This window comes from Falco cherrug, chromosome 2 (genome assembly GCF_023634085.1).
Source record: "Falco cherrug isolate bFalChe1 chromosome 2, bFalChe1.pri, whole genome shotgun sequence".
In the NCBI taxonomy this organism is placed as follows: Eukaryota; Metazoa; Chordata; class Aves; order Falconiformes; family Falconidae; genus Falco; species Falco cherrug.
This window is the reverse complement of record NC_073698.1, coordinates 65,418,515-65,562,693: the sequence shown is the minus strand read 5'-3', so window position 1 is coordinate 65,562,693 and position 144,179 is coordinate 65,418,515. Positions and strand designations below refer to the sequence as shown.

General features: G+C 43.1%; 2 protein-coding genes across 3 annotated transcripts; one reads left to right on the top strand and one right to left on the bottom strand.

Annotated features, from left to right (window-relative positions):
* The first annotated feature begins 23,966 nt into the window (after positions 1–23,966).
* GAS6 (growth arrest specific 6) lies at positions 23,967–65,525 on the top strand. The gene is made up of 15 exons (XM_055702643.1): positions 23,967–24,255; positions 24,650–24,816; positions 38,710–38,734; positions 39,547–39,609; positions 44,719–44,841; positions 46,404–46,523; positions 48,560–48,685; positions 49,942–50,063; positions 50,855–50,973; positions 51,364–51,553; positions 57,014–57,178; positions 58,717–58,885; positions 60,601–60,773; positions 61,308–61,536; positions 64,933–65,525. Exons 1-15 carry the CDS (start codon positions 24,186–24,188, stop codon positions 65,082–65,084), a joined length of 2,013 nt encoding a protein of 670 aa, XP_055558618.1. The 5' UTR covers positions 23,967–24,185; the 3' UTR covers positions 65,085–65,525.
* Positions 65,526–67,437: 1,912 nt separating this feature from the next.
* On the bottom strand, positions 67,438–143,711 carry TMEM255B (transmembrane protein 255B). Of its 2 annotated transcripts, XM_055703368.1 has the most exons (9): positions 143,548–143,710; positions 135,876–136,018; positions 130,990–131,052; positions 112,879–112,968; positions 87,109–87,189; positions 83,102–83,187; positions 79,949–80,108; positions 74,363–74,506; positions 67,450–69,223 (listed from the first exon to the last, which is right to left on the bottom strand). In XM_055703368.1, the coding sequence occupies exons 1-9, from the start codon at positions 143,606–143,608 to the stop codon at positions 69,056–69,058; spliced, it is 996 nt and encodes a 331-aa protein (XP_055559343.1). In that variant the 5' UTR covers positions 143,609–143,710; the 3' UTR covers positions 67,450–69,055. The 2 variants fall into 2 exon arrangements, with proteins under 2 accessions (XP_055559344.1, XP_055559343.1); XM_055703369.1 differs by lacking the exon at positions 112,879–112,968 and having other exon boundaries at positions 67,438–69,223; positions 143,548–143,711.
* Positions 143,712–144,179: the final 468 nt, after the last annotated feature.

Sequence of the window (144,179 nt, the reverse complement as noted above, 5' to 3'; positions counted from 1 at the left end):
GTGGCAACAGTAGGTGTAGGATCCTGCCCCAGCCTCTCTGGAGGTGGCTGCTCTGCTGCCTCATGCCTTGTGAGGCTGCCATCTTCCCCGTCACCTGGGGCGGAGGGGAGACATTCTGGTTTGGTAAGATTTTTACCCCTGCTCTATGGGATGCACATGCCTACCTGCAATGCAAGGCAGCGGTGCCTCAAGCCATTTTGGTTTTGGTATTGTTTTGCAGCTGACATCCTTGTGTCGCAAAGCCCCAGGCTCGCACAGGCTGAACTGCACAAAGATTCAAGGAGTGACCTAAACTTTGTGACTTAGTACTGCTTGGTGCTGGTGGGAGGGAAAACAAGAATGTGTGATTCTGTGATTGCTGAGACAGACATGCTCCTGCAGCCATAGTTTGCTTTTAAATTTGAGGAGTTACTGAGAAATTTAGCCAGCCTGGAAAGTTATAAAAGGAGAAAAAAGCCCCAGAAAGAACCCAAGCTGGTTCTGGGAGCAGGAGAGCCAACAAAGTCTGGTTTCCTGTGGGCTTTTTTCTGTTTGGCGACCTTCTGCATCCTACTGCAATAACCCCAGCCATTGTCCTAGTCTCTGCACTCTCCTTTCTTTGATTTTATTTTATTTTTATGGCTCTGCTTATTGCCTATCCCATATACAAATGAATTCATTACTTCTGATTTGTTATTATATGGTATTATTTCCCAAAAAGAAAAACACAAAGCCCGAGAAGATGGAAGAGAACTGTAACTCTGAAATTAAAACAGCCAAAGGAATATCCCTGTGTCTTTCCCAAGACTCCCAACCTTTTCCCAGTTCCTTCCCATGTCACCTCTACCTGCCTGTGTCACCCTGCCAGCTACGCTGTCTGACACCCTGGCTACTGCAACATGGGGCTGGTAAGGATAGAGTTCTCTGTGGTTTCCCTTTCACAGTAGCTTTTATTTAAGTTTTCCTCCCTTACATGGCTGCTGATTTTGTAAGCATGTGGTACCTTTGAAATTGCTACCTGCAGCCTTGCCTACCCAAAACTGACAGGGGAGCATATGTGCCAAGATTTGTTTGGAAGGAGGTTAAAGACAGAGACAGGCTCTACGGCTGCATAGGTCACATTGCATTTGGAAATCAGGCTAATATGTACTTTACTTTTTGTGTGTATGAGATCTTTTGTCTTTAAATAACTGCTGTTCCAGAACTCTCTTTTCTTTGGCTGCTTTAATTATAGCATTGCAGATTTTTCTTCCCCTTGTTTGACTTTTTCACTTACTGTACTTTGCTGAATTTCCTCAAGCATGCAGGAGTGTGTTAGCTGCAAAATGACTGTCTATTGAACGAACCATGATCCTTCATTTCTAAACTTGTTTCATCATTAAGGGCTGGACTGCAGGATACATGCACAGTTGGACTGCTGCAGGTTTACTCAGAGAAGGCAGATTTCTCTTTAGAGCTCTTTGATACAGGGCTGTACATCTGACACCACAAGCAGAAAATGCAACAAGACAATTCAAACAATGCCTACTTCCATCTAAATCGTGTAGTCTCTGCAGAGTGAACGCAGTCCAATCTAAGCTGGAGAATGCTGACCGGTGAGAGGCCACAACCTACTTATTTCCTTCACAGAGAAGTGAAGAGAAAGTAAAGAGTCTAAATAACCACAGTCCATGCTGTGGATGCACCACCAAGACAGATGCAGACTGAGAGAATGACAGCAGTGAGAGGAGCAGCTGCTGTTTAGACACTGCAAATTACTTTTTATGTTTCCTGTCTGATAATGAGATACAACTTGGACTCCAAAATGGAGTCTGACACTGATAGCCAGATGGGTTGGGTGAAACTCCTCCCAGTACAGTCTTTCAGGTGATGAGATGCTGTCCCAAAAACCCTTACAGTTGAAGAAATCGAAAGCAAAGCAATATCTGTGTTAGTCTGGAAGATGGACAGGAGAACCTGACTGGTCCTTCTAATCTGTAATTATTGTCCTAACATTATGTGGAAGGATAGACCCACAATATGAATTTTATTGTGCTAGTCTCAGCCAAAACATGTTGCAGGTCCCACTCTTTCAGAGGCATGAAACAACTTCTGTTTATAAAATCCTCTGCCATTGCAGCATTGTCACCAGGACTGAAGGTCGTTTCTGCTGACATACCCAGCTAAGTCATCCTGAACCATGTTTGTCTGGGATCAGTGGTTTAACTGCTTTCCTGCTGGCTAGACATGTGTGTGCTCCTCTTCCTGTGTCTTGTACAGCAAATAATAATTAAATTAGCGACTCAGCCCTTCAGACACATGCATGGTGCACAAGCATCGCAGGCAAAGCACTGTCTTGCCAAATATTGTAATACAAAGTAGTGAACTATTTTGGATTTCCAAAACTTACTGTTTCAGCAGGGCGCTGAGCTGCACGATGAAAAGAAAACATGGTCATTAATCCAACATCATCCATGCACAAAACAGAGCTCACTGTTTTCTTTAAAAAAGAACAGTTGAAGACATTAAATGGAAATTAAGGGGTTTGGATGCCTAAATGCCATGAATATGCCATGAAAACAATTGCTGTGGAGGCTGTGGAAGTTCAGCTCTTCCAGAGAAGCAGGACTTGGAGGATGGTTCTTCACAGCTAAACTGACAAGGGAGGGCCATGTATGAAGGCTAAGGAGCACTGAAGGGCTCATGTCACGTTTGTGCTGCTTAGGGCTCCTCTAGGTCAGGCTCATGCCGCAGGCAGCTGTGCAGAGCAGTCCAAACATGCTAAACATCCAAACACAGCTAAACATGAAGTGTGCAGGCAATCAGATGTCTAGGGCTCTAGCTGACTCTCCAGCTCCTTTTCTCTTGAGCAGAATAGATGTTATTCCCATAACGTCTCACCCTGAAGACTCCAAAACTGAGAAGCTAAAACCACAAGATCCTGTCAGGGGAAAAGAAAAAAAAAAAAAAAAAAGAAGAAAAAAAAAAAGAAAAGATGTGTTGGTGCTTGTAGTGTTTTTAAGAGTACAGGAGTCTTCTCACCTGACAGCAAAGGTTGAGCTAAACAGGACTTGCTACTGAAGCCTGAAAGCTGTCTGTGTGTTACATTTGTGGATGTGCCTTTTTGTTCAAATGGAATTTGGGCAGTGTTTTGCACTGAGTGATTTCCAGAAAATCTTGTTCTTCATCCTGCTGGAATTTTTAAGGAGGTATTTGCCCAGGCTGTCCACATAAGTGTCTCTTGTAATGTTTGATCCCTCAGAGAACAATCAGGGATGAAATCTCAAAAAACGTTGTGCAACAATGTTTTTCTCAATTAGGAGCTTGGAAATAACAAATACACTGGAATGTTGTTTCAGTCCATTTCCTTCTTTATTCGACCTCCTATCAAGAAGAAATAATATATTCTTATTCTGGAATAGAAACTGTGTTAGCCAGTATATTGGCACGTCTGTGAAATGTACAGACTTACTTCAAAACAGTATCTTCTTTTGGAAAGGAAATTGCACTGAATCTCTTCTTGCAACCACACAATGACAGGACAGGAGTTTGTCTTGCTTTTCACCAGATCTCTGCAGTCCTCAGTCAGCTGAACCTCTTTCAGAGTGCTCTGCTTTGATGGCTCTGTGGGTTACAGCATCCCTATCCCTCTGTTTCAGCAAAGCCAGCCCTCCACCCCAGCTCCCAGCAAACCTCTTTTCACAGCCTCCTTGATCACCAAGAGCCCTGTACCTCCACCGGCCCCTTGCCCTCCCATGCCAGTGCAAGGACCACCAGAGCTGGGACCCTTTTGGGAACCAGCTGTCCTCCCACCCACCCCTTCCCTACAGCTGGGATATGCTGCTGCCACTGTGAACCCCAAAGCCTGTGTGGCCCATGGCCATAGCCAGACACTCCTGTGGGCAGGAAAAGCCATCCTACCCGCCTCTGTCTCAGCAGTATCATTGGGTTGCAGCTCCTGCAGTCTTCTCCTCACCTCCAAGTTTGCTGAAAGCAGAGGGGGAAAGCTGGGAAAAGGGGGTACAGCCAAAGAGACCTCCTATGGCTGCTTGCACCTTCTCCTAGCAGGCATTTCATGGCTCCCACACCCACATGAGGCCCTACTGCTGCACATGGGAGCACTGGTGGAGGCAACGATTCCCTCTTTGGACAGCTTGGCAAGCTCACCACCTTCACGGGCGTGTCCTCCCCCCACCCCCCCACCCCCAGCCAAATGCACACCATCCCCCTCGGATCTGCATAAAACATCTCCCACACTGCATTCACCTTTTCATACCAGCAGCACATCATTTTGGACCTATGCTTTCTCCTCACTTTCCTCTTGCCTCTGAGAAAACTTGTTTCCCAAGTCAAATAGCAGGGAGGGAGGAGGGAAATCACTGGGACATTTGAACAATTGCAGGAGGATTCCTTGCTTGTCGCCAAGGATGAGCAGGCAGTTGCTGCTGAGGTATTTCAGGAATGGACACGGAGAGAGACAAGGGCTGGAAAGAGGGTGAGAGGACTCTGTCTAGACAAAAAATTGATCATGATGTTTGGCTTGCTGATTTAGCAATTGTATTCCTAAAGACCTGGCAGGACTCTGTAGTGGGGTATTTTAAAAGCTCATAAAGGCCTTTTTTAGTCTACAGCTGTTTTTTCCAATACTCTGTTTGCTTTTAAACCATCACCAAATAACAAATAATTTAATCTTTTGGGAAGTCTCCCCCTCCTTAAATCTAAAACTATTCTCCAAACACCACAGTCGGCTGCTTAATAATCAAACTGGGAAAATGTTTGTGTTGCTATTATTGTATTTTTTCTGAAATTGTGCCTGTGTAAGGTAAGAATTTAAAATAAATCTGAATAGACAACCCAAATATATAGCAAACGTGTTCATAGACTCCTGATTTCTCAGGAAAGGCAATTTCATCATCATCCTGATCTCTCAACAGGCAAGATCCTGCCTACACTTCATTACAGGGCTATTTTGAAAACACTGACTGCTTCTTGAGAAACCTGTGTGTTAGCAGAAGAAAACGGAGGTGAAATAATTGAGAGAAGAACCACATGCTGCCTATTCGCACAATTCATCCACTCTAATCAGCTTCTCAATTTGCCCAGCATATATAGCAGCTGATGTAACTGCCCTGAAATCCACTATAGATGTAATTGAAACCTGCTGCAAAACTGGCGTTTTCTTACCAAGTGCTTGCTCAGTGGAACTGTGAAGTTTCAAAATTTTACAAGTGTGTTTTATTGCTTGTCCTGTATAGTAAATAAAATGCTGAAGAACTGGCTTTCTCCTCAGGTTTGTTGTTTTTGTAATGATTCCAGTAACCACCACATCACTGAATATCTCTTAATATGCTTGCACAGACACGAAAATTTATGATAAACAAATGGATTTTGAGAAAAAGTATGTCAGTAACTCACAGCCTTGCCTTTCCATGTTGAGCTGCATGCTTTCTTATTATTATCCTCTGTGTGCTTTTTTCCCAACCACTCAGTTATACGTTTTTAGAGAAATGCACATTCTTTTCAACTTGGAACCATGCAAGTGTAGCAAGTCACCTAATAGGAATATATAGGTCATGGTATTACATGACTTACTAAGCTCTGATTCAGTGATTTATGCTTTTTCAGTTACTTCACCAGCACTAGCCGCTGTTGAAAGAAACAAAATGGATATAAATCATGGTGGTTTGAAATAACAAAAAGGAAAGGTCTTTTTCATGACTTAAATATCTATTCTGGGTTCATTTTTTAAGATATTATTTCCATTTATTTTCAGAAGGAAAATATTATGTTTAGTTTACTTTTGTTAAGTCAAATATATATTTGGCTATACTTACTTGCTACCAAGGGGAGTATTTAGTGCTACCATTAGTCCCAGTAAAATCAGAAATAGCCTTGAAGTGACCTGCAGAACGGAGCACTTTGGTATGCAATAAAAAGCCGTAATTCTGCCAGCTCTGATGCACATGAGGAGGCTACAAAACTTTTCAGGGCTAAAAAATACATATTACACTGGCTGTGATTTGCCACCGTGCCCCTGAGTATCGCCTGCTAAGATGTGAGCTGTGGCAGCCCTGGTTTGGAGGGGACAGTAAATCATGAAGTTGCGGTTGGCAGGGGTGGTTTAAGGACAAGTAGCCACACTCATTGCATTTTTAAACTTTTCTATTCTAAAAGTCAGCCTTGACTCTCGGGATGAGAGGCCCCTGTATTTTCCAGAGCTCCCCCCAAAGCCCTGGTGGGACAGCATGGCAGGCAGGAGGGACAGGGGTCCCTGGGTGCAGGGGACGCCACGAGGGATGACAGCGCTTCCCACATCTGTTGCCTTCCTTGGCAGAGGGACTTTACATCTTCCAGCAGACCAGCTTTGGTATGTGCGAGGGAAGAGGTGTTTGGTAGGTTCTTATTTAATGTATGTATTGTTCAGCCAATTAACTGAGCAGGTCAAATACAAACCAGCTTTAAAAATCTGAGAGATCAGCCAACTTTGCCTTCACCACAGTCAGCAAGAGTTTTGACATGGTTTTTACTGGAGCAGAGGGATACTCTCCACGATTTTGAAATCTGCAGGACTTTGAATACTGCAGGACTTTGAAATCCTTCCCATACAGTGTACTCTCTAACTCTTCCTACTACAGGCTGCAGTTTGAAAGCCAAATATAATCAAATAACAGCCATTAGGAATTTAGGTGTTTTGTTAAATACTAAATGATTATCCACAGTGTGCTTTGACCAAAAGCACATCTCTGAGGACGTGCAGGTGAAGGGATGCCTATTTGCATCAGCACTTGCTCAGCTTCTTCATCCCCATTGTACATCATTGTATACCTGCCTGCTGCAAAGTGGATTGTGACCATCTTGCTTATTTTGCAAGATTTGAGCTGAATTTGCTCAATTCAGCTATTGAAAAAAATTTCCATTTATTTCTGATGGGCTTTGATTTGGCAATCTCATTTACTCATGAAAGGCTTTACATCCAGATGCAATCCAGCAATTTATAAGTCTCAGAAAAAAAACCCCAAAAACCAAGGAAAAAAGTAAAAGTTAGCACAAATTTTTCAAGGGTAGGTCATGCCAAAATAAGGCATTATCCTTTCAATTGAAGGTAATAGATTTATTGATTTATTCCAATGTACTATTTGTAGATAGGGCAGGTACAATATCTCTTCAATTTGGCAAGGTCTTGCAACCAGCTCACATGATATACTCATGCACGTTACATGTATACGGTAAATCAAGAGTTGGAAAACTGTATTCAGAAAGTTGTTATCAAGGATCTGTGATCAGAATAGAAGAATGTATGAAATGGACATTTACAAGGGCCTAAGTCTCATTGTGGACCACTATACAGGGAAGGGTAGCAAGCACTCCAGTGAACAGGACTGGAATTCAAAAAGATCTTGATAAATGAGCATTATCATTTGAAAAAATAATTCAGTAAGAGGAATGTGAAGTTTCACAGTTAGGTTTGCAACTTTCAGTGGCCTATAGGATGCAATGACTCAATATTGTCAAGCTGTTATGAAAAATAATAGAGAGTACGCTGGGCTATGCATGTCTCTTCTGTACAACAGATGACAGACTCCTCATCTCCTGACTCAGTGGATACCCGCTGTGAAAGAAGAGAAAGGAAAATAAAGGCAGAAGGGGAAAGGAAAGTGCTTTTTGCGTATTTCAGATGGATAAGGGGAACAAGGAAGAGCGCACAGTAAAACAAGTTTCAAGAGAAAATTAAGCAAGGATGGAAATAGCGTTCCTTGCAAAAAAGACAGAAGCAGAAAGATTTGTAGTAATATATAGGTTTTTCAACAAAGGGTTCGAAAATATTTCAGTTTTGGATCTCCACTTGCATTGTGGAGATGTCAGAAAAGTCTCAATTAGTGTGCTCTGAGCCAGATTATTTCTATTGACTTTGATGGAATAACAGTGGAAATGCTGTCAGAGAGAAGAAACCCCAGCACCTGAAGAAGTTATCTCCGTTTTGCTGGTGTCACTAATCGACATAGATTTAGTAGAAACATGCTCATGTCTTTAAGACATGCTTTTTATTATGGGAGAACATGTTTATATAATGGGAAAAGTACACGTTTCTGTTACTTTCTTTTTTGGGAAAGAAAATCAACTTTAAAACAAGTCAAAAAAATAAGAAGAAACCCAACTATTCAAAATGAAGAGGTAGATCTAAACTTTGCAACTACTCTAAGATGTGCCAGGTATTCTTTGCCTCTGCCACAGAGGCAACAGAAGAGGGAGAGCTGTGATATTTTGTCTGAAAAATGGAGTACCCTCAAAACTCCACTGCATGACCCCTGCACTGACACGCAACTTCCATACCAAAGTAAAGCCTTGAAGGGAAGGATCATGTGGCTGTGATGGAAGGAGGAGCTGGGAGATCAGTTACTGCCTATGAATCTTCAGAAGACTCTGAAGATACAAGCACCTCTTAGCAATGTACCAAACTTTGCTGTTTCTCTCAATGACAACAAAAATTGTCTAAACAGTAGAGAACTCCTGGAAGACTCAAGAAATCCCCTTATGTACAAAAGAAGATGTAAATTTATCATTCTTCTCTTGCAGGAGAGAAAGTGCTTAGAGTAATCCCAGACAGTCACCCTTGTACTCTTGATATAGTTGACATTTCAGGACTTTTTTCAAATATGTTGCAGTCACAGACACAAAACGCAACAGACCCACAAAACCAAACCAAACCAAAATATTAACCAGATAAGAATGTGTAAGTATAAACAGGGCTGGCAAAAAGTTCAGTCAGTCCCATTTATAATTGCAGGGAGCCATAAGGCCCTTTGAGTCAAATAGGCTGCATAAGTGTGAAGCCCACACATGAAAGAAATCCTGAGCACACTACTACTACTGGTTGTAAGAAGAACTCCATTTGATACTGGAACCTCTGTCAGCATGTACCTTTCCATGAGTGCCCTAGCCTTTCCACTTTAAGATGTTTCTATGCTACAGTGCTCCCAAACTCCCAGATAATGAGGAAAAAATAAAAAGGAGGAGATGTAAACAAACTTGAAGTCTTTCAAACCAGTCAGCATCCCTTGGGGTTTTTTATTTTCCTTACTGCAAACTCTTTGATTCCAATTATAGTCCTCTGTACACTTCCCACAGATGAAGAAACAAAAGCAAAGACTGCCCCAATTTGGGTTTCCTACTGTTACTGCCCATGTCACTGTTAGGCCAATGGATGAGAGCAGTCAAGCTGCTGGGCACAGCAGTGCTGGCTGACCAAGCCCAGGTGCTCTGATCCTGAGATTTCTTGCATGTATTATAACTGGATCCATAAAACAACCTGTTAAAGTTGACTGTGCCAATGTAAAAATACATTTAAAGCAGATGATTCTCCAAGCTGCTCTTCTAGCTCCACGTGAGCTCTGAACCGATGTTCTGAACTGATGTGCCACTCAGGACACTGCACCTGGCAGGTGGAGGAGCATGGTACGTGGGGATGAGCTTTTTCTGTGTGGGTACAACTGCTGTGTCCCCACAGAAATGGTGAGCAGCTTCTCCTGCACAATGCAATCCATCTGTCGGCTTGTTTGGTTTAGTTTTGTTTCTTTTCTGCTCACACTCACAGAGTTGTTGCTGTTCACAAGACACAGTTTTAGTTACTGTGGCTCTGAAGTATCCACTGGGAAGCATATAAATGCTTAAATATGTATATTTTTTACACTATTCCCTTAGACTTACATGTAGGCTACTGAGATATAGTCTTCTATATGTTGCTTTTTCCACCTCTACATGCACAGAAGTTTACACATGCTTCTCTTGTTAATTTTCAGTTCCAACTGAACCAAACTCAAGAAGCCACAGGCAATTTTGGATGATGTCCAAGGACTGCTGGCAGGGAATGAGATGACTCTATGGTGCTCTGTTCAGCCTTGAGGTTCCTTGGGACCTACTGCAGAACATGTTTTTGCCATCAGCACCTGTTTGATGCGCATAAGGGTTAGCAAACACATTTTTTGCTGCAGTGGCGATGAACATCCTAGCTTATGAATGAGTATATGCTATTGGAAAAGGCTGTGTCTCACCCTACCCAGCGTAACTGAAAAGGTATAGGCAGGAGCTAGAACTTAACATGTCAAAGTACATTTTCATGCGCACAGAAGGCCCATTGGCATAGAAATTATCAGTGAGGAAATGGCATCCCAGGTCATGGCTTACTGTCCAGGCAATGGGATAGCTGGCGGGGTGCTGACACAACCTGAGGCATCCCTGGAGTCGTCATTGCTCCACCACACAGAGATTTCACAACCTAGACCTTGTTCTGGACATTCAGCCAAAGCTTTCCTTTCATAACCTCACTTAATTCACCATGCACACCTCACACTAAATCATAGTTAATCAACAAGAATTTCAAGCAGCTGTAAATCAAATGAGAATGCCCATGGCCTCTGAGGTGGGTAGGATCAGACTCTGCCCACCCTCCTTGTGCTGGAGTGTGCATCACCTCCCATGTGCTAAGGGAACTTGGCTCTGCTCGTTGTCTTCCAGCCACAGAGATACTGGGGTGCTTACTGTGCAAAAACCCTGTCTCAGCCACACAAACCTATTTCAGCCCTTCATCCTGGAAAATCCCTTTGGTCCTTTGTATATTATCTTGGCAGCATAAAATTTTATGCTCTTAAGAAACAGTTGTGCAGTAAAACCGTTGTGCTAAAGACTGGTTTATAGTGGTAATGAGTAACACTGTACTGTATACTCTTCTAAATTTTTCTGTAGGTCCATTTTGCTCTGAAGCTCCTGGCCTGGAACGCACTGGAATTTTCTAAATACAACTGTAGGACTCAAGGATGGAGGGAAAACTGTGAAACTGCATTATCTGGGGAGATAATCCCTGCCAGTCCTCCTTGTCCCAGTGCAGCTTTACACATTTGCTTTGGAGGGTTAGGATCTTATTTCTAGGAAGTGAGGTTTCTGGTTTCCTGTTCCTCCCTTTGCCACCCAGGTGGGCAAAAACTGTACAGCTCCAAATGGCCAAAGATGATGGCAATGCCACAAGGAAGTCTTGTGCTGACCTATGGGCTCTTTTGACGAAATACCGATGTTTATAACGCAGACATCCACTATGGAGTAATCTCTTTTAAACTGATAAGAATGTATTCAGGGTGTGAATCATTTAATACCAAAGCAGACACTTGAAATAGCTCAGATGAATTGTGCCCCTCAAGGTGTCTACATTCCTTTGCTTGCCATGAGGAAAGCCTGGGGTGAGTGGATCAGAACCAAACATCTGTTCCAGACACGTCTAAAGGTGGGTGAGACTTTTGCTTCCTCCTGTGCATTTTCCAAACCATGAGATCTCAGATATGTCTTCCCAAGTCATCCAACCCAACCCTGCACAGAGCGCCTGTATTTCACAACTAACCCGGGCTCTGCGAGAGCTTTTGGCTGCTGGACAGCCACTTGCTCTGTGCTTTAGGCTTTCTTCTCCAATGGAGACAATTCCAGCACAGAAATCAGTAGCTGGGCTCTTTGAGGAATGCTTAGTTTTATCTGTTCCCCCTCCACCCCTGCTTCCTGCCACGGTAAGCTAAAATAGTTAAACGCTTGGGGTTTGGTTGCATGCATTGTTTATCCATACTTGCTCTTGCTTCTATGTTTAACAGAGGAAATAACTCACTACGATAAAGTATCACTGCATGCTGGTAACATCAGATAAGCTAAGCTGGACAAAAATGTTTTCTTTGGCAATTCTCCACTTTCTTTAATTTGGCTAGAGAACCCGCTTTACTTCTCGAAATGTGAAGGCCTCAGTTACACTTGACTGTAACAAAGAGTTTCACAGGTTTTCTTGTTAAACTCCATGTAGGACAAGGAGAACAATCCTGTCATTTCTTTCCCTGGCGTACAATTGGGCTGATAAGCATCAAGCTGCACAAATCAAAAACCACAGTGAATGTCGTTTGCATTAGTTTTCTGCCTTTCCAGAAAAAAATGAGCCTTTGCAATCTGCTTACCAGCCCCTATTGGAAGCTGCACAATACTATAGTGATATATATTTAAGTTGGGCAAAGGGGATGAATAAGGGAGAGCAGCTGGAGGCAGCCTTTTTCGGGGGGAGGCAGCATTCCCAGGCACAGTAGGAGGAGCTGAGCATCTCCCTTGCAACTGGAGGGCATCAGAGGAGTCGCCCATGCCCCTCAGGAGTGGGACAGGGGCACTGCTCCCCGCACAGTGAGGGATGGGGAGAGAGGATCAGCGTGCAGGGACTGTCCCATGGGAATGGCTTGTGCTACAGCTTCTCTGTGGCTCCCATTGGTGGGTATCAGGCTGCAGGGGTCACTCAGGAGATATTTCAGCACATGAGGAGAGAGGGAAGGAGAAGGCTGCTGGAGGCTGGATGCCTCTGCCCCCTGGGTAGGCATGTGCATGGGTAAGCTTGGGGTGGTTCTGGGGTCAGGTTTTATCACTCCCTGTGTGGTGCTCTGGATGTGGCCACAGCTGAGCCTTGAGTCAAGAAACCTGACGCACCGCAGAAGGCAGTTATCTTCACCCTGTGCAATGAACATACATAGCTATGCAGGATGTATGCACATGGGACGACACATGAACTCGTGTCTGTTATGGGTTAACTGGCATGCAGGACTCACACCAGCGGCATTGCCACAGCCTCTTAACTTTATGTTTTGCACCTAACACAAAGCTTTGATCTCATGAGCCCTTTTTTGCCTGAAGGCTAGAGCATGGCACTACTCATGGGAGACACAGAGCAGCAGCAATGCAGCAGGTACATCACCATTCCCCTTCATCTCCCACCAAACACCTTGAAAAGCTCTGATTGGCCTTACTACAGCCCCCCTGCACGGTGAGGGCAGCTCCTCTGCTGATGGCGTGTAGCTCATACAGCCCATGCTCAGTGAGTCCCCTGCTTTTGGGGGGATATTGCATGCGCGATTTAGTGGACTTCACCCCAAAAATGTGCATTGGCTGTGCATTTACTGCACCTGCCCTAAGAGTGGGTGTCTGTGCAAGTGATGGACATACCAAAGATTTCTAGTTTTGACAGTGTTGCCAGTGGTATGGAAAGCTGAGCTACATTTCCAGGCAGAAAATGCACCTGGCGTATAGTGAGTCATGCCATGAGGATCCTTCCTGAAGCATATGTACAGACTGAAAGCCCTAAATAGGCTGGATTTATCTGTTGGTTTTTTCCCACCCTTTCCTCCCTCCCTCAATACAAACATTTATGTAATAAAATATTTCTAGAGCACAATGTATAAACAATGCACACTTAATAAAAATAAGAACTGGAAAACTTTAGCAAGAAAACAGCTGACCTTAATTTTCTAGCCAGATAATGACTGAAGGTGTTTTTTTCCCAGATATAAGGTGTTTTTCTTGCGATAGGTTTGACCTACCCAAGAGTATTCTGCTTAACACTGGCTCCTTAAAGAGGTACTTGGATTTTTTTCTTTGTTATAACCAACGTGTAATTTCTGGGGCTTAAAATTTGAATCTCTGGTTAAATAACTTAGAAGCAAACTGTAATTATGTGCCTTTTTCTGATGCAGCTGGTGCCAAACCATAGATGAAAGCAAAGTGATTATAGACAAAGGGCAACCACTGGGTGACTGGGTTTCCTTTGGAGAGAGTCAGTACAAGTCATTTATGAGTAAATCATTTATGAGCTCAGTATCCAGTGTTAGGCTGGGTCCTGTATATAATATACAGTCAAAAGATAAAATACTGAAAAAAGCTAACATAGGAGATACCTTATTCCCTTCTAAGTGTCCTTTCCATATGCCACAGTATCCCAGTTCCCCTCTCTATCACCTCCACTGCTTCACAGTGGTACTTTCAGGAAGCGAGGGTGCATTCCTCAGGGACAAGGGGTCAGCACCTCAGGCTGAAGAAAGCCCCAGACCGTGTCCTGCAGTGGGAATGGATTAATCTGCCCCTTGCACGAGTCTGTAAAAGGGGTTGCTGCCCCTCCAGGCCTGCTTTGCCCTGTTTATTCCTTTTAAAGGGGTGTTGCTGCTGGGGTTTATATGGCACACTGGTCTGCCCACACCAAAATACAGTGGTGCTGAAATGGGTCTTTTGGACCATTGTTTTTCTGGTTCCAGTCCTTAAGATCCAAGAAGACCTTTAATTATTGTGGTCTGAGTGTAACTCATTCAGAGGCTTTCCCAACCACTTATTCACTTCTTCCTGTGGTAGAGCTTGCAGACCCAGATGTCATCAATGATATCAAAAATACGTTGTTTTTTGAAGAATCAGACCTTCATTCTTAAATAACTGCTCTGGTACAAACTAAGATGGAGAAAAGGTTTTCTCTCTCTCAACTTAAAAGGAAACAATAATTCTCTCCTTTTGTTTCAATGCTATTCTATCCCATAATTTTTCTCTCTTTGCCATAGAAGTTTTGAAATCAAGTTAAGTACTGGAAAGAGAAGATGGTATTGTAAACCTTGGACATAAAAAAAACACCTTGAACTTAAAAAAAATAGTCAGTTCCAGTTCTTCCTGGGTTTTACGTTTGAACTTCCTCACCTCCAGGCTTCAGCTTTCTAGTCTGTAAACAGGAATAATACCTTCCTGTCTCAAAGAAGTGCTGTAAGAAGCTTAACTGATTCGAGTTTGTAGGATGCTGAGACATGGCAATACGTATGTGGCTATGGGGATACATATATGTGCATATTTGTATTTATCTATGGATGGAGGTACAGACTGGTTTTATTTTTGTGTATGCATCCTGGTTTTTGTTTTCATAATATCACTGTCTTCCTAAACCACAAAGATTTCTTACAGAGCAGAGAGCGTCAATAAGTTTACCTGAAGACCAGCTCGCACACAAATGAAAAGGGTTTTCTTGATGTATACTTCTTGCATCATTGTAAGTATCAATATTAGAAAGTTTTGGTATTTGATAAATGCAGCACAACATGCTCAAAAACAGTTCTCACTACAATGTCTTGTCACATTACCATTACTTTCAGAGTGATCTGTAATTCAAAAGGGAAGCAATACTTCACCTAGATATCCCTCTCCCTCCCTAATTTTCCTGGTTAAAATAACATGTTGCTGAATGTCGTGGTTTAATCCCAGTTGGCAACTAATCCCCACACAGCTGCTCACTCACTACCCCCAGGTGGGATGGAGGAGAGAATTGGAACAGTAAAGGGAGAACACTCGTGGGCTGAGATAAAGACAGTTTAACAGGTAAAGCAAAAGCCACGCATGCAAGTAAAGCAAAACAAGGGCTTCATTCACCACTTCCCATGGGCAGGCAGGTTTTCGGCCATCTCCAGGAAAGCCGGGCTCCATCATGCATAGTGGTAGCTTGGGAAGGCAAATGCCATACCTCTGGACGTCCCCCCCTTCCTTCTTCTTCCCTGAGCTTTATACGCTGAACATGACACCATGTGGTATGGGATACCCCTTGGGTCAGTTGGGGCCAGCTGTCCCGGCTGTGTCCCCTCCCAGCTCCTTGTGCCCCCCCAGCCTGCTCGCTGGTGGGGTTGGTGAGGAGCAGAAGAGGCCTTGAAGCTGTGTAAGCACCGCTCAGCGATAATGGAAACATCCCCAATTACCAACAGTGTTTCTAGCACAAATCCAAAGCATAGCCCCATACTAGCTACTATGATGAAAATTAACTCTTTCCTACCCAAAACCAGCACACAGAACTATGATTCTTTTAATTTAAACCAGAACAGATCTTCTTTTCTTTCTGTTGACAGCACCCTCCAAAAGAGTGGATCCAGGCTCCAGGAGCAGCTCTTTGTTGGGCTGCCTACCACTCCCAAGCCCACATCAATGCCACCTTTTGTTCCCAGGACTTGTAGGCCGTTCTCTGTACCTCCTATCTCCTTTTGGTTTGCTGCTTTGGGATTTTGCAGCTTTGGGATATGGAAATTTTATGGCAGCCAATCACACAGGCTGCTCAACAGCATGACATCTGGAACCTCCTTCCCTCGGGGATGGCAGGCTTACAGCAGGATAACCATCTGCTCTGGCCTGACCACCACGACCATTTTTCTTTGTCTCCCACAAAGATGTCAACAGGCCTCATTCACTTCTCACTCCCTCCCAAACCAAACAGCTAGAATTTCCCTTCCAGAAAAAAGCAAAACCAAAACAGAACACCTTCTGTTTTAGAAATAAACTCAGAACCCTTGTTTTTATTATTACTGTTATTATTAACAAGGAAATATAAATATGCTAATTTCTATTTGGATGGAGAAACCAGCACATCAGCTGTTCTATTTTCCATTCAAAAAGTAAATCTAAATTTTGGTATTTTAATACGTATCTTTGCATGCACTTTCCAAAAACTACTTTTCAGTTCCTCAGTTATGTCTATTTCTTGTCCTGCTGTGGTACAACCCTCTCTGCTGTTACCTTTTTCCCATCCTTCACACACACCAGAGGTTACAGCATCCCACTGACATACCTTGTTGGAACAAGGAGCTAATCAATAAAAGATTACAGAAAGCCCTGTTTTCATTTTGCAACATGGACCAGCTAGAAATCTGCTGCAAAAACTCATCTCCTTCAAATAAAAAATAATTAAGTTGCAGTCCAGAGGGCAAAATGCGGTCTTCACCATATCTAGTAAACATATTTTCAGCCACTGAATCTATATGTCTAAACATACACACAAACAGGAGGCCAGGGGTGTGTGTGCACATAATATGGAAATAGTGACTGGCTTCTGTTTAAGGTTCTTCACATTTGTGGAATTTTTACTTATGTTACCTGTTTTGTTTGCCTTTTAATTAGGGACAATAAAAGAATGGATGCACTCGGCTTTGGCAAGGAGGTCAGTGTTTCCTGCTGCTAATAGGAAAAAGGCAGGTGACAAAATCAAAGTGCTGCTGCCCTGATCAGCGCAAGCGCTTACTGATGAATTACCAGCTTTTCCACCTGCCTAAAATCAAATACATCCACAGGAGAAATGGTTCTTGCGGCAAAAGGTTGAAACGTTTTTGGTTACTTTGCCGGTAAGGAACTATGTTATCTTGGTAAACGATTTAGAGATGCCATTAAATGGCTCCTATTTTGTTATATTAAACCTGACAAATGCTAAGTAAGTTTCTATTCTGGTGTTATTTGGCTTCTTTCAATGTAACAGCTGGAAATGAGAAGGCGGCAGCTCCTTGTTACCAGGCAATTCTCCCCAACAACCAGCAGCTGCCCCAGGGACCAGGGTTTGGGAGCTGCTCTGCAGTGACAGCTCTTCTCCTTTCTTTCAAACCCAGATTGATGGACAGAGGCTGCTTCAGCGTGGGGTCCCCTCTAAGAGCTCAGAGCATTTGCAAGAGATACATCTCATTAAAGCTATGGTTTCGTCTCTCGCCATCCCATTATATTGTGTTATATAGCTGGGAGTTCACCCACTAACTTCCAATAAGCCCATTTTTTTCTATATACAATCAATCCTTAAGTTATGTGTTTATTGCTTTGAATTAACAAGCACAATAAATACATCACGGTCTTCTGCTAAGAAGCCCATTTCAAAGGCAGCCACGGGTATCGGCACAATCCCTCCTGCCTCTGAGAGACAGCTCACACTCGTAATCTCTCAGCAAGTCCACTTGCCAGCTCAGTGTTTATGTTATCCCTGGTGCAGTTTTGTAGGGCATAACACACTGTGTGGTCCTATATTTGTTCTTACCATTTTGCTGCAATGTTCTTTTACTCCTCATGTCACCCTTGAATTTATTTATATTTATTTTAGGCTTTATTCAAACAACTGAAAATCCCCTAGGAAACAAGCACATGTGGAATGCATAGGAATAAAAACCATGATGACCTCATACATAGTATATTAATATATAGCTGACCTAATAAAACACAAATCACATCCACTAGCAATATTTCTGAAAAACCTTGCATCACTCATAAGTTCATTCATACTCAGAGAGTCTGGTTTGGGATTCAGGTTTGTTGAACTCTTGCCCTCAGTGTAAGTCTGAAATGGGCTCCGTATGTTGACACTGCCTTTTCTCTTGATGTTTTCCTGACAACCAGACAGTTCACTGTAGTTTCTTCATCACCTGGATGCCCCATGTTTTAGCTCAGCACACTTCCAGCGGGATGGCAACAGAAGACAGATGTGAAGGAGAAACAGATCCTTCGATGTTGGTGCAGTGCTTCAATGCAAGATCCAACTGCCTGGGCTGCAAAGGAGCATTCAGAAGGCAAACCAATGGCCCTGAAGAGAGATTGGTCCCTTGCAAAAGTTATTCCTCTGGTCATTCAGTCCAGTGTATGGACACGGGCTTGACTAGCACCTGCAGGAAAAGGAGCCTTTCTTTTTTTCTCCTCCAGCACAATGCATCACTGTCAGAAAACTGGGTTTGGATCCCTTATTGAAGACACTAATTAGGAAGTCTTCTATAAAAATTATTTTTGAGCAAATGATGTGTGAAAGATGAATGACCTTTCTTCTACAGCTCTCTCCGTGCACCCAGCTCCATTTCTTTATCCACGTCTGTCTTTCTCTAATCTACATTTGCCTATTCTTCTCACCAATTTCTTCCTCCACTAAATTTAAGCATATTTTGGAAGTTGACCCTTTTCTTCTTGAGTCAATATATGCTAGTCGCTCAAAAGAGTTAAACATTATAATGAGACCTTTTCTCTATTTGTTTTTATTAGAAAATATTTGATTCCAACACACTGAATAGGAGGAACTTTATGCCATTAGCGTTATTGGCGACTTCTTGATGAAATTTCACATCCTCCCAGAAAAACTTTGGCCTGATCTAAACAAAGACACATGTTTGTGTGGGTCCAGGAAAGTTTTATATTTGGAAGAGGGGAGGGGAGAGTAATTTTTATATGTATCCAGGGATCTGAAAATAGCCTGCATCAAAGCATCACTTCTAATTGGTTTTAGTTGCAGTTACTCACCTTTCTGACAGATCCATTTTTATTGCCATTCTCATTCTACATCAATTCATATCTTTGAATAAGGTTTCACACATTCTTTAGTAACATTTTTCAGTGGAGCTGCATGACCATGCGTCCTTAGCTGTGCCTTGAAATCTTCTTAGAAGGTTTGCATCCTATTTTCTTACCCTTCCACCTTTCTCTTCTCATTAATAAAAACCCTTTACAATTTTTTTTTAATTATAGTCTGTCTGCCCACAGTGGTTCCAGTTTGTGCGTTCCTTTCTTTGTCTGCTCAGATGTGGGTGAAAATCAAGATTTTTTCAACCTCTACAGAATTTTAATGCCAAATACCAACATAAGGAGATATGATAGAAATATTAAGTGATGGAATGATGGGTGCTTTATCTTCAAGCCAGAAATCTATTACACCTCAATGTAATATCCTTAACTGCATAACAGACATGCAAAGGTAGGTGCATGGCAAAGGAACTGGGCTTCCTTGACAAAGCAGTTAACACCCCTATCTAACGCTTGGATCCCAGGGATCCGGAGGTCTTTTCCAGAATGGAGGAAAGCAAAGGTATCCTTTTCAAAGGGAATACGAAGTGAAAAGTTACGTAAGGGCCTCTTCCAGTTTCTCCTTCTCTGCAACCTCCTGTCATGACAAATACAACAGCCCTGTTAGGCTTCCCGTCTCCCAGTGGAAGACTTCTTCTTAACACCCTTCTCCACAGTGCTAACCGCACTACGGTGACACAGATTGCACAGAAAACAGACCTGCTGGTCCCCCATCCTCACCTCATCCTTTCCATGACCTGCAGCGGTGTTTAATGAACCAGGAGCTGTGAAGTACTGTAGGCTGGGTCAGTAGTCCTGATGCTTTTGCTCAGTGCCACTTAGGCTGACAGATCACCCATGGAGGATGGTGGCATGTTCTGCCCAGGAGTTTGCACATTGCCTCGCCTGCTGCAGAGGGAATGCCACTGCCCAGATGATCAATTTTTTGCTGGTGCTGCTATCTAAAGCCATTTTCAGTCACCATTTTGACCTTTAATAAAAGAAAATCCCATTGACCTGGAACCAAGACAGCTACAGAGGGGACAACAACAGTTGAGAGATTCCTATTCTTGAAACCTCCAGTTTATTTCCTGGCATCAGGCTGCGAATTGTAGTTCACACAACTAAGCGGCAAGTTCCAGATCTTAATGTGCTGAGCTTGTTTGGCATGTGCCCAGCCCGTAGTGTATTCAGGTCAAGGATCGTGGAATTAGCTTGCTTACTCTCACAGGGATTTGCTGGTTAAGTATCCTGCCTTCCACAATAATTTGATTTTTTTAATATTCTGATGTAGTCTCACACCCTTTTACTCCTCCCTCCTCATAGGATAGAAAAAAAATGTAGGAATGTCATCTTTGGAGCACTTTTGAAGGGAAAAGAACAAGAAGTGAATGTGGAACGAGTATGTGAAACAGTCACTTGTCCCTAAAATCTGAGGTACTTTGGCAGTGTGAGACAACCATAGGACATAGATCTAATCAAGTTTTCCTTGAGGTCAAACAAGTACATCACATGGAAATGCTGGTCCTTCAGAAGTCAACAAGAACCACCACCACCCCTCCCCATGGTGCCCCTGCCTCAAGGAATGACGGATGGAAGGAAGGAAGGGCACACTTGGGAATACCTTCCTCTTCTACATAACTCAATGTCTTTGACTCTAAAATTGTGAGGCCTGTTTACTCTTTTTAGGACATTTTAGTTTCATTCTACAGTTTGGTACCTACAAATGTAATCAGTTGCAGGAACCTAAAGGAACGTTGCTCAGTTACACTTCCTCAGCATGGCTACATACTACGCACTGGTTTTCACTGGAACGTAAATGCTACCTTGGATTTTGTTTTGGGGTTAGGTAGGTAAGAAAGACAAAGCAAATGATACTCATCAGAATTTGGAATAACTGACTCAAGTTCTGTTACCTGGCAAGTAATTTTTCAATTTTTGGTCTTTAACAAACGCCGTCTAGTGGTATTTTTAATCACTTCTCTCAACATTTGTTAATTTTGGTGCATATTTTTGGTTAGTGTCTAGAAACCAATGGAATCTAATCCTACAGTTTCAGATTTACATCTGGAAATTTCTGTGCCTAGACTACTTTAAAGTCAAAAGGGAGTCTAAAACAGGACATGCTGAGAGCACAAGCAGTTCATATAGTGCTGTTTTACTATTTTCTGAATTATTTTTTCTATCCTGTTTTTTATTTTCCCTAAGACCTCACTGGGATAGCTGAGATCAGATGGTATAAAGCCATGAATTCTGAAGAAAATTAAACTGTTGCTTTATGCAACTCATTGCTTAAATCTACCTTAAATTTTACAGTGCCAGAATAATAGAAGGTGGAAAATGTGACTGTTAAGAAGGATTTCTGGGCTCACCCAAATCAGTGTTTGATGTCTGTGCCAGGCAACTTACTGGAAACTATAATAAAGAATAGAAATAGTAAATTGAATGACATGCTGGAGAAGAATCAGCATTGCATATCAAGTGGGATGTCATGTTTTGCAAACCCATTAGAGGTTCAAGGAGTGATTTTTATGTAGATAAGGCTGGTTAAGATAAAATTACATACCTGGATTTCCAAAAAGTTTTTGACCTGGTCTTTCTCCATAGGCTCTCAAAGCGTATTCATATGGCATAAAAGGAAAAGGATAAAAAAAGTCTAAAAGAAAGGAAACTCATCATAAGATTACACAATATAAAGTATTTTCCAGAACCCACAAAAATCTCTGCTGTTTGACACCTTCAGAAATTTTATGGAGAATTTTAACGTCATGAAGACAGTTGGCAGATAATACAAAATTCATTTGCAATCTGAAACTGGCAATCAAGAATTTCAGAAGACATTAGAGAAAATAATTTTTTTCTGCCGGCTTAGTGAGCTGTCTCAATTTGCTGAGAGGTCGCATCAGTGACAAAAGCATACAAAGATCGGGCAGGGAGAACTGAGCATCTAGATACACGGCAGAAGCATAGAGGGAAGGGAGAAACAACCTGTTTTGGTAACACGAAGCTGTTAGATTAGCTTAACTGTATTGCTTGATAGCAATTTTGATATGACGGTGATAAATGACAAGTGACATTTAATACACGGATAAACAAAGTGATGCACCCATGGAAGGCAACCCTTGCCATATGTGTCCACTGGTAAAACAGCAACTCCACTCAGGGAAGAGGTTTCAGACCTTTTGTTCATAGCTCTTTGGAAAGAACAGGTCAGGAAGTGAAAAAGAACCTGCACGATGTTTGGAAATATTAAGAAAAAACAAAAGTAAGACAAAAGCAGGACAGTGCCGCTGCAAACCCACATCTTGAATATCACATGTAGTTTTGTCCACTTAGTCTGAAAAAAAAGGTATAAATAGAAAAGACAGGGAGAAGGATGAAAACAAAGACGGGGAATAGGGTCTGTATGAGGGGCACAGGCTGCAGTTCCATGGCCGCCAATGGATTTACTGCTGCAATCCCACTCCACGCTTCTCTGCCATCACTGAGCTGGTTCAGCCCAGTAACCTGGTAGAAAACATATGCACACTATGAAAAAGGAGGAGTTTCCTGCCAGGTGAGCAAGCTGAAACGGCACAGCCACAACTCCAGATGTGGGCAGGGGGACACACAACGGAGGGAGCAAAGTGGCAGCCAGTCCTAGGAAGCCTCTGCCTGCATCTGTAGCTTCACAAGCCATTTTGGCCAGCTCTGCTGCTGAAATCAGCAGGCCCACATTCCCTCCACTTGCGGCTACTCACTGCCACCCCTGAAAGGCTCTTCCTTTTGGTGTTTGTGCAGCTGGGTGGGAGAACTGTTCTGAATTAAAATTAATCATTTTTGCTGATCAGGTTCGCTGCATGCCAGCACAAGAAGCGGATGTGACCGAAGGACAGGAACAAGCAACGGGGACTGGTGGGACTGCTGCTTCAAGCAATGCCAGCTCAAAGGGGGTTGGAAACAAAGAACAGACCAGGGCTCCATGGTTCAGGAAAAGGGATGGTTCTGAAAGCATATAAGAGAGGTCTATAGAATTTCATGGTGAATATAAACAGGCATGGTAATTCAGTTTTTTAGATGATGAAAATTCAAGTACCCTATAAAATTATTAAGCACTGGATTTAAAACTGGTGGGGAGAAGTTCCTGTCTAGTCTTTGGGCGTACTTGGGACCTTACTGCCACTCCTGAAGGCCAGAAGTACCAACAGATCAAAAAGCTGTTTGACATATTAATGGAGAAGAGGTGCATTTGTGGCTGTTAGTGTGACAGTGGGCACGGTTTTGACCTAAGAAAGCTCTTCCAATGCACTTCAGAAGCTGAAAACAGAAAGACCACTCCACGGTGATTTGTATGTTTTCATACCTCTTACCTGTGTGTTTACCACTGGCCGTTTTTGGGCAGAAGATGCCAGCCTAGGAATGGTTGCTGTGAATGAGTAGGCTGGCTCTTAGGTTTTCATGTACTTCAACTGTATGTAATATAAATATGTTGTTTACATTTGTTACATTACATTTTCAGTAATTTATTGCGGAGTCAAAAAGCCTGTCTTAGGTATACCTAAATACTAAAATTACACTTTTTTCACATCACAGTTTTCTTGAAGAATGTATAGCTTCGGTGTTACTCATGTCACCTGTGCCACTCGCCCACCTGCAGGGCAGCGCAGGTAACTGGGGTGGCTGTAAAGCGGTGGCAATGGCCAGGGTTAGGGCAGCTCTGAGCTCCCACCCCACAGCTCCAGGGTACGGCTAACGGGGGACGTGTCCCACGTAACTACGGCTGGACACGGGACAGTACGGGACGGCTTGCAGTGTGTTGGTATAAACCACATCCACCTCTTCCCCCAGGAGTTTATCCTAAAACAGTGGGATAAACTGAAAATCTAGCCGTGAAGGGAAGAGGTATCGGGGTGTGGGGAGAACCCGAGTTCCCAGCATAAGGCGGCGCTGGTAGGTTTGGTGCCAGCTTCTGCCCCTCCAGTGATGGGCCCGGAGCCATTAAAAAGAAGTGGCCGGGGGTGAGGGCGCAGCCGCCGCCCGCCCATCGGCCCGGCTCCCGGTAAACACTCCCCCGCAGCTGGGCACGGCCTCTCCCCAGCGCCGGGGCAGGTACGCGGGGCCGGGCCGCTGCCCGCCGCGAGGTGTGTCCCTGTGCCGCGGCTCGGCGGGGACTTGGCGAGCGATTGGGTAGGACGGGCGAGCGGCTCCCCGGCTCCCCTGCTGGGCTCCCCGGCGCCGCGCTCCCGCAGTAGCAGCGCGCTCCCCGCCCGCGCCGCCGCCGCCGCCCGGCCCGCTCCGCCAGCGCCCGGCCCGGCCGCCGCCGCCGCATCATGCCGCATCCCGCGGCGCCCCTCGGGGCCGCCCTGCTGCTCGTCCTGCTGGCGGCGGACTCCTCGCAGAGTGAGTACCGCAGGGCGGCCCGTCCCCGCCGCACACGCCGCCGAGCATCCCCCACCGCCCCGCGCGTGTAGGTGCGGGCCGGGGGAGCTGCCGAGGCGGCGGGGGGGATGCGCGGCTTCGCGGCGGCGGTGCCGGCGGGGGCTGCCGGTGGGCGGCGGCGGCCGCGGGGCTGGCGGCGTGAGGGGCCGCGCCGAGGCCGCGGGGACCCACGGGCGGGGAGGGCGCACGGTGCTCCCCGGGCGGGGCGGCTCGGTGTGCGGGGAGGGGGGCTACGGCGCGGCCAGGCGGGCTCCGCTGTTCACCGCTGCCTCTCCTTCCTCCCGCTCCTCTCCTCCTCCTCCTCCTCCTCCTCCTCTCCCCCCCCATCCCGCCGGCCCGGCCACCGGCGGCCCAGCCGTGCTGCTGCGTGCCCCGGAGGCTGCCCAGTTCCTGCGGCAGAGGCAGCGGCGAGCCTACCAGATCTTCGAGGAGACCAGGCAAGGGCACCTGGAGAGGGAGTGCGTGGAGGAGCACTGCAGCAAGGAGGAGGCCCGCGAGGTGTTCGAGAACGACCCCGAGACGGTGAGGGCACGGAGCCGCCGCGGGGGTGCGGGTGGGCTGCCCGGCGCTGCCCGCCCCCGGCCATCTGCGGCTGGGTGCCAGCTGCATGCACAGCTGGGGAAGGCGGTTGGGGGCGGGGGGGGGGGGGGGGGGGAGGATGATGAGGAGGAAGAATCAGAACCATTAGGTGCATGACTGAAAGCCACATGGCATAGCGGGTGCTGCCCGGTTAGAAACACCGGGGCGGGGGTGGTGGGGGTGAGCAGCCCAGCCCGGGCCTGCTGCCCGCGGGGGGAAGGGCCCTCCTCACCCCTGGTGTGATACCGTGGAGCAAGACCAGCGCGATACAATGCGGTGGGTGCCCTGTCTGGACACCTTACTGTCCCTCTTCCCTTCAGCCTCCCATCCCAGCTGTATTTAAAAACCCCTTAATGTTGTGGTGTGTGTCAGAATAGGGGTTTCTCAGAAGAAGTGTGTTGTAAACACACTTTAATCCTCTTGGGCCATGTTGAGCTTGGTCAGCATTCTGGAATCAGTAGGTTCAGGACCTGCCACTACAGCAGCAGGACAGTGTGTGTAGGGGAGGGTGGTCCTGCCGTGCTTCTAACCCTGAGTGTGGAGTCCCGCAGGCAGTCACAGCCCACACACCACCGGCGTAGCGGACTTTTCCAGCCTTCTCAAGGCTGACTTTTTCTCTTCAGTCTTCTTCTCACTTTGGACAGCATGTGGATGCAGTTGTGTTGCTTTACTAAGCTTGGCTTACTCTTCCAGTTACTTGACACCTCTCTACGCTGTTTCGGATCGGCTGTTCTCATCTCGGGGATTATCTGGCTTTGATTTAGCAGTGGGAAGTGGATTTTCTTGGTGTTCAAACTGAAGCTTGATGCTGCACAGCGTGTTCCTGTTAATAATATGATGCTCTAGGGAGAAGATAGGACAGAGCACGAGAGAGTGAGAGCGAGCGTGTGTGTGTGTGTGTACACAGACACACACACCCCACAGGCAAGGGAGGGACTCATCTGAGGAGATGTTTTATGCTTCAGTCAGACAAGTCTTGACATGTGTGCTTCATTAGCAGGCTCAGCGCTGGATATAAAGTGCTGTAGCTTGTTGTCACAAGGCAGTAGCAAGTATGGCAAAAACATTGTGATGCTGGCTTTTCTTTTTGACAGTTTTTAATTTAAAGCTTAAGGAGCACTTGCCCAGGCAGCATTTAACGGTACACCTCTTTGTGTACGTGTAGTCATATCTGCATGCAGCAATGTTTGCTTCTGTCCTGTAAAAGTGAGCCAATACATAATATGCATAACTGTAATGTGGCGAGAATGGCAGGCACAACTCTTCCCAAATTCATGTTGAATAACATAACTTTAGCTCGGTGTGAATACTCACCGTATAGCAGCAAATGCAGGAAAAAATAACCCAAATGTGATTTTGTAGCATTCTGGAAAAAAGGTGATCTGAGGTCACCAGTTTTGCTGACTGGCTTCTGGCCAAGAAAGTAGCCAAAGGCGATGATGCATTGACAGATCAGTTTAGAGGGTGGTAAACTGCGTAAATGTGTCAGGAGTTTTTAACAATAGTCAGTACTTATTTTGTGTATTGGACAAAATATACAGCTCTCCAGCTGTAATGGAAATAGTGAAATAAAATTGGTTTAAATCTTACCATGTATAATATGATAGTTAAATATGTAAGTAAGTGTAAATACATAAATATAAGATCCAGTCATGCCGTTTAAGTGTGTTTTGCAGGACAATGCAAAGTTTCTGTCATTGCAAATGATTTTGATTTTTTTGTTGCATTTTCTTTGTTACTTCTGCTAGGTCTCTCTAGTTCTGAAAACCTCTGAAGAAATATCACTTAGGCTAGAGGATCTTCGAGTGTCTGTGCCCCCTAGCTTATTTTGCACACACTTCTACCAAAGTACTGTATCTTGTAATACTTCTAGGCCTGCAGTGACATAAGATTCTAGCTTTTCTGAGACATACACTTCCAAAGAGCTGTGAACTTGTTACGTGCAGCATGTCCTACTCCTTCCTGTTATTTTGCTTCAGTTTGACTGGGAAGCAAGTGAGCCACCACCTATCAGGGGATTTATGGCCTTTCCTATCCATTTTGCAATCGGTATGTGACATGAAGGCAGCAGCCGTGGTTGAGTAGTAGTTTTCTAATGCATGGTGGCAGAGTTCATGTGTGCAGGTTGTTACTATTCTACACATTGGATGCCTTCAGTGCTTTGTAAGGCATAGGTGACTACTCCTCCGGCAGTATTTGTGGATTTGATGGACAGACTATTAATACATACCTGAGGTAATGGAAGTGTCTCTTAAAGGCTAGGAAGTTATGCTGTCATTTCACTGATGCTGTGTTGTACGTCCTGTCCTGTTGGCTGACAGGAGAGGGAAGCTAGCTGAGACAGACTTGACTCAGGAAAGGTGAATACTGTTGATAAACAACACCTAGCAGTTGAGGAATTACAGTAACTGCAGTCATACTTAAGCATATTGTCAGGCTGTAGCTGATCCATGCTGGTAAGGTGAGGACTTCTTATTGACCAGGGAAATGTACAGATTGCTGTTGACAGCTGCTGCTGATTCCTTGTAGTTTAGGAAGGCTGAAATTTTAGTCTTTGCCTGCTGAACCTGGTCACCGGGGCTAACTACTTAAGTCATGGCAGAAAGAAACACTTCTTGCCCTGCGCTGAGCCCTGTGGCTAACCTCGTAGTAGGCAAGCCGTGAGGAACACATCAGTGCACTGCTGATCTGTGCTGTTGTGTCTCCCAGGTTTTATGCTTTAAAGCGTCGGATGAGCGTGAATGTAGGTATTTAGCTGTTTTTACTGTCCCGTGAGAGAAACGGTCTTGCAGCCTTGACAACTGAAGGTTAGTTTGAGACTATATAGCTTGCTGCTTCTCTGTTCGACCTCAAGAAAGTGTTGTGATGTGAGCACAAGTGTTGTCTCTCTTCCCTGTCGCCCCCTTCTGCCTCGCCCCCCCCCATCAGGTGATGTAATGAAATGTATGAGTCCTTACAAATCGTGCCATTCTTAACTCTCCTGTGGTTGTGTAAAGAGAATTTCAAGGTCTAATTTCAAGACCTATGACTTAAATATGTGTTAGGAAATTGCATAAACTGATTCAATCAGACAGCTCCAGAAGTTCAGGCAAGATGAAGCAAGGCTGTAGCGTAGCTTGCGTGATGCTTCCCAGGTAAAACCATAGCTTGATCCAGCCAATTATAACATCTAGCCAAGAAAAACATTTTACAGAAAGATGCCTGTTTACAGGACAGACCAGTAAATAGAAATGAAACATCACGTACCTATAGCAGAGCACTCTTTCTCTGCGCCTTCATTGTTTCAGTGATCAGCTTTCCAGAGCAACATCTGCAGGCAGTCAGCAGCAGATACACATTTTCTGAAACCTGAATGTGGGTGTTGCCACATGTGTGATTACTTACTTCAGCTGCTAAGAATAGTGTATTAGGCGGGGCCAAATGGCCATTCATTTGTAGGCCAGTGCAGCTTTTGTCTTTTATGTTACGGAAAATATAAATATCAGCTTGCCCAGACTGGAGGAAGGAAGATCAATTGAAACGTTTTTAGATTGTGGTTTTTTTTAGGAGGCAGAACAAAACTCAGTCTGTGCCATTTGTATGACTATACATGGTAAAAACAAGTGTGAGCCTGGGTTAATGAGTCTTGCAGCCTATCTTTTTCATGAAGCTGATTATAACATACTTAGATATTACTGCAGAATTCTGGGATGGTTCCTGGTTTATAATTTCATTTATGCTAGAGGTACCAAACAGAAAAATGAAAAGATAATATGAGATAGAAAACATGCTCATGGGAGGTATGAGGACTGTTTCTAAATGGTATCTATTAAAAAGATATGCTGGGTGTGATAGATGTGATGAAGTTGCAAAACATCTTGGATATAGAGATAAGAATGTTAGCTTACTTAAAATGTTGATGAGGCCTTATAAAAAGCAGTACTGCAGAAATATTTGACCTTGGTATGCAGTCAAGGTATTACAGCTTGTTAACTAACTGATAAACTGCTCTGGAATTTGGTTGACCTGTTCTAAAAATGTGGTCATCCAAGCATGTAAAACAAAGGGCAGAAGGGAGCGTAGTTGCTGGTGTTCTTGGAAATGTTGGATTTCTCTGAAGAATAAATAGACCAAAAAGTGTCCTTGTGGAGGGAATTTCTCTGTTCTGAAAGGCTCAGCATAGGGAAGGTGATTGAATGCAGCCTCTTATAATTTGATACCAGTTTATCAGTGCAGCATCTGTCACTGCACATCTTGCTTGCTGTTGTTACTGTTGAAGAATTACTGGTCTTCCTGCAGGTCACCATTGGAATTGCCATGCTGAATACTTTGAAAGGTGTTAGGCCCACCAGAAACGCTGGCCACCTGTGTTTACTCTTCATGAATTTGTCCCTCTATGAAGTACCTTGGAAAGCCAGCTGGTTTTCATATGCGTGCAGAATGAACATCTGATTCACAGGCAGGCACATGAAAAGTTCTCCTGCTTTTTGAGGCACTTGCATCCAAACTGCTGTTAAAATCTATGGCTTGTCAGATACACAAAACACTGGCAGAGAATCACAGGGTGACGTGGGCTGAAGGGCACTGAGGAGGTCTCCAGTCCACTCATCTAGTCCAGTTTCCCAGTTGTGGCAAGGGCAGCAGTGAGGCCAGATCAGGCTTTTGGGGACTTCTTACAGTCACATTTTGAAAATTACTGATCTTAACAAAATGTCCAGCAATGTCAGCAGTTTTTCTGCTAGGCTGCATTTATTGAGAAGCTGAAATGCAGATGAAGCAATGTATAGGGTGTGATAATGGTCAGTTTAATTTGTTTTCATAGTGTTACAGGCTCATTGGGGTTTTTTTCTTTATTTGTTCTGTTATGTGACGTGGTCACGATAACACAGATGAGCTGCACGCACAGACTAGAGTAATCCAAATTTTACTCTGATCTTTTAGGAGGGGTGCTTGGCAGACAACATTTAGGTCTTACTTCGAGTAGCAAGGTAGGTACACTTTTGTAAATACTAGTCAGAAAACTATGAAGGCACGTAGCAGAGGAAAGGAGTTACTGGGAGAGTAAAGCAGTGTAAAATTTCTTTGAGTAATTTAGCAAATGTTGTGTAATCTAGACACAAAAAATACTGATACCATCTTTAAATACAGATGTCATCGTCCCTGTATAGAATATTCCTTTCTAGATCCAGGCAAAAATCTGAGTACCCAGGGAGTGAAAATTCTTCTCAATATCCTGATTTGTTACGGCATTTTGGCAGTGTGGAAGAAGGGCTAGATTTATAGCTGGTATAACTTTCTCTATCTCTTCTTGTTGGTGCAGAATTCATCTGAGAGAGGGAAAGAGTTACCGGAAAATTCTGTGCTGATGGTTTTACCTGCTTGGACTCAAGCATGGAAGAATATGGAAGAATGGATTTCCAGGCACAGTGGTACCTGCTTAACAGATTTTGAGAAAGAAAATATGGGGAGATTTAGACTTTTGTCCAGGAATGGATTGAAGGAGAGAAGAAGAAAGTAGAAAAGTTTGAGTGCCTAGCTGTGTGCCACAGTGGCATCCCCTCTCTGCTGGGATGAGATCCTGGTGTCCGCCAGGTGTTCTCCCTTTCCTTTCTTCCTTCTCCCTGTAGTTTCATATAAAGGAAACACAGGATGGGAGAGTGGTGTACCAAAATCCCTTGGGTCTAACTGATCTGAAAGGCAAACAGATTGGCATTGTGCAGCAGGATGCATCTACCTAGTTGGCGGTACAGACACAGCATTTTTTTGTGGTGGTGGAGTTCAGTAGCAGGAGGGTGACAAAAATACTCCTGCCTGCCTTAGAAGGCAGGTCATACATTTCTTAGCTAAATGCTGCTTCATCAAAAGTTACTGAGAAGGGTGAGCAAGGTTTGCTGTTGGTGGAAGCAGGCACAGCTCCATCAGCTCTGCTGGACTCATGCCTACCTGATCTTTATCTGTTTCCAGTCATGTGAGTTTAGCCCAGAAATTCAGAATAGACCTGGAAATACTGAAACACCACATCGTGAAAGTACTACATGCTAATCCTCCTGTGCAGCAGGAGGGAAGGCACAAGAGAAGACAAAAGAGGCTAATATTACACTGAGGGGCTGTTTGAAGTTAGGATGGAAAAAGATGCTAAGAGGGATAAATTTAAGCAGGGACATTTTACAGGTTTGGGTCAAGAAAGAAGATAATGGAAAAAGCAGATAAAGTTAGGGTAAGTAATTTTTTAGAGGAATAGAATAAGTGTTAATAAATACATGAGAGGGGAAAAAGCCAATTAAAAAATGAAGAAAACAGTTTTGTGGCCATGGGCTCATTTAATTTTATTTTTAAATTTAAAACACAGAGAAAAAAAAAAAAGTGGAGCAGCTTACTGGGAATTAATACAGTTTGTTAGTGCAGCTGCATAAGAATCAGGTAAGATAAACATTGATTCTGTGTAAATTGGCAGTTGTGGTTCATGTGTGCTCTAAACTCCAAGTGAACTTAACAAATTACAAGCATTTACTTTCCAGTAAGTATAAAGAACAAGGATGGAATCACCATCGGAGATCTAGAAGAAACTGAGACAGGGCATAGCAGGGAGGTTTGCATCTCCTCCATTCCCATTACTTTTCAGGCTTTGGTTTCACATTTGGGAGCTCAGCTGATCTAGTTGGAATCAGCAACTCCCTTGCCTATTCTGTTCACCCTTCCTGCACAGCAATTTCTGTAACTGCATGGACTGATTTAAGTAACCAATCTAAAGAAAAGTAGTCTGGAGAGAAAAAGGATCATTTTGCAGCTGGTCCAGTTCCCAGGTCCAGTTCACCATGCAACTTCGCAAAGGGTTGCACCAACATGTTGGAAAGGACAGTGTTGAGTTTAGGCTGGGAAGGCCAGGTGCCAGGGGAGAAGCAGAAAGGATTATCACAGGTCATGCTGTCAAAGAGGTGAGTGAACAATGAAGTCTTGGAGAATCTGATTGAAGTTTTTCAGCAGGTCTCCCTTCCATATCTCTACCTTCACCACTGTTCTGTTATGACCTGCTGTTCTGGAGGCTGTCCACACATGTACACATCTGTGGGGAAGTTTCCTTATTTATTATTTTGGATTTTCTTCCTGTTCCTTTGAGCATCAGCAGTGGGACCCAGAGGAAGGGCAAAGTTGGAAAGTAAGGAGGGTACCCAGGGAGTGGGGACAAATGTTGGTGTTGTTTTCACTCTGCACACCTGGCAGGACAGAGGGGTGCATGAATGAAGAGGTAAAAGGCAAATGGGTCATGCTTGCACTGTACAAAATCATGTGCATCTGGAGAGCTACCACATTCGGCCAGTTCCAAGAACAGGGAGTCCTAATTCAATTCCAGAAAACATTTAGGACAGGAAGAGAAAAGCAAAAGTTACTTAGTTATTAAAATAATGAACAGGGAAGTATGAGATCAGATTCTGTCGAAAGGACTTAGTGTTGTCTCATATGTCACTTCCCTATTCCTCGCTTGCCCGTCCCCTCTGAGGCCAAATCCAGCCTCAGAGTGGCTGAACACTGTTAGTGTGAGCTGCTGCAACCTCTGCAGGTAAGCAAAATCCTAAGAAACAGTATCACTAGATTACAGGAAGGGGAAAAAAATGTAGTATTCTACTTCAGTGGGTAAAATGTTAACAGAGCTGCAGGAGAGATCACAGACATTTAAATCATGTTGGATGAGATATAGAATCTGTTCTATTTTAAATACAGTTTAAGTAATTGCAGAGTAGTGACAGAATATAGGATGCTGAAGGGAGACCCCTTTTACTTACACTAGGTGTTTTGTCAGATCCTGGTTTGCTTAATTTGACTGAAAATTTCTGAGTGTTAATTTAACCACACGTACAAATATTTTAACTAATGCAATGAGTAAGGATTCAAGCAAGCAACACCGACCGAGTGAAGATCTGTTATCAAATTGAGATCCTCTTTTCAAATTGCACATTAATACAGCTGGAAGGAAAGTAGCCTTTGAAGCCTGAAGCAGCGGAGGAAACCTCAAGGCACTCGTGACTGCAGTGCATTAAGAATAACTCAAAAGCACATACAGCACTGGAATCACTCCACAAATGTTCTCAGTTGGCCCTTGGCACCAGTTACATCTATTTCACACCATTACCGTCCAATCAAACCCTGCCTCAGGCTGCATATAGAAACCATCTCTCTGTGCCCCCTACATCTTCACAAATGTAAGTGTGCGTTTTGCTTGGCTGTGACACACAGAAACATTTTTTTTTTCTTCTTTTCTTTCCTTTCATGATTTTTTTTTCCCAGTAATTGTACATTCTAGTCATTGGTGAGGTTTTTCTCATTGCAGAGCAATGTCTTTTGCTGAAGTGGCACCTCAGTAAGCTGTTGGGAAATAGCCTTGCCCCTCAGAAGAGGGCAAGTGAAGCTATGACAGCAGACGTCATTTCCAGTCTTCAGGATTCTGCAGAGATACCTAGTCTCTATGAAATGGGTGATGCTGGAGAGGGTGGTCATGAGTGCTTCTTGTTTGTAAAGATCAACAACTCAGTGGAAGGGGCAGTCACAGTCTGTGCACCAGAATAGCTGGTCAGTGTGAAGTGGACGCTTTGCGAATGGACACAAAATCTCAAAGCTACCCTAAACAGCTGTAACTTTGGTGGTATGAGATGAGACGTGGAGGCTGCTTTTGGATTGTAACGTGACCTGCTTGTTTCTCTAAAGCCTTACGTGCCAAGTTGTGGAGAGTTCTCCTTGCTTCTTGCATGGAAAATGGAGATCGCCCCAAAGTAGGAAGCAAACTAACCTGGCTGAGTGTAGGGTTCCTCACAATGGGAGGGAAAGCTTGTGGAAGCAACATGGCATTGATTTGAGCATAACTTCTATACCTATAGGTTCTACATATTTAAAATTCTGAATTACAGGACGGTTTAATTACATTGTATGGGAGGAAGGCCTAATAATTCAGCATGAGATTTGCTATGAATCAAAAGCCTAAGCCTGGGTTTCAAAAAATGGAGAGAGCTCTTGAACATTAATGAGATTTGCATTCTCAGGTTATACCAGTTAACAATTGCCAAACACTAAATTATAGCAAATTATGGTTGCTAGCGGCCATTGCTTTGCAAGGGTAGTGCAGGCCTGCAGTGTGGAAACATGAAGTACATTTATAAAGGAGGAGGTCGAGCCATGCCCAAGACAAATATTCAGTCCTGAAGGAAAGAGGAAAAGGGAGAGTCATTGTATGGAAATGAGAAAAGTGCATGATGTGGGAGTTGGTGCTGCTCTCTGAGAGGTAACTAGGTAACTAAGAAAGTGCTTTTTAGAAATTACCACTGCTAACACAAGTCTGTGAGATCCCTTAGTGTTAGCAGTGCTGCAGTCACAGAATCACAGAATCGCAGGGTGGTTGCGGCTGGCAGCCACCTCTGGAGGTCATCTGGTCCAACTCCCATGCAGGGCCACCGAGAGCCAGTTTTCCAGGAACATGAGCAGTCCTTCTGTCAACTACATCTTTTGTCTGCTGCCACTGCAGCTCAAACGTGATTTTGATCGGATTCAGTGCTGATCAAGCTTACCTGACTCAAGCAAAATAAACAGAAGCCGTTGGCAGGCCCTTTTGGCTGAGGTTTCCAGTGTTGCCAATTACTTCAAGCAACAGTGAGAACATTTTCCTGGTGTAGACAGGGTCATTGTTATGTTTTCAGAAGGGCTATTTTTATACAGTGACTCATGTTGATGCCTGTTCTGATTTGGTGTTCTTCCATCTTCTCTAAAAATGCAGCAGGACTGATGCATACCCAGTATAATTTGTGTAACTTCTGGATTTTACCACTAAGGGAGAGTTTGGCCATAGAGTTGAAAATAGGTGGTGACCCCAGTCACACTGTAGGTTTCCTTTGGTGGGGAAGCTGATGAAGGTACTTCTGCCCCTTTGACTCCACAGCCCTGCTATGAATTCTTACCTTCATGGTGCTGTTCTCCTCAGTTGTTTCAATGCAGGTTATTGTGGGGGTGGCTCCACAGAAACTGTTCTTAACTGTTTCACTGCAACCATGAATGTCTGGAAGAAGAAACAAATACAAAAAAGAACAACCTGGAGTTTTGGGGTGTGTTTGTTTGGCTTGGTTTTTTTGAGGACACTTAAACTTGCGCTCTCTTTTCATTTTAGATATCGACACTAACTGTTGTAGTGGCTGTGTTATAAGGGTAGGAAAAAACTCTGGATGTAGGTGGGAGAGGAACTTCTTAACCCCATGAAAAAGTGTTTGGTGTCACTCGACCCTGAAATAAAAGCATGCACTCCTAGGTCTTGCACTACTGTTGTGGAAACCAGTACTTGTTTATAATGCATTGAAAGACTTGCTTCTAGCATGTACACATGTTCATGTGAAAGGGGTTGGGGCTGTAGAGCTAAACTCTTTTCTGTCAAATCATAGCTCTGTCTCCTGGACAGTCTCTTGAACTGAGCTGAAATAAGCAAGCCAGGACCTGCCTGGAGGGACCGGCCCCATGCCATCCTTTCCGTTTCACTGACAGGGTGGAGACTTGTAGATGTGAGGCACTTCCCAGTCTCTCCTATTTCTCCCTCTTTACCTGAGATCTCTGCTGAGCTGTACTCTGCTGAGCTATATGGTGGCACGCGATGTGTGGTGTGTAACTCATACCACATGCTGGTCTGCAGGCTGTGGGTGTCCTGGTGCCAGGCCCTTGACTATTGAAGCTCCTGGTGTCCCAGTCATACTGGTTGGTATGTGGGAGCCAGCCAGCCAGAAGTTGTGTTGGGTTACAGAAAGGAGGGGTGGAAATACATGAAGGTTTTCTTGGTAGGAGCAGGCACGGAGGCTGGAATTATTGCAACTACATTCATGAAGGTTGGTCTTCTGTGGAGGGTGGTGCTTCTGCAAGATATTGTCTTGCTCATGCATCCACTGGGATGGATTACTACCGGACAGAGCGGTTAGAAAGCTTGGTAAGGTTAGCATCTCTACAGCAGCCTATCCAGAGGATGTTTATGTCCAGCATTGTTTTGTTTATAGCTTTATATTTTAAAAGCCCATTGCTCCTGCTTTTATTTTCAGCAGTAATTAGGCAAGAAGATCCAAAGGAGAAGGGCTGACAACATTTGAATGTTGACTTCTTTTACTAGAGTCCAAGCTGAAAACTTAACACTTAGTGTATTTCCATGGTGACTTTTACTGCCACGGTGGTCACAGTAAAACAACCTCCTGCGTTTTGATCCTGTGAATACTGGGTGGCTTTCTGAATGGTGAGATGTTTGGTGAGGCTAAAATTGAGAAATGTTGATAAATTAGCAAAGTAGTAACACAGAATCTTTGCTAACTCCTCCTTAGCAAGCCTCAAAGCATTTCTCTTGGCATTTTTGATGGATCCTGAAAATACAGCTGGAGACTGCTGATGAAGGGAAGATGAGTCTCAGACTTTTAACAGGGACCTGACTCTGCAAAGACCTGACTCTTCCCTGACATCTGTGAGTCATTAAGACTAGGGCATCATGGAGCTGAGTGCTCACACGAGAAATAATGCACGTCTGGCTGTCTTTCTGTGCAGGTTAGGCACAACTTCAATTTTTAACTGGGAAAACTTGTCATCAGTGTTTTTGAAAAGGGATTGCTATTTTCAGTTTAGGCAGGTTCCTTTTCTCAAGGTGGAAGATAATTTGTCCTTCATCCTTTATTAATCTTTTGGCTGAATGGAAACCTCTTGTCATTGTATTTCCAGAAGCCTGTTGTAAGGAAAAATGATTACGGAGAAGTATTAAAAGTTCATTATACAAGAATGAGTAATGTTAGAACCTGTGATCATGTTGCTTTATTTTTGAATGGTATTATCAGCAAGTCCTGTATGCCTGGAGAAGTGCTACTGATGAGCAAGTACTTTTGTATAAGATAAGCAAATGAGGAATACAGGGAAAGAAGGGTTAAATTAATTCTATTAATAGCCTCCTGTTTAAATCACTTACCTCTGTTATGTACCTCGTGAAAGGAAGCTTGTGTGGTACAGTGTCTTGGAGTTTCACTCTTCTACTGTTCAATCGGCATCGAATCAATATACAGTCAGTTTGCATTTGGAAAGTTATTTGTGCAATGAAAATAACTAGTTACCTTAATCCTTCCTTCAAAATTAAACTCTATACAACTTTTCTAGCACTCAATTCATTCATCAAAGGTCAAGGAGAAAATGAAGTTTTATGCCTTTGCCATCATTGACTTGGAGCAATTAGGCTGGTGGCCATGAATACAAAAGCACCTATTTCTTGTTCTGTGAGTGCAGAAAAAGTTGTTCTTGCCAGTGTCTGGATTGTCCTGTTGGTGGTTAAACACATCTGCACATTCTTGTGATGCGTATTGAATAAAGGGGAAATAATGAAAAAAAATATTTGTAATATTTCATCACATGCCGCTATCTTTTTCTCCTCAAGTGCTGGCTGAAGTTCAGTTTGTGGTTATAGCACAGCTGTGCACTCATCTGAATACTTAGACTGCTTAGATTTACTTTTATTTTGACTGTATTTTTTTGACTTGTCTTTTCCAAAACTAAACCTTAAACAAAAGACTCAAAGTGTGTGCCTGTCTCTGTTGTATGCACATGCCTGTATATATGCATAAGCTTATCCAAACATCTGTAATAAAAGGAGAAGATAAAATAGTTCCTTATTTTGCACATTGGACAGACCAAAGTAATTTTGTAGAATACAGGATATTTACTGTCCCAGTCTCACTGCTGATAGTGCTATATGAAAATTGCTCACGTTGTATGAAAGAGAATTATGCTATGCGTATGCTTTCTTAATTAGCTGAGAAACGCTTTGTTTAAAAATAAAATAATTAAGCACTGGTAAAATCCACAAGTTTTCCCTCATTGCATGCCTCAATGACAATTTTAACAGTGCTTAACTAGTGACTTACACGTTATGAAATCCAGTATGAAGTGAAATTGGAAAAAAATGCTTTTTCCTGGCCATGCATTTTTGTAATTTTTTTAAGAATGTGGTTTAATGATAGCTTAGGCCAATCTCTCACACTTGCAGGTAGCACCGCTGCATTTTCCTGCTGCTTCTCTGCATTGGCACAGGCACTCTTGTGCCTGGCAAGGCTTCACTATGCTGATCGTTTTTCTAATGTGCAAGGTTAGATCCACATCACATCAGCAAACTGCTGCTCCCACTGTATGGCTACACTTTGTTGACACAAGATAGAGAACAGTAATGTGTGGCCATGTACCATTAGAGGAATGGGAATGCCTTTTGCAGTCTGGTTTTAGATTAATGAATGTCAGTTTTCCCCTCACTTGCAAATTATCATTATTCCTTTCTTTGAGCAGAACATCTCCATGATGTGATGGAGTGGGCGGTATGGCAATGGTTGCTGTTAAAGTTGTAGGGTGCTCATTGTAAAAGCAAAAGGTACCTTTTTTATTTTAGTGATGTTAGGGTGCTGCCCATGTTCTGCATGAAGCAGAGGGCCTCCGAGGAGGCACTGAGTGACTAGATGATCCTGTACTTTCCCTCGGGAGTTTTGTCTCTAGATTCCTCTTCCTTCCCTTACCTCATGCCGTCAGGACCTTTTCCTCTTGGACAGTGGGTAAGTGGCTTCATGCTCAGCCACTACCACTTACCAAGTCAGCTGTTGCCAAAAAATATCTTGAGACTGGAGCTAATGTTTCTTTCCTTTTCAAAAGACAAAATGCATATATGATACTGTGTTGCTTCTGGCTCTGGATATAAAGAAATTAGGATGCTGGACCATGTTAAATGATTGCCATGCAAGACCACCAAACTAACCGTAGCTCTTCAATGGTATGACAATAGAAGCAAATATTATTCAATAAATCTTTGCTTTTTTTTTCTTCCTTCTACAGGAATATTTTTACCCGAAATACTTGGGTGAGTTGCAGCTTTTACTTTCATTTTGTGACAGTGCTGGTATGTGGTACCTAACACTGGAGATTGTCACAGCTGAAGTCTCTGCTAAGGAAAGTAATGGAAATCTCATTGCAATAAACACGCATTGCTAACTTTTAAGATAGACTTTACGTTCCTTATGTGATTTTGAGGTGTGTTCTTTACTTAGGTATAGATTTGCATAGAGAGATCCTTTATGTGTTTTCTGCATGTTAAAGCGTTGATGTTGCAGTTGTATCTGTAGCTTGCAGCATTAGTAGATAATGTAACGTCTTACATCTTTTCCCTGCATTAATTAACTTAGCTATTAACTAATGTCTTTAATTTAAAAAAAATAAAAATAGTGCCTTTACTGATTGAACCACTGGCTTATTCTATTGAATGTATCATAGTCATGGCATTATATTGTTTTCTTTTTTTATATAAGATAAACATTTGTGTTTAATATGTAGTATTACATATCACAAATGCCAACAGTTTGAGAAAACTCCATGTGCTTTTTAGATTTTTTTAAAAGAGTTTTAGTACGTCAAATTTCAGTAGCTATTAACATGCTTTTAAAATCATAGTAGCATCTGGTTAAGTGATCACCCTCTTCAGATGGCTTATAACTACTGTACATCAGAGCTAAAAAATGTTAATGAACTGAAGAATTTTAAGACATCTGGGGGATTATAATATTGCACAGATTTTGCACCCCTGCAAATTCTTGCAGGCCAGGTATCATTTTGTATGCTTTGAACAGTTGCCATGTCATCATTATAATAATAACAATTTCATTTTCTGTTCTTCAGCTTGTATTCAGAAATATGGGTCGCCCTATACAAGAAGTCCAGATTTCCTTACATGCGTTCATAGTAAGCATTTTTGGTTTGTATACTGTAGTTAAATATTTTCTCATAATACCTGAAGAAGTGGGACCAGCTCAGCCATCTCTATTTTCGATAGTATTTTAGTACTGGTCTTCCTGTTCTTTAGGCTTGAAACTCCCTATCGCTGGTCCTGTCTGAGCAGCAAAACAAGACCTTTTCCCTTCTATAACCTATTACCATCTAGCTGTCATGTTTCAGTGCTTTGGTATTTTATGATGCAAGACATTTCTTTCCCACCAGTTTCCTAAGGTCTGAATAGTCTGAGAAGCAAGAGGGGTGAGAAATAGGATTTGCCATAAGGTTGTACACTGTGCTTGGCCTTTCATTTTCCTTTTTCTTGAATGTCAGCTTTGGCTCCCTGCTATTAAGGAATCTTTAAAAGACTTTAAAAAAAGCTTGAAGTCAAACCCAGGCCTGTGTCGGACTTCTTTACATAAAAGAGATCAGTTTCACGCATCATGTGACTGTGCTTTAAATACTACAACCTTTAAAAGTTCAAATCAATTTGGAAGCCAAACTGGTAACTGTGTAGGGGAGGGAAGGGGTATTTGTTCATTACTAACATTAGAAACCAGAATTTAATGAACTCTTCTAATACCTTTCCAGTTCCCTCTTGAAGCTTAGCTGTGCTAAAGGTATAAAGCTGCATAAATATTCTAAATATGTTCTGGGAGAACATCAGTTCAAATGTGGAGAAAATCGCATGTATGCATATTTATTTTCATTTTTGCCCCTGTGGTTCAGTTTCTTCCTTAGTGTGATCAAGTTTGATTAGTCATGTGTTTATACCAGTGCTACCAAAGCAGGCTCAGGATTTAGTCGACCTTTCATGTTTATAAACTGCATTACAGCAACATTTTTTGAAGAGTGAATTCCAAGGTTACTAAGTGGCATGTGAAGACTTGCCCTCATATAATGCAGCAGTAGCACTTACAAATGTGAGTCCTTTGACTGGGAATGCTCAGACCCGTGGTGCCCGTGTCGGCTGCGGTATGTCAGCTAGTTGGAAGTGGGATGTGAGGCTGGATACTTCTTTTTGCTCATGTGTGTGGCACAGCAAAGAGATGGGAGTTTCTGCTGAAAATGGTGGCATCAACTGGGAACGCTTGTTCTAAACAGCTAATCAGTGTTTTAGAAATGCCAGTCTAAAGAGTAGTGATGAAAAAATCTGAAAAAATAAAAGCTGAATGATTGTTTTTAGGGATTTTTGCCCATTGCAGATGCAGTGGTTTGGAAATAAAATGATAATATTTTCCCCCATTAAAATATTAAAATATTTTTAAATGGTTGAGTTTTGGCTAGCCATTGTCAATTCACAGGAGAAGTAATGGAGAAGGAGCCTGAAACACTTGGAAGAACGACAGGCTTTGTGCTTGGCCAATTCCAGCATGCCTCTTAATTTTTCACAGATGCTGCCAAAAGACTATGTAGCTCTGTGGGGTTGTGCCTGCAAGATACATTTAAATTTTGTTTCTTAACAACCTTTCTCTTCTCAAAACAAGGTAGTGGAAGGCTCTTTTAATCTGGCATACAAAGACATTGCACAACCTAAGGGCTGCAGGGGGATTAACTAGACTAGTTTATTCTAGAAATAAGGTACAAATTTTAGCTGCGACAGTGATTTAGACAGCTTAGCAGAGTATTTGAGGATTCTCCATTTCATAAGATCTTTAGATCAGGGTTACAGGGAAGATTCAGCTCCAGATTCAGAGAGGTAGATGCAGGTGTTTCCAGCACAGGTGCTTACACGAGCAGTATTCCCATCACAGTCAGCAGAGAGTTTATCTGCAGCCAGTAGTTCTAGAGGGATTCCACTGACCAAACTGTGTCTGCTCTGGGGGGAGAGCTAAATCACTCTGGACTGTTTATTGCACTGACTAGATCTCCACTGACTGCAATAAGAATTTAAGGCAATTGCTTTGCAGATAGATGCTCACCTTACACACAGAGACCTGTACTTTGGTCGGCAGATCTGGAACTTTTTCTAAAAGAGATCCTGTAGGTCAGCTAGGAATTAGGGATTTCGTTCTGCAAGAGTTTGGAAAACTCTACAGGGTTTTTTTGAAATGAAGCTGCATGTGGCCTTAAAAAACACAATGGGATTTTTGTTAGGTCATGCGTGCCTGCTTTTTAACTGTGAGTGTCATAATCTTTGCCACCTACCATTTTCCTGGTGAAGTTTTATTTGCGCTATTTTGTGAATATTAAAACATGAATTCACAGTGCAGAGAATGAATGGGAAGCAGCAGTCAGTGTACTTAAGTCGTTTCCATATAGACTTCAAAAATGGACTGTATTAATGACAGCCATTGCCAATCATCTGCTGATTTCTGGCATCTGTTAGTCTTCTTCAGAAGAACAGTGGAATCTTTATTATAAACACGTACCTAGTGGACAGGTGCATTTGTCATAGTTTTTGAACTTGCAGTAGACAGTCCTTATGTCCAACTCAAATACCCTACAGAGAAACGGGCGGTGAAAACTTGTATATTGTATAATGTGATGAACATAAATAAATATGAAATTATTATTCCATGGTAATCTGAATAAACTGCAACACTGTGTTCATCCAAGTTCAGTCTTCAGGTAACTTGGTGTGCATTGCAGCCCAAGAATCTGACCATTTTTTCTTGATAACTATTAACACAAATGCTATCCAACATTTGAGCCTATGCTCTAACCTTATTTTTAATCTTAATGGCTGTCCGCAAGGCAAACCAAAGGTTCAAAAGGCGGTGAAGCAGACTGAAACACAGGAGGTTCTGCCTGAACATCAGGATACACTTTTTCACTGTGAGGTTGAACCAGCACTAGCACAAGTTGCCCAGGGAGGTTGTGGAGTCTCCATCTCTGGAGATACTCAGAACCTGTCTAGACAGTGTCCTGGGGAACTGGCTTTCAGTGGCCCTGCTTGCTTGAGCAGTGGGGGGTTGGACAAGTGACCTCCAGAGGCACCTGCCAACACAACCATTACTGTGATTCAAATCTAAGGCGCCCACTGCAAACAAAAATGTTGTTCAGTGCTTTATAAGACATCAAAAGGAGTTGCTTTTGCCTGCACTCACATAAATGTTAAAGTTTTTTCAAAGCAGCCTGTCATGAAAGTAAATTTCAGGGTCACACAGAGGAAGTTAAGAAGAGACATGCAGAAGCAGTATAACCCTGACTAAAGTAGATGTTAATCCAATTCTTCTCTCAATTTGAGAAGTCTGACGGGGCTACTAATCTACAAACAGCTTCTCTCCCTATGTGACTCCCTGCCACCGCATATGCCCATCAATTCACAAATAATGTTTCAGAATATTATGAAGAGTCTGAACTGGACGTTGGTGAGCATCGGTCTCGGTAGAACCACTGTATGAAACAGGGGCTGCTGCTTGCTTAATGTGTACCCACTGAGCACTTTTTGCACTGCAAATCTAGTATCACAGACCAAACTTGGTCTGCAGAGGGCTGTTGCTGATCAGGTGCTGGAAATGTTCCTGTCTGGTTCACTTTTCATAAACTTTTCCTTTTGTCTGCACTGAACCAGGTTTCTGCTGAGTTGTAAGCATGTGCTGCCAAAATTGTAGGATTGCAGAAGCCATTGCTAATGATAGTAGTTCTTCCTTTAAAGGCTGCTGGCTGCAGCAGCTGCCAACAGTTCCTGTATCATGCACCCAAAGAACTGGGCAGAATCATTGCTTTGCAGCTATGTCACCCCCACTGTGGGGACACAGCTGGTCAGGCAGGAGAAGCTGCCATGCATGTTCATCAGAAGAGAAGCGTGGGCATCATGCATTCAAGTCGTAGGGTTTCCTTTTCCAATACATTCCATTTGCTGGTGAGTCCGGAGGACAGCGGGACTGTTTAACTGCTCCAGTGTAGAAGGTCAGTCCCATGGTGAATATACATTCATTCAGGTTTGCTAAGGCTATGGTCAGGTTCAGACATTCTCTGTAGAAGGTGGCATCCATGGCAGACTGGACTGTGATTAAAGTTCACCCAAGGGCAGAAAGGCTGCAGAAGGCCTGTCCCTCCTGAACCCCACTGCTGGAAGGGGTATGTAAACAGAAAGGCGCTTTGACTGGGTGAGCTTTGCAGTCTACAGAACGAGCTTCTGCACTGCTCCTTCTGGTTAAGGTTGTGTGGACACTTAACACATTCATGTTTTTCAAAGATCACTGATCTAGAACACTGGTCTAACAGGTTACTACTACATGATAGCGACTAACTAATTTTTTGCAAGGGCAAGGGTTTTCTTTCATCCTTCCCTTAGCTATCTGTGCAAAGCACTGTCCCTGGGTGTTTTGCAGGTAGATGGGTAGGGTGAATTTGGACAGGTGACTTCCATTCATTGAGCAGTTACAGAATAGTTTGATATTTGTTTCCCCAGTCCTCCCCAAAGTATAGTGACTAATCTCTTGGTGCTTTCCTATGGACAAAATCCATTTGCCAACTATTGGAACTTGGCGTAAAAATCAGTGGCAGACTTTACTCTGTGCTGACCCCATAGGAACATTGTGCTGTCTGTGAACTGGATTACTGGTTTGCTATCCTTACGCTGTTAACACATTGCTATTTTTTTTTTATTCTTATTCTGTGTAACAGAAAAGCCTGAGTTGGACAGCTCTGACAAAAAATTCAGATATAAACCTTTGCTAGCCACAAATCTATGAGCCCTGGTAAATCCTCAGCTGAACTACCAAAAGTAATTGAAAAAGAGTACCTGTCCTTCCTTGAGTACTTTAGTTACTACCTGCTTTCTATTTTCTCCAAAACCAGGGAGAGTAGAATTAACTTTCTTCAAAATGAGCTACTTCGAGCTGTTTCTTTCAGGATGTGCCCTTCAGATACGGGAGTGGTAGCTCACTCCCTTTTGCAATGAAATGAATTCCACTGCACGTGCTCTGCAAAATTCCTGGCACAGCTTGTTTGGCATGTGAGCCCTACGAATTAGCTTCCAGTTTTGCCAGGTGTGAGTATTTCTGATAGTGATTCCCCATTGCTGTTTACGCTTCTTGACTTTTAATGAGAATGAAACACCTGATTGTTCAGTGACTTCAATGTATTGTTCTGTTTTGTTTTGGGGTTTTTATTCCTTACATAAATCAGATTTGCCAAACCAGTGTTCTCCTGATCCTTGTCACAAAGAGGGGACTGTCAAATGTGAAGATCTCAAGGGGGACTTCTATTGTGAATGCAAGCATGGCTGGCAGGGAAAAACATGTGAAAAAGGTAATTGGCTTTCATTATCTTTTATACTTGTAATGGAGATGTGTTGGGTTTTGCTGTATTCTCAAATGGTCACTGATACTGTGCTGCACAATTCAAGTCACAGGATTGAACCACACCACACACACTGCTCATGTTTTTACCCTTCTGTGGCTCAGGTAACTCTTTCACGTCAACATTTTCATATGATTTTAATGGATCTCAGCTTGATCTTGGCAAGGTAATCTAAGAAGTTATGCTCCAACATTTTGTCCCACCCCTCTGAAAGGGGCAGCAGAAGCAGAGTTGTAGTGACTTTTCAAGCAGAACTGCTGCGGCTGCTGCTGTGAACCCTGGTGAAACAGATCACAGACTGCAGAGCCAGAGAAGCTGGCCCATCTTCCTTTCTAACATCCCTCAATGGGAACAGTTACTGCCAGCAGGCAAGTTGGGGTCTGAGTGTGATGATGCACAAACTGATTAAATTCTTCTGTTAAAGCCTCCTTGCTAGTAGGACCTTATTCCATACTGCTTAATCCCACTGTGTATTTCCATCCACCTCTGAAGAGAATATTTAGGCAGAAATGATTTGTGCAAGAAGTTCCAAGCCCCCCAAGTGCTTTATTTATTCTTTTATGAAGTACCAAAGTTATCTTCCCTCCTCTTGTTCTCTGGTTTATGTTTCTTGCTGCTGCCTGCAAGGCTTCCTGTCAGGGCCACTGCTTTTTTGCCTGCCAATATTAAGTAATTGCCAGAAATCGCATTCAGCCAGTCCAGAATTGTGGCAACCAAGACAGCAGGAGATCCAAAGCCCTTCCCTCTGATGTAAATATTGTGGGGAGATTATAGGATCACTCACAAGCAGCTTATTTAAGCATTTGAGACAGTTGAGTGATCAGTGTGCAATCAGCTTTGAGAGCTCAGCAACTGATCGGTCTGAAGCGTATGTCCTCTTTTTCTTATGAAATGCCATGAAATGTGCTGTTCTGCCCATCAGCTAACTCTAGAGTCCCATATACAAATGGGATATAATGAGCAGTAGGGCAGAATGAGGGTGAAATCTGGGCTCTGCTGGATTTAACAGGCTTTGGCTGCCAACTCGGTGAAGCACGGTTTAGCTCATAGTGCTCAGTAGCTGTGAACTTAAAACTTCTTGTGTTCTTATGTGTTCTGTAGTAGTAAGGATATGTAGTTCTTGGTTTATTTAAAGCTTTTATCCTGAACTTACTGGTCATAGTATAATTTTAAAAGTTAGTTATGGTATAAAACACATCGGTTATAATTAGTTGGCTTCTGCAAACAAACTTCTTCACCTCCACAGTGACTAAAGATACTCTTCTGTGTTCTCAGAGCTATGAAGGAGAGACTCAGCAGTTCCTTCTCTGTCTTTTTGGGTTTTATTAAATGAACTTGAGCTAATGTACTTGATGTGTCTGAATTAAGTCTTTGTGCTTTTTGTAATCGTTGTGTTGCAGCTGTAATAGAGTTTCTTGTTTGGTCTTTCTCCTTCCCAATGCCTATCCCACACTCACCCTCCAGATTATTTAGAGGTGAAAAACTGACTGTAACACTTTCTTCTGACATAGATATTGATGAATGCAGAACACAGAATGGTGGCTGTAACCAGCTGTGCCTCAACAAGATAGGCAGCTACCGTTGCTCGTGTTACAGTGGTTACACTCTTAAAGACAGCAAAACATGTGAAGGTAAGCTTTGTGGGCTGCTCACTTTGCTACTTCAGTGGGTGCTTAGTGTCTTGTGACTGTATTTCTGAGAGCTGGGCTGCCCTGAGCTGCCCTGGTCTACTCCCTAGCTCAGCAGAGACTTGCTGGTAGCTCCTGTTAGCTGTGCTCTGCTGGGGCGGTACTGGGTGCTCCAGCCAGAACGGCATGCCTGGGCTTGTCAGCAGTCACACCATGCTGCTCTCCAATATCATAACACAGGCATGATTCTGAGAGGATTTGCGACTTGGGTTATGCTAAATTGGTTTAGCTGATCAGTCCTCATATCCTGACATTGAGAGGAGGAAGGGCTGGCCAGTTGCATCATTAGGAGTCTTTCCAGTCTCACGGTGTCATAGTATATCAGCCATTTGTTTTTCTTTTGTGTGCTTCTTATTTAATTTTTTCCTGAATTTGGGTATGTGTGGCAGCTATTGAATTCAGGTAGATACAGGTGGATGAATTCACTGCAACTGAATATTAATAGCTGTAGAAAGGCCCTAGTGAAGGTCGGTAGCTATTTTACGTAGCAGCTGAGAACAGAAAGCAGGGATCTGGCGTACTTGATTGAAACTGCAGAATGAATTTACATAACCCAAACTTAAGCAACTGAGATTTTAAAAGTGTTAAGAAACTTCAGGCTGAGACACAGACTTATTAATGATCACAAGTGGCTCTTAAAGTTTTGAGTATCTCATGAAAAAACAGGTAAGTCTGTGTATGCAACTCTTACAGATGGATGTGAGGACATACTTCTAAACAGTTTGTGTACCTGATCTGAACAACATATTAATGCTACCAGCAAAAAAACAGTGACATTTTATTTCTGTGTCATTTCCACTGTAAAAAAGTCATGGCTGTATAGATTACATGGGCTTTCTAATGGGAACAGCTGCTTAGAAGAGCCAGCATCACTTTTGAATTGTCCTCTGGTGCCAGTTGACATGGACAGGTAGACGGCAAGTAGGCTTGCAATTATGTTTGATTCTGTATTTATGTATATTTGTGTAATACCCTAGTACTCTCTATTAGAGCACTGTGAACATAGCTTGTAAGCATTCTGTAGCTTCAGCTTGTGACCCTCCTGATTGCTGAGGTTACTGTCAACTGTGGTTAATGCCACCTGACATTTATCATTGCATTTCAATTTTCTTTCACATTTATTCCTGTCATCATGTTCACACACTAAAAAGTTAGGTTTTGTCTGTTCATTTGTAGGCTACATAGCATACTACATAGACTACCATCGACCAGTTTACCCATACGTGGGAAAATCACAAGGTGTAACATGTAATCATAGTTTTAACATGTACTAGAAAGCAAAAGTAAATATCGCACTCTCAGTATACTGCAAATGTTTTGTCAACACCAGGATTTTCCTGGTTATTAGTTAACTTTTAAAAACCCACTTGATTGTTTTTATGGACCTCCAGTTCCAGTCCATTGCCTGCCTTCATGGTGAAACCCCACGACATCTCTCAGACATGACTTCTGCTCTGTGACAAATTGGGCAGCTTCAGTTTCCCTTTGCCACTACAGATCAACAGATTTAGATCTTAGTTTCGTGAATGCATGAAAAATTATTGTTAGCCTGGCTGAGGAAGGAGGACAAAAATCTATGATGTCTACAGGGTGACTGTTCCTTCTGTGTTTTGGTAAAATTCATACTGCTGTTCCTCAGTTCCTGCTTGCTGCTTTTTTAACCCAGAGTTTTAGCCCCCTGAATGAAGCAGGGCTTTTTGGTTTTGTGGGAGTTTTTTTGTTTTACAGTTTTTCTCCTGGCTCACTTTGCATTGTTTTTTCCAGTAGTGGTTAATGGCTTAAAGAAAGAAAGACAAACTGGTTTTGAAAGCCTGAAGTCACTTATAGCTAGCTAACCCTGGAAGCAGATTCTTAAAGATACTGTTTTTCAGTTACCAAAGTAATGTAGGGATCTCTTGACCCTGAGCCCACTCCAGTATGTGAACAGTGTAGTGATTATACTCCTCTGAAGTTGTGTTGTTTAATTGCTTGTTTTACAGACATAGATGAGTGCACAGCATCAGCAGACATCTGTGGAGAAGCTCATTGTAAAAATTTAATAAGCTCATACGAATGTATTTGTGGTGCAGGCTACAAGTACGATGACACGAGAAAGACTTGTCAGGGTAAGCTCATGAAATAACATCATGTTAGCATTTATTACATGATTTAAAGCTATAAACAACCAGAAATTTAATTTCAGGCTTCGGTAAAAGCTTCTGTAATCTTGCTTGCACTGTGGACTTCTGTTCCCTTTTCCTGGTCGTGGGTTTGGAGTTTGCAGTCATCTTCGAGTTCATTGAGTTTGCACTCATCTTTGATGACTTGAATCAAGCTGCACGAGCCAGAGTACTGAGGTTTCTTGAATTTATGACAAGTGTAAGATCTGGTGGAAGCTCAGAAGCATCTGTGCATGTTGCTGTCTCTCTTTGTAGGACAAGAAAAGTTACAGAGCACTAGCTGTTGTTCTTTCAAAACCTCTGAGGTTTCTTGAATTTATGACAAGTGTAAGATCTGGTGGAAGCTCAGAAGCATCTGTGCATGTTGCTGTCTCTCTTTGTAGGACAAGAAAAGTTACAGAGCACTAGCTGTTGTTCTTTCAAAACCTGTCTTGTGATATTACTCTGAACTAGGAGCTTAATATGCATTGGAACCATGCACAGTTCTGCTGGCTACACTGCCTGCAAGCTTTCTCAACGGAGTAAGTTTTGAAAGTATTCCAAAACTAGCATTGTTCCCTGCCTTTTGTCTAAGTTAATATAATGACTTGAACTGCACGCCAATCAGCCCTACCGGGCTCTAAGTGTTTATGTCTGCCTGAAGAGATCCCTGTGGGCCATTGCCGTTTGTTTTCCTGCATTCATTTGTGAAGCGGATAAAAAACAAGCCAAAGGGAAAAAAAAAAAAAAAAAAAAAAAGAAAATAATGAATGAGAAACTGAGCTTTTACTTGTCTGTTGAGGATCCACCTGCTGAGTAGCAATGATGAAGCAAGCAGTCCCTGAGTTGAACGTGAGTTGAAGGAGCCAGAGCCAGTCAGCACAGGCGTAGCAGAAGGGGCCTGAAGGGAGCAAGTCTTGTCTAGAAGTTAAAGCACAGAGCTCTGCACCAGCAGACCAGGAGTTGAGCTCTGCTTCCAGCCTTCCCACTGACTTGCTGTGTACCTTTGGGCAGCTGGAATCTCTGAAAATAGATTTGTGCAGATGCTAATTCTAACTCTTCCCTCCCGTAAAGATGTGGCGTAGGGTAAGTACTGGCTACAGAGCACTTGGGCATGCTCAAATGAAAGGTGCTACAAAACAGCACTGATACGGGTTTTTTCCCCCAAGTGATTCATGTTTAAACAAACTCAGTTGCTGTTTTCTCCCCTCTTCTTTGTGTAGATATAAATGAATGTGAAGAAAAGCTCTGTGAACAGACCTGTGTCAACTCGCCAGGGAGTTATACTTGTCATTGCGATGGCAGAGGGGGAGTAAAACTTTCCCGGGACATGAATACGTGTGAGGTATGTTAGTCTTCCTTGCCATAACTGCAGAACAGACCTTTATTTTACATTGCAGTTAAGAATAACCGGTGAAGCTCTGGACCAAAGCCACTTGAGCTGAGTGACCAGCATGAGGGAATCATATTAGCAAAGTCACATAAGCTGGGAACAGTAGCTCTCTTGAAAAGAAAATTTCTCCTTAAAGGCTCTCTTCTTGGGCTCCTCCTGTCCCCATTCCAAAAAGAATATACCAGTGATAGCCCTGCCAGCCCTCTGGCAGAGCTGTCTCATTTGGCTACGAGTTACCTCTGGCTGCACAAGCTTTTCTGAGTTAGACTCACGAGTTACCTCTGGCTGCACAAGCTTTTCTGAGTTAGACCCAGTGGGATGGTGCAAAGGTCTCAGGGTGTATGGTTTAAGTTACAGACTGACACTTGCACTTGACGCTTTTATCCTCCAGGCATTTGAGGTTGATGGGCTTCAGTGGCACGGGCTGCTTCTGCAGAAACCAACCAACAGCAAGTTCTTAGCACATCTTTTGTTGCAGGCATAATACTGCAGCAGAAAACCTGTATCTTATGAGTATGATTTCATTCTGCAATAGGAAAACATTCCCCCAAGGCAGATAGGAAGGAGGAGGGAAGGAAAGAGGAAATGTTCTCAGTACCAAAACAACTGTATTTTGAGAGTATGGACATTAAAGTGCCCTAACCTACTGTGTGTACAGCAACTGAATGAGAAAAGGAGGCATACTCTCTGATTCTTTTTCTTCTGTGTGAGAATAACCACTCAAAAATGTGTTTTGATTATAGGACATAATACCATGTGTGCCTTTTGCTGTTGGAAAAAGTATTAAATCCTTGTACCTGGGGAGGATGTTCAGTGGCACTCCTGTTATCAGGCTGCGCTTCAAAAGGAAACAGCTGACAAGGTGAGGACAATTTAGAATGAGAGTCGAATGCACTGTCTGGCTTTAATGCATGCAATGGAGTTAAGTCATTACAATAACAATTAGTCCTATGATCATCATTATTTGTTTGAATTATGGAGTCCTGTAAGGTGAAACGTTATCCAAACCAGTAATTGAGAGAGGCAGCCTTGACCGCAGGGCTCCTAGGATAGTTGCTGAAGTGCAGTAATGTATTCTAGGTGCTATTTTAAAACCCGTCTTCACAGCTTAAGTCTTTCAGGAGTGCATTAAAAGCTAGTATGTTTTAACAGAGCTTTGTAACTGCTAGAATTGATGGTATCTGTATGGAAAGTACTCTGTGGTTTTTGAACTCTGCATAACTAATTTATTTCTTGGCACCTGTGCGGTCAGACTTGTGGCTGAGTTCGACTTTAGAACCTTTGATCCTGAAGGTATCCTTTTCTTTGCTGGAGGCCATCAAGACAGCACATGGGTAGTCTTGGCTTTGCGCAAAGGACGGCTAGAGCTGCAGCTGAAATACAATGGAATAGGCCGCGTGACCAGCAGCGGACCACTTATCAACCACGGCATGTGGCAAACGGTGAGTCCAGACGATGGCTGACGTCTTACCGGTAGTTCCTTGGCTTGTTCCTGACGGGCTCTGTCACGTGCAGCTAGACTTTGTGCATTCTTGAGAAGATGCTTTTCTATCCGTCTATCCAATCAATGCATGCCAGTACATTATACATTTGAAGGAGAGAAGGAAAAATATTCTAACAAATTGCATTATACTTCATATCCATTGTACACTAGACTGCATCGCTAATTTGCACAACCAGAGCAGAGACAGTGCCTTTGAGATGCAGCAGTGCTAAGCTGACTTCACGTCAGTTCGAGAAGATGGCCCCTGGGTGAGGGCTGAAAGGGCACAAGGGGGAAGGAACTCTGTAGCTGCTCTTTTAAGGATGTTTCTAAGGGTATTTGGCGTATGGGGTGTGTGTGTTGTTGCTTTTATTTATTCATTTGTTTGTTTGTTTAGTCACAGGGTTTAAATTTTCTGAGCCCTTGACAAATCTCTTATGCTACAGTATCCTTTTTTAAAAGTCTTCAGGCTTTTTGCTATATACAGTAGACCATTTCCCTTGTAAAGATACTGGGGTCTATTAGAACCTCTGTGCTTACTAACCTCTTCGTTAACATAATCCCAGCAATCTCCCCGGATGATGCACTGCATCTTGGAGCTTCTAAGGATTCATGCTCTTGACACTCTCACAGAACATCTCCTGGTGACTCTGGAAGCATCATGGGTGTTACTATTTGTGACAGGATCATGAAAAGCATCCTGTAGTATGATCTACAGTAGATTAGCAGTTTGTATGTGCCTTCTCACTTCTGCCTTTTCCTCTCCTTTCATTTTTTATTACTTAATTACATCTTTCGACTTTTAAGTTGACGTGTCTCTTGGAGAGTGGGTGAGAAGTTCTCTGGTAACTTGCACATGAGACAGATGCTAGTATCTATGAATAATTTTCTGATTTAAGTTTTGAGTATAAAAAATATCAGAACTATACATTAAAGAAAAAAGCAAGGTGGGAAAAAAATTGTTGCTATTGAATAAATAAAGAAGCCCTTGAGTGCATTCAGTGTCAACTACTGACATTTGGTAATGTTTCCAGTGGATGAGGTGATGTTTAAGTCAGTTGCTTTGCTGTCAGTGAAACAATTTTAGATTCCAAATGGAGAGCTGTAGAGGTTTAGCAAAGCTGTAGATAAAATGTATGACATGCTGTGTATCTTTACAGGTAGGAGTAGCCTCAAGCCAGTTCTTACTAAATGTGTTGTAAGATTTGTTCTGCTAATTTGAAATATGGCAATTGTAGTTGCCTGCGCAGAGAAGATGGTGACAGAAGATGTAAAGCAGAGCTGATGCCACTGGGGTGGCTTGGGAAACACAAAAAACAGTCATTACCATGCTAAACTGTTTAACATGGGAGTATAACATACTTGCTAAGTGCAAACTTCATTAAGAAGTAATTACAAACTTTCCCATGTTAGTTTTGGGGGAGACAGCTAAAATGTATTTTCTTTGTTCAAGTAATACAAAAATGCTCAAACACGTGGGAGTTATGGGGTAAACAAAGGCTGTGCTTGCTTTCTGCAGGGAGAGAAGGCAGTGTGATAAAAGTAAGTATCATTTCTAGGCAAGAAGTACTGGTCTCTGGCCAGCCATCAGTGTCAGGGCTCTTACCCCCAGGTACCATCATAAACATGAAATTGCTTGGCTGACTTGCTGCAGCAGTGCACTCTTTGCACATTTTTTGAGAGTGTATAAATCCTCTGGAAACCTTTCCCCAAGACTTTTTGGGACAGTGCAGACCAAGCTGTGGGTGCAGTGCAGGTGGACAGGACCCATGCCAAAGGAGGAGCAGAGGTGGCCCTGCAGCCACCAGTGCTGCCTTGCACATGGGCTGAGCAGGGCCTGGCAGCTGCCAAAGATAGAGTATGGGATCAGGTGGGAGAGAGCACCATGCGGTGTTGGCAGAGGAGTGCTTGCCTGGAGCAAATCAATGGCCATAGCTTTGTTGACAATCTCCCAAAGTGAAACTGTTAATGCTGTGTGTGATACTGGCCAACGGCAGAAGGATTTACCCGCAGATGAGTGGCTGCAGGAAGAAGGAGCCTTTAGTCTCTTGAATTTATGGTTGACTCGCCTCTAAGTCTTGGAATGCTGCTTGCATTGCTGGAGTGCTGTTGATTTCTCCTTTCTCTGCTCTGTTTTCTTATCCCTTGCCTCCACCCTATTGGTACTTCGTTCTCTTCTGCTTAACATCCAGTGTCACCCCTGTCTCTGAATAGCATTTAATCTGTATGGCTGAGCAATACAACTCTTAAATCTGTTCCTCCATTTTATCCCCTCTTTCATTTCTCCTTTTTCCTCTGTCCAGCATGGTTTTTAATTAGAAAATCCCATTGAGGAGGGGTTATTCATTTTTATCTGTCTCTTTTTATAAGACATGTAGCCACATTTCAAGTATGGGCTTGTGTGTACTTTCCAGCTTCACCTTCTGTGAAACAGAACCCCAACAACCTTTAGAGGTCACAGTCCAGACTCAAATGCAGTTTGGGAGCTTTAGTCTGAGTCTGAACTTCAATATACACAGGATCAAGCCCTTAGTTTTGGTTAAACCTAGACCAGTGGAGTTTGGATACATGGGAGAGCTTTATAGGGGTTGTGAGAAAATAGTAATTTTACTATTTAACTTTCAGCAGAGGAAAAAACAATGGCTATTTAAAACAAAAACATGAGAAAGAGCACCAGTAGTGTATATCTTTTGGTCTCTTGAGCAAAAGTTGCATACTTTTATGGAAATATGAAGGCATTTTCAATATTTCTACCTGGTTGTTTTCTCTGATCTTGATCCCTCTTAATCTGTTTTTAAAAGATCATTCCCAGCATTGAAAACACAAACAAGCAATCCTCAGGAAGAACTTCTAATGTAGTTATTTGTGTGTAATACAGCTGGATGAAGTGGCATGTATGAACTGATGGTAGCAGAGAATGCACTTGCTTTCTGTTTGTTTTGCATTTCCAAAAAAAGTCATCATTTTGTCTTATTTTCGATGTTTAGTTTAGTACCACTCTGAGGACAGTATGGTTAGCAAAAATAATAACCTACCTGCACCGTTAAATGTCAGAACTGAAGGTTAAGCAATCACAAGCAGATTCATGTTTGGCTTTAACCCTGCGGCTGCTTCTACACCCATCCCTTTTCAGAGCTGTCCACTTGCTTTTCAGCAAAGAGGGGACAGGCTAGCTGTGTGCTATGAGTTATCCAGGGCGTGAATCCAAAACACAAAGCTGACTACCCTTATGGCTAACCATATGGGAGCCCTTCGCTAGGAGAACTCCCCATGTGAATGTCCCTAGGCATGCTGTGGCAGTCAGCAGCTAGCTTCTCCTTGCAACAAAAGGAGGGAATTAGAGCAGCCTGCTGGCCACCAAAATGTTTCCCCTTGTGGTTTGTAGGTCGTGCACCAGCAGTTAAGTTTTGAATATGAGGAACCCAAGCTGAAAGTGCCAGAGGGCAATGTGAAGCAGGGAGAATATAATTTCCTAAACTGGAATTTGTTGAGTTTCCACAGGGATTAACCCCGTCTCCTATGGAAGTTTCCACTGCTTTGCGTTTGTTGATATTAATGATCAGAAGCAGCTAAGAACTCAGACTATTTTCTTTTACATTTCTATGTTTTTACTTTCTATACAATCTAATAAAATTTTAGAAGGCCTTGAATTTGGGTGGCCCTGCAAATTGCAGGATTTCTTCACAGGAGAAGCACAGTATAGACATTGCTGCAGCTGGCTTTTCCCCATTCCTGTTTGCTCCATCGCTGCCCATGATCTGTGCTAGGAGCAGGGAGATGGCCTGTGCCAGTTCCCTCTGGCACTCCACACCCCAGTGCCTTAGGGCAGTGGTGAACGTGACACCAAGCAGAGGTGTCCGAGAGTGAGTTTTTAGCTAGATAGCCAGTGTAGCTAAGGCAGTTGGGCTGTGGCTACCAGGACCTGTGGGCTTATGCTCCCACCCACTGAGTGGACTTCACAGCCTGCCGATGCCCAAAAAAGCCTGTTTGAAACTGGCTTGTGTGTCTCCATGGAATGCAGTCAGGAGGTGTAGATGCCACTTTAAACAAGCAGGTCAAGCCAAGTTAAGACAAATAAATTCATGTCCCATAGGATACAGCACAGAGCAACACACTAGGTGTAAATAGTGTTTTAGCAATATAAACCAGGCGGTACTGGTATCCGCAGGAGAAGAAAAAAATTTGATAGTCGGTGAATAATCTTTTCTACTATCAAATCCACTTAATCTTCACTTTTGAAGACTGCAATCCAAAGGGAGTGTCCAGGTATAAACATGCTCAACCCTATCATCCTTTATGCTACAGCACTGAGCGAGATCTCAGCATAGCTGATGGAAACAATTTTAGGACAGCTATTCTTGAAATGCCAAGGGAAAGATGCTCATGACCTGGGCTGTTAGCAGGGAGAAGGAAGCATAAGTCTAAACAGCCACTGAAATAGATTTTTGCTTCTATACGTATAGCAGCTCACTGATGAAGACACATCTGGGTGTTCCAGGGAAGCTTTATGGATGAAAAGTGGGTAGGTGGGGTATCTGTCATAGAGTGGGAAAGAGTGCTATGCTGAATATTATGAAATAGTGGAGGTACGCTCCTTTCCTCTATAGGGGAAGAAAGGGGTTGTGTTCTGCTACTGCCACAGAATGCCCCGCTGGTAGCAGGACCCAGGTCCCAAGGCAGCAGAATCCTTATTGCTGTTCAGCAGCCTTCTGCGTGTCAGCTTTGTGCTTTGCCTTCTCCTCTCCCTCTGCAGAGCTAGCTGCTTTATAGTGCTTCTCTGTGCAGCCTGGTCACAATTAAAATGATAGGGTTTTTTGAAATTTCAGTGGCAATAGAATCTTCCTAAGATGCTAAGGGCTACTAGGAAGTATCTCTTCATAGACATGGAGGTAAAACGTGCAGACCTTTTGAGAGGAAAAAAACCCAAAACAATTACACATTTTTTTATTACACTCTCAAAAATCACATCTATTGTTCTTTTTCCAGGGGTTAGTATTCAAGGACTGTGGCTGGAAAGCTCCTGCATTATCTTTCACTGGTCCAACAAAAGACATCTGTTTCCAGCTTTTCCTTTAACATGCAGTTGTAATAGGAAGTTTCTCATTAGTAATAATATTGCATTTATATTTTGCGTAGAGCAACCTGCAAGTGTCATGTAGTTAATCCACTTGTATTTTTGTGTAGCTATTTTGAAGTACCTGGGCTGTCTTCACTGTTAGGGTAACCTAACGGGTTGCTTTCTAGAGTAAAGATTTAAATATCAAGGTGGAATGTAACTTAAAAATTAGACAAAGAGGCTTGAGGACAAAAAATATTTCTCTGTCTTGGGGATTTCACTGGTGGTGTCTGTCCTTTAGTTGAGGCTTCAGGTAAGTTCTTTTTATACTGAATTATTCTATTTGCAATTTTACTTTTTCAGATCTCTGTTGAAGAACTCGAAAGAAGTTTGGTTATAAAGGTCAACAGGGATGCAGTTATGAAAATAGCTGTCTCAGGGGATCTGTTTACTCTAGACAAAGGACTGTATCAGCTGAATTTGACAGTAGGAGGCATTCCTTTCAAAACAAAGGACCTTATTCTACCGGTAAGCACTATGGATCGCTCATGTTACTTTGCATGCCTGAAAGGCTTGATTTCATGTTCTCTTGGGGTAGTGTAACTCCTTCCTGAGAGCAGTTCAGCCTGCCCTGAAACAGGTGAAATAATCACCTTCTAGATATGGCTTTCTCTTTATTAACTATAGAGGGAGCCTAAGCCAGCAGCAAAGGTGAGACTCCTGATTTTTTGATTGTTAAGTTTGGGTGAGATGTAACCCATCCTTAGCCTGCAGAATTAGGACACAGCAAAACTGGAGCCCATGACAAAATTAATGGTGGTCATGCTGGCTTGGAGACCATGTGTGGCTCTGGGGAGTCAGTGGACACCCTGCTGTGTGAGGTACCACTGGGCCCATGAGGTTGGGAACCATTGGGGGCACATTTTGTGTTGTGACCAAAGTTTGTGCTACACGTATATTGTATCACAGTTTTGCTGCTTGGGTTTGCTGTTTCAGTTTAGTAAGACACAAGTAAAAACAGAAGCTTATTTTTCTGTTTCCTCCTAATACAAGTAGATAGGGCATATGAGTAAAAGCTGAGGCACTCTTTGCATGAGATGATTGGGTGGTTGCTGTGTTTCTGAAATAGCTGCTGCTCAGGCCGTTTTGAATGTCCACCACACACAGAGTTGGCACCTTGAAACCCAAATTGGCATCTCTTTATTTCTAAATGAGGTGACAAGCTTGTGGCTCTGTGACTGGGAGCGCAGCAGCTGAGGAAGGCTCCTGTTCCTCACAAGAAGTCATTCAGGGCCACTGCTTGTCTGAAACATTAAGCTCGGGGTGTGGTCTGAATATAGGATTGAGAGCCAAAAGCTCCTGAGGTTTTTATCCTGGCTCAGATACTTAATTCTCTCTCTGCTTCAGTGAACTGGGGGTAATGGTGCTGATCTAGACACTTTGCAAGGAGCCTTCTCTTTCCATGCTGCCTCACATTTTAATGCTGACATTTGGTACAGGATAACATAACTAGAGGCTGGAAGGAACAAGGTGTGTACAGAGTAGTGTGCCCGTCCTGTGGCTCAGGCACTGCTGCCTTTAGCCAGAACCCAACAACTTACACCATGATCAGGTCCAGCATCTTGTGTGTCATGAAGGCTGTTTGCAGTGACACAAAGGACTGGTTTTTCAACTTCAAGTTACCCTCCAGCATTTGCAGTGCAGAATTACAGGAGTTACATCACTTTGACTACAGAGCTTTAGAGGTAAATTGCACTAATGATGTGCAGCCTGTAAAGGAGCTAGCAGAATCAATACAACCAAATCAGCACCTGCATTAGCTAATGCCCTCCTGCCCTGTGGAGACAAGCTGAGCTCAGGAGAGCTTCCAGGGGAGTACTGACCACTTACTTGATTGGGATTGCAGGACTGGGGCTGCCGCCAATTGGTTTGCATGCGCATAACACGTAAAAAATGTTTGCTCCTGTTTGGTATCACAATATAACTCAGTGTTCCTCTGCACACAAAATCAGTTATTCTTCACTGAACACTAGTTTGAGGCGTGAGATGCTGTTTTATCTTCCTAGCTGAACGCTCGGCTGGATGGCTGCATGCGGGCATGGAACTGGCTGAATGGAGAGGACACCACCATCCAAGAGACCATAAAGATGAATGAAAAGATGCAGTGCTTTGCTGTAGCGGGACGAGGGTCTTTCTATCCTGGCCGGGGTTTTGCTGTGTTTAATCTTACTTATGGTAAGTACTTTTATTTTTTTTTATTTCTGACCTCTTGTCCTGCCAGTAACCATGCTTGGTTAATGAACAGTTTAAATCTTACAGGTGTGCCATACTCAGTGTTGATTGATGCAGAAAAGACTGGCAGCTGTGGATGGAGAGGGAATAGCTAAACCTGTGGTTCATAGCAAAGGCAGGCCTGTGTGTGATGGTTAGAGCCAGTACGAATATGCTCATATGTGATATGCATTTCACATCCAGGCTGGTTCCAGCTCATCCTCAGCATTAGGGGCTTCACATCTCTGACAGCAGTGTAGGTGGTTCCAGCCCTATCCGCTGCTTTCTGCTAAATAGGGAGAGCTGCAAGACAGTGCTGTGTCTGGAGTTGTTGATGCACAGAAATCAATGTTGTCTGTAACTAAATGTCCAAGATTGGATTCACTTCTAATCATTGGGTGGTATTAGTTACACTTGGGACAAACAGACTAAGCATATCCCTAATACATGCTGAGTGAACTTGGCCTAGATACAGTAATAACAAGTTTCAAACCAAATTTGGCTATACTAATTTAGCGCTCAAAAAGGCACTTTTTCTTTGTTCTAGATTATTCTGTTTGTTTACATGTCCAATCAACTGACAGTATTTTTAAACCCATACAAGTGCCAACCGTCTATTTTGGTTTGGTGTGTAAGTCCTCTGCAAAAGCTCTCTGTGCACCATTATGTGGATTTTTATACTCTGTCATTGTAAATTAGGGAGTATCAGGTGTATGTTGTCTCATTCACCACACGGATTCCAAAGCTGTAATGGAAAGACAAGGCAGCATTGGAAGTGCAGGTGGCAGCACTCAGCAGAGATGAGGCCATGGAACCTGCATTTTTTTTTTTCCTGCAAACAATAACTGCTTGGTTTGGGGGGTTTTTTTGGGTGTTTTGGGTGTGTTTGGTGTTTGGGTTTGGGGTGTTGTTGGTTGTGGGTTGTTTTGTTTTGGGTTTTTTTGGGGGGGGGGAGGGGCCAGGCGGGCAGCAGCTTTGTAATGGTAAGCTTCATAAAGAACTGACTGTATTTTAAGATGTGGTGAACCAGCAAAGGTAATACTGCTATCAAGGGAGGTTGCAGAAGCAGGATTGAAATCTTTCTTTGTAACCAGCATCACCTGTTAAATTACAAGGGCACTGGGGCAGTAAGAAAGATGCTAGAGAGTTTAGTTTAGAGTTCAGCAGGTGAGGTAAAACCTCCCATGCTTCTGAGAGGGTGGTGATAAGGAAGTGATTAGGTAGGTTATCAGTGTAGCATGCTTATATCCTTTTTCAGTTTAACATAGGCTTTCATAGAAATGTTTCCTATATGTCAGATATGGACTTAGATTCCTCAATGATCTTCAGACAGTCAAGAATGATTCAAAAATAGGGTGCCTAAGCTTGCAGTAATTCTTTGAATGTGTTGGATTGACAGCCATGGGAGTTTGAATCTCTGTGATAAAAAAGCTTAACTTTGTTCTTTGATATTCTGAAAGACAGCAGAATGCAGAAGGTAACAAGAGGAAACTCGTGCCTTTTTCTTCTCTGATTTTATGTTCAGGTGCTTTGGAATTTTTAGGGTTTTTTTTAGGAAAAGAAATGTGGCAGTCCCTCCATATGCTCATCCATCTATCCTCTTCTCCAGACAGAAATTGCACAGCCTCCCGATTTGATCTGTTAGTCCTATGTCATGCTACACATTTCTTTTTTTGCAGTGCAACCTTCTTCTGGAAATGAAACCAAGACAAGTTGGGAAATAGAAGTAAATGCTGCAATTCAACCAGCAACAGATACTGGTGTGCTTTTCGCTCTAGTTACAGAAGAAGCATCTGTCCCTTTATCACTGTCTCTGATTGACTATCACTCCACAAAGAAACTGAAACAACAGGTACAGACTTAAGCATTTTTCTAGAGAAGGTTCCTTGCTATTTCCTGGGAACTGTTTTCAAAAAACAGTTGTCAGGTTTTCTGCCTGCCTGCTTATTTACTCCCACCAGTTCAGAACGCGGTAGTTATGATGAAGTGCTGAAGCTACTGATTTAATAGTATTCATAATAAAAGGCTAGATTCTGGCATTATATTAGTGTAAATCAGGAATGATTTCACTAAAACCCATGAGCCAACCTTTCATTTACAGTACAGCAGCTCTAGTCTGTTTGGTTCCAGTGCAATACAACAACCTCTGTAAGACCCGCTGAGAAGACAGTGGTTACGACTAACGATTAGTCCCACTGGTTCATTGGTTTTTCATCTGTGCGAATGACCTCAGAACACAGCTAGCAATAGCAATAAGGCTAATTCTCTAGTGGCTTTGCAAAAGCTTTGTAAACAAGACCACAGTGGGGTCTTCCTGGTCTCGGATAAGCATGGCTGGGTGTATTTCTGCTCACTGCCTCTTTTTTTCTTTTCTCTTGCTGTCCAGTTTATCATCGTGGCCTTGGAGAACACAGTTGTGTCCAGATTGGCAATAAATTTCTGCGATAAGAAGGAACACTCTGTGGACATCCTCCTCAAGAAAGATCACTTATCCCTGAGAGTAGATGGGATAGTGGGAGAGAGTGAACTAAGCATCTCTGAGTTAGAAGACAGTCTGTCCATCTTGGAGAGCTCTTTGCAGTCAACAGTGAAGACATACGTGGGAGGGTTGCCAGGTGAGCATCCAGTTTTGTAGCATGGACTGCAGACTCCCAACTCACCTTGCTGAGCAGGTGGTCAGGAAAACTGTCTCCATTCATGCAAGATGGGAGCCTCCTTCTGTGTTTCTGCTTGAACAGGCTTTGTCTGCAATGCAAGTGTGTGGTCTTAGCAGATGTGAGGGGGTGCTTGACAGTTATTTTTTTTTCTTGAATGATTGCGTCCTTCTGAGGACAGCTGGAAACAACAATAGAAAGAGGAGATTTTGCTTGGTCAGCAATAGGAATGATTTCTGAAGGATAGGTGTAAGCAGGGTCAGTATCTTAAACCTGCAAAAATGCATAGGAGCTAGACCTGCTCCAGCAGTGCTTCATTAATTTAAGGGATGTGTGTGAGCACTCCTTGGGGGGACCACCAGGGCCTCACATTGTTTTGACTGAACCTTGGGAAAGCTCAGTGTGGTGATTCTCCCTGGCTGATGTTCTCTGTGAACTGATCACAGCACTAGACAATTAAGAGATTTCTTCCCAGAAGAGGGTACACAGGGCACAACCAAGGGCGTCCCACCATTTATAGTTTTGCTGGCTTTTTGGCAACAACAGGGATTCTTGTGCAAGGTCAGTTTGCTCCTCTGTTTGGGACCTGGAAGATCAAACTTTCCTCTGAATCACGAATTTCAGCCAAGTTTGGGAGTTTGTTTCTTGTTCTGGCTGAACTGGTTTATCAGTCCCTACTGCTGAGGAATGTAATTAAGGAAACATTTAGGTTTCCAATGCACAGCAGTACATCCTATTTTGTTGTCAGCAGTTAAACAAAATCTTGCCCTTACTTGCCCAAGCAAGGGAGAGGCAGCAATGTTGGCCTCTTGGTAGGCACTGAAGCAGTCAGGCTGGAACAGTGTGGCTGAGGTGCCACGTGTGCTAGGACACATGGCATCACTGTTCCCACCATGAATAAGAGTTTACAGAGTATTTACGCCAATGATGTTAATGGCTTCTAGTCACAGCGACAAGGGAGAGGCCACACACTCCGGGACATTCACACACTGACAGGAGCAAGGCAGAATCCCCAAATGTGGCATTTTCTAGTGTCAGACTGAATTGTCTGAGCTGGCCATTGCTCAGAGGTCACCTGCTTTCTTTCAGGTAGCTTTCAAATGCACAGCAGAGACTTTCACAGCTCAGAAAACCATCCCATTCTGTCACTGTCCCAAGTGCTCTGTGGTTGGCTTAGACTAACCATGCTGGATGAAGCACAGTTTTTAATTAGCCAGAACTAAGTGTGAGATATCATAGCTGTGGCTGTTTAGACCCAGCTGACTTCTGTAGGTTCAGCTACTTTACCCCTTAGATCTGTTCTGCTTAGCAATGGGTATCTGTGATCACAAAGCCTGTGATCTGCTTTTGCTATTGAGAGGAAACAGCACTTGCATCAAGAAACCTTGTCATTTGCCAAACGAATAAATATTTCAGCACTCTGGGCTAAATAACTATACCAAATGGTCAGTTCGAAGAGAGTTTGGCTCATTCAAATTTTGAAAACATTACGTCGTTTTTGGTTGTTCCCTGCTTCCATACCCTGTGGAAAGAACAAAGCATAGTGGTCACACTTAATGTCTTTATTCCATTTGCCACAAATAAAGAACTCTGGGTCAAAATATGTTCCAACCTAAGTATGGTTAATATTGCAGGTGTGGAAGAAATATTATTTAGAGTTTCAAGAGATATGTGGGAACATACAGGCATTTACTACCTTTTCTGTGGTACTTTCAGTTCTGGTAAATTCTTGATTATGTAATTTATATGATGCATAGGTGTTTTTCCAGGCAATGTGTATACCACCAGGTGAAGGAGCCTTTAGATAAGACTTCAGAGTTTTTACAGGAGCACGTTTCAGACAGATCCGTTTCTAGTCAGAACAGAAAATTAAAAATTTGGCCTGATTTGCAATTACAACACACAAAAAAAAAAAAAAAAAAAAAAAAATTTTAGGTAGTGTCTTTTACAAATCCACCTGAAAGTCGACACTGTCTGTCTGTCAGCCCTGCGGCACGCATAAACGCAATCTGCATGTTTCCTTAGATGCATGTTCACGCTTCAACTTCTTCTGAGTCAAAATTTAGTTTACATTCATGTGAGGTACTACAGCACAGATGCCCCCTTCTTTTAAGCAGACTTCACAGATAGAATTTGGTAAACCGGGAGGAATAGGAAATAGCCAACATTATTAGTTTAAGCAGCTAGCAAGCAATGGTACTTTTCAGCCAGGAAGCTGAAAAATTTGTAGTAACTCTTCATGGCTTACAGATCCCACACAAATGTTCCTTTTCTCATGCAGTCCTAGAGTCTGTCTGAGAAGTGTTTGATCACATCAGCTTCAAATTTGGCCCTGCAGGCAGAACCCTTTAAATTGCACATAATCTCAGGTCAACAGGACAACCTATTGTTCAAGTTGTCCTTGCTTCAGTGTAAAGATAAGGGGGTTACTTAGCTACCTGCATCACTGTGAAGTTAAATAAGCTTTGAGATGTTCATTGCTTGCCATTGCACAACCAGCTTGATTGGTTTGAAGGGTAGAGGACACAGTTCACATAATTGTCATGTTACTATGTTACTGTGTGGGGTGTTGGTTGTTTTTAAAATCAATGTGGAGATGACATTACAGAAGTTAGTAATAAAATTTACTAACTTCCTCTAGTCTGTTGGATTGTACTTTGTGTCTTCTTCCTTGCTATTTGTTTTCTGCCTCTGGTAAACTGATTAAAAGCATGTCACCAACGGATTGCCATAGAAAAAAATAGTTTCATTAGTCTTACTAACTCAGTTGATGTATTCCAGCACCTTTCTGATGAATGCCAGCAACCTCCTTGTGCTGATACATAGCATAGTTATGGTAAAGGTGAGTCTGGCAAGTGTTAGAGGCTGCATATAGGAGGAGCTTTGCTGTCATGAAGTCCTTTGTATAATCTTTTGGCAGATATTTTGGAGTGAGAGAGCAAGAAAGAGCGTTAGATGAGGGTGTAACAACTACACTCGTAACAAAGTAGAGGATCCAGAGATGGAGGGCAGGAAAACATTGAGACGGAAAGGAGTGTGAACACTGTGGAACTGGAGTGAAGCCTTGCTGCTGTGCAGGGTATAGTTTCATCAGGACTGGAGGCCTTGCAGAGACACAGAGAAGCTGAGGAAGAGTTCAGCCTGGGAGAAGGGCTTTTGGGCATGAGAGCAGATGGCGTTTTCCCCATGTCTGGGATTGTGCTGTCGCCTTCCAGCAAGAGGGGCAGGGGGCAGGTAGAAATCCTGAAGCAGAGAGGAGAGCTTGAATTCATTGAAGTGATAGTCATCTAATCATAGGTAGGGCAGGTATTTATTCAGAACCAGCCATCAGAGATGTTTATCTCCGCTTTCACACAGACGTTCCTGTCACTTCCACTCCCGTCACCGCATCCTACCATGGCTGCATGACTGTCAAGCTGAGCAACAAGGCACTGGACTTAGATGAGGCTCTTCACAAGCACAGTGACATCACCTCACATTCCTGTCCTCCAGTCCAGGCGGGTCAGTAGGTACCACTGCAATGCGAAAGTTTTATAGTCAGAAACTTTCAATGCTTTTTTTTTTTTTTTTTAAAGATATAAATTATTCAGACCTACCGCACTGCGTGTATAGTTTCTCTTAAACACTGAAGTTATGTAGGAGCTACTGATCCTTATGTCAGATTGATTATTGAAATATTCCTTTGCTTTGAAGTTTAAAGGTTGTAATATATTTGTAAATAGTTCAGAAGACTAATAGTAAATAAGCCGAAAGTGCAGAATATACCAAAAGTGAATGTTATCTTTAGACTGTAAGAGACAGTTTTATCTGTAATGTGGAAAACCTGGTAATATATGAGTGTGGACTGGAAGAAAAAATAATAATTCTGTATTATTTTTTATTACCAAACACTGCTTTCTGATTTGCAAAATATGAGAGAATAAAATATTTACATACAAGTTTTTAATTTACCTGTACTGAGAGTATTCTTTATTCTGTTATTTGGAGATAATGACTCAGATACACCTGATGTGGAGATGACACTGCTTGGGTGGGGGGTTGGTTGTTTGGTTTGGGGTTTTGTTTGGAGGTGGAGGGTTTTATGTGCTTATGTCAGTGTTATAGATCTCCTGGGCTGCAGAGCAAATGGTTGCTGCTATTCTTATTGCTAGAGTTTCTCTTTATGGTACCACAGATAGAAGACTCAGTTGTGACCTTTAGAAAAACTCTTGGTCAACAAAAATGGAAAACGAAGTTGGGTCAGCAGGAAACAATTAGAAGAAAAGACTCAATAAGTTGAAAGCCACATGGCTTTCAAGTCAATAACCACTGAAGCAACTGATGAGGTGTCAAGAATTGGGGAATATTATCTGGCAATGACATGTTTTTGCTGCTTAATTTTTAGGCTGGCTCATTCACTGTGAGCCCAGTGGGAGCAGAGAGGCTTGAGAATCTGGGAGTTAGCCAGGCCAAATTGCAGTGTGGTGAGAATATGTGTGTGGGTTTACTCTGGCGAGGTTGTAGAGCCATAAAATGCATTCAACTTTTAAGCATTCCTCGTGAAGTTGGGGTGGGCTTTCCTAGCCTCCTTGGAGTCACTTAAATCTTGCTTTATTTGGTCCTTGTCTTGCATCAGATTAATGAGCTGAGAAGGGCAGGTATATGCTGTGGTGGAAATCCGAATAATGGGTAGCTAAGGTTACCCCGTGCTTCAGACGGTTAATGTGGAAAAGGTCTAATTCTACAAGGTCTTTTATGAATTGTTCTTGGTCATTCTACATCATGTTTTGCCTAATCAGACACGGAGATGACAGATTAGCCTAATAAACCACATATGTGACAACTGTGACCAAGCTGTGGAGATACAACTGTCCCAGAGGAAAGGATGGAAGAGGGGGAAGACTATCCCAAACATGTTTCCTGGTAAGGATCCCTGCTTTATTTAGCAGAGCAGAGGAAGGTACTCTATTAGCCATTAGACGGCATGACATCATAGCTCTGCATCGTGACCAAATCAGTCAGCAGTAATGGAGAAGGGAAGAAAAGACCAGAGCTTTATCACTTTCAACCAACCTACTCGTTCAGACTGACATTAGACATCTCAGAAGACTCTTTACACTCAGGTATGACCAGATGCAAGTTTGAGCAGACAGTTGCTCACTAGACAGTAATAACCTATTGGTGGAGTGTGCATCGATAGGAAAACACAGAGGTAGCTCTATGTATTTGCTTTCTTTTATTGAGCAAGGGAAACAACATCATTCCTGAGAGTGCTCTCTCTTGGAGTTGATTATTCTGGATCAACTTGTGATATGATGGTGAACCCAAGAAACATCAGTATCTCCTGTGAGAGCCGGGAATCCTGAAGATACTCTGGTTAATAGCACTCCCACACCGCAGTGTTGTTTTCTGTGTGTTTTTCAATGGTTATTTTGGTCCTTTACCAAAATACGTCTCTGTGCTGGTTTTGGCTGGTGTAGAGTTAACTTTCTTCATAGTAGCTACCATGGGCTGTGTCTTGGATTTGTGCTGGAAATAGTGTTGCTAACACAGGGATGTTTTCACTATCGCTGAGTGGCGCTTACACAGCATCAAGGCCCTTCCAACTCCTCACTAACCCCACCAGCGAGAGGCTGGGGGGGCACAAGGAGCTGGGAGGGGACACAGCCGGGACAGCTGGCCCCAGCTGACCCAAGGGGTATCCCATACCACATGGTGTCATGTTCAGCGTATAAAGCTCAGGGAAGAAGAAGGAAGGGGGGGACATTTGGCATGATGGTGTTTGCCTTCCCAAGTCACCGTTACATGTGATGGAGTCTGGCTTTTCTCAACCAGGTGCATATAACTCGCCTTGTCAACAATACATGTAAGGTACCTTGTCACTGATGTTAACATCACTGGCCCCAGACTTTGCATCTCAGAAAAACCTTTTTAATTGAACAAAATGCGGCTTTTACGGTCCATATAAATTAACCTCTGATCTTATGTCTATTAGTACTGAATCCCCTTTTTGTACATAGAGGTACAACACATGAATAAACAGAAATTTCTTGAAAGGTGGAAAGTATTATGAAAAAGGATGATCATTCTTTGTTTTATTTTCAGCTAGTCTGATGGTGTCACTTCCTTTTAAAGGAAACTGTCAAGTAAGCTGGTTTTGTTTATATAGGTTTTTTTAATATTATCATAATATGAAGCAGCTGCTCAAAAAATTAATGAGAAATACCTTCCTTTCCCTGCCTTGCTCTTTGGCCTTTCAGGAAATTTCTGTAGCTTCATTGCTGTCTGGACTGTAAGAGCAAGGAGCATCACCACCCTTCCTGCAGGAGCAAAATTCTGTGAAGGGACGCAGCAGGCTGATGGCTATTCATGCTGGTGTAGCCACTCCTGCCCCGAAATACGGCAGCCCTTTGCTAAGGGGGATCCCAGTTAATTTGATGCAGTGCATCAAATTAAATGGGTGCACACAACAGGGACAAGACTTTGTTCTTGCCAGTGGCACTGCTACAGGTATTGCTGCTTAGCCTTGTCAACATAATTTTGTCTTTATACAATAGGAGAAAATAAAATAAAAGTATGAAGGAATTCTGACCCTTCACCATTCTGTTTCAGTCATTGCAAAATGCCTGGATCGGGTCTTGATCACTTTAAAAATAAATCACTGGGGTTTAACATTGGTTTTGGTCGTGGTCCTCTTTTTGACTAGAAAGGAATTAATTTGAATGCTTAAGTGCAGCTTAAGATAGGTGTCTGGAAATTGCATCTTTAGCCCACTGACATGACATTTTACTACGCAGACTAGACTGGCACAAAGTTCAGACAAAATAGTCCCAATAAAATTAACCTTTCTGTTTGAAACCTGAAAGAGGGAACTATTCAGTAAGGTACTTTTTCCTCTGTTCTTTTGTTTTCCTGTCCTTACAAATGTACACAGTCTTTGGTACAGTATAAATATACACAGACAATTTTATTGTAAAATAATTGCCACACTTTTTTTATTGGTACAACACTATCACCAAAAAGGGTTATTAAATTAAATACTACAAACAAACAAACACCTGGTCTTTTTTTCTACCAAAAATGACTGACCTGGAGAGCTCCTGACTACCCACTCAGACAACACAGGCTAAAACCCCGCTACATTGGTTTATGCAAGCAGAACACGTATCCAGAGTGTTGAGTGTTTTCTTCATTTTTTCCTCTTGAAGAGAATTTATTCTGCAGTGTACTGAGAAGGAAACATCTCACGCTTATTGTAGCTGGAAAGCAACACTGCATTTGACTGCAGGCAAACTGAGTGGTGACTGGTCATGCCACTGGTGACATGTCTGCCCTTACAGTGCCAGGGTTCTGCTCTGCTCACAGTGAGATGCGGGTAAAAGCAGAGTGGCCATAACACCATCCACAGTGGGTTTCTTAGGAATTCTAGTGCCTGCACAGCACAGTTTTTAGAGGTTATTAAAATAAAATCCTACCAGCTACCTAAAATAAATACTTTGTTCTATGGTGCATATGGTGGAGGCTTTTCTCCAGGCAAGAAGTAAGTCGGTGTATAGAGAGCTGGAGCATTGGGAGCAAGCCCATAGCTGGAGCTGGACTGGGATGGAGGCTGAGTTTCTTCTGATAAAGAAATGTCAGTAGATGATGTTCCTGGAAAATTGCTGGCAGGCTGTATATAGACAAAGAAAAATAACCTTCAGTAAAGGATTACAACCCCATTTGCAGCTCTCCATTGTTTGCCATGTAAGTGTTATACAATAAGCCCCATGATTAAATTTCTTATGCATTGCAGCACAACACTCAGTTTTAAAGCACGTCCTTAAGTATAGCAATGACGGTGTCTAGTGAAACAAGACAGATTCCACCTGTAACCCAAGCCATTTTTAACAGACATTGCGCATACAGCTAGGCAATAGAGCAGAACAGGAATTTCTGCAGGAAAAGATGCTCTGGCTTCCTGGGTGAGGCACTGCACCTGACTGGCCAATTAGGTTACGTGTAGCTGCTTTTTTCCAAGCATCACTGTGAGATGTGAATTATCTCAGATGTAATTAACCTCAGTTATAATGCTTGCGTGAGTGCAAGGTCTTATTCCTGTGCCAAATGCAGATGACTCTTAAGAGAAAATTTTACAGGTAGGCATGTGTATCCCTTGTGGATCTTTTCACTTTGGCTGTCTCAGCTATAATGAGGTTCAGCTGAAAGGGTCATGAAAAACAGAGCTTATGAAGCAGCTCATGTTCAGGAACAAGCAGAGTTTGTTAAAACGAAAGAATGCATGTAGGGACTGATGTTCTGGATAAAATCCTACTACTGCTTTAAACCAAGTTTTGCCATTGATTTCAGAGGGGTCAGGATTTCACTCCTCCCCTCGTATGCCAGCACATGCCAATCCATGGGCTTCATCAGAAGAGTTGTGCGCAGCTCCCCTCAGGTTCAGGCTTAAAGTGCCTGGAATTTAAAAATCAAAACAAACCGAAAAATAGTAATCATGGATGTTTTCCAAGGGAAATGAAAAATCTGGGCAAGTAAACGCTGCTCCCTGCTGCTAAAAAAATTAATAGTCGCCATCTAGAAAGCCAGTGCCAGGGCTGGCACTTGGACAACGAATGGCACCTCAGAGCTGCCCAGGGCTGGCAGACCCCATGCCATGGTGCCTGGCTTCTCTGGGGGGCTCCAGGTGAGCGGGGGCTGCTGCCCTGGGCCAAAGCCCCATGGTGAGGAGAATGTTGGCCTGCGTTTGTACCACAGGGTGACTTGGTGAGTGAGAACGGGGATGTCCTGACAGGGAGGTCGGTTGTGCCCTTCAGCTCTCCAGGAGGCAGTGCAGGTACGCTGACAGACCTGCTAGCTACATCAGCTCCAAACTGTTGCAGTTGTTGTGGTTTTGGGTGGTTTGTTTTTGTAATTTATTTTGGAGTTGTTGCTTCCCTCGCGCCTCAAACTGCAGCCACTGTTTCCATCTGTCTGCCTGGAATTGCTTCTGTAATGAGCTCTCCTCTGGCAGGAATGACTGGCACAGCCTTCACTGCTGTCATCACCACCAGCCCCTGCACAGCTAATCATTTACCTGACCAGTTGGCAGGCCTGCTACCAAGACTAGTTGTGACTGAACTGTACCAGTAAGGGATGAATGATTTTGTTAGCACATGCCACAGTAAACAAAAGAAACCCTTCTCAAAATGCATTCTTGTTATCACCCTTTCTTTTATGCTTTTGGCTGATTTCTGCTGGCGGACAAGGAAGTATGAGGGAACTGAGGAGCGTTTACTGCCAGCTCAGGTTGTGGGTTTTTTAAAGACTTTGTTTTCCTCTCCAGCAAGCACTTATTCAGTGAGATACCAGATTCCACAGAGGGCTATGAATGAATCTGCTCGATGGTGGGAGCCACAGGTGAACTCAGGTTCATAGCCTGTGGGCTTAAGGGAGCTTTAGTCCATGCAAGTGGGGGCAGCACTTAGGCTAGGTGTGCTGCATGCCAGAGTAATCCAAGGTGGGTTATGTTCCCAGGAGGTGGAACTAGGGCTGTGGATTTCCTCACTTGAGCTGAGGGTTCAAACTAAAGTTATTAGTCGGTAATTGATTGCTAACTGCTTTACTTCATTAACTGGCATCAATTCACCTTTTTTTCCACCCCTAACTCTTAGCTGAAGAAGGTTTTGCTCCTTTTGTTGCACTGAACCACCACATGACCCTACCCCAGCCAGGGGCAGGTGTAGGGCAAAGTGAAATGCAGGGCCTTAGGAACAGTGTTTAGCCAAAGCTTTGGTGAGCCAAAGGGAATGCTGAGAAGAGAGGTGCGTCCTGGGGCTCTTAGGTGGATCTTGGTTGACGTGGAAGCAAAAAATTACACTTTTTGAAGTGCCCAAGGGCACCCTCTTGCCAGCTGCTCCAGAAATATGTGTGAGTCTCATGCAGCCCTTGAGCCACAGCAGCCAGCACTGTGTGGATATTTTGCAAACATTAGCCCACCTCAGATGCCATACCTTGAACTGCAGCCCTAGGATACAGGGTTCAGCTTCAGATTTTAGTGTCTCGGTTGAAGGCTCAAGAACACAGATACCTAAGCACACAGCATAGTGCCACGTAGCAATGGAATCCCACCCCTAGTCAGTGGAAAGGCCTTCAGGGTCTTTTGTAGCACTCACATCATACATCTGTAGACTGAAATAATCCATGTGTGGCTCCCTCTGTGGACTCCAGGCTCAGGCAGGGTCTTCTGCACTATGGACAGCTAGACCTGAATTCAGTTGCCCACATGTAAGTGTCCAGCCCTTCTGGGATGCCGTGGGATATCCCAGACATCCACACAGATGGGACGCAGGGACTACAGGACCTGGACCCTCCCAGAGTGGCAGCAGGGGCCAGGTGGCTACCTGACCTCATTTTCAGGCAGCACTAGATCCCTACCTGCCAACAACCCCTGTGTTTAGCCAGATGAATCCCAGCCCCAGGGCCTGTAGTTGGCTTAAGGACTAGGACCAGCTGAGCAGGGCTTGTGAAAGCCTGAATACAGCAGCGGGGTACTGCCTGGAGCACCTAGATGGGTCATGAAGACCTCCAGCTCCATGGATTCAGCCCACAGCTCTCAATTAATGGAAGTGGATGACAGTTAAGTTTCTGGCTGTTCTTAACTGGGCCTGCTTCTAACATTCACCATTTTTAGCTTTGAGTAAGTTTATTGTGATTTTTTAACTCATATACTGATGCAGAAATTACTTCTCTCCAAACTACAACCTCATGAGCTCATACAGGAGGAAGGTGGCTTGTTTTCTGGTTTTTTTTTTCCCAGGGAAAGGATTAAGTGCTCTCCCTTTTGGAGCCCAGTGCTTCTCACTAACCTCTCCTGGCTTGGGAACAGCTGGTGGTGTCTGCCTCTGACATTATGAAGGGGAGAGAAGACAAATGAACACACTTAGATAAAGTAGAAAAAGAGCTGTGATTATTTTGGAATGCAGTTAAGAATTTGGGGTAAATGTGATGTATTTCTGTTTCTCAGTGGGCACAGGACAGAGCAGTTACAATTGATCCCCATGACTACTTACATGCATATTTTCAACTTAATTGCTTTCTTTCATCTGTTTTTATCCCCTTCTCTCTCTATTCTTGGCTACATGCTAACTGAACTCTGCAGAACAGCACAGCTTTTCAGCTAAAAGCAAACAAAAAGAGACATTCTTGTTTTTCTCTTAACTTGTGGTCTCCCAAAGTGCCTGGCCCCATTTATGTTAATAAATATGATGTGCCAAGGACTGTTCTCTGGCTGTGAAGCCAACTGGCACAGCACATATCACATCCCCACAGCTGAACTCTTAACGCCAAATGAGTGTGACTGCATGCACACTGCCTACTTGGAACAGTCCATTGCCCTTGCCATCTTCTGACCCCTTCCCGAGCGTTGCTGGAAGACTGTTAGGTGGTTTGGCCCAACCCCATACCAGGAGCATGCTAACAATTCCCTGGTGTGGGTGATCATTGTGTCCCAGTACTTGTGCCTGGCAGCTTATGGGCCCTGAACAGGTGTAGCTCAGGAGGCTGTGGGGAGCTGGTCCACAGCACGTTCATGCTGAACGTGCAGCGTTTTCAATTAAGAAGCACTGCAAAACTTGTGGTACCCACTGGTCTAACACTACACAGCCAACGTATAACAAGCCATTAGATGGAACAAAACAGTTTTACTGTGCTTTAAAAGATCTAAAAACTCCTGTGATTGCTTCAGGGTCTCAGTACACCCAGTTATTTCCCAGCTCACCTCATGTTCTTCACGTCGTGGGCCGGGGGGTGGGGGGTGGAAGCAAACACCATCCTCAGCACCACTCCCTGCATTTTCCATGCTAGCTCTGGCTGGACACAGCACAGGCTTGGGGCATGACTTGCACCTCATCCTTCTGAAGGTGGCATAGCAGTGTTGACTCAGCTCATATTGTATCCCTTCCCACAAGGGGAGAAAGCTGCATCTCTGGAAGCTTTCTCTCCTACCTCCAGGCACCAACCTCTGCCAACTCCTATAGCAGCTCTGTACCTGTCTCCCAGCAGTGGCCTGTAGCAGATGCTTATAGAAAGCTAGAAGAAAAAGGGCTTGATCTTTTGATGAGCCCCCATCGGTTCTTATGGCAGGCAGCCATTTGGGGAATTGCTGGGCTGCAAGTGACACCTGAATCCCTGTATTTAACAGCAGCTGATGTTCCTAACCCCTCATTTATACTCTTCCACAACAGCCTGTGCCATTTGACTCTTCTCTGGTGTGTAAAAACACTTCCTATTTCTGGCTTATATTGCCACATAACAGTTTTACTGGGGCAACCAAAACTTTGTGCGAATAGATGTTATCACTAATAACGATCCACAATCCTCTCCGTATCACTCAGTTTCATGGACCTCTTATTTCCTTCTGGTTTTTGTCTCCTTTCCATTTCATGAGTCCTAATCTACTTATCTCCGTATTAAGAATAAGGTGGGCTAAGGTGTGCAAACTTTCCTGCCAAATCCTGTGTTTGTCAGGTGCTTTTGTTGGCTTCCCCAATGCTTTGGCTGCTGCTTTATCGTGCCCAACATGGGGCCCATGTTCATCTTAATGACTACTGTAGTGCAGCTCTAATCCCTCAATGGGATTCCTGGTCAGCAGAGCCCAACCAGAGAAAGCCTGAGGTCTGAGAATTAGGGTCAAGACTAAGTTACCCCAGAGACAAGTCTGTGAGCTGTTATCCAGCTTCCTTGCCTCATTTCAAACCCCCAGGTACCACCGAGTTGGTACTGAGTAGCATCTTATGCTTTTCTGATGGAGTAAGGACACCATTGTGTACTGTACCTGAAGAGGTAATGGGTAGGATGGATATGTAGAAATAGTTGCTGCAGAAGGACAGAACCCAGTGTATGTCAGGATCTGCTGGGCAGGATTGTACAGGATCTGAGGAGGAGGTGCAGCACTGAAAGCAATTTGGGACAGAGGTACCTGTTAAACACAGAAAACAATAAAACATCAGCATCGCGCAGAAGGGGCTGGAGCAGGAACCAGTCCTAACACAAGCAACTAGGTAATTTAACAACTTTCTGTTTTCCAACACAACACTGGTACTACAAAAAACAAGGAGAAGACAAAATGAGAGGAGGATGTATCTGGAGTGAATTTCTCTGACCAGAAATACACAGCTATTTTAATCTTCTTCCCTTGGAAAAAACCTGCTGGTGCTTCTCTAGCACCAGTTACAGAAGCACTGGCAGGACTCCAGACCCGAGACACCCTGAAAAGCACAGCATACAGCTTTGACCACCTCTTCTTATTCACTCCAGCACCAAACACCCAGTCCTTCACAATTTGCTACAGACTCTTTCCAAGCGCAGCCACCCAGTGGTCTACCATCTTTTCTCTCTGCCTTCCTATGTAGGTCTACAAAGGTTTCCCTTTCCAGACCGCTTGCTCTTCTTTCACAGCTCACGCTGGTGAAATGGAGTTTGCTGCTGACTGTCCACTGACCCCCCAGGGGCATATCTCATTCCTACTGCATAAAATCTTTCATCAGAGCCCGTGGCTTTATTGACATGTCCCTCAACTGCAATGTGAGCGAAGGTCTGCAGGAAGAAGTAATGGTTCATATTAAACCAGCTAATCCAACCTAAGGAAGGGAAAAAAAAAAGAGAACAAAAGCTAAATGTGAAAGGGAGCTTGTGTTAAACCCTAAAACTCCGTGCTGTACAACCATTTGTGGAGGACAGTAAAGCTCTGTGAAAGATTTTCATGTCCCTCTCCTTTGCAAAGTGAGACAAATCTAGTGGTTTCTTCTCTTTCCTTTGTTTTCATTAGCAGATTCCTCTACATGAGAGCATGGAATTTTATTTTTACTGAAATAATAAAATATGGTGGTTGCTAGACAAATGTTCAAAGCACCAGTCTGGATTTTTTTTTTTTTTTTTGGCATTTCCTTCTAGATTTATCAGAGAGACACATAAACCACTGCATCCTCTGGAGATGGTGTGAGATCTCTCTGTGATTGAGAAAGCGGTATGTTAATTGTGTTTGTACATGGAAAACATCTCCTAGGTCACTGATGTACCCCACGAGGTTACATGACAATCTAAGCCTTAGCTCTCTGCAGAAACTTAGCACCCCAGGAGATGGTGCAGAGAAAGCTGGGGTCAAAAGGCAGAAGGCAGATCTCTCATCTCCAAGGTACCCTCCTCAAAACACCTCCTTTCTACCTGCCCTGCCAGGTGGATGTGGTGGGGAGAAACAGTAGCAGTGCCTTTCAGACAGGAATAGCGAGAAGCAACCAGCTAGCTTGCCTCAGACCCAAAGGTCTGGGGCCAGTGACATACCCCACACCCAGAGCATGCCCTTCCTCAGGGGAGGGAGGTCCTGGCATGATCAGATCCTTCTGGCTATGGACATGAACACGGCAAGAAACCCTCGTTTTGCCCAATTTGAAACACAGATGCCTGTTCTGCATCTGCCACCGACTTTCTGGCATGGGTCTCTTTGGGTGCTGCTGTCCTTCTCCCAGAAACCTCTCTCAGTCCTCTTACATTGTCTCCATCCATAGCAGCCACACTCTGCGACTGCTAAGGATGAACATCACAATGGTTCTGGGCATTCATCCACCCCAAGTTCACTGATCAAAGCACCCTATTATCAGGCCATCTGGTCTCAGCCTGGAGCCAGCAACAATTTGCAGGTATTGAAGCTGGTTTGATGCTTTGGTCAAGTATTCCAGTAATGACACTATGTTAAATTACTCACATTAGAATGTTGCCAACCTACCCTTATATTTTAAACTGAATTACCACCCAAGTCAAAGAGATAAGGAGCTATGAACTGGCCAGGGAGCACTGCCAGTGCCATGCAGGCACTTCGGGTCAGGGAGTGTGGGGAAACCGGGCTGTGGCCGGGGGCTGCGGCCGCCCTGCTCCGGCCGTGCCAGCTGCTGCTGGCTGCGTGCTGGGCTGCGCCGCTGCTCAGCGAAGCAGGTCTGCTCACCCATCTGACACAGACCTGCCAAAGCCTTTATTTCTGAGCTTTTTTATGACTTCTTTTAATGTCAGACTGCACCTTTGGTTGCGCAAGTGCTGAGACATGAACGCATGGCAAGTAGCTCAGTAATTAGGGGTTCATTTTCTTTCTTTTTAGAACAGGGTCAGGGAAGAGGATAGGGGATAAGGGCATGATATTTAATCTTTTCACATTCCCTTGAGAACTCCAAGAAGGAGACTAACTGGAAAAAAAACAAAAAAAACCCACAAACAAACAGGCAGCAACCCTCCTAGGACCATCAGTACTTCTGATTACTGCAACCCTAAGCTCAGGGCAAGCAGATTCCTTGGCAAGGTGTGTCAGGAAAACATCTACAAGTCATCAGATGAATACTGGGGCAGGGAAGGGAATTTCTAGATAAAGTCTTAGTACCAACAAGTGAAGTTTTCCATGCATTTCTTTACCTCTGTCTTTGGTAAGAAAAATTCGGGGTGTTTTACCATTTTGGATACCTCAAGTGCATACTTCTATTTACATTATGTATCTTGTTTGTTAAAGGTGACTTTAAGGTAACTGCCTACCCAGTGTCCTATATCCAAGCACAGTGCAGTTCTGAAAAAGACACGGTCATAACCACTGCAGCTCCCCCAGCACCCGGCAGATCATAGAGGATGGCCCCCCGGGTGACACAGGGGCCACCAAGAGCTGACACCTTGGGGGTCAGGAAAGAATGAAACGTTTCCCACTGAGCCAGCACAGCCCCCTGGCAGGCAGCAAAACCACAGGGAGTGTGCCAGAGTCTGCAGGGAATTTGTCACAAGAAAGAAAACCCGCAACAACCAAAACAACACTTCCTTTTTTTTCTGTCCAGGAAATGTGATGGGTTTAGAGGCAACAATGCTGTTTTGCAAACCCTTCCCTTTGTAACATGTTTTGCCTGCCAGGGTTCCCCAGAGATAAACATGATGTTTTTTATTTGACTAGTCAGCCTGGCCTTGTGTTTTCTGGAAGTCAACCTCAGAGCAATGCCCTGAGGTGTTTCAGCAGGCTTTGCAGCTCTCCCTGCAAAATGCCAGTGAGCATTTCTGTGGGAAGGTGACGTCCTGAAAGAAAGAAAATTGTTCTCCCATACACTTTGAAGGGTTTTTTTTCTTATTTCAGTCCCATGCCCCTTTCTCTCCCTTTTCTCCTTGATGTTTTCTTGGCCCCTGTCTTCCCCCAAGAGTTACCCCTTTCATAACAAAAGCAAGCAGCAATTAGCAAACCAGCTCTGGTACATCACTCGCAGGGACCCTGAAAAAGCACAGGCAGGAGCAAGGAGCAGTCATTGTATTTTGGATTGCTGCTTTAGTAAGATTTTCATAAGCATAGCATGGCTCCTGTGCTGAGGTAACTGACACAAACTCATCCTTCCCTTAAACTAGTGAGGGTTGTTGGTTTTTTTTTCCCCCACTCATGCTGCAGAGGAGGCATTAAACAGCTTATTCAGATCAGGTTTTTAGCTGGAGCCCTGACAGACTTGCTCCAGCCATGCCTGGGGGGAAGCTGCACTGCTGCTGCGATTTCCTTGCATGGCTTTACACCGCCCAGTCAGAGGACCCAGACCTTAGCTCTGCCTCCTGGTAAGGGAACTTGCCAAATCATGGAGACCCCAGTTCTCCCAGGAACATCTCCTTGGCTTGGTATCCCTCATGAGCAGTGCAGTATGGCCCCTGCACATCACAGAAGCATGCCTGGGCTGGAGCTTGCCCTGCTATGAAGCATCAACCCAAATCCCCTGCAAGCCTCAGTTTGTGTGAGACAGAACAGGTGGCCTCAGGCTGGCTCTCTGCTCCCTTCCCCATCTCAGGGTACCACTAGCAACTCCCACAGCTGCTCTGGTGGAGGCACTCGCACCCATTTGCTAGGCAGGGGAAAATACTAGCAGCATTAGAAAGCTGCAGTGCTCTGCCAAGGACTTACTGTAGGTGAAGCCTGCCTGCCTTCCCTTCCTCATGGAGCTGCTTTTCCCTCATTTCCCACCGCAGTTGTTCTTGCTCCCCTTCTGCCATTGCTGCTCTCACAGGCAGGGGATGCATTAAGCTGGGAAAACTGTTTCCACTCTCTCTTATTGGGCTGCTGCAACTCTTTAGCAGCTGCCTGCAATTTGTTATCAGCTTCTTGCAACAGGCCCCTCACATAAAGGACAGCTCAGCTGCACATTTCTTACATGCAAAGACTCAGCATGCTTGTCTGCCTTAAGCTAGAGAGAGGAGTATTTCCAGTAAACATTTTGAAACCCTTAACAAAGGTGAATGTCAAGTGGCTCATATAGGTCTGCTCTGTCACATGATTTTTAAGCATCCTACACATGTTGTAGATAGCCTGGATGTGCTTGCTAAGGGATGCTGGGTGGCCAGAGCAGGGCCTGGATGGCCTCCAGTCTGACTGGGTCCTTGGCTCATGGGCTGCCAGCTCGGAGCAGCCCCTTCCCTCCGGTTTGCCCCTCTGGTGTACAGCTCACCTGTCTCTCACTTTCCCTTCTCTGCTCCATCCCTCTCTTCTTTCCTTTCACTTGTCTTTCTAGTTAGTTTTCTCCTCTGGAAAAGTCACCAGAAACATCATGGATCCAAGATGACCTGTACTGCTATCATACCTCCCTTTGGCTCCTGCATTTCACCATCATCCCCATGCCTCTGCCCATGTCTGGAAGCTCTTTGGGCTCTGGGACCATCTACTCTTCTGAGCGCCTAGTAAATCATGAGCTTTAGCAAACATGACCATTGACAGTGATAACCCTAGGAACAGCTACTTCACCCTTTTAACATGTCAGAAAATCTAGGCAGATGAGACACCGTATTACAGAATCCCTCCTAGCACACAGCCTCTTCTGAATGCAGTGGTGCGCATCAGCACAGCACAGTGGTGTGGCACCGGAAGCAGTTAGAGGGTGACATTCCTTAGGAAAAAAAAAAAAAAAGAGAGAGGAGGTTAAGGTGACCTGAACACACCTGTTGAAATAAAAACTAGCTTGGTACTTCAGAGTTGATCCGTTGATCCTCCTTCTTGGCAAAAGAACTATGAAAGGTTATAGGACTTGAATTTTACATGTTAGCTACAAGCTAGCATCCTGGAACTCTGTGCTGACCCACATGTTCAGTGCTGAATTAGAAGGAAAAAAAAAGATACCATGAAGTGAATTGCCAGCATCTGTTCACACAGGCGCCTGTTTTTTCCCGTCCTTTCATGTATTTGACAAGGCTTGACCTACTTAGCTGTGAGCAGCTGGCAACAGCTTAGCCTAAAGATGTGACTCCAGACGGCCAGATCACACAGGAAACATGTATAAAGCGCCTCCTTTGTACGCTCACACTTCTGCGGTTTTAACCCATTTGATAATGTCAACAAGCACAGAAGTCCTCACATAAAGCAAAAGGCTGTGAGCCTTACCATGTCTTTAAATGCCCCAAGGATGGCTGCCGTAATAATCCCCAGAAACAACCCGATGATGTTGAGAACTGTGGAGGACCACAGCAGCCTATACAGGTGAACCACGTCCTGACAGCTGCTCACGCCGAGAAATTCATAGTAACTGGAGGACTGTTCTGAACTGGAAGAGAACGCAGACAATGTCACTGCGGTGGGAATGGTTTTGCACAGAGCACCAGATGACCTGAATCCCTCCTGCTTACTTTCCTCTTTGGCAAAGTATTTCATGCATGCTCCCATCAAACACTGCTCACATGAACTGGAGAAAGCTCTATTGTAGACACAAATTGGCTCTGCTAATGACAACATTCAACATCTAGTCCAACTAATACCAACCCTAGTTTGGCTGCAGTGTTGTGCACCAGCAAGGAGTCTTTTTTTTTTTTTTTTTTTGGCTTAGTGTCTCTGAACACAGCCATAGCCCTGGCATATGGATGCTGGCCTTATCATTTAGCTGCCAGCTAAAGCATGCTTAGCATTGCTTTTTTTCCCATCTCACCTGGAAATCTACTGGCATCTCTGAAACTGAGGAAGGCAAGTTGCTTAAGCATTAATTCAACCCCAGGAAGGGAGATTTTGCCAGCTGGCTACATTTGTTTATGATATCTGTGGTTCCATATTAACAAATGCAACACAGTACAGCATGAAGATGTGCCTTTACACTATGGATTGTACTATCCAGAAATCTTTGTTTATATTTCTACACTGCACCAGTTACTGTAAATCAGGCATGTTATGAAGTTAATCCTCATTGTCTTGCTGAGTCAGAAATACCCTACTGCAAAATCTGAAACCACAGTTTCCTGCAGTTCTTTCCAGTACCTACCTTAATGCTAGCCCACTAATGAGCTCCTAGAGCAGCTACTGGAGTTGGGAAGATGTTTCAAATACCAAGTCTGTTTCTGCACTGTTAGGAAATTGCCATCAGATTATGGCAGAAACCAGAAGTGAGCAGTTTGTGCACACCCTTCTGTTCCTCCATCCCCAGCACATGAGGCAGCAGTGGAGATGGCGGTTAGGGAAAGTTCTGCAGAAGATGGTAGCAGTGTGGAGAAACCCACATTTCTGGGGAGAATTAAGCCAAGCACAGTAATTCCTGGCACTGTGGATCATCTACTGTTGAGTTCACTTGGGCCCTACCATGAGCCCAGCTTAACTAAAGAAACCTATAGCTTCAGCTGGCATGAGGCTGAGGAAATCTCACTTGCGACCCTGCCTGCGTACCAGTCTACTGCATGGCTGACACCACGTCACTCCACATGAGTGTGTCTCCTCCTTCTCTCTAGCCATCCTATGAACTGGAATTGCCAAGTTTGTGGAACAGCACAACCGCTTCTTTGCTCTGGATTTGTCCATGCCAGTGCCGTGAGATCTTGCTGTCCACTGTGGATTGCTGACAATGGCAGAACACACATGTTTAATTATATCACTGAATACTGTCACAGCAGTGATCAGTCCCACATGTTTCAGACAAACGCAGTGTCTTAGAAAAATGGCACTGGGGATCTCCATCTGGAAAGGGAGTATTCCAGATAACTCCTTGTTGTCAGCTTATGCATTAAGCAACAGAGTTTCAGTCACTTTATTCGATAACTCTGAATGCTTTCGCCCCTCTAAGACCCCTCTTCTTTTCTGTACTGGGTTGGGCTGTTTGATTCGGTGTTAACGTGCAGCAGTTAGTTGTGTACCATGGAAGAAAGCATTCTCAGTGTGAACATACTGTATTGCAACTATGATGGTCCATCATTTTTCTATCATAGAAAGGTACCAAAGCTGTGCATACCCAACCTTTCCCATTTCATTTGTTGTATAACTCCATCATGCCCAGATTCAACACTTCTTACACAAGCAAAAGACTATAACATTCATAGCGGATTTTAATCCATTCCATAGACCTGCAGTCACTTTGTGACTGTTGTGTGCACAAGACATGCGCATGCAAAGATGACTTCCCTCTAGTCCCGAATTTCATTTTTCTTCTCTAGTTGAGGCAGGATCTGGGCAAGAGCTACTCTTCTATGCAGAAGCCTTATGTAGAAGCCTTGTTGTGCCAGCCTTATTCCCTTACACCTAAAATGTTCATGTCTGGCTTAAGATGACTGGGGTTAATCAGGGCTGCTAGCATGTGAAAAGGAAGGAAAACCAAAACAAAACAGGAGATGTAGGAAGAAAGAAAGAAAGATGAGAAATACACGGAAGGAAAGAAAGAAGAGTGACTGTGGGTAGACTGTAGAGGATTGCAGAAGATGCATGAGAATACATGGTAAGATGATAACTGAGGTGTGCAGAGGGTAAGTCAGGCAGAAGATCTGCTCTGGGAAATCCTCCCCAGTTTCTTGTATGTGGCAAGACATGATGCTGCTTGCAGTTGAAATCTCTATGTGCCAGGTGGTCAGTCAGTTCTGCAATATCATTTCATCTGTCTTGCACATTACAAACTCTTGGACTTTGCTGTGATGTAGTGTTCCTCATCACCTTTTTTACTCCTGTTAAATCACTCCATGGCAACCCTGTGCTAATCTTCAGCTGATCTTCGTAAGCATATCCAGATATTTCCCTTCTTATCTTCTGACATCTCATGCTTTGGTAATGACAAATTCAAATGTACAGCTTCAGAAAACACTCACAAAACTCTGTATCTATCCTTTGACAATTCAGCAAAATCTCATGCCTACAGAAGCTATTGCTAACAGAAGAGCTCTGCCTGTGCCTACAACTTGATCTCTGCTCATGGACACCTGTGTTCCTATTCATTTTATTTCCCCAAGTCTGGCAGAAAAAAAAGAAAGGCTTTATTAAATCTAATGGGAAAGCTGCATTGCAAGATCAACAGTAAATCTTGACAGGGCTATGACTGAGCGGTCGATTTTGATCACACACTAAAGACCTTATGGACATATTTAAAGAAAAAGAAACTGAAATAATGCCAACACTAATACCACTGACCTCTTCTCTGCTGGCATCGGGACTTCAATCACAGAGGAACTGGATTGCTTAGCATACAAGCCCCTTGTGTTGCTTCTCTAGGCCTACAGGCACTCCCCTATCATTTTAACAGCAACAAAAAACAAACAAGGAGTTCTTGGAGACCATTGACTGCACACAGGTACTTACTTCTCACAGTTGTACAGGTCACAGCAATAGCATGTGTTACTCTTTACTTTCAGCTGGCATTTGTTGTTTAAGGTATAACATGTCACCTGACGAAAAAGAACAGACTGACATTTATTCTCAGTGTTTCAGTGTTCTGAGTCCATCCTACTGACTGCAAAGAAGCAGCTACTGCAGTGTCAAGTTTTATTACCTGTTGTGGAGAAAGATCCTGAGATTCCAAACTCCACGACTGCAGGGCAGAAAGACATCCCTGAGCCCTCAGAAGTTCCATTTGGGACATCAGCCCCTGAGTCCTGGGGCATTTGCACTGTGGAGCCCAGAGCCGACCTGCAGCCACGGCTGCCAGTTTTCCACCCCTTTGCTGCACCGCTGGGTGCTATTTTGCTGAGACCCAGAGTCTGCAGCTGCAAGATGTGGATCCCTACAGCTGACACTGGGACTATGGGTCTTGAGAGATGCACCACAGCAAGCCGCTGAAGTGGATAAGAATACCACTCCATTATAGTGGGGAAATGGGCAAAGCAGCCAATTTATCTGAACAGATTTCAATACATGGAAACTCTCTCCTTTCAGTAACATCCTCCTGAGGAAGGAAATAATTAGGAACAACAACAAGAAGAACAATCTCTAAACCCAAAACCAAAACCACTCAGAAAAGATCCAAGCACTCCAGCAAGTAAGTACCATTCACTGCAGGCTCTTGAACAGAAAACTGAAAAGGTTTATTTGTGTGAGCAGGAATTGCAGGGATGGCCAGATGTTAGAACAATAAAGGTAGGCACATGTAGGCCACTCTCTGCCCAGACAAGAAATCACCTCTTCAGTGTGGTAAGCATTAATCACTTCTATATGGCACTACAGACCCATTGAAATATTTTATATGAAAGGCTTTTTTTCCCCTGAGATATTTCAGCTTATTGATTTTGAAATCCTGGAGAACTATCACTTTTAAAAGCTAGCAGGTCAGAAAATACATTATTTCTATAGCTTTTATTTTGATAGAAAAAAAGTACTGTAACCGCTGAGAAGTATTTTGTTTTCAAAGTGCAAGTAAAATGTATTATTGCACCGAAAATTCCTCATAATGAATAAGTAGAAGGAACATGCTTAGGAACACATGCCTGCTTTTGAAAAGCAAACTGTCAGACAGTCAGAAACTGTCAGACAGTTCTGCTTAGCTGTGACTGTGTTAGTCTGTGGGACAGTCTCCACAGGAGTTGTGAAACCCCATGTTTCTCAGCTCCTGAGTTCTGGATCTGTGCATCTCTTTCAGTGTGAAAACCACCACTGTTGATGAGTCTGTACTCCTCACATGTTTGTTCCCAGCAAAAAGGGGAAAGCCTTAAACACACAGACTCCACACCAGAGAACATTCGCCTTGCAGCTGGTCTCAGACTTGCCACACTTGTCTTTAGCAGGATTTACTTGAGCAGTGGAAGTTGGGTGACAAAGCTAAAGTTAAAAGGAAAATAAAATGATGTCTTGGGCTTGACTTGCTGCCCGGGACAAGGCTGTACCTGTGGTTAGTATCTCTTACAAAACACCTCTTCTAACCCAAAATGGAAGTTTGGTTCTAAAAGAATGGTCTCAGTCTAGGTTGCAACTTGGAAATGGAGCTCACGGCTTGATACAGACACATCCCACTGGTCACAAGAATATCTCACCCTGAGATAGGACCTTGTTTCATCCACCTTATTGTTGTGCCAGAACTTACTGGAATTTAACATAGGGCTTTGCTGGCCTGAAGTCACATTCAGCTGCAGCCATCCTCAGCCTGAGCTGCAATTTGCTGTGTAACAGGAGCACACTATCATCAACAACTGCTTAATTAAGATCCAGCTCAGAAGGGACTGAAACATCACACCTGGCTACTTCTCAAAGCAGTTTGAAAACTGATCCTGGAGCAGAGTGCGCCAATGAGTCTGCTACCACAGCCATTTCATTGGGACACTCTAATGCTTTTGCACTGAGTGGAACTTAAAACTTTGGGGTTGACCCCCCCCTGTATGCAGTCAAAATGGCCTAGGACTGGCATAGTTAAAATACCTTTTTCCCATTACATGTGCATGGTTGGGATTGAAGGGCTTTCTAAGATGGAGTGGGTTGCTAAAAAGATGGTTTGTTCTGATGTATGGCTTTGGGGACCACTTCTGATTGATAGGAAATAAAAGTAGTTTATTCCTCTCTAAACATCTTATTCATTGGGCCAGGTGCCCCTTTTTACTGTAGAAGGCTAGAAGTACAAAAGGGGGAGATTGGAAAGATCTTAAACATGTTTTTATCTGCTTTTAGGCTACAAGACGTATTATATTATTGGCCAAGGGAGTTACTGTATTTGTCTATTTTTATCACTGCATTTTTAAAACACGCAAAGAGCAAGACACTCCTTTTTAGGAGAACAGCGAATAAAGCAAAATAAACAAATCACTGTGTGGTGTGAGCAAGGGTGGTGGAAACAGGCCATTTGTGGGTATTACGCATGTCAAGACCTATTCATCTCAGCCACCAGACTTTTAGCTTTTTCATGTTCTGGCTGTTTGTGTCTGCCTATTCCGTCAGCATCAACTGAAGAGATGTTCTCACCTCATGGTAACTGCAAGAAAATCAAATTCTTTCTGCTTTGAGCAAAGAGAAGGACTGAAACAGGCAAACTACATGAGCTGGAATCACTCACAGGCTAGAGACGGCAATCAAAATGAAACTTGCACTTAGTATGCAATCTGCCTTCCTAGTTAGGTGTTTGCCTGGCACGCAGAGCATGTCCCTTGCTCACTAGCTGGCTAACTTTGGAAAAGCAAAAGGCAAGTTCAAAAGCCACGGATTGTTGACTCTGAATTAGCACATAATGACTCTAGATTAATGGACAACCAGACAAGAATGTTATTACAACCTAGCTACACTTTTAAAAGATAAGGGTTTTTTGCCAGAATAGAGCAAGGAGCTGTGGGTGGCCCAACTTTAGACATTCCCAGAATCTGCAGAGCTGGGGAAACCTGTGTGGCCATAAGCCTGAAGTTGGGGTCACCTGCAAGGAGTTGTGGCCAGCTACATGCTTATTACAGGAATCAGAGGTATTTCTCAGGCTATGCCTGTGTCTGTGTGCATGCATACTTTAGAAAAGGATGGAGTAAAATTTATAGGAAAGGGTGTTGTCACACGTCATAAGTTTATCTGGGTAGGTCTTTAGGTAAGGAGGTCAATGAAATATTTTCATCATACATTTTCTGGAATCAACAACAAGGTACCCTAGCAGCAAGATTTAAGGGGTATTAGCTGCTTAACCTGGCTAAGTTGCCTAGAATTATTAATGGTAACATTCCCCATATACTTTTTCTTCACCATGGGAGGAATGGTGATGAAAGACATCTGGCTTCTTGTAAGTTATACCACTGTTTAACTGTTCTTACTCCTGCTCTGCTTGATTTTCTTCGCACTCCCACGAATTTGCCACAATAATGAAATGAAAAATAGAAAATAAACTAAAACTGGACTTCTCAGGAGGCTAGCCATTTGGGTATGGGCACTTTTCCGACCATGTTAATGTCATTGAGATAATAAAAAAAGTGCCGTTCAAACCACTGACATTCTTGGCCTGTTCTGGATAAATACATGAGAAGATTTGAAGTCTTCTGGACAATGAAAATGGATTCATTTAGATATTTCCTATTCCACTTGAAGTCTACAAAAACCTCCTTAGAGAAAGATGCCAATGTGACAAATACATTCCAGACAGCTATTATACAGTATGGAGGGACTAGGAAACATTCCAGTCCCGGAGTAATGTACTGGATAGAAACACTGACGATGACTCAAAACCTCGCTGATTGTAATGATTTGCAATCACCAGAGGCTTGGACAAGAGAGGGGTCACTTGCTGGAAAAAGAACAGTAGGGTCTATCAACCCATGACCTACATGCACAAACATGCTCTCAAACACTTGCCTCCCTCCTCCCCAACCCCTCGAAGTACAGCAGAAATAAGCATTTCATGAGGTGGATTTGTTTACCTCTGTCTGGTAGGCATCATAGAGGAATCCAATTCCACTTGAATAAAACTGGCACCTTTTGTTATACAAAGGTCTGGGTTCCTGCAAAGAGAAAAACAGCCAAAAAAGACTCAGTCTGGAGGCAGTGTGAAGGCACCATGTCCCCATGCCAGATGCTTACAGCTCTGTGGAGCTGAAGCCAATGCAGACACTTGGGTAAGTGGCTCACACCCCCCGACATTGGCTTTCTTTCCAGAATGGCTCTCCTCAGGGTTACATTTTCCTTTCTCACTCTGCCACTAAGCTATGTTAGTATCATTTATTTTTCTCTATACCAGTCACCTCTTTTAAGAAGACATCATCCCTGGCATTTAGCCACTTCCTTGCTTGCTGTCAACTCGTACTGCCCGATGAGAATGGTCCAGTCACTCTTTTTGCTAGTACACAAAGAATTACTTTGGTATTTGTCTTCAAGGTATGTGACTTCCTTTTTAAAGGACTTCAACAATGTCCATAGTGAAAACAAAGTAAAATAGCTAATACTTTAAGCATTCCACTTACTACACACACTTCAAGCCCCAAAAGCAAAACAAAGAAAATGAAGAAATGAAGGCATAAAGGGGAAGCAATTTGCACTGTTTGGTTTTGCCTTATTTTCCATTTATGCTTATTGCAAAAAATACATTAGCTGCTCATATTTCTTATTTTGCTTGTCACAGTTCCCACAAGCTGATATAAAGGAAGAACACAATGAAATATCCTTGGCCAGATGGAAGATGTGTGTTGCCAAACTTGCCAAATAGCCACTTTGAAGGCTAGAGGATGCATACTTCAGTCAGTTTCAGGACTAGAACATATGTGCCTATAGAGGATTTAACAACTGAAGAGTCCTCTGTGATCAGATGTCTATTCCAAAGCAAAGTGTGGGAATGACTTATGTTGGCAAAAGAAGTCTTTTCCAACCTTCTGTCACTTACCTAGCCTGATCTGTGTCTTTAAAAGCATTTAAGTTCTCCCCAATATGTAAATCAGACCACTTCCAAGAAAGATGGAAACTCACTATCTGCCATCCTCTCTTTCCATGCTGACTTATAAGCAAAGGATTACTGAAGTAGTTAGCAGAAATCCATGCTGAGTAACTTTCACTGCACTTTAAAGCTTTATGACCCATCCAGGAATAACCCTGAAACTGCAGAAAGATCTGCACTATTTAAGATCACTTCTGAGTATTCTATGCTTGTTAGATAATGAAGTGTGAACCATATAAATCTGCTGACCCAAAATACATAATCAGTTAAAATGCAGAGCTAGGCAGGAATGCAGACTGGTCCATGAATAAAGCTCATCCATCAGCTTGTTTGCCTTTCTGATTACTCTGGCAAACCCAAGTTTGTACACCAACTCCCAAGGGTTAGTGAAAGGTTAGCTTCCTGCATCCAAAAACACTTATTTATATTACACAAGTTTAAGAAAAAAATGCTTCAGTAACTCTTTTTCTCTAGAGGAAAAGCAAATACCACACAAACAGTATGCCATGTCTTGAAGTAGGACACTATTCTCCCATAGGTCTGGGAAAGCATTAGCCTTTAGCCATGATTTCCAAGGACAGATCTGGTTGAGAGGACTAACAGGATGTAGTTTCTCTGCTAGCACAGCAAGCACAGTACCAGCCAAAGGCTGTGCTGCCCTTCTTTCGTAGAGTATCATACTCCAGCCCTGTGTTCATCTGTTGCAGGGGGAGGAAATGAGAGAGAAGGGCAGTGAGCAGCAGAAATGGCTTTTTCTGCCATGAGCAGCAAATCCATGAGAAAGTGCTGTCCACCATATTCATAACAATAATGAGTTTCAATTGGATACAGAAGATCCTGGAAGGCGGTTATGGTCAAGTGCATAGAGTCAAAGTGATGTTCTCAATCCTGTTGGTCAGGAGAAATGGCTTGAAGAGGGCTGGACAGATCCAGCAGATTAAGAACTGGTTGTGCATCCGGTGTCAGCAACAGGAATTTGGCTTTTATGACCTTTATGACCACAAGAGAATCTTTCATGATCAAGGACTTCTTGAAAGAGATTGGATCCATCTGACTAATTAGGGAAAATAAGAGTTTTGGCTGCAGTAGTCAACTGGTGATGACAGCTTTAAATTAGGGACAACAGGAGAGGGACATGAGGAACAATCAAGTGAGGAAATAGTGGATGAATAAGTGAATTGAACAAGGTGATGTGGACAAGACAAATCTCATCATCAACTTAACAGGGCTAAACGGACAGCACAAGGGAAACTTTCATCTGTTTTTTGGGATGCTTACCACTCATTGAAGTGTCTCTACACTAACACACACAGCCTGGAGAACAGTTTGAGGTTTGCGTGCAGATCAAGGCAAGGATCTCACTGGGATCACAGAGACATGGTAAGATAGCTCACAGGACTGGAATGCTGCCACGGATGGATACAGGCTTTTCAGGAAGGACATGTAGGATGGTGGAAAGGGGAATTGATCTCTATGAGTGAAAGCAGCAAGAATTCATGGAGCTCTGCCTAGGAACAGATGAGGAGCCAGCTGAGAGCTTATATGTCAGTATTAGAGGCCAGACTAAGACAGGTAACGTGGTGGGTGTCTGCTATAGACTGTCTGATCAGGAAAAAGCAGATGAGGCTTCTTATAGAACTGGAAGAAGCCTCACACTCATAGGCTCCAGTGCTCGCAGAGTACTTTAACTACTTTACTACTTCAAAGTAGTAAAGGACTTTACCCCAATATCTGGGGGATGCTCAATGTACCTTCTGTAAGGGAACACAGCAGGGCACAAGTAATCCAGGAGGGTTCTGGAGTGCATTAACAACCACTTCCTATTGTGGGTGATCAAGGAGCTGACAAGGAGAACAGCTCTGCTGGACCTCATACAAACAAGGAAGGACTGGTCATGGATGTGGAGGTCAGGGGCAGCCTTGCCCCTGATAATGTGATGGTGGAGTTCACAATCTGGAGAGGAGGGAGCAGGGAAAAAAGCAGGATCCCAACCCCAGACTTCAGGAAAGGAGACTTTGGCCTATTCAGTGATCTGCTTGGTAGAATCCTACGGGATGCAGTCCTGGGAAGCAGTGAGGTTCAGGAGAGCTGGTTGATATTCAAGGATCACCTCCTCCAAACTTAAGAACAGTTCACCCTAACTAGTAGGAAGTCAAGCAAAGGCAGCAGGATGCCTGCGTGGATGAACAAGGAGTTCCCGATATAACTCAGACATAAAAAGGAAGCCTACAAGAAGAGCAATCAGGAGCAAAACACCAGGGAGGAAAAGCGGAACAATTATATGAGCGTGCAGGGATGGGGTTAGGAAAGCCAAAGCCCACCTGGAATTCAATCCAGCAAGGGCTGCGAAGGGCAACAAGAAGGGCTTCTTTGAGTGTATTAGCAACAAAAGAGAGATGAGGAAAAATATGGGCACACTACTGAATGAGGCAGGCAACCTGGTGACGAAACACATGGTAAAGGCCAAGGTACTCAATGTCTTCTTTGCCTTGGTCTTCAGTGGAGGCCAGTGGGAAAACTGGGGGAAGGAAGACTTACCCTTGCTGGAGGAGGATCAGGTTAGGGAATGTTTAAACAGACTGGAGATACACAAGTCCACGGGACCTGATGGGATGCACCCATGAGCATTGAGAAAGTCTCAATGATGTCAATGCAAAGCTGCTCTCTGTTACCTTTGAAAGGTCATGATGCTCAGGGAAGATTTCTGAGGACTTGCAGAAAGCAAATGTCACTCCCATCTTCAAGAATGGCAGGAAAGATAATAAAGGGAACTACACACTGGTGGGAAGGTGATGGAGCAAATAACCTTGGAAACCATTTCCAAACATCTCAAGGACAGGAAGGTGACTGGGAGTAGTCAACATGGATTTACAATGGGGGAATCACGTCTGACCAACCTGTTAGTCTTCTGCAAGGATGTGACTGGCTTGGTGGATGACTGGAGCTTCTCACTCATCTGCTTCTGGATGTTGTTTATCTTCACTTCAGTAAGGCCTTTGGCAGTCTCTCATAACACTCTCAATAGACAAGCTGATGAAGTACAGCCTAAATAAGTGGACAGTGAGGTGGACTGAAAGCTAGAAGAACTGCTGGGGTCATGGTGTTGTGATCAGTGACATAAAGTCCGGCTGGAGGCCACTCAATAGTGGTCTAGTCCAGGGTCAATACTAGGGACAATACTGTGTAACATCTTAACTACTGAGCTGGATGATGTGTAGAGTGCACCCTCCACAAGCTTGTAGATGATACAAAACTGGGAGGAGTGGCTGAAAGACCAGAGCACTGTGCTATTGTTCAGGGCTGGGATGGAGAAATGGCCCACAGGAACCTCAAGAAGTTCAGCACAGTGAAATGCCAGATCCTACACCCAGGGGGAAATAATCCCATGCACCAGGAAAGGCTGGGGGCTGACCGACTGGAAAGCAGCTTTACAGAAAAGGACCTGGGGGTCCTGGTGGGCGGCAGGTTACACATGAGCCAGCAGTGTGCCCTTGTGACAAAAAAGGCCAGCAGTATCCTTGTCTGCATTAGGAAGAATATCACCAGCAGGTCCAGGGAGGTGATCCTTCCTCTGTACTCAGCACTGGTGAGACATACTGGAGTGCTGGGTCCATTGCTGGGCTCCCCAGTATAAGAGGGATGTGGATGTATTAGATGAGTGCAGAAAAGGACCATGAAGATAATTAACAGACTGGAACATGTGTCTTAAGAGAAGCAGCTGAGAGAGATGGGACTGTTCAGCCTACACAGGAGAAGGCTCAGGTGTACCTTATCAATGTGTATCAACACCTCATGGGGGAAGTAAAGAAGATGGAGCCAGACTCTTCTCAGTGGTGCCCAGGAAAAGAGGCAATAGACACAAACTGAAATACAGGAAAATCCATTTAAATATATGAAGAAACTTTTCACTCTGTGGGTGATTAAACACTGGAATGGGTTTCCCTGAGTGGTTGTGGTGTCTCCGTCCTTGGAGATACCCAAAGCCCAACTGGACACAGTTCTGAGAAACCTGCCCTAGTGGGCACTGCTCTGAGCAGAGAAGGTTGGATTAGACAATCTTCAGAGGTGCTGCTCAGCCTCAGCAACTCTGTGATTTTGCGAAGAGGGTCAGAGCCTACCTCAGGATAAGAGTAGACTATCATAGGTCATGGATTTAGCAAATATACCTTAGCACCTGGAGCCAGATGCTCCCTGACCTTACCTTCTGGGCATGCATGCTCTTGCTACAGGTTGCTGCTGAGTGATGCCACTGCATCACACTGTGAGGCTGTGTCTGGCCCTGAATGCTAAGATCCTCCCCTCAGACACCTCAACATCTTGTTAAAGGCAGTGAGAGCGTTGTCTAATCTGCTTCCAAGTACAGGAAGACCCTCACCTTGGCCCTGATCTCTGGGCTCACACAGCTTTCCTACCCTTTACGCCTCCTTCCTCTTAAAAAAGAACTTGGTCCTTTTATTGATTTGATCTTTGAGGGAGAAGACAAAGATGCTTTTCATCCAAGCGTGCTTGTGACTGGAAGGAGCACTGTTTCCTGGGGAGAGAGGTGACTGATTAATCTGTGATTAACGTTTCATATTGCTGTGCAGCAAAAGGTGAGAGCTGTGACATGGAAGTGGCCACTGTGAATACAGTTAATGCATTTGCGTGCACAATCATGGTGCTTTCCTTCATGCACCTGGGTTTGAAAAGCAAGCCCGCTGCACTACTGAAGGCAGCTTTCTGCATTCAGTCTGCTCTTCTAAATGCATCTGTATGCGCAATCAGTCTGGCAACTCCAAATCAAAATAAATGAGTGATGATTGAGTGTATAAAAATAACAAAGATTAGGTAACATTGACTCCATCCAGACACCCACAGAACTCAACACCTAAAGCAAGCAGCTTTTAAGTAGAGGTACACTGGGGATGCTGAAAGGATGCATTGGTCAAAGCTTTCTTTTTTTTAAATTAGATTGTCATGCCCCAGAGGTGCTGTGGTCTCTCTGTCTACTAAGGCGTTTATATGAATAAGGCCCACACAAACATTAAAAAGTGTTTAAAAATTATCCAACCGTACATCACACCGCATTAGCACCCCTTGGATTTTATAGGCCTCCCTAATAACGAAGGCAAATGAGACATACTTCAACGTTATAAAACTATTCCTGACAGACTGCTCATAAAATACTTCTGTGTTTTCATATTGTTCATGGCAGACTGTGTATGAATATAGGATACCTGCCAATCATTGATTCTACTTGATTTTACTGCTTATAGCAATACTAGTAGATACAGACCTACTTTTATATACTATATATGGAAGTACATGCATATACTTCAACTATTAACGCTTGCTTTAAAGTATATAGCAACAATATTCTGTTTAACTAACTTGATATCCTTTGACAGCAGTAACTTCCTCAACCACTGTTATTGGAACAGAGCTATGCAATACCTCCCACTAATGTGTAATATTAAGGTATTAATATATAATGAATAATGTATTCCCCTTCTCTGCTGCTTTGAATAACTCTTCAACTGGAAATGGGCAGGTGGGAAAGATCTGTTGGTTACTGCTCTGCTGATATGCACAGAGGACAAACATGGGTAGGCTGGCAAAAAAGAGGAAAAATTCTGTATAAAAATGTAGTTGCATGATTGGGTTTATTTATTGATGTAAAGGAAAAAAGGATGGGTTTTATTCAACCCTTCTGGGCACCGGAAGAGATGATTTCTTAGCTAATTATGTATAAGTGTGTTTGTATATAATGGGCAGATAGTCAGATTGCCATCAGGCTAAGTTTAGAAAATTTTCAGAGATGTCCAAAAGTGTCCAGACACCCAGTAATTCCCTTGAATTTCAGGCACATCAGAACTGCTCAGTCTTGAACCCTACAGAGCAAATTGTAGCTCTCCCTGCTCTTGAACAGTTTTTATTTCAATATTTTTCTTGCATGTGTATTAGAACCTGGGAGTGACGAACAGATGGCTGAGAGGGAAGGCGTTATGCCAAGGAAGAGGAGATTTGGTCCAAATATAGATGGGTTTGGTTTGGTTGCTTGCTTTCTTTTAAGTGCATACAATAAAAAATCCACATTCTCTTTGATGGTGGGAACATTGCAATACATTATTTGTGTAAGGGAAGTATTCTTTGAACAGTATCTTTAGTGGATTTGATACAATGTCTGTGGGGAGGAGGTTGTATGGATCTTGACTGAGGTTATGGAAACTAGATTTTTCTATTCCAGTTTTTGTCTCCTTGGAGAACACATATATTTCGGACAACACAGGGAAAATTCCATCTCCCTTATGTTGAAGTCCACTTTCAGAAAACTGAGATATAGCATAAACTGTATTGACTGAAATTTATGCAATACTTCACAGACACAAAACATGGCTAATAATCTATTGAAATAATTATACAGTGAGGGCTATTTTTTCCAATTACGTTATTTATTTAGTCTTAGCTTCCATGGCTGCACTGATAGAAGTGTAGTTCAGTCAGGGCCAGGGAATGTTCCCAGGTCTGAAACTCAATCATCTAGCCCATTAAATTGTTAGAACTGTGCCTGTGATGGCTTTGGCGTGGGCAAACTGTCACTCTTCCAAAACAATTTCTGGGCATGGATTGAAAACTAGCATGGGCCAAGAACCATTCCCAGTAAGTAATCTGGACATTGCCGTGCTGCTTGTGACTCTATGAGGCTTTAAGGACACGGACTTCATCATGCCAGTTGGCCTGAGGACCACAGAACGGTCCTGGGCACAAGTGAAAGACAAATATAGATAAAATTGAGGAGCCTAAAACCAGACTAACGTTTTTAGTGGCTCATTAACTTGAAGTTTCTCATTTTCTGTTTTCTTGCTACAACATTTTTGTAGGTCTTTTCATCTACAGCTCAGCTAGCAATGAATAGGAGAGGGAGCTGCCAAGATTTCTCAAGTTTAATCCTAAAAGCAAACCGAAACGTAACCCTTCAGTGCCAGCTCAGCCCTGTGCCAACAGCTGGGTGTTCTGGAGATTATCACTCCCTTCAAGATGCAGCTCTCTGCTAACTTTCTGAAGGCAGGCATGTGAATATGAAAAAAATAGACATTATTAGCAACTAGCTTTTATGCTTTTCTGGAGAGCTAGGTGGAGCATAGGTATCCGTGCCTGCCTCACACTGACTATCTGAGAGCACATGGTAGATGGGAGCGTAGCGACCCGAGAGCTTTCAGACCAAGGACAGAAGAATCTCATGAGAGAAGGTGCCGACATATTAGGAGTCTGGGAAAGCAGGGGGACAGGATCACTGTCTGTGGACCTGAGCTAAAACTGACTGGATCCCACCCTATACAAATAATGAGAGGAAATATTACAGATCTTTTGTCACTGCCTCTCTCTGACGAAGAGCTTTTTCTCCGTCTTTTTCAACAATATTCTCAATGAGATGGGTGTCTCCTGAGGAAGACCACTGCGAGGGGATCCCAGGGATGCATCGGAGTGATTAATACAAACATCTTTGTGCTTTCACTCATAAACAAACAAACAAACAAGTTGTTCATTTTTAAAATGTTATGAATAGCTTCTATATTGGCTGTGACAAGAGGGGTATTAAGGAACATCTGAGGCTAAGGTACAGATCAGTATCCTCAACACAGTGGTGAGGGGTTATCAGCTTTAAGAAACAAAACATCCTATATTTCTGTTTGCTCCCCAGCCTGGCAACTCCCACATAAAGCACATGATTATACCTTCTGGAATCAGGAACAAGGGTGGGGTTTTTTGACAATTGTTTTGGGCTTTTACTTGTTGGCAGCTAAACATGCAATTCAGTTTTCAGTTTACAATTTCTGCAGCAGAAGAGCCTTTCAGAAAACAATTTATATTGCATATTTCACTATTTTAAGAAAAGAGCAGAAATAATAACCCCCCAGACTCTACAATTCCAGATTTCCAAATACTGAACCTACATCAACTGATGGAAAAGAAAATAAACTACTTACAATAACCATTTCAAACTGGCTGGTTTCTTACAGACCTGTATCTTCTCCTGGTAGACCAACCAGAATGCCTTACCCTTAATTCATGAGCTGTTACATTTTTGTACATATATTTTACAGATAGTTATTAAAATACTACTCTTCCTGTAAGTAATGGCATTATTTTCAGAACCTTTGCATTTCAAAGAGCTGCTCGGAAGAGAGGGGTCACTGCTCAACTGCAGGAGCCTCTGGGCAGTATGGAGCATGTGTTCCCGCAGGAAAAGTTGCCCCCTTGGACAGGCCAGTGCCCTGGGGCTGTCCACCACCACCACAGGGTTCACTGGGCTGCTTTTCTATCCCTTCAGTGTCAGGGACTGCTCTTATGGGAGTGCTGGGCATCAACTCCTGGCCTTTGATGCACCAGGTTGAGCAGATGTGCTATTTCAGTCAGTGCTAGGGATGCTAAAGGGGCTGGTACTTGAACCTTGGTCAAGAGGTGCCTGAAAGACAGGAATTGTCAAAAAGAATTTGAATTTTATTCAAAATTAAGGAAGTTGCGAAAATACAGTTATGGGAAGAAAATGAACTGCACTGGTGGACTTGGCAGTTTAACTTTACAGCTGGACTTGATCTTAAAGGTCTTTTCTAACCTAAATGATTCTATGATAATCCCTACCTGCTTCACGTTTTGACAATGCACCAAGACAGACTCTTCTAGAGTTATTAACAGCTTTTATCTCATTGCCACATTGCCACCCAGCTCATCATCAGCTTTTGAATCCAAATGTCAGTTTGGTTTTACTTCATCAAGTGGGCCGCCAAGTCTATCCATTTCTGCATTTCAGCAGTTTTCCTCCTCTGTGATACTAGTGGTTTTTTCCTACTTTTTGTTTGTTCCGTGTTTTTTCCTCTTGAAAGCATCACCTTGACTAGCAACATAATAAGGCCTGGGCTGTCAGGGAGTGCACAGTAACTGCTGGCTGGGATTTAGAAGGGTGAATGCTAAAAATAAATAAATAAATAGATAGATAGATAAATAAATAAATAAATAAATAAATAAATAAGGACTAAGCCATTTGCCATTTCTGGATTCCCAGAGTTCTATGTCTGTGCAGCAGCCTAGCCCTGAGGTCATGCTACTGCCAAGGGCTGCAATGGACTGGACCATCAGAAACAGAATTTTTTCAAACTTTTTGCAATTTTGTCAAAGTTCAGCTGACAATTAGCAATCTATATTAAAAAACTACAGGCCCTAGAATCAGGTTTTCACGTGTTCTTTTGACCTAAGCTGCAGACTTGGCTAGTGTGTCTTGACTCAGTTTCTATATTTATTACCCCTGCCTTAAAAGTCAAAGGTTCACAAATGCACAGTTGAACAATCCTTTCAAAGGGATGTAGAGTGAGACAGAGAGATGGGATGCTCCTGTCCATGCCATGCTCCTACTATAACGACGACACATTAGTGATCCCCTGGTGCAAATAATACATTCCCAACTTTGTTTAAATACTTAGGAGGCAGGTATGACAGTATTTGTTTACATGCTTTGGGTGAGGTCATGCCATGACAGCAGTGCTGAGAGTTTCACTCTAGACTGCAGTCAGCGATTACCTTTCCTCGTGCTCCTCCATCTGCCCTGCATGAACTTAAGAGCTAATCTTCTTCCAGAAATGTTGGGCTCCAGCCTAGGGACCCTGCCTGTCTCATCTGCTGTGCTGAAATAACCCTACTACTGAAAATAGGAAAAGCAGCTGGTGTGGCTTAAACACTTCTTTACTCTCACAAACCAGATTTACTTCAGACTGTGCTTTCCAGGGGCTCTTTTTAGGATTTCTATCTGATTCGAAGGACTAGATCCTACAGAATCCTCTTCTCTTAATGCTTGGGAGCAGCAGATACTCATTTCAGGTCTTTCAAACCAGCAAGTACTCAGAGTACCTGTAGAGTGTCATGGCTGAAAAATACACATACATGGATCTGTCTCAGTTTGTATTTCCTCCTTGATTTTTCTTCTATTTAAAATATTTTGTAACGGTAGCCTCAGTCTCACTCTCCTTTATCCTGGAGAGATTTGTGGGCTGGTAGTACTCCTACAATCAAATGAAAAGACTCCAGATGCTGGAGCTGCCCCATTGCTAGATGATGTGCACAGATAGGCCTGTTCTCAGATGGATATAGCTCTATTAGGAGAGGTTGAATCCTTTTCAAATAGTTGTGTTTTTCTCTTTCAGCAACTCTTGGCCACACTCTCCCTGGCATGAAGGTGGGAGGAGAGGTCCATCAGCCTCCACCAGCATATGTAGTACAGTGGGACAAGCTGACTCCCCTGCACATCCCCATGGAGGTTCAGCAGCCCCAGTGTTTTTAGCTGATGCAGATGTAGGTAGTAGCAGAAAGAAAAGAGGTGTATGCAGAGCTGCTGAGCGACACCGTGGCCTGTCTGCTATGCTGCAAACCAGTATGGCATCAGAGGCAGCTGCTCTGGCTGAACTGGGGAGCTGGGGCCACACAAAACTCCAGCGAGGAAGCCTACTCCTGCCTTAATAACTCAGACCTCTGCCAATCCAAGCGTTGCGCTGGCATATGACTGCTTTTCTTTAGTCAAGTTTTGCTAGCTAATGTCTCTCAGGATGGGGCTGTAGACCTTCCTGTGATACCTGTAACAGCTATTTTGCCGAGTTAAAAACTCAGATTTACCATTGGCTTTTACACAAGTTTCTAATGATGCAATTAGCTGATATTATTCAAAGCTGTTATTTTAGTTATTGCTTGATGCAGTTAGATATTTAATTGCTTATTATCGTTGATTACTTACATTGATTACATTACCTTGATTATAGGGTTTGTTATACAAACTGATTGCTCTGTCTTGATTATAATGATGTTGTGCCATGTGAGTAATTAACTTCTCCACAAAAATGCATGAATTGTTTATTCTGTTTCTGGCAATGTAACTCAAATAGACTATATACAAGCCAGCTCCCCCCTTTCACCTTAATGCTATCAGAATATGTAAGAAATATGTAACTCTCTGAGTATACCGCTGCAAGAAATGTCATTTTGCAAGACATTAACGTTCACTCATCTGAAATACTGTATACCCTGCTAACTGAAATGTAGGCGGTTTACATTTATAATGCTCTTTTGGATTTATTTTACACTAAAGAGAAAGAAAAGAGCCTGCATTAAACGCATCTAGTTGAGCAATATATATCTTGAATATCTACAAATACAAATAAAATGCTGGAGGTTTAATTGATGTTGCAGTGTTGATTTTAATTTTCAGGGCATGGCACACCACTGAAAGGGACCTTTAAATATTCTCATTATAATCTAAGCAATGTAATAACAACTTTATGTATGATTTTTCTGTGTTAGGTATTGACAGAAAATACACAGAAAGCAAGTGTTTATGCCCATCAATTTGCCATCAAAGCTCCCCATCATCCCTGTAAAAGGAAGAACCCCACTGACACACATCACAGGCCAGGCTGACAGGGCTTGTCCAAATGGAAGGGAATGCAGAAGTAGACCCCAAATTGTAGCAGAGTAAAAAGCCATGAGAGAAACCCCAGGAGGAATGGAAAGACACCAGTTAGAAAATTATGGTGGTCTAAACAATTAGAGAAACGATTCATGCATACCCTGATTGCTCAGGTGCAATAAGCTTTTCCTTATCTCCACCGGCTTGTCATTTTGAAGCTCACATGCATTTCAGAAGATCAGAGATGTTCAGATACATGTATTCAGTGCTCCAGAGGCAAAAAAGTCACTGGATATACCACTGGCTGGGAGTGCAGAGAACTGCACTGAGGCATACACACAAGGAAATTCTAGGCAAGTTTGGTAAAAAAAATAATTAACAATGATATGTAAAAAATATACTTTTCAAACTTGGAATTTCTCATCCAAGGCTAAATAATTATAATAAAAGAGAGAACTTTCATAATCGGTCAATCCTGGTGCAACACATATTTTTAATAAACTCTTAATAGGACCATAAATAATCATGAAAAAAACTATATTGAAAACCTGGGAACATACCTTTCATGGACATAATTTGCAACTGATTAATCATCCACCCAGAGAAACAGAAATTCCTGCTACATGCTATTATTATTCATAGTAATAATGGTTTCTTCTTAAGATGAAACATAAAACCTCTGGCTTTTTGAAACCTTTTGCTAGGGCAAAACACAGCATACTTAATACCCTAAATGTTTACTCCAGTAGAATTCAAGGACTTTTACATGCTTTGCCGATTTAGAACCATGTGAATAAATAGCCTTTTCCTTTTTTTCACTCCACTAGTTTCTGCATAGTGTAACTCAAAGAATTGTTTTTCCTTTGACAAATGATGGGGAAAAATGCCAAGTATTTTCACTGTTGTCTGAAGTCTGCAGGTGGTTACTCCCTCTCCCCTCTATGTATCTGTGTAAAAGCTTTGATTTTTTTCATAGAACAGAAACATCTGTTGACAGTCTAGGAACATGTCTGAGAACAGGAAACAGTGAAGGAAATTATCTTCTGCTGGCAGCACATCAGAGGGCAGTAGATTATACTATTCAGAGCACACTGCAAGCCCTTTGCCCCAGTCACCCACCTTTCTTAGGACTAAATAGTAATTAACTTGCTTTGTATGCTTTGCATAAATTCTATCATGGCTAGTGCTTTGAACAGTAAAGGTTAAAGATGGAAGTAGACAGTAAATCCCTCCTGACTCAAGCTGCTATTCTACATTGCTAAAAAAAATCCACCCCCCAACTCATTTTTGGATGTATAGGAGCCACACATGCAGAAGACTACAATCTATAGAAACAGATGCAGATTACAGAAGGCTATAATCTACATACAAATGCAGAAGACTATATACTATGGAAACTAGAATACCAGTGTTATTTTAAAGATGGGTCAAATCCTGCTTCCTTTCTCACCTCTCATATTATTTCTCACATTCATAATATGACTATTAATGTGAGTAAAATGTGTAGAATTTCCCTCCATATCTCTGGAGTTTATTTACAACATACTCAGTGGAGTTCACACCCACCTATTTACACTGGAAGGAAAGCTAAAAGAAAATTATTCCATTTTCAGAGCCAAAGCAATTGAAAGTGGCAAATTTGCTATTACCCAAATGCACTAAATACTCTACCCTGCTGTGCATTGACATTGCAGTCTCTTTGAGACAGGATCATGCAATCAAATGGCAGTGGCATTTAACCATTAGCTTTCATATACTCAAATGTGTGGGTCATTCCCTTAATGTTTTCTGAGAGTGCAAACTCCTAATTTAAAAGAGTAGTCTTCCTCCCTCACTATTGCAAGCAATTGTAGTAAGATGTCCCTTACTGCACCTTCAAGGAATTTTTACCTCAAAGTTGCATTACTGCAGCTTGAATGACCAAAATACTAACATGAATGAGGAATCTCAATGTGGGCTATTACATCTCCACGTGGGAAGCCAATGGACCCATGTTCACGTCACGGGGCTAGAGGAAGCTGGACCAGTCCTTGGTTTTGCCAGCAGTGAAGGCTTTTGTCCTACACAGTGGTGCAGATGAAGAGCCAGGAGGGTCTGACACAGCCTTATCTCTGCCCCCACCCCCGGGGCTGCGGAACAGCACTAGGAGACCATGTGATAGATGTAGAGAGATGCTGCTGGGAAAGGAACTGGGAATCTCCTTTTCCTTCCCATCAACAAGCAAATAGCTCTTTGGCATCTAAACACAATGTGTTCTGTCTTAATGGTTTAGGCATTTCTGTTTGGTTGGCACAATACCAGCCCTTTTCCCTCAGGGAAACAAGTCACAGCAGGGAAGAATAAAGGGATTTTAAAGAATCTGCAATTCGGCTAAACCTGAAAGGAATTTCAGTAAAAAAAACCCACCAAAAAAACCAAAGCAGAAAGAGGAGCTGTATAACCAAAGGGCTTTTATCCCTGCCCGTGTGAGAGGCTCTGCAAACTGGAGGGAGAATCTCAAGAGGTTCTCCATAAAAAAGGCCTGACATTATTTTTCTTACTGGAAAATATCTGGCAACCAAACTAAAGCATCCTACCAGCTCCTCTGTAATGTCAATATATTCAGGCTGTATGCATAGTACTTACCTGTCTGGAAACAGAGGAATATCAGACTGCAGATTCATGGGAACAAATACCCTGAAGCCCTCCCTTGCCTCTGCGTTCTAGCCCAGAAAACACCAGTGAGATGATAGTTTTTCTGACAAGCCCTTCGATGCATCTAATATATTTATTATTGGGTTGTCCTAAGTGTCACCCAGTATCTGAGGAACAGTGGTTTTATTAGAGATATTATTTCAGTTATGTTCATGTTAAAGATTGTAGTTCCTTTGCAGATTTGAAGACCAGCAAACCTGGATCAGAAATCTTGATAAATGGTTTTCAACCAATTTCAATCTGTGAACCCCTAGACATTTTCTAGCAGGACAGGTCCTGGCACCACACAGAGAGACCTGCTGACAAGAGGCAATAGAGTTTTCACCTGACCATAAAAATAGTTCACAGGACCCTTCTTCAAAGACCCTTCTCTAGAATGATCTTCTGAAAAACATAGGCTAAATAATTTCATCCCAAGACACCTGCATCAGGTTCGTAACTTCTGGATAAGCTTCATAAGATCATGTTAAAAGAAGCTTGGTATTTAAATACTTCAGTGACAGAGAACCATCAATAACCCTGACAAAGCTGTTCCTGTAATTCATTATTGTCACAACTGTCTGCCTCATGGTCTGAATCTGTTTAACATTGACTTCAACCCACTGCACTTGTGCTTTTGTGTGAGAGATTAAAAGCCCTCTGTTATCAGATAACCTTTGATTATGTAGATACCTTAGAGGGGCCAAGATCAATTTGCCTCTCAAGCTTTTCTTTGATAAACAAAATAAATAAAACTTGTGAGTACTATTGCTAATAGGTGCCACTCCACATTTCAGGTTTTTATTCTCTGAACTCCTTCCAGTCGATAATGCCCTTTGCAAAGCACAAAGAAACACCAACCATAGCTGGAGTCAGTAATCTAGCAATGGTCTCACAGGCTATATCTACACCGCCAAATAAAGGCCACAGACCAGTCTCTGGACCTGAGGCCACATGGTCCCATCCACACTGCTCACACCTGCACAGCTTAGCATTATCCCTCTAGTTCAGATTTGTTCAAGAGAGCTTCTGGGGGTGCTCTGAAACTGAGCTGACGTGGCAGTTAACCATTAGACAGAGGTCTGATGTTTGAGTTTATATTCCACAGCAGCAGAGTAGACATGGCCACTAACATGTTACCAAATACCTGTCATTATAGGTAACTCAGCTTGGTCTTGCTAGTAGACACTACTGTCCAGTTATACTGTCATTATATAACATGGCTTATGTTAGCTCACTTAGCTACAGTATCTCCCTGGAAGATTCCTTTACGTTCAGAATTTTTTACCACATTGATGTTTCATCCCTCCTTAGACTTGCTGCTTTCCAAAACACAGTGGCTCCATCCTAGAGCTACAATGTCCTTCTTCTCTACTCTGCTTATGCATCAGATGAAAATACTAGCATGACAAAAAGGCATCCAAAACCCCCTCCTTTGGTCCAGGAAGGTTCTTCTGGCAAAAGCACAATTACATACAACAGCACCAATGTAACTGTGGTTACTGTCAGGGAGACCTTTACCTGAAAGCAGGTGATTTTGATTGTGTGCCAGAGCAGACAGCAATGCAGAGCTTCCAGGTTCTGATGTGGCTGGAAGCAGCAGACATCTGTAGATATCTGTAACTCATTCCAGGGCTCTCAGTTAGGCTGGAGACCTGTCCAGCATGAGGAGCTCCTCTACCATCTGGATTGCAATGTTCAAAGAAGAGTTTTCATCCTTTGATTTAAAGTGTACTCAACTGCATTCGGATGCATGAACATAACTGTTAAGCGAACGCGGTCATCTTGCATTACAAAAGAGAAATCTTGGCAGATTGCCTTAAGCTGGTTGCAAGAGTCCTCCTTTGCTCCAACCCTTAAATTAAGTTCATAAAAAGTAATTCATTCCCCCTTGTAATTAATTGGTACTGTAGAAATGCTGTCTGTGCTTCCCATCTCAGTGTCAGATGCAAGGTCTAATACTACTATTAACACTGTGGGATAGCTGACCGTTGGCTTCAAAACGTACTGCTTACAAACTTAAGCACTTTGTGTTTAAGAAGTTTGTCAAGAAAACATTTTTCACCTCAGTGGACCGTCATTATAAAAATCACTACTGAAGTAGTGCTAGTTTTTAGTTATAAATGTTTAGTGCTCATTCTGCTTAAAAAAACCAACCCAACAAAAGTCTTTATGGAATATTCTATGCCATGCTATTATATTAATGAGTCATACAGGATGAAAGTGGAATTAAAAGTAATTAGCTGTAATTTCATCTCATGTAGCACCATGGAGAAATTAAAATGCATTTACTGTTCTCCAGAGAAGCTAGCTAACTTAATTGCAATGAGAAATTACTTACTGAGTTGTGTTTTCTACCACCAGTCGTCAAGGTAACAACTTCGTTAGACATGGAATATGACTATTTGGTTTCTTCTTCAAAGGAAAGGCCAACAGGCTTGCTCAGAACATTTTCAAATGGCTTTTTAGGAGATCTGGCCCGAAGCACACAAGGCTTTGGGGCATGACAGAAAGCTTGTGTTACATGCCATGGGCTTATGGAGTCACCCTATAGTAAAATGCAGTGGTTGTCAGCGAAGCTCCTGGGCTGCTGCGACTCTTGCCTGCCTGCAATCTGCAGAAGGAGCTTCGAAGGAGGGCAGGGGAGTGATGTCCCCAGGCACTGCGTGTGCGATGCTCAGGCAGTGCTGGAGGTGCTCAAGCATCGCGCACAGGCAGCACCTGCCACCGCCACCCGCAGCGCGGGGACACTGCCGGGAACCCGCAGCCGGCTGTCGGGCAGGCATCCCAGCCTGCAGCACTGCGCTGGCGGCAGAATCATCAGGTCTTCACGGCATTTCACGCCGTGCTGCTCTGACTGACTGATGCCCCGATCGGAGGTACCTCGTGCTGTTTCATTGTTTCAGCCATCATCGGGCTCACCGCCTCTAACCCAGCCCAACACTGGCTTTAAGCCGAGCCAAGCCAGCGCTGCAGCCCCAAGACCTGCTCCTGCCTTCCCTCTGCTCCCAGCCATGCCTCCCCACCGCTCGCCTGGGGCTGGCACCCACAGGTGACTGCCTGCCGGAGATGAACTGGATGGGGCACTCCATGGGAGCCAGCTTAGCGGGGATGAAGCACAGGGGTGAGTTTTCCCTTCGCTCTGCCTCAGGCAGGCTCCCATGGCTTAGGGCAAGAGGTGAGGCAGAATAGTGAAACCAGGAGAAGGAGGGTGCCACTTTTTGACCCACATTTAAAATCCCACAATCTATTCTTTTTTTACTGCAGACAGCTGGCCTGTACTCTGTAACCCAGAAAACACCAAGCGCTGACGTTTGCCAAGGCTGATAAACCTCAGGGTGCTAATGGAGCTTCCCTGCTCTCTTCAGGAGCTTCCCTCCTCAGGAGCACTGTGTGGCCAAGGTGATTTTGCAGCTTTTCAGTCTAAAGGCATAGAATACTACATAACTAAGAGTATTTCACATGTGGTCTCTGTGAGAAAAAAAGCGGCACTCAGCTCCCTGATCTGGTTTCTGCAGCCCAGAAAGGCACAACACAGAAAGAAGAACAGAACTAAATCCTTTTGGACAAGCTGAAGGAACCAATACCCACACCCACTCACATTATTTTCTGCTGGGATTGGCTGGGACTGCAGTTTTATAGTTATTTGTTCATTGGATGGGGGCTGCCATCTCAGTATTACTTAGTACAGCAGCTTTTGAGCTCTACCAACTCAATTTGCATCAGCATCCTCCAGATGAAAAGCTCCATTTTCCCATTGCCATGTCTCTATGCTTCCCTGAAGGTAAGTTTACATAATGCCTGTCTTATTAAACAGTATAAACATACATAAAGAGAAGACAAATATCTCAAGTTTAGAAACTGAACTCCCAAATCTATAGGTAGTTACCCAGCAGTCTACAAGTTGCACTTAAACCACGTGGGTCCTGTTCAGCTACAGGTTCATTTCAGGGCTTATTGCCTGATGATATGTTCTATTTTAATTAATTACTTAAGCCACCTCTATTAAGAGGAAGAAACTAGATTATCTGAAAATGAAGTTAAATCAATGTGTCACAGAAGTGGCTTTGCAGAAGAGGAGAGGAATCCAAGGAACAACTTAACACTGCCTGGTTTTATGTGCATTTTACATCTCATGATGGACAAGCAACTCTGCTTTTCCACAGCACCCTCCTTTCCCTTACACACATTTCCATCTAACATCTACATGAGTTTTGATAACTTCAGTCATCAATGTCAAGCTGGCACATAAGGTCAGAAGGAGTGCAAAATGGGACCCCAGGACTGGAGCCTGACTCTTTTTCTGTTCCAATTCTTGCACAGCTGAAGAGCTGAAAATAGATTGCAAAAATCTGCTATTGTAAATCAGAATATAATGTGTTGTCTCTGCTTTTAGGCAGGATGGGATTTGAACCTTTGCTCAAAGTGAGTGATGTCATGCCTAGGGCACCAAGAAGCCTCTCCTCTATTCATATGCAGTCACATTAAAATGCCTCCACTAGACAAGATCACTTATCATGTTTATATATAATATATTCTTTCAAAGCCACACATTTTTACCCCAGAGGTGCTACAGTTGGGACCTAGTCTCCTTCAGAATAACTACTGTTTGCAGAATTATCTTATATCACGAAAAACCTACAGATGGTCTCTTATTTCACTTCACCATTTCACTACTATGATCCAAGGCAGTCTGTAGGCAACCATTTGTGTTTGTGCTTTCTACAGAAGATGAGCAAACTGCCACTAATCTTGGGCAGGATAATCTTACAGATAAATGGATTTTTTCCTTTCTCTGGACCAGTTTTCCAAACATTTCACATTTCACCACTTTCTCAGTTTCTTATTTGTGGACACTTAAGAAAAATCTTGAATGGATTAGGGTCTGTATGTACAAAACTAGCGGTTTGAAATTGCAAAATAACTGAGCAAGATGCTCTTCTCCTCTGGCTTTTATAACATGATTTCCCTTAGCATAGTTCATTTCAGGTTTCAGTTCCTAATACAGTACCTTATCATACTGTTTTTTCAAATTGCTAGTGATAATGAAGTACGTCATGTTGCTGGCTACCCATAAAAGCTAACCTGAAGTACATCTGATTATTCTGCCCATTTGTCACTTCACCATTCACAATCAGAAGTTGTAAGCAGGTTATAATCTTTCGAAGGGTCACCATCCATTACACTATCCAAGCATTCATTCAAAGATGAGTCCATTCAACCCACCCAGATAAAAAACATGGAGACTGCTTTTAGGAGGCCCCTGAAATATGAACTATTTCAGAGGAACATCCTGGAAGCACTTCTAAGATACTTCAGTTAGACCAAATAAGCTAAGCTTTTCACTGGATCTTACAGGTGGTTCTCCAGAGGAACCCAGCTCCAAGCACACGGGGACAGACAGACAGGACAATGCACATGTGCAGCAGTTCTGATCCTTCCATTGCACAACATAAAATCAGTCTCTTAAAAACCACTTCCTTTTAAAGCAAGTTCATGCCTGACCATAAACTGCATTAAAACAGAACTTCAGCTAAGAGGATGTAGCAGTAATCAATGATAAGGTACATAAGGATCATTATCAAAGTCTTAGGCTTTATTAACACAGAAAATTCAGCCCAGTTCATGCTTTAAAGAAAGCCAAAAATGGTAATTAAAGGGCAAGTAATAAAGCATCCAAACGTTTTTTTTTCTTTTCTGTTGGTGATACACATTTAGAAAAGAAATCTAGTGCAACTTTAAAAATAGTTGAACTTGAATATGAATTCTTTAATTGTACTCTTTTAGGTTTTGTACAGCATCAATGTAAAATCTTGCATCTGGAATAACTCCGGGCAACAGTTCAAGCTGACTAGGTGGCAGCTTGGCAAAGAAAAAAAAAAAAGGGATGTGTTTGTGGACGAGTTGAATATATGGGTGCATTTGCAAAAGTGATGGCCAAGTGCATAATGGGCTGCATTAGCAAACCATCACCAGTAGGCTCAAGGAATTGATTATTCCTCTTTGCTGAACGCTCATGAGGCCACATCTCAGTACAGCATCCAATTTTAATCCTTCTCCAATATAAGAAAGACCTTGACAAATTACAGTATGACCAGTGGAGGGCCACTAAATGATCAGAAGACTGAAGGACATGATATACCAGGATGGGTTGAAGGAACTGCATTTGTTGAGGGGAAAGGAAGGCTTAAGGGTATATTTATTGCTGTACTGAACTACCTGAAGAATTGTTATAGAGAAGACAAAGCCAAAGAGATATGTAGAGAAAGGATAATGGCAACAGTCCCAAGTTGCAATGTCACTGTTCTATGTTCCAGTGTTCTATTGGTATGATCTCCAAGCTCTGCAAGCTCTGCTTTTTTGCCTTTTTTTATTTTTTTCCTTTTATTAGTGGATCCCCTCCAATAAATCTGTCTGGATACGGTCCATGAATTGCACTCAACAAGATCAAAAACCAGTTCTTAGAGTCAAACAGAGAATACTTCCCTGGCCCTTGCTTTCTCTTAGAGCTTTCAGGTATATCCAAGTTTATCCCATACTTCAGGAAAATGCAACTGGCCATGTGTCAGTACTGATGTTCCATGATTCCCAGCTGAGCAAACAAAAAGATGATGCAAAGTCTTTGTCTCCATAGCTTAAAATATCTGCCCATGTTTTCGCTACCTGCCACCTTCCTAACATTCCTAGGAAGGCCTTGCAGGTAATTTCCTCACTTCCTAACTGGATTTCTTGCTGTTGGCTATTTTAGGTCCTGCCTGGGGGATAACTGCAAAGCTAAGAGTCATGTGGCAATGGTCAGTGCTTGCAGTCATGGATAGGAGGGTAGCAGGTACTGCAGAGAATGTGTATGTGAGGTGGGATGGGGGGGTTCCCTGTGTGGTGAGAGGAGGCTGCTCAATGATCTCCATTAGCTGTTGTACAACTGAGCTATTTGCATCTGCTAAATAACAAAATGTCTCAAGCAAACTAATGGATTCCTGTGATCACCATATTTTTTCTGAAATAACATCACTGCACATTAACTCCACCTTTGATTTGTTTCATTTGGTTCTGGATTCTTCTTTTTTTTTAAGGTGAAAAGTGCAGCTGAAGGGACCAATGGTGAAATTAACTTTACACAGTAAATTACATCTGCATTATATTTTAAGTAAGCTACTGCTATTTTAAATCAAGCTACTTTTTCTTCAGTGTTCTTAATTTTACAGGTGCTGTGCTCCAGAGCTTTCTATTAAGCAAAGTGTTTTAAAATAATCTTAAATAATTTAAATATCTCTTTTCTGAAATACATCCCTTCCCTGGAAGAATTTTTGTCAATTTTATGCCTTCTTGGGAAGAACATAAAACAGAGAAAGTATTTTATAGTTCTATTTTTTTACAAAAGCAGGAGAAAACATGCAACATTTTGGAGACAGTACTAGTCACCGTTCCACAGCAGGCACACACTAAGGAAAAGCTATAATAACGTGATTTGTCCTCTTCACACCCCTCCCATCTTGAATGAAGTTAAAAATAAAATGAAAAACAGGTGACATTTCTTATCCCAAATTGATGTGAAGGATGGTGTGTTTGTTGGCAGTCTGAAGCCCGCCTGGCTTCAGCTAGTACTTCTCCCTCCAGGAGAAAAGGGACCTGGAGCCTTGGCATCAGTACCCTGATACTGGAGACAGAAAAGTGAACGCTGCCCAGCTCCTCTTCATGAAAAGTTTATAGCTTTAGTGTAGACCTGGGCACCTGCTCTGACATGTGAGGAGTCTGTCCTTTCCCTGGACGAAGGACAGTTTAGTCAGATCCTCCAGCAGTTAATCCTCATAGGAAGTGGCCAAAGTAGTGACAGCACGACACAGGTCAGAAAATGGCTGGTGCTGGCCTGTGGGGAGTGGATTGAACGCAGTGTTACTGCTCTCCCTGAAGGAAATTAGCTGTGACACAAAGTGGACATAATGCAGTGGCAATGACACCATAGTCTGCCCGACGCACCTTTTGATAAGCCCCCACCATTTCAAATTGGGAGCGCGCTTACACTACCGCCCCTACAGATTTCCCTAGGTGTGTTAGTCAAGAGAAAGTAGGTGATGTACCTCTTTATTTCACCTGATCCTATTAGGCTCCTTATCAGACAGAGGAGAATGAGATGAAGTGAGTGTGATCACATTGACACATAAATTAGTTTTCCAACAAACGTCACTATTAAGTACTTCTTTCTTCTGTAATATGGGAAGGAGACCAGAAGAGACAGATGCGATAAACAAAACTCGGCCCAAACGTAAAGAGTGGGAAATGGATTTCCATGAAGCACGTCATGCCATGACTGAAGCAGGTTCATGTTATCTCATTGTACATCTCCAGCACTCTAAGGGATAGCTGGATGGTGACCAGCTCCTTCCAGTCTCCAGCTCTGCACAGGTAGTGCAGTCATGCCCAGTCACTGACTTAACCAGGCACAGAACTGCACCCAAGACAGCAAGATGCTTTCTTCTTGGGTGAGTGCAATGACTTTGTGCCTCGGTGCTCTCCTTCGACAACTCGCTGGCCCACTTTCTCCCCAGAGAGCACTGCAATAAGCTGAAACTTTTAGTCCGTAACAACAGATCACAGGCATGCTTTCCCAGCAAGCAATGCCACGCAGCTGTTTATGCTACAATAAAGAGGCAGCGAATACAAACTCTAGGTACTACGCATGAGATGTTGCTTCTTCAGATACAAGAGTACAATAATATTCTACTATGATACTGTTTAACTAGCCAGTAGTGTCATTTCTAGAATAGCTAACTAACATGTGAAAGAAACTTAAAGCCAAAAGAGCGTAAACTTACAAAGAAGATGCCTAGAAAGACGACAGGCCACACACTGTCCTTCAACACCGCAGCTCACCTCAGAGAAGGCGACACCATGTCTAACCTCAGCAGTGCGGGGCTGTGGCTGCATGGTTGCATTGAAGTTAAAAGGTGTGACTGTACAAGTGCCATCTGAACACCTCCTAATTATCACATCAGAGCAGGATAAAAATAAGTCTGGTTCCTGGGAAATTAAGAGACGGGTCCAGTATTTGAATAAGTGACAATGGTTTTCTGGGGCACAACCACTTAATTTTCAGGAGCAGGAAACCTAAATAGAAATCTGCTCCCCTCCTCTTTTAAGCAGCTCCCATGGAAAGGCTCCCTGGCCTTACACTAATCAGAGACAAAGTTATACCAGGTGTCATCCAGAGCAACAGCAGGGCAAGTCCAAGTAAAAGCATGACACTTCAGCATCATGCAGGGTCTGTATAGCACAAACCATGATTACAATCCAGAGTGTTTATTCATGCTCACATTGCACAACTCAGTTGTTTATACCAGTAGATGTCTCCTCTCTTGTGCAATGCACGTGAAGTTGTGAAGCCCACATTTGGTTTAAAGTCCTCTTCAATAACAGTAGAAAAGAAATCACTTTACAGGTTTATGTGCCAAATGATCCAAAGCCTAATGATTCTGATGAATCTGCTAACAGAAAATAGTTATACTGATGCCAGCAGAGTTATGCTGCCCCTCAATGAACATAAGCAGAAAGATGAACAGGCCCATGGTATTTCATAGCAGTGGGGGGTTATATACCATCATACTTGCTGTATTATGTAGCACACTACATGTGAGTTCAGACATCTATTAAAACATATAACTAATTATTTCCTGATGCTTTTGGAAATCAAAGCTCAATTAGAAGATTGGGTTTAGATTGATTTTTGGGTATTCTATCACAAAAGACAGAACAGCAAACAACACATATCTAACAGGTAAACTGGCATATTCAAATGACCCCACAACCTAGTCTGTCTTGTTCTTCTATTGATCCTTTCTGTCTAATATTTTAATTTGAACTTTGTGAGCCAAAATAATTAAAAAAAAAATGTTCTGTTTGTCTAGTGCTTACACAAGAAGGTCATGAGAAAGACTCCTAGGGACTTATAAACAGTCACAAACTACTAGCAACACTACCGCAACTGTAGTACTGTGAACACCTACAAATGTCCTTTTGAAACAGAGATAGCAATAGGTTTGGGGGAAGAAGGAGGATTGGGTTTTGAAGACACACTGGAAATACCAGTTGCTCTGGTTAAATGACCCATCCACCCCTTTGATAGCAGGCAGATGGTGAATTTGGGTTGTTTGTCATTCAGTACGTTCCCCCTTCATGTTACATCTAACCAAAGCCTGCCGCTTTCTCCACTGTCTTTGCTCCAGCAGAATGTTCCCTTTGTGCTGTTGCAATCCACCTCCTTCTAAAAATCCCTTGGGGCCTTCTGGTGCTCATCACCATCTGGTGTATTCCATATCCTTCCTGTGCCCACAAAACCTTTGTGCAAAAGGAAAAAAATGCTGGTGGTGGTTCAAGTGCCTTCCCTTTCCTAAGCAGGTATGCATTTTAGCACATCTGTCATCACATCATTTTACATCATCTATGTATTTGGAACTCCCTGAGAGATGAATAAGCAATCGCCACTGTTTCTGGATATTGGCATGACAGGCTTTCCCGCTGATTTTTTGCCAAAAGACATTTCTCCAGCAAGCAGAACTATCAAAAAACCTAATATACTGCTAGACATAAACCAAAACAAAATGCTTTCCTGCTAGAAATGACATAAGTAATAAAAAATGAAAGATGACAGAAAATCACTGTACTTACTATGTGTCGTGCTGCAAACACTCCATCAACTACTGCACAACAGAATGCTGCCACCACGCCAAAGCTGATAAACACAATGGAGGCTACCAACTGAGAAGAGAAAAACAGATTGAGTAATGTTTTCAATACAAAACTTTAAGTAAAATAATTACACTAATTTTTCTAGTATTCTTAAATGCTATAGTTGACTTTAGATCAGTGTGGCAAGATGTCAGTCACAGACTAGTAAAAAAGCCAGAAATTCTTGATGCTGAGTTGACATACCATCAAGGTTACTAGAAAAGCTTAAATCTTTCTAGAGAAAATGAGGTCAGCTGCGAGAGTTATTAAATTCAATGGTGATTTCTTCTAAATCAACTTGTTAAATAAAACAGCAGTGGCATCCATAGGGAGCACAGCAAAAAGCCACATCCCTGTTAGCTCACATAAATCTCTAGAGCTGTATTGCCATAGTAGTAGTTCACACATGCACATAAAGACATTGTAGTAAGTTAACTAGCCCATGAACTCTCAGAAAGCTTTTATCATCCCAAACCAAAGCTTATGGTAACTTAACGCCAGAACAAAATCAGAGACTCACAGGACTGGTACCTCTGGAAGGGCTGTGCGCCGGTCCCTGCCCTTGCTGGGGCTCCCAGCCTGCACCTCAGTCCCAGGTGGGCATAGCAGAGCTCAGTAGATGTCCCAGCCACAGCACAGGGAGCGCACTGCCTTTATTAGCCTACCAGCCACAGCTTCAGGCTCAGTCCGCCTCCCAAGCTACTTCATTTATTAAATGCTAATTCTTTACCAACAGGACTATAGATGGCACAAGACTAGAGCACTGCTTTAGCATAAATGGTGGTGGTGCAGAGGGCTCGGGGGGAAGGGCTGTGCAGGTTGGGCATGCTGAGCCCCTGGCTAGCCATGCTCACTTTATCTCCGAGGATGACCACAGCTGCAGCTCTAGCAGCAACTGCAGGGATAGCACAGCCCCAGACAGAGCAGGCTTACTGCCCAGTTCACTCTGAAGGAAGCAACAGAACTCAGAAAGGCCGAGCACTGGTGTGCGCCTCCATCAGAGACCAGTCAGCATGCTGTTACCATACACTCTTGAGACAACACTGGCTTATTCTGAGGGCAGATCTAAAGGATGTAGCACTGTGAGCAAGGTAAGATGAAGTAAATTCTGAAAAAGAAACCCCATGTACACCTGGCAAGGCACTCCCTTTGGGCTCATTAGCCCCAATGCCATCACTTGAGGGAGAGATGCTGTCACTCCCTCTCAGATTAGAGGGTTTTGTGACTTTGAGGACTCTATACCTTGAGTCTGGATGAGTAGGTACCTGCAGGACATAAGGTGAACCCAATCTGCACTCTCTGGCTATGTTTTTAATATAATTTAATGTACATCTCTCACGTCTCTGGCATTTCTCATGCAAAGACACAAGAGGAACCCTTTGAAGCAACCTATATGATAGGTTAATTTCAATTTACAACACTATTAAGTTATAGTTAATAACTGCAACAGCTTAAAAAAATTCCTTGAAAACTGAGTGTCCTTAATTGATAGAGCGCATGGACCACGGTTTCAGCTAAGAATTTGGAACTTCTTTGCTATTTACTAGTCATTAACTACTCCTTCACAACATGTATTTCAGAAATGCCCAGGTATAGATTACCAAAATGTCCTGGTCCCAAAATTAACATCCATACAGTTCACATATGCCCTTTGCCTATACAAAATACATACCTGCATCACCTAAATACTGTTTTCACATGTGTAAAATCTGTAAGGCACCACAAACCCACTTGAAAAATGGACGCTTTAGCTTATGTTAGGCTAAGAACAGTACAATGTCAATAGTGTCAGCAGGGGACACAGCACTGGTGATTTCCTTAAAAAAGTTTATATAGGGCAAGTAAGAAATTACAGCCATATAAGCCCATAGCACTGTAGACACAGTCAGAGAAACATATGGGAATAAGAGCTCTCAGTGAATCAGCAAAAAGTACAACTTAAAAGCAAAGAATCACAGCTTTCAAATGCTTTCTGATACAGTCCTTTAAATCTTTCTTTAGCTCATGGCTCTTAGATCATGTAATCAGAGGTGAGCCAGCACTGCCACAGGGATTGCTGCGTAATTGGAATCCTCAGCGTGGGGAGGAACTGGGCACACAGAAGTGCCTGAGGCTGATGGTACCAGCTGATCATGGGAACCTGCAGCGTTCCCCTTGCAGCCAGCTCCATCCTGCTGTAAGGAGGTGGAAACCCTAAGAAAGCACTGTTGGCTGCATCACCCTCCGATCTCTGCCATCCCTTGGCTCTCCGGTATGGCAGGTCATGTCTTATGAATCTGGCTGTCGAGATCTTGGCATGCAACTCATCAGATCAAGAAGGCTGTGGGCTCTCGTAGAGAGCTATTATCACTGCAGACCAGTGGGCTGTGCTGCCCTGTGGCAGCTGCATTTGCTACAGACTCTGATCTCTTTATCTCAAAAAGCAGCAGTGTTTAAAAGTTCAGATTAAGTCATTAGCATCTGATACCTCTATCTTGTTTTTCAAGTCATAGCAGTCAATCAAATAATTAGTGGGCTTAGCCAGGTGTTTCCAAATTGCCTGAGCTCCACGTGAATTTACTGGAAGCTGACCTCAAGGTGGCTTTTCATTTCACACATGAGCAACTTATTGATGAACTACAATCCCCAAACCAACGTTTTCCACTCGTGCAGATCGCTTAAATCACCTAATGAGTATGCTGGCCTTTCAGCATTGCCATATAAGCTGTCAGAGACTGCATATAAAGGTGGACAGTAAACAGTAGTACAGACAGGAGCTATGGAGTTGGCTCTGCGCTCCCCAGTCATGTTAGTGATTATCTCTACCCATTCAAGGAGCTGCATGCAAGTTCAAGGTGGTCAGCCAGTCTGCTGTTCTTATCCATGCCTACTAGCAATTACTTCAGTGAGTAGTCCCTCTGAAATAGAAAAGGACCATTTCTTGACTGAAGACATACTAATAACAACGCCAAAGTGGCAGAATTAAAATTACACATTTATATTCTCTTTCAAACCTCCCAATGCTTATTAAGAATGTGAGAAACATAAACAAAGTAAAAAATTAATTACTTCTAAAAATCGCAGCCAAGAAAGCCAAATGAAGAGCTGTTGTAAATTGAAAAGCTAATTTTCCTGAGTGGTATGTGATTGCCAGAGTTGTGAGTTCATGAGCCTAACAGTGTCCAGAAAGAAAAGCAGTGCAGTTCACTTAAACATAGAGAATTCTTTTTGACAGGTAAAAGAAATAGCACTTTTAAAAAAATAAACACTGACCCATCACATCATGTCATCTCCATTTTTAACAGCAGTAGGTTTTGTCAGGAAAACTATTATTTATAACAACATATTTTAACAGTTATTCAAGAAACAGTTTTGCTCTTGCTGTTCCATTGCTGGGCAACCAGGCTTCTCTGCAGCTGTTACTGTCAGAATGTGTTTACTCCTGGTTCTGGTACAGCATACAATAATTTGGTTACTTGGAAGGCAACCATGAAGCCAGTTACTAAACACTGAAAGCTATACTGTGTGGGCCTAACAATCAAACCCAAAAGCCAGTTGTTTAACAGAGGTGTTTTAGCAAAAGGGAGAGCAAAACAGCACTTGGAATGAGGAACTTTAGGACACAGTGTTAACTGAAGAGCTGTTACTTAACTTCAGTCGTGTCACAGAAATATGGAAACACTCAAAAATGCAAAACTAGTGAAAGGCTGGATTGCTAAATTCTTACATGCTGCCTTCTTTCAGGAGTGTCATGCATTTTATTGCAGAATTCACCTGTCTTAGACAACCTCTGGTCCTTCAGCAGGCACAGAGCGCCACTGGCTGCACTGTGCAAGTCAGCCTAGTGAAGGCAACAGAGCCAGGGGACACCCTGTGGCCACAGAAGCTGGTCACAGACACTGTTCAGCTGTCCGAAATGCACCTGGCACAGATACTTGGCAACCAACAGTTTCCCACAATGATTCCCAGGCATGGTTTTGGAGTTCAGAGATGGCAATGGACCAGATCCAGCAGGGACTTTGATGCGGCCACCCTGGCTGCAGCCACACTCTCGTGTAAGCACCACACCTCAGGTCCCCAGGCACTTGGTGTGCTGAATCACATGCTGCTGGCACTGTGTCCCTGCTGTGTGACACGTGGAGATATGCAGCCAACATTTGCCAGCAGACACACAGAAAATCACATCACTCCCCAGAAGAAGCACCTGCTTGCTACAGGCTGGTGCATCGCTGGCTGTTTCCAACATCCCTGTGAAACACCTCTGTGAGGCTCACTGGGCTCTAGGTCTCCATTCTTGCATGTAACTGGTTTCCTCGTGGCTCTAATTTAGCCCTTACCTGTTCTCAGTCAAAAGGCACAACTGCCCAGATAATGACAGTCATTTCTAGCCCCAGGTGCTGTGTGAGATGCCTCATTCTCTTGATTTAAACTAAGTAGATGTGAGAATTGGAAACCTGGAAATTGCACGGATTTATGTTTTTGAAATCACCTCGGTATTGGATGCAAGTTACATTATATCTAACAGACTCACTTCGCTCATGCTAAATGGCTAGTTTTGCATTGCACAGCCTCCAGTGTCTCCAAGCATTCTGCTGTTCATCAAATCTCTCTGGGATTTTTCCCAGGCAGAGGAAGAATCACAATTACCCTCATCAATGTAAATTGAGAAGCACTGCCATCTAATACACTTTGCTGTGGAAAGTGAAGGCTTTGCAAAAGGCTGTGTAAATGTTATGCCACAGGTTTGTAAAGCCCTTTTTATCCCCACACAGTTCAAGCAAACGTATTCGGAAAAGAAATACATAGGGCAGTTTGTTGTAGACTGCCCCTAATATTACATTTGCCAAAATACAGTTTCATTCTGTGGGCCTTTTTACTGGTTTGATTTCCATATGTCTCCAAGCTCAGAACTTAATACAGGCTTAAATAGATCTCCTGCACTTTTTTAGTACACTGGGGATGAAGAGGCAAGAGCAGATTACAAAAATTGTATCACAAATCCAAAACAGAGAAAGACTTTCCACCCCTGGTGCAACATCAACCAGGAGCTGCATCTGTTACCATGGCACCTCGGCAGGGCTGTAGATTAATAGTCCGCAAAACTAAGGCAATTAAACTCATTGCATTGCATTTTGGATGCTGCTATCAACTAAACGCTGCCTGTCCTGTGAGGTGGGCAGTATAAAAGTACCTTTAATTATGAGTTAATTTTCTCTAATTTAGAAAGTCATCTCCTGTGTGGCCCCTTCTCCCCCCCAATGGCCACTTTTTTTCCCCTGCCCTTTGGCACAGACGTTTTGCTGCTGTGATGCAAATTAAACTCAAGCAAGGCTCCTACCACACTGGTTTTCACAACTAGGCTAATTAGGAGGTTTCTTACTACACCAGGTAATGTGCTTTACAATTTATGGCCTGCCAACTTATTCTTTCCAAAGGTTGGTTCTTCAGTAATAGCACTGCTGTAATTGAGGCTCTGCTGGAGGGTTGTCACACTACAGGAGACAGGATTATGTCATGTTCGTTATTCATTAATGCCAATTCCAGTTACAGCAGTAGTTACAATGACATGAATTCGTAGTGATGAAAGACTTCTATGACTGCCCAACCTATGCCTGCAGAACTATGTCCTAGACTGGCTTCCAGATGAAGGAAGGAAGAAAAAGAAACACAAAATGTCCCTTAATTTCAAGAGCACCAGTTTTGATACAGCTCAGGAAGACAATGGCTGGGGCTGGGATCCCATGCATAAACACGTAACTTGCTTCTGACTGTAATATACCTAATAACAGCAGATACCTTTATTACCAGGAAGGCCTCCAGACAGAGGTGTCACACACATGGTGTTGTCAGGTGTTTACATCAAGTTTTGTGTCTAGTCCAGGTGACCAAGTTGGAAACCTACAGCCTTTCCGCAGTATCATCACTATTGAATTCAGGAAGTCCAGTCATAATGCTGCTGAGTATTATCAGCAACAACACAAATCTTTGATTCTGATTTTCTTCCCTCTCGCTGTTGGTAATAGCACCTCAGGGCACAAAGCTGAGCCTATGTGACTGCCCACTGCCATCTGAAATGGCATCTCACTCTGCCGCCCTTAGTTTGGTTCCCTGATGTCCAGCCCTCTCTCCTGCTCTCTCCCAAAAAGGTCCATCCCTGCATGTCAGCTCCTGTGCTTGCCCAAAAACACAGCAAGCCAGTGCAATTTACTCACTATGCAGAAAACTATTTGCTCCCCCAAACGAGTTACATCAGATAACTGTAAGGAGAGAGGAGCACTAGATCCGGTGCAAATGAGAGGGTGAGACCATGTGGCCAAGACAGAAGGGAAGGAGGTAGAAGTGCTGGCAGCAACCATCAGGGTGTCTCACTTCATGTTACTTGTACTCCTAGAGATTATCAAAGTAGAAGCTAGGTTTTAGCCATAATGAATAAATGTTAAGGACTGGGCTTATTTTGCTGTCTGTGGTCAAGGAGACTTCTCTTTTACTGCCTGTAAAGAAGTCTGCTGTTTTCCAATATCATGTCAGGGATAATTAGGAAAAATAGCAACGTGAAAAGGCCAGTTGGTGTAACACAGGCAGGGGAGAGGTCCCATGAGAAATTTAAGTAACCTCACATGGATAAAAAGGCAAAATTAATTAGATAAACAAATGCTGGGAAAGAATACAGAAACCACATGAGAGGTATCAGGGAGAAAAAACAAGATCAAAATCCACTTTCAAAATAAAGGTGGCATTTTCATTCAGAAAATTTATCTTTTTTTCTTGCCCCACATCCTGAAGGGCAAAATATTGAAAGGCAGAATTCACAGTATCTTCTGTCATGCCTTAGATACCCACAGTTAATTTATATCATATGCAGGCATAGTTAATGCATATTGCTTTCTCTTTTTCTCTTCCAGCAGTGTTGATGCTCAACTTTTGCAGATAATTCATCAATTAGGCTACTCACAAGGGCAAGGGACTGTAAAAGTGCCCATGGACAGGAAATGTGCAACAGGGTGACTTAATGGTCCCAGCTCTCCCCCAGCCCAAGAGGGCTTATGCAGCACAGTTAAGAGAAGAAAGGGAGCACAAGTTCTCAATCTGCTTATTCCAGCTCCTCCAGGCACACACAGAGATCTTTAGGACAGTGACTGTTTCTTTACTAGTCAGATAAACAGACTTCCATAGTTATTGGGGACTTCACTTGCACCATTTGCTGCAACAATTAGTTATGGAGGTGGGGGAAATCAGCATCTGATCACATCAACACATGCTCAGGGTTGTGTGATGGGTCCCATGACAGGAGATGGCTCACACAGCCATCTTTACTTCCCATTTCTCTTTAGAGTATGAAAGCCCATGGTTCAAAACTACCCCTTAGTATCCTTGTTATTAAGCTGCTCAGGGGGCTTCACCAGCCATTCACGCACAGACCATCCCTCCCGTCCTCCTTCCCCCACACCCCGTCAGCAGCAGCTGTGTTGTTCTTACAGGTGTTGAGCTTAACTCTTTTGCAACTCCAGCCACCTAGAAAAGTGGCATGGAAACATTCTGCCTTAACATTGTACTGTCCAAATAAAAACCTTGTATGTTAACTCTCATAGTTCTTAGCCTAAGTGTATTGATTGATTTCACCTTCTAGAAAAGTTCTCTTGACCATTAATCCTCAATTTATACCAATCCACTTTGCAGTACTCTTTCAGTAATTTATCTTATCTTTTCTTCTAACCTGCTAAAGCATTGAAGATATAGTTTCTGAGAAAGATGCTATATGAAATAAAGATGAATTTTCCTGTATTTTTATCTTTGAACAACGGAAGAATGGCGAGAACTAAATCAATAGCCATTATGAAACATGAAACAAAGTTATTGAGAAGGATTACCTGATTAATACCATCTTTCTTCTCTCATAATCTAATATCAGCTACAAAACCAGACCTAAAACAGCCAGAAAATTATTTCAAATTGTTTTACAAGCAAATCTTTACCAGAATGACCAATCTACCAAATGAAATAACACACACCAAGCAGTTTCTGTGCACTTAGACGTCAAAACTGGAGTCACCATTACATTGCAAGCAAAGAATGAATTTGATATATGTGTAAATGAACCCATATTAAATTCAATATAATTCATTCACTGATGAGTAAACGCTTGTCTTGACTCAGTTAAAAATGTCACCACTGATGACGTACTATTAGGTCTCCTGAGAGTCTGGGAGAGTCTTAAGAGTTCCAGCCACAGGAGTCCAGCAGACATGACTAAAACAATGTTGGAAGAAAGACTGAGCTGTACTTGGCTCACATTTTCCAAGACAAGAAACAGAAGGCAACCTAAAAATGTAATATTTTAAAATTCCTGGGGAAGGGTTAGGTTTTTTATTGGTGGTCTTTTAAGCCCCCACAGCATCTGAGAACCTGGGTTTATATTCCAGTAACCACAGCTACCAGTTTCCTCCTAGTGGTAGCGCAGCTTAGCTTCATTCAGCTCATTCAAACAGCACTGCTGTATTTTCTCCTCTGTCTGAGCTGATAAAAACCACCCTAATGATTCACCCTCTCTAGTTCAAGCAGGTGCAGTATACATGCTCTGTTCCACCCATGTTTTAGCTGCTTTTAAAGAGAATTGTTTAAATAGCCGCTCTTTTCTTTCAGTCGGTTACATACGGTGCCGACTATATGATAACTCCCCCCCATTTCAGCTTGTTACTGCTAGGTAGAGGGGCACTGAGGCTTCCCAGGGCAGTTCAGACGGTGCGGGCTTTTATAGGCAATGCTGCTCTCTGCTCATCTTCTCCTGGTTTTGCAAGTCCTCGTTTCCCTATTCTGAATTCACTTTCAGCATCAGACTTGGCACCCCCAAATTACAACTTTGTTTCAAGACCTGTTTTTTCAGAATGTACTTTTTCATTCATTTTCATCTTTTTATATCTGTATGGTTTTTAGCTTTTCATTTCATAGAGGTGTGTTGCTGTATTCTATGACAAATCACATGAACTGGTTCCAGATGACTTTGGAGACCAAAATTACTGGAGCATTTTGCATTATATCCTCATTACTTGATTGATTTGTGCAGATGTAAGTATAGACTGGGGGATACCAAAAACGGGAACAGCATGCCTTCACAAAGCAGATGGGCCTGCATTTAGGAATCAGCTAGGCTCTGCTCAGTAGAAGTACAGGATGTGAAGCCTCAGCATGTATTTCTGAAATGGGAATGTTGCGGTGCTCCACCCAAAGCGAAGCAGTACTTTTTATTCAGGCTGCTGGGTGGTACCAATTGTGGTGTTCTGTATGTGGTGAAGTTGCTAAGAAAATTCTCCTAAGGGGTAGATTTCATTACAACTCTAGCTACTTAAAGCGTAAGTATTTGTCTCAGGTGGTTGTCTGTGCTCCTCTGAAATGAACAGAAAGCCCAACACTTCCAGATACCTTCTACACCTACTGTACAATGCAATGAATTGCTTTCTGACGCTATCTCTTTTTTCCGCTGGCTGCAGAGAGGAAGCATCTGTGCTGCCAAAATCAACGTCTTGTCAATACTTCTTTCATTCCTTTGATGCTGGCTGCTCTCATTTGTGCTTTCTCTTCTCCACTCCAGAACACTCCAACAGTCATTTGCCTGGGACTTGCAAGGGAGGGAGGGAAGTAACGCTGAAGGAGAGAAGGATGTCTGGGATTTGAGAAGATGAACTGATGTTATATAGAAAAGAAAAAAGAAATCAGCTGGATTTCACAGCTGGAGAAGTGCTAATGGATTTGGAAGCAGCCAGAGCAAACCTTAATGCAGTAGGCACTTCAAACTGGTAAAAACTCCCCCTTGCAAACATCAACAAAATCACTTACCTAAGAATGGTTAAAAACAATTGCAGATTTAAGAACAGCAAATACAGTCGAGAAGCAAAACCTAAATACAGTATTAAAAGGAAAGGGGACAAAGAATGAAGCATAAATTCGCATTCAGTGATCAGCAGTGCTGACATTATAGGAATCCATCACATACTTCCTTTCATGGATGCTCTTTTATTGATTAAAATGGAACACCCTCATTTCATCACTTAAACAGAAGGAGCTGCTCAGAGCAGTACAAGAACAATAAACCAGAAATAAGTAGCATACCATGTGTCATAAAAGTTTATGCTTCCTAGTAAAAAATGGTGAATTGACACAGATCAAGACTGCAACAGCTGACTGTTTTAGCAGCAGGCACTTTTTTTTTTTTTTTTTTTTACACAAAAGTCTGTTAGTGTCTTTACAAATCCACTTTCATGTTACAGTGATTGCATTGGTTTCTCAAGACACACACACTCTTTACCAGAAATGTATTACAATAAAATCACAAGCTTACACGTAGTGAAGTTCTATCTGCAGTCTGGAAGATTTTATCTGGCCAACAAGGATATTCATCTGTTTAATTTAATCTAATTCTTCAACAAGAGGATCAGAAACCACCTGTCCTTTTGACAGGGCACACCCCACCTTACCTTCCCCACCTTGCAGACATGAGCACTTATCCTAGATTCCTTACTGAGACTTTTTATCCCTTGCTCCTACTTGCTAGGGAGAGTAATTGATTTCTTTATTGTTCCACAAACACATTTCATGGGTCATAAAGTTTACTTTTGTTTTCAGCTGTGTGACAGTAATGCTTTCATTACATAAACAGCACAAGAAAACAAACTGGCAGTTAAAAAATGTCCTATTATGCACTTAATTCTGTGTGCTGTTTCCAAGCACAGATCTTAAAGGAACCACATCCCAAAAGACTTCCACTAAATAAGATGGAGGACCTAAACTGCATCGGTAGCTGTCTCTGACTTGAAAGAACAGTGCCAGCCTTTAAATACCTGTCAAAAGTGTCAAAAATAAGCTGAGCTGGTGCATGCATATTTTCATACATATGTATATACATGTGTGTTACGTATGTATCTCCCTTCTGTTTCTATAGAATTGAAGCTTCCAGAAGGAAACTGAAGCCATTTGGGTTGCCAAGAAAGCTCTCCAAATAGAAGCCAATGTCTCTCTTTCCTGAATTTTCCCTTTTCTAATAAATTTTCCATTTCTTTCTACAAACAGTAACAGTAAAAATATGGTAGTTTCTTATCTGAGACTGAGCTACTGCTGTGTTGGGTCACAAGCTGGAGAACCTGGGTGGGTAAGGCCTGGGACTGGTACAACCAACAGACCAGCAGAGAGTTTTATGAGAGGGAAAGAACACTGTGCTAGGCTGCAGCTGGACACACTGGGTGGCATCTCTCTAGGTACCTCAGACAGACACAGCCCTGATGATGGAACAGAGAGGTCCCTAGAGACCTGACTGTACTTCCCGTTAGAGCTTTACTAGCTAAGCCATCCTGGCAGGCATCTACAAAGAGTGCAAAAAGCACTTTGAACAATAAAGACATAGTGCATAGGCTCTTTTGTCATTCCGCCAGGTCTTCACCAGCATTTCAGCTGCAAATACATATATATGTGTGTGAACATATATTACAAGTTATAAATTATATGGTTAAAATACAATAGTACATTTATGTATTATAATATTTACATATAAATAAACATTTGCTTGACTAGCTGAGGAGTCCTGGGTTAATGGTTGGACTTGATCTTAAAGGTATTTTCCAACCTAAATGACTCTGTGATTATGCACCGGTAGAACCTGAAAGCATAGACCTGCAGATATGTGACATGGAACATTGATCCATAAGGCACTAGGCAGAGAAGAGCTGAAACATCCCACACACTTCCTTTGGTACTCACACAACGAGAGCATCTATTTTTGTCTTCGAGTCCCTGAACTTCAAAGTTCTCGATACATTGTGCAGAAATTTATACTATCTAACTTCAGGTATTTAACTCACTGACAGCACGCTTAGACGATGGTTTCACAGCATAGTGAGTTGACATAACACTTAATCCCAGAAAAAGGGACAGTTCTTGTTCCCTCTTCCCACAGACTCCTCTCTACTCTCAGCCATGCAGCCTCACCGGTTACTTTTGCTATGTCTGATGCTCGTTTGGCTATGAACCTTTTAGCTCACTAATCCAGTGGAAACTATTTTTGGCTGGGGCAAGGAAGAGGAGAAGAAGGAATCGGCAAGGTAGAAGGAGGGAAAGAGGGAAGAGGAGAAAGGAAGACCTCTCTGTGTCAGTGTATAATCATATTTATCACAAATCGGAAATCCTCACTTTAAATGCACAAGGTCAAAGAACTGTCTAAAAAAAATTCCAAAATATTTACTCAGCCCTTCATTCCTGGAATATATAATGCTAATAACAGCAAAATGTCCCTCATAATACTGTACTAACTAAAATAAATTATAAACAACTTTTCAACTATTTACAATTTACAATTTTATTGCCCATAAAACTTTCTTCTTTTAATTTCACTTGCCTTCACTTTGGATGGTGCTTTCATACCCAGACATACACCTGTTCTCCTCCTCTTCAGCTGAAATAACTGAGCCTTCAAAACATCTCATTATTCATCTCACTTCTACCCATGACTTTGCTGAATATTATCTGCATTACAAGGAATAACATAGATTTCCTAGACCTACCATGGATAGACCACATTCAAAATCCTTCTCAAAAAGGATTAAAAAGGGGTTACAAAGCTGATTCCTGCCAAATAAGGTAGGTCATACCCAAGGCTGCACCATGTTTATAGCACAAATGGAGACTGGACAGTCTATACATAGGCTGCTCTGCTCTAAACTCAAAACTGGGCATAGTTATTAGTATCTCTTCTGTAATATCCTCAATATAATAGAAGATAAATATAATTGTCACTTAACACAGGATTCTTCTTACCACACTTTAGCTGCCTAAAACTCCAGAGTCTAGTCTAAATCACCCTTCAAAGCTCCTTCTAGAACCTAAGGAGAGAATGAGACGCCTCCAAAGGGCACCTTGTTACAGAGCTAGGCATAAGAGAGCAGGATGATGCTCTCAAAGAATAAGCTGCTTGATCTTACCAGCTAATACAATGCTGGTATATTTTGAAAAGAATGCAGATACCTGAGCTCATACAAGTGTCAGTGTCAATCTATACTGATTATCTTTATATAATCTCCTTGTCTGTTTCTGAAACGTGCAGTTAGATCACACCACAAAATCTAGAGCACATCTATGACTGAAAAGATAGTAGTAAGACTTTTCAGTTCTAATCATTTTAAAAGTCCTAAACAAGACAAGGATGATTGCTAATTTGTTCCATTATTATAATTTTTACATCAGCATTAATTATTTTTCCCTGAACTATGTGAACTACGAGGGTGCAAAAAATAATCAATGAAAAAAAGAAGTGCTGTTGACTTTCTCAGAAGCTTGAGTTCAGGGGAGAAATACCACCTTGGTAATGTCAAAGATTGCCTTTATCTGCATTTCCCCTGAAGGACAGTAAAGACTTCTTACATTTATTTGTGAAGGAATATCAAAGATAGTCTCAAGAGATCTACAGAATTTCAACTTTTTTTCTCTTTATGTAAACAAGCTGCTTTAATTAGCTTAATATGTGATATGGAATTTATCAGCAATTAGCATCTTTGATCAAAATCTGCACTAAACCAGTTTCTTCCAGAATGTTTGATTTGCATGAAAAAGTAGATGCAGCATGGTATGTTTGAACCGAGCAAAGTATACATATCAGTATCTTTTTTGGTGTACATATTAATAACTACCACCTTTACACAAAGCGTCCAGTGGGAATTTTCTGATGGACATAACATATTTACAAGATAAAGATTGGTTTTCAAAAGCAAAAGAGGTTTGTTTCTTCTGAAAACTGGTTCACACATGTAAGTCCTTTAAAAAAGCTTTGCTTCTGAAACAGATGCAAAGTCTAATGGCAAGAAAATAATCAGAGGTAATATTGAAATACTACCTCACATACATCTCAATGCAGGGTAGGAATGCATGCATTATCAGGGAAGTCTATCAACTAAAAACAGAAGAGAAATGTATTGCTTTGTTTCTCCAACTGCTGCTATAGTTGCTTTTCAGCACTTAATTTGAAATCTAATTATTGTTGACAGAGATGGGGATGCAAGCATATTAAGGCACCTAAACTTAGCATCCCTTGAGAAGTCTGAAGAAATAGCTTTGCCTTTTCTGTTTGTGTGCAGAGCTCCTTGTTTTAACCTCCCTCATGTTTTCAAATCCTGTTTTTGTCAGAAGCAATGCCTCCTCAGCTAAAATCACTACAACCATCTCTGAACAAGTCAAGATCAGGTTGAGCCAGGTTGAGCCAGCTGACCATTAGATTCATATCTGAGTATGTCCTAGACATGTCAGCAAGAAAATTAACTCTGTGTTAGCATGAAGAAAAAACAAGCAAGACTCATCAATGGATGTATTCAGGTCTATTCAGGCCTCAGACCTGCTGCAGACAACTGCATTCATCCTAAGCAGTACTGCAGTTTGCACTAAATCACACCTCCTGAGGGGTCACTCCTGCTTCTCTGACCATCCCCGTCCTCTCTGTGTCCTTTATGCTCCTGTACCTCCTCCCACCCCCCTCCTGCCTTTGCCTCTCTCTACTGTAGCTGCACTGCTGTCAGGGTGACTCCCACAACCCTATGGAGAGCTCTTGCAGGCAGCACTGTGATACTGCAAATATGCAAAACCCTGACAGTTATTATGGTGCCCTTGCATCAACCACTCAGTCTTGCAGGCACCGCAGTTCCATCATGCTCATTTTCTGTCTTGGGAACAGCATGGCTTGATGAGACTGGCATTGGAAAGACGTGTGAGTGGAAACTGTGAGCGAGTGCTTGGTTTATCCATCAGGTTAGCTAAAACTGTATGTATGGTGTCACATCGACATTGCACATTTAGAGACAGATTTATTTCTGGGTGCTAGCTCATGCCACCTCCACATCTTATCTGAGGAGAAACCTTTTACAGTACTCCTTCAGCACTACTCACTGCTCTCAGCACTGAACCCCCTGCACACCCAGCCTTCCCCATCCTTGTATGTAATTTCAGCATCTCATTTTCTAACTGGAAATACTTTGTACTGTAATGTGAGGAGATGGCAAACAAGCAACCAAGGACACTTCATGTCTTACAATCAAATCCATTTGATCTGAGCAATATCGTATTTTCCACCCACCCAGCTGAATTAAGTGTGCCTTTGGAACAAAACAACGTACAGCTATACTCCGCTCTTCAGTCCCTGACGTGTGTTGCAGGGGGCAAGAGAGACAAACAGGGACAGCAACACATTATTCTTCAATTTCTGCTGTTTGCCAGTTAGAAACATCCCATATCAGTGCAAATCTTTAGTCAAAGGGAAATTTTGTTCTGCTGGTGCCAAGTTTTGCATAGCACAGCCAAGCACGAACGCTAAGAGCTGAAGTGAAATCATGCTAGTCAATGAGGCAGAGTCTGCTTGTGCAAGCACCAGTTCCTTTGAATTAAGGGTTATACCTTGGTCAGCACATTGAACTCCCACTGTGGGCCCTGGGATGCCAAGAACGAGGTCAAAGAGGTGCAACGTTATTAATGTTGTGTTTTAAGAACAAAACGTTGTCCATTCACCCTAAATGTGCTTTTGTCCTTTCTCAAATAGTTCTGCTAATCATTACATATTTCATGTTGCACTTAGTATTTCATCGACCATGAATAAATCTGGACTTACAGAGGATAGGTCACAAGGAAACAGAACTTCAAGACAAAAAGAGAAATAGACACACAGAAAAGGTCAGTTTGAAATAGATATTTTTTCCTAGTTAATTCATTTCGTTTAGAATTAATTTTCAATTAAAAACAAAACAAAACAAAAATGAAGTATTGAGTCATTACAAGGGCCAGACAATTGTCAGAGCTACACTGGGTTAAATTATACTGCAGTAACTGCTCAGAGGAAGTCCAGTTAAAATCGAAGCAACTGAGTACTTTTCAGTTTCTTTTCAGTACATTTCTTTCCCTTCCCACCCCCTTCTGTCCTCCTGCAATGCATAGATTTTTTAGTTACAGGAATACGACATTTTGGTTACATTTCTATGCTTATGTAAGTCCTTACAATCTTATTAATCAATGCAACTTTTTTTTAGGCTGCCCTAAACCCTTTCAATCAAATATACTCAGTTACAGCCCAGGGAATAATTACTGCCCTCAGTCATAGTATGACATAAACCCTTTCAGTCTCATTTCCGCAAGACTTGAAAACAAGCAGCTCAGCCTTAGCAAAGACAGTGTTAAAAGGCTGTGGATGGTACTCAAGGCAAAAAGCATAATCAAACTTTTAAGTTATTTTCTTGGTCTGTTCCCCAGAAACCCAGACTTTCAACAGCCAGATCATCACTAAATGTTATTAGCAGAAAGCAGTTTTCCTTGTTCCATGCTGGGAAATGCAAGCAGGCACTAACACCAAACATACTGGACACTTATTTCTCCACGGTCTTTGTGTAAATGACACAACACGTTGGGTATTACATGGTTTAACCACTGCTCACCCGCCTTATGTCTTTTTCAGCCATTTTACTTTATGCTAAGGACAGAAGCAATAGAAAACTAAGAGGCAGATTAGAGGAAAACTGAAAGATAAAACAACCCTAAAATGTTATGACTGTTAGTAAAGTATCATGAATGCTGTGGAAGACAAAGCTATTTTCATTTGCCCACTGCTGAGTTTGCAGCTTGGAACCTGCTGTTCCTCCTGGTCTCTGACATAGAAATCCAGGGCAATAGTTCTTAAAAACAAATAAACTGTTTTGTTAGTAGCAAAATTAACGAGGTCTGGCCTGCCACAGATTTTTGTCTCACAGGTCATGTCCCATTTGGATTCTCTAGTGTTTAACAAAAGGTGAGCTGACACTGCAGCCTTTACCACCATGGGGGAACTAACTCACAATCCTCTACTCTACCCATCTGTGAATTTTCATGAAACTTGAAGGAACTGCACACCTTTGAAGTCTCTATCTCCCTGTTGAATTCATCTGAAATTGGTCAACAAGTTCAAAAAATGGAATAGAGTACAGAGAAAGACACAGACAAACATCATGGCTTTATAAATTTCACTCCTTTGGGAATTCCAGCTAGAAACACAAGCTAAAAGCAGGGGAATACTTGCAAATACATCACTGAGACTTAAAGGCAATGCAGAAAAAGCCCCCATATTATGGAAGACATTTGCCTACAAATAGTGAGAACAAGACTGCATTTACAAAGAAGAAAACAGGAAATCACAATAGACTACTTGTAAGTAAAGCAGGTCATTGTTAGTAAAATGCAAGGTAAATCCATCTTTTTGTCCTCCGAGTTTAACACCACTTTTGATTTATAGCAGTGAAGGCTCTGCATTATGAAATTAATCATATTTCATGATGCTTGGCTATAATCAGTCTACTGTGAAGTGCACATTGGACATGCTGTTATTCAACCAAGACACTGCTAAATTTTGCCAAGAGCAAGGGAAGTGTAAGACTTTCCACAAACCCACTCCTATACACCTTCCTTTACCCAGATGTCCCAAGGACTTTCTGTGACTTCCTTATATAAATAAAAGCAAGGGGTTTGCAAAGCCAAAGCTAAGTCTGAAAAAAACCCACACAGTGTCATCAGATCTTGTCTGACCTACCTAGCAGGTAATCCTGATAGCAAGAGCTCTGGGGTTTTTTCTTCTTTTTAGCACATATAGTTTCAGGAAAGCATTCCTGACTTAAACTTCTTGTGCAGAACAAGATCACTTGTTACAGTTGAGCCGGTCGTGTGGGTTACTGCTGCCCAAACTGGCATGATCCATCATTTTGTCTCTCTTTCCATCCTTTTCCCAGCTACATGGTCCTGGCCAGGGTGTGGCCCTCATCTGATCCTTCCCTGGGTTAATTCAACTCACTAAACCAGCAGGAAAGTAATTCAGTAAAAAAAAACAGGCTGCTTCTGTCAGAACTGAAACCATCCCTTGCCTGGTGCAGATGGAGTCACTGGCAAATTCATGCTTCTCTGAAACTTCTTAGAAATAGTCAAACAAATGGCTAACATTTTGAGGCAGATGCAGCATTTTCAAGTTATCTGGAAAACCCTGCTTTCCATGTATTTAAGACATTCTGAGAAGATAAAATAAAAAGGATTGTTACTTACTATTTGTCTTCTGTTCTCTACCAGGTGGATGCCAACAATCCCTAGGAAAGATCCAAAGCCAAGCTGAGGCAAAGAACAAAAACCAACAGAAATGCATGACGTCAGCTTATTTGGTCAACATAGCAACTCATTATAGTGGTATCTGAGCTCATATATTGTATAGATGGGCTAACTGGGGTGGGTCAGGGGAAAGGGTAGAAGTTACTGCTGGACTTAAATTGTATAATATAATAGGGAATGACCATATATAATTGTATAATATAATAGGGAATGCAGCTCTTTGCTATTTCAGAGCAGAACTTGTCATGTAGTAAACAGAAGCCTGTACAGACATACACTTCTACAACCTGCCTACTGTTACCATAGTCACATACAGTTTTACACACTGTAAAGCAAAAATCAAGCAAAGCAGGAGAAAGGAACACTCACATTTAGCCCATACATCATTATTTTTGGAAAATTACAAAGCTTTAGGCAACTGTAGACAAACAGTTTTCCTGAAAAAAACAGAGGTGTGGCTGCCATCCAGCTTACCCAAGTTCAAACTCTTCGGGTTGGATTTGTTTGATTTTAATTTCTAAACACCACCACACTTCCCAGAGAAAGTCCTTGCTAAAATGCCAAAAGGTCCAGTACAGTTAGTTTCAACATGGGACAGCTGTAGCACCAACAGCCACAGGAGAGAGAGGAGAAGAGGACACTGGAATAAGCTGGCCTGACTGTTCCTACCAGTGCTGCTTCAACACTAGGCTGGCAGGAAAAGCCCCCTCCTTATGACAGGTTCACGGAGGTTTGGAGAGGTAACAACTCCTTGGATTCGTGCTTAACAGGAGGTAAAGCAACAACAGGTGAGACCAGCCTTTCATCAGATCTTCCTGGAGTCAGGACTCCCGCTGGGCTCACGTGGGCTTGGAGAAAAGGGCTCTCCTTGGTGCCACACACCTGAGACATAGCTGGCCACAGCCTCAGAAGCAGCCACAGCAGGAGTGCAGGTGTCAAGAGACTCTTTCCAGAGAGCTCCCTCCTCGCACACTGCCCTGTGGCCACCTCAATTTCCCATCACTTAGACGCTCCTTCCCCCCCTCTTCACCAGGGCTGACACTCCTCCCTGCCCAGACACCCTCCCCAGTCACCCCCTCGGCTCCCATACAACCCACCCCATGGACGGGGCATGATGTTTCTGCTAAAGAATCTAAGCCCCTTTCTGGAATGTGGTCTCTGAACCTGGTTCAGGGCCTCTCCTCCAGGCACAAGTTAAGTTTTTAAGGACCATGTGTCCCAGCCAAGGGCTTGAGCAGTGCCCGTGAACTCCCTGCCATTGTGCACAACTGCTCACAGAAGTTACAGAGAAAGCAAATCTCCTGCAAGCACTTTATTTGTGCGGTATCACAACAGGAATCTGTCACTCTCTTTCAAGAAAGCAAATGTAAGGAAAGGAGATTTGCTCTTGAGTGCTGTGGGAAGATTCATGTGAAAGGGAGGCACAGGGACTAAAAGCAGAGACTTTGAAAAAGGAAGAGTGCACAAGTGCATTCATGCTGACAGCTGAATAGGAGAGAGACTTGGAAATGTGAGCAAGGACACTCTGTTCAGGGAACAGCAACTTTGTAAATTAAGATAACTACATCAAAATGACACCTGGTTCCAAGCCCCATTTTTCATCCCAATGGGAACAATCCATAAAGCCCCATTTATGGCTGATGCAGGGGACACACAGCAGAGTAATAGCCACGTGAAGTAAAAATGAGCAAATACAGAACAACAGCAATTAAATCAGAAGAAGCAGAACCACAGAGATCACAACGTAAGCCACGGCAATGCTGAGACTGGTTTAGGGTCATATGTGCTGCTTTTTTTTTGTCTGTTTAGACAATAGGCTATTTGGGTTGGGAACTCTGGGAGTCCAGGTCAGTATGGTGACTTGGATAATTTGGCCCTGTAGACTCCTGGTTGAAAGAGTATAAAAATAGCAAATGAAAATAATACAAGCAGTAGTCATAGTGAAGTGACATTAAATATTTAAGTATAAACTATCCATAAGGAAGTCCAACTCTGACTTTGCAGCCCATTCCACAAAAACAGCCCTAAACCCAAACCGATGACCAAGCAGTAATCTACTAAATACAGGCATGTTCCAAAGTGGAACATTATACTAACTTGTCTACACACAGAAATATTTTGTTCTATTACTTTGGATGTATAAATGCAGGCAACACCTAGCACTATAAAGATGTATTTAGAAAAAAGCTTTTTCCAAAACAAATGAGAAATCACCACATCTAGAGAAATTAAGGCACCTATCTCTTCTTGAAGCCCAAATTATATTATGGATCTAGCCCCGAAGCCATGCTCTGAAAATGCTTCTAGGTGCAAGTAAATCCATGCAAGTGGACGGTCTTACTCACCTTTGTAGGTGTTTGCAAGGTAGGGCCTAATTCTGCGTGGTTTTTAAGACCAAAATCCCTTCCCTAAGGTTGATGGAGATTTGGATCTCACCTACCAGCTCTGAAGTTATTATTTTACTACTGAATTCTACTAGACCTCATTTTTAATTGTAATTAACACTGTCTGTCCACATAATCTCTCTTTTCTTTGAGCCCAATAGTTAATTAGGTAGTGTTGAAATAACTCCCCTAGCTTTAGCTATCTAGAAGTCTGGGATCAGTGCTATGTTGGTTTTCTAAGCTCCCTCTACTGTCAGCAGGGAAGAGAAGCACCTTCTGAGGAGAAGCGCCTTCTGAGGAGAAGCACCTTCTGAGGAGAAGCACCTTCTGAGGAGAAGCACCTTCTGAGGGTGGTTCAGCTCATCCTGGACGAGGTGGCTGACTGTGCCGAGGTGGACAGGCCATGGCACAGCCCCTCTGCCAGGCTGCGCTGGAGCCAGTGACCTCTGGAAATGGGGCAGGAGCACAGGGCACTGTCACCCACCTCTGGCTGGGCTTTTGGCAAGGTATCACGCAGGGGTTGCACAGCACCTTTAAATCATCTTAAATGCGTGTGATATTTAGCGTATTAATGAAGCTGGCGCTGATGATTACACATCAGTCTTTCTGTTACTTTAATAATCCAACACATGTGCAAGAAATTTTCATAGTTTCATAAAATTCTGAATTTTATGAAAACTATTTGGTCTACACAATCTTTTGAGGGGGAATATTATTAGTAAAAGGTTTTGGTTTTAGACTGTTCTGATAAATTCTAGCTATACTACCTGGTTATTAATGACTCCAAGATTTTTTTTAAGTTAATTTAGAATATTAGTTTAAATTTATTTTAAAATTTATATTTTAATATTTTATTTACCTTTTTAATTTAAAATTTATTTAAAATAAAATAAAGGTATTTATTTAAAAATCATTTTAGTAGATTATATTTTTCAGATGAGTGAACAGACATTGTGTTATTCCTAAAAGAAGCTAAATGATGAAATAAGTTGTTTTGTGCACATGGATTTATTACCTGTTACACTCACTAAAGACTACAGTTTAAAAACAAAACTTCTTTCTAGGTAATGAGTGCAGATAATATGGTCTTCTAAAAGATTTTAATTCAAATTGCGGAAGAAGAAGAGACTTTTATCAGTATTAATCTATCTATTTTAGCTTAATGAAAGGAAAATTCATCTTTTAAGGTTTTATTCTTGGAACTACTTCTTGTTCTATTTTTAAAACAACACTCCTTATAGATCATTATCCCAAAATTATCTTTCCGAAAGACCTCTTCTCAGCATGACACTAAGATGCAAGAGGACTTGCTTAGGAGGAACAGTTCTAACTCACAAATTATTAATGGCAATGCAAAATGTATGCACAGTATTAAAGACACATATCCTTCTCCTCCGGGCCTTTGATTCCATGGAGAACAAGAAATAACGGTACTTTACAACATGTTTTGGTAGTGGTGGATCTATGTACCTAACCAGGTGCCTGACTCCAAGTACATGAGTTTCTTTCTTCCCCTTGTACCCTCTGCTTCATCCTGGCTGGCTCGGGGACACCAAGTAGGGCAGACGGGCCTTTCTCTACCTGCTGCCCATGTTCCTCTTTTTTAAAACTCAGTCCAGGCATTTGAAATTTTTTTTTGCCTACAGGGGTTTCCACATTTCTGAATATGGCCGATCCCTTCTTCTGAGATCAGAAAGGGCCACAGGGGTTGAACCAGGCAGAGCTTGGCAGGGCTACCCTTCCCCAAAAGTCACAGGCACCACAGGGCAATGCAGATGCAACTTGAACCTTGTGCCCAGTGCAGGAACATGTTTAAGCAGCCTGTTGCCAAGGCAAAACCAAGTTTTTTTCCTTGTTTCTCCAGCAAAAAAAAAAAGGATTTTTTAAGGGGATCTCATACGAGCGGACTGGCATCAAGACTGCACAAGAGGACATTAGGCAGGCTCCCGGGAGAAGCTTCCACGCGCCCACCTGCACGGCTTTCCCTGCAATGGACCCAGCAGAATTCCTGGCACATGTACACGAGAGCGCAGTGGCTCTTTCTGCCATCAAAGTAGTAAACCTCTAAAAGGCTGTTTAAATCTATCCCATGCCTACTGTCCAGTCACTTACACACCCACATTTAATAGAGATCAGTCAGAAGTCAAGCACAGGTTCCCACATTGGCCCCTGAGCCCCACACGCTGCTGTGCAGTGCAACCTCGGCCTCCTCCTGCCCCCGAACAGCCTCCCCTTTGGGGCACTTCAGAAAAACAGAGTTTACCCCCCCTACCTTATCACACACTAGAATTAGACCAAAACAGAGGAGCATCTCTCTCCTGCGAAATGCAGCAAGCCTGTTTTGTTTGTTGGGTTTTTTTAGTCAATCAAAGCTTCCCATATCCAGCTGATAATAATTTATTTGGATGTACCAAATAATCTAAAATAGGTTTCTTTACTCACAACGATGCCTGGGTAGTAGCCTCCCACGGTAACATTTTCCGTCCTTGTGGTAGCTGCCAGACCTATGGTCAGTATGAAAACAGACACTACCAGCAGAGAGACTGTGAACCAAAGAGAAGTCTTCTTCCTTTTTGCAAATTGTCCTGTAGGGAGGGGGAGCAAGAAAAAAAAAAAAAAAAAAAAAAAAAAAAAGAGAGCTTTTCATTGCAGTCATGGCAAAACAAATACAAAATGATGGAAGACTTTGTTAATCCTTGCTGTTGTTAACCCACTGCTGTTCTCCCACTAAGGAAAATTGCTGGCAGACAACAGAAGGAATTAAAACCAGTTAGCTAGAGCTCAGCATAGCTAAATGCACACGCATTGAGTACATGCATGAGATGAGGTTTTATTAAGCTGAACTGAAAGTCACTGACAATGATAATTATGCCTTGTCTTCAGTAATGTTTATAATTAAGTGTTGCTCACATCCGTAAGTCAGATCCTGCAGGCACCAAACGCTTACCTATGTGAAATACCAATTTGACTCTACTGGGACAGAACATAAAAATTCATGTTTTAAGCAAGATTAGCAGAAGCTCTGCATGCTATCATGAAAATGAATGTGTTCTTTGTATTTACAGGTAAGGAAAGCAACCTGTACCTCTGCAGCAAAGCTGTAACATAGTTGATCAGGTAGCGATACATGGGACTACCTTTTTAAACAGTAGCTGCTCAGTGAACTGCATTAAGTCTCACTGGGAATTAGGTTCCAGATACTCAGAAGTAGAAAAAAAGCAGGCTCATCTACTGCTTTCAGCCTGCTTGAAGTCACTTAACCTTGTTGTGGTGGCATATCTGAGCTGCAACCACAGGTTATTCACCAGAGCCCTAGCCCATGGCACAAACTTCGGTTAAGACTTTAAAACCAGCAGCTGATACATGACCCTAACTAACAAAAGGCACCCAAATGAATCAACCTGTGGTCCCCCTTTCTGGCGTTTTTGCTTTGAAAGGCAAGGCAAGAGTGTGCAGGATTAGCCCTGAAACCCTGGGCCATGCGATTTCACGCTACCCCCATGCTACCCTAGGCTGGAGCTGGGCAGCACGGAGCTCCAGCGAGAGCACAACCTGTCCCCAGCACGGGGCCGTGTCTCTCCCCTCCACAGCCTCGTGGCAGAGACTGTAGCGTTGCACTGGATACCGGCGCCAGGGAGGGGTAGGTGAGAGGGGAAGGCAGCCTGGTGTGGCTCATGTTCTGAGGGTGCTGCTGTAAGCAGAAACAGGGCTAATGCGGGAAAGTCAAACAGCAAGCAGAAGCTATTTGCAATGAGTCACTTGAGTGACATGGCCAATTTAAAGTCAGGTAGCTCTGTTAAATGTTTACAGTTCAAAAGCCAGGCTAGATTAGTGATGTTTGCAAACTAAGTCAAATAATTTCAATGAATAAATGCATTTATAATAAAATCTGTATGTTTGCTGACATTTCACCAGTAGAACAACCAGCCAAAATTAGTCCAGTCTTTTAGTATGAAATGCAAGCAACTTCACTGAAGACAAACATCTTCTGTTGAGCTTATGCAAGGCTCTTTCACCTGCATGTACAAAGTCTTCCTGCTAAAGATCAATAAATAACTCACAAGACCCTCCTGACATCTCCACTTCCAGCCTGTGCCCCAGCTGTCTGCCTCTGCAATTCCCTGTTAATCCATGGAGGGTCACTGGGGACATGGAAACGGAGAGCTTCTTCATTATCAACAAGTTCTTCACCAGCTGTATGGGGTTAAAGGCAGTTCTTTCAATGAGGCCAGCTCACATGGCCAAGAGGGGAAAGAGGACTTCAGACTTGTAACTCCACAAATCAGTTGCTCTTCCCATAAACTGAACTGATTCATTCAAAATATTGACCAGATTTTAAATAATACCTGACGACCTTACTGCAGGCTATCATCTTTGAAAAGTTGTGGAGATGGAGGAATCCCCAATAACTGAAGAAAGGCAAATGCTCCACCTAGCTTTAAAAAAGGCCAAAATGATGATTCAGGGAATTACAAGCCAATCAACCTCACTTGCGTTCCTGGGAGGCTAGGACCAAAAATATGGAGCAAATCCTCTTGCAAGACATTTCCGGGCACATAAGGAAAAGGTGACTGGCAACAGTCAGCATGGATTTACCAGAACCAAATCATGTCTGACCAACCCAGCTGCCTGCTATGAGAAAATGACTGGGTGTGTGGAGCAGTGGATGTCTTTTACATTAAATCTAGCAAGGCTTTTAACATGGTATCCCGCAACATTCTCATAACTCAGTTGGGATGTTGTGGCCTGGATGAGTGGACAAGCAGATGGTTAAAAAATTAGCTGGATTGTTGGGTTCAGAGGGAGTGGTTAATGGATTGTACTCTACCTGGAGGCCAGTAACAAGTGGAGTACCATAGTGGGCCTCTGTCCTGGGACCTGTCCCATGTAATGTATTCATCAATGACCTAGAAAAAGTGGTAGCATGCCCTCTCATCAAGCTGTCAGACAACACAAAACTGGGGGCAGGCAGTCAATAACCTGGGGGGCAAGGCTGCCATTCAGAGGGATCTAGGCAGGCTGGAAAAACGGGCCAGCAGAAACCTTGCAGAATCAAGCAGCCAGATGCAAAGTCCTGAACAAAGGAAGGAACAATGCCTTGCAGTGGTACAGGTAAGGGAGTGCCAGACTGGGGAGCAGCTCCACTGAAAAGGACGAGCTGAACATGAACCAGCAGCGTGCCCTGGGAACAGCATCCTGGACTGTATTAACAGAGGCACCATTAGTAGATCAGTAACTATGCCCCCCTAGTCATCACTTTTCAGATCACATATAGTATTACACCCAGTTTTGAGGCTCCAGTACAGGAAATACTGTATTTATTTATAATACTGTATTAATTTATAAAATTAACTGCAGTGATTCAACAGGGAAAGAAGGTCAGGAGCCGGCAAACTCACTGTGTGAGAAGAGGCTGAGGGAACAAGGCTTGCTTTTGGCTTTTGGCAGGGCTAGCAGAAGTCTTCCAGTGCCTGAGGTGGTTGTCAGTAGGACAGACTCAGGCTTTTCATAGTGGTGCACAGCAGGAAGACAAAAGATAGTGGACTTAAACCGAAATACAAGAACTGTTTCAGTCTGGGTATAAGGAGAAAAAAATTCAACATTAGGACAGTCAAGCATTGGAACAGGTTGCTTAAAGAGGTTATGCTATCTCCATCCTTGCAAGTTTTCAAGATTTAACCAGAAAAAGCATTGAGTAACCTGGTCTGACCTCACAATTGACCCTGCTTTGAGCAGGAGGTTAGACTAGAAACTTCCCCAGGTACCTTCTCACCTGAATTATTCTGTGATTTTATGGTAGTTGAGACAGCTAGACTAAAGGTGGCTTGAATATGTGTGCTCATATCCACTGTTACAAAACTGCAGCTGCAATGTAGACATACTCTAAAGGGACACAGGAGCACAAAACCTCTGAAACCCTGTGGGAGAGATGCTCTTTAGCCAAGTGCTTCTAAAACTATTGAATGCCTTTATAAAGAATGCCTGAGGAGCCAAGCCTTCACATTTTTCCAAAACACCTGTACTGGCAAAGGTTAACCAGATCACATGGAGTTAAACGAAGGGTACAACCTGCCCTCCAGAGTTTTGGTTGTCAATAACAATGTGCAAAAAAGAAAGAGATCAGTTTGATGGCCCAGACTGAGTTTGCTGGAAAATGTCTTAGGAAAAGCATGCTCTTATTTGTAATTGGAGTAAATTGGATGTGGATTTAGTGAGATAAAACAGAAAAGGATGTCGTTATCTGCAGGCTCATTTTTGGACTGAACTACATTTTGAAATGTACACATGCCAGAAGCCATTTGCATACATGATACCCTTCAGCCCTCACATTCATTGATCTTTACCACCTGCATCTCAAATCAGAGGCAAAGATCCAATCATATCTCTTCTTTTTCATACTCCAGTTCGGAAACTCTTGTAACTACATGCAGTTAGCTACAAACTCCGCCCTCAGTAGAGATGACTTACAGACAGGAGCACAGAAAGGCCCCTTCTGGAGCAGAGACCACACACACAAGACCCTGTTCTCAAAAACTGCCATGTACTCAGAGATGATGGGTAGAAATCAGGTCTAAATTGGTTTCTGCTCTGGCTGTCTGGCTTTCCTTAGTTACATCAATAAAAATCTTCGCTGTATCTATCAAAAGGTGTATAATTCCATGTACAAAAGTTACCAGCATATTGTGAGGCCTAAGTAATATTTGTAGAGCAGTATAACATCTTCAGATTAAAAAGGCTACAGCTGCAAAGGGTTCCTACTATTAGTTCCCTTTTGCTATTTCAGTCATGTTGGCTCCCAGGATTGTTCGAGTCTTTGTTTACTGCTGTTTGTAGCAGTTGCCATGCAGTTTTTTGGATCTGTGTATAATGTCCCTACCAGCCAAAACCCAACGCCAAACTGTTCCCTCAGGAGCCCTGTCTACAGCACAGACAGCGGGGCTGGCCCAGCCTTCTTCCCTGATGCTCTCTGTGGCAGGGCTTGGACCGAAGGCCGACCATACACAAGCACAGCAGTTAAACTAAGAGCAGAGGAAATGTTGCTGTCAGTATTGTTAGGCTGAATTTTCTTCCAACACCAACGTTCCTATAGTGCAGGAAGCAGTTAATGTAGCTATTGACTTTCCAATTTTTTAATATTGAAGTGACTCTCAAAGTAATTTTGACATTTATCCTCTTTAAGTTCTCTAACAATGATCCAGTACGGACATTATAAACTCTTAGTCTGGACCTTAATCCAAGCTAGTTATAGCTTCAAATTTTTACCTCTAGCATACCAAAAATCAAGCGTGTAGAAAAAAATCTTCTTGTCATATCCTTATTAGCGTTAGCTTGAGGCTATGGGGTCAATAGAGGGTGCAAACATGTTATTACCTTCTATTAGCAATATTCCTCAGCAGTTTTGGCCAGCAAAGTATTAACTGAGTTTTGATACTGCAGCAATGAGCACTACGGTAACAACTGGGTGATAAATTAGAGAGGTAATGCTGCTTCCGCATCACTGGCTTGTGCTTTGCCTGGCATAGATTGAAATTGTGCACAAAAAGGAGCAGTCCCAGAAACACTCCCTGCTTTGTTTGCTAAATGTCTGTCAGGCAAAGTACCTGCTTGAACCACTCGTGCTGCTGCTTCAATGGAAGGAAAGAGAAGGCTGTCAGGACAAGCAGGAGAGACACCGGGCTGCGGACAGAGAAAGGCCTGTGAGGACAGAATTTGATATCACCCTCCAGAAAGTAAAAAAGAAAAAGTGCCTGCTGAAGACCAAGCTCTGCTGGACTCAGCAAAATCTTTAGTTCATTGACCAGCTGCAGAAAACAAAATTATGTTTACAGTGCTCTGTTCATGATGGCTGAGGGATACATTCAATTTGTAGGAAGACTATAGAAAATTAATAGTTGGGGGATGGACACACATAGATCAGATTGCTGGTAGAATGCAAAGTGGTGGGTCTAATGATGAATGGCAGGGTTTGGATTCGAACGAAGCAAAAGGTGAATTTAAAAGAAGAATGAAGAAATCAATAATGAAACCTGTCCACAGTACGGAATGCGTCCAATGGTCAAGGGAAAGAAAGAATAAAATGCAATAGCATCTCTCAACCTTGGAAAATTTGCATACGATCTGCAATTTAACTCAAAAAGAAGTCTACATTTAGACCGAGGTAACTATACTTTGCTAATTTCACCACCCCTTTTACAATCCAGCTTCAGACATCATAAAGTCTATTAAAAAGTGTGGAATGAATTTTGGAAGGGAAGAATTGTGCGTGATGTAGCAATTTTCCAGGATCACAATAACATTTGCTGAATATTAGCACCACACCATTTCATACTTTCCTTTTTGATCTAGTTAAGGTGATCTATGATAACACTGGTGATAGGTGGAAACATTTATTTCAAGTAATGCCCCAGTCCAATGTATATTAGCAGCCTAAATGAGAAAAGATAAGGGAGGAAAGTTTTGCAGCAGAAAAGAATGGTGCATTTTTATTACCCAGTGGATACTACTAGAAATTGTGACATGTTTCAGAGAATGGCATCAACCATATATAATAAGATAATTTAACCAGAAATTTGCCATAGACAGAGGATTATAGTATCAAAGGTATCCACTGCTTTGCTGCTGTCGAGAAAATATTTAAGGGAAGATCTTCGGAGCTAAATTAATAACTTTTAATTACTGCAGTTCTCACTTCAGTGCCATCTCTCTCTTGGCTACAATTTTCATTGTTTATTTTCAAAACTGGTTTATGCCAGTCAAATTGAATTAATCCTACATTGCCTCCCAAAATTAAATGTGATGGACTGAGATGTTTAAATCAGATATTCACACCTGCTGCTGGTGATTACTTTCCCTCTTCTGATTAAATGCTTGACTTGTCCAGAGTGCTGAAGTAATTAAACCAAATGCAACAGCATTCATTTCAAGCCACAAGATAGCAGCTTTTATCAGGCCCATTTCTTATCTTTATTTTGAATTTGTTGAGGAAGAATCCATGAGTGTGTTACATATTCAAGACCATAGGAAACACTGCTGTGCTCTTTCACAATTCTATTACACACACACACACAAAGAAAAACAAAAAACACACACACAAACCCTGCTATGCTATATAGTGTAGCTATAGTAAGTGATACCATGCAGCATCACTATGACTTCATTGCTTTGGCAGCAAGTGTTTCACTAATAAATAATTGAATGAGGAGCTAATCACTAGTTTAAAGCTAGTATACAGATTCTTCGTTTTCCACTGATTACCTGAAAATATTTCTAAGTTACAGCATATCTTCCACCGCTACCTTTTCAACACCGATATCATCATTCTTCTTCCAAGTTCAAGACAATAATTAAGATCTAATACATTTTCAAACTGTCTGTTAAGATCCTTGGGCACACAGCAAAGCCTCCGCTTACCCTTTCAAACACTACACGGAGCAACTCCTAGCACTAAGTTCTGTGTTTTCTCGACTTTAACGAGTATCGCTGGAATAATGACCTGTTTCTCCATTTTCCTATTTTCTGCACGTCTTTATTTCTCGGGCCGTACGCGGTAAGCACAAGCAGCACACCACTCCAGCAAAGAACCACCGACACAGCGGACCCAGGAGGAGGGAAACCCGCTGCCGCCTGGCTCCTGCGGCGCTGCCCCGGCCCGCCCCGCTCCCGCCCGTACCGCCGGGCGCGCAAGGGGTCTCACGTTAACCTCAGCGCCTCGTACAACGCCATGCGTTCCTACGCCAAACCACCAGCGGTTCGGTAAGCGCGGCGGCAGGCTCACAAGAACTGGTATTTGTGAACACCCCAGTGAGCGAGAGCAAGAGACAGCGTGAGCGCCCACCCGGCCACCGAAGCCCGAAGCCCCGGTGCCCCCGCTCCGCGGGGCTCCCCGCTTGCGCCTTCCCGGGCCGCTGACTGACGCGCGGAGGCAGACGCACCGACCCCCCCGGGGCAACCCGCCGCCGCCCCCAGCCTCGCCCGGCCGTCCGGCCCTCGCAGCCGGCTGCCGGCGCCCGCTCTGCCGCCGGGGTGGGCACCGCGCCGCGCCGCCGCCGCCTCCCCGCGGCTCACGCACTCGGCGGGGCGGGAAAGTTGCGGCGGGGCAGGTGCCGGGGCTCACCTGCGGGGTCCAGCAGGGCCAGCGGACCGGACACCGCGGGGGCGGGCGGCGGCGGCACCATCTTCCGCGGCCGCCTCCCCTCCGCTCCGCGCCTCGCCGCGATGCGATGCGATGCGGCCGGTGCTGGCCGCGGGGTGCGGGCGGCCCGGTGGGCCCGCCCCGCGGGGGAGTGCGGCGGGGGGCGGGGGCGGGGCGAGGTGCTGCCCCCGGCGACCGTCCTTTCCCGAGGCCGAGCCGGCGCGGCCCCCGCCCCGCCCTGCGGGGAACGGCGGCGGTGCCCGCGGCCTGGCAGGGGGAACTGGTCCCGCGTCGTCCGGGCACAGCGGCGGCCCGGCGGGCACCGTGCGTCCCCCCTGGCCTCGCCTGCCCACAGCCCCCCGGGGCAGCCGCAGCGGGCAGGGCGGGTGCCGGAGGCTCGTCCAACGGCCGCCCGACGGCCCGTGTCGGACAGAGCAGGGCGGGCCTGTACCTCCTGTCCCGGGGCCTGGAAGAGGGGGAGCTGCCTTGTGACCCCTGAGGGCAGGAGGGGGTCACCAGGTGTCTCAAGGACCCTCCGCTGCTGCACACTTCACCTTCCTTGGGCAAAAATTCACCCACACTGGGCAAAACGTATGGTCAAAGTATCACAATTC

Bases quoted from the DNA above. Each gene is read 5' to 3' on its own strand.
- GAS6 (XM_055702643.1), top strand. From the start codon at position 24,186: ATGCCGCATCCCGCGGCGCCCCTCGGGGCCGCCCTGCTGCTCGTCCTG. The intron at 24,256-24,649 runs GTGAGTACCGCA...CCGGCGGCCCAG, and splicing joins GGCGGCGGACTCCTCGCAGA to CCGTGCTGCTGCGTGCCCCG. The intron at 39,610-44,718 runs GTAAGCATTTTT...TACATAAATCAG, and splicing joins TTTCCTTACATGCGTTCATA to ATTTGCCAAACCAGTGTTCT.
- TMEM255B (XM_055703368.1), bottom strand. From the start codon at position 143,608: ATGGTGCCGCCGCCGCCCGCCCCCGCGGTGTCCGGTCCGCTGGCCCTG. The intron at 112,969-130,989 runs GTAAGTAACAAT...TTCTCTTCTCAG, and splicing joins TAGAGAACAGAAGACAAATA to TTGGTAGCCTCCATTGTGTT. The intron at 80,109-83,101 runs GTAAGTACCTGT...GTTCTCTTCCAG, and splicing joins GACCTGTACAACTGTGAGAA to TTCAGAACAGTCCTCCAGTT.